Source organism: Lutjanus erythropterus, chromosome 1 (assembly GCF_056507025.1).
Source record: "Lutjanus erythropterus isolate fLutEry1 chromosome 1, fLutEry1.hap2, whole genome shotgun sequence".
Lineage (NCBI taxonomy): Eukaryota > Metazoa > Chordata > Actinopteri > Lutjaniformes > Lutjanidae > Lutjanus > Lutjanus erythropterus.
Genome location: NC_139317.1, coordinates 49086538 through 49208142, shown reverse-complemented (window position 1 = coordinate 49208142; position 121605 = coordinate 49086538). Strand labels below are relative to the sequence as shown.

At 39.8% G+C, this 121605-nt stretch overlaps 5 protein-coding genes across 7 annotated transcripts; 2 read left to right on the top strand and 3 right to left on the bottom strand.

The window, feature by feature from the left end:
* Window positions 1-3479: 3479 nt before the first annotated feature.
* ankdd1a (ankyrin repeat and death domain containing 1A) lies at window positions 3480-41040 on the top strand. 2 transcript variants are annotated; one of them, XM_084722972.1, is made up of 16 exons: window positions 3583-3618; window positions 6043-6146; window positions 6337-6356; window positions 6458-6556; window positions 12850-12948; window positions 13044-13148; window positions 13324-13422; window positions 17994-18092; window positions 19584-19682; window positions 19806-19904; window positions 21858-21956; window positions 22123-22221; window positions 27979-28074; window positions 33596-33797; window positions 38646-38777; window positions 40808-41040. In XM_084722972.1, exons 3-16 carry the CDS (start codon window positions 6339-6341, stop codon window positions 40867-40869), a joined length of 1407 nt encoding a protein of 468 aa, XP_084579098.1. In that variant the 5' UTR covers window positions 3583-3618; window positions 6043-6146; window positions 6337-6338; the 3' UTR covers window positions 40870-41040. The 2 variants fall into 2 exon arrangements, with proteins under 2 accessions (XP_084579089.1, XP_084579098.1); XM_084722963.1 differs by lacking the exon at window positions 6337-6356 and having other exon boundaries at window positions 3480-3618.
* A 13313-nt stretch (window positions 41041-54353) lies between these two features.
* Window positions 54354-58044, top strand: znf414 (zinc finger protein 414). Its single transcript, XM_084722781.1, has 5 exons — window positions 54354-54501; window positions 54717-54827; window positions 55762-55867; window positions 55964-56496; window positions 57865-58044. Exons 1-5 carry the CDS (start codon window positions 54447-54449, stop codon window positions 58032-58034), a joined length of 975 nt encoding a protein of 324 aa, XP_084578907.1. The 5' UTR covers window positions 54354-54446; the 3' UTR covers window positions 58035-58044.
* Window positions 58045-62231: 4187 nt separating this feature from the next.
* mtch2 (mitochondrial carrier homolog 2) lies at window positions 62232-94185 on the bottom strand. Of its 2 annotated transcripts, XM_084722794.1 has the most exons (13): window positions 94059-94185; window positions 92728-92812; window positions 90429-90535; window positions 85046-85072; window positions 79910-79966; window positions 70323-70380; window positions 70076-70127; window positions 69925-69984; window positions 68713-68806; window positions 66069-66116; window positions 65900-65967; window positions 65742-65817; window positions 62232-63057 (listed from the first exon to the last, which is right to left on the bottom strand). In XM_084722794.1, the coding sequence occupies exons 1-13, from the start codon at window positions 94143-94145 to the stop codon at window positions 62971-62973; spliced, it is 906 nt and encodes a 301-aa protein (XP_084578920.1). In that variant the 5' UTR covers window positions 94146-94185; the 3' UTR covers window positions 62232-62970. The 2 variants fall into 2 exon arrangements, with proteins under 2 accessions (XP_084578920.1, XP_084578930.1); XM_084722804.1 differs by lacking the exon at window positions 85046-85072.
* Window positions 94186-107119: 12934 nt separating this feature from the next.
* On the bottom strand, window positions 107120-111697 carry LOC146333418 (hatching enzyme 1.2-like). The gene is made up of 8 exons (XM_084722922.1): window positions 111617-111697; window positions 111461-111532; window positions 111203-111358; window positions 110430-110550; window positions 110165-110343; window positions 107602-107683; window positions 107399-107523; window positions 107120-107245 (listed from the first exon to the last, which is right to left on the bottom strand). Coding segments are annotated over exons 2-8 (666 nt in total). The 5' UTR covers window positions 111462-111532; window positions 111617-111697; the 3' UTR covers window positions 107120-107243.
* Window positions 111698-116033: 4336 nt separating this feature from the next.
* On the bottom strand, window positions 116034-120362 carry LOC146333417 (high choriolytic enzyme 1-like). Its single transcript, XM_084722851.1, has 5 exons — window positions 120134-120362; window positions 118040-118157; window positions 117705-117883; window positions 116967-117048; window positions 116034-116337 (listed from the first exon to the last, which is right to left on the bottom strand). Exons 1-5 carry the CDS (start codon window positions 120345-120347, stop codon window positions 116169-116171), a joined length of 762 nt encoding a protein of 253 aa, XP_084578977.1. The 5' UTR covers window positions 120348-120362; the 3' UTR covers window positions 116034-116168.
* Between the last annotated feature and the right edge of the window lie 1243 nt (window positions 120363-121605).

The following is a 121605-nucleotide window of genomic DNA, read 5'->3' as shown; positions in this document are numbered from 1 at the left end:
CTGGCTGAAACTGCTTCTCTCTGTCAGAGAGGTGGTGGTCCAAGAGACAGGGGAGGCAGTGGGATAGACACAAGGCCAGAGCAGCGTGTCTTGCTTGTGCTGAAGCTGCGCCTGCAGCACCTGTTGTTTAGCTGTCTATTACCATGGCAACGAACAAAGCTTAAAGTCATTCGGTACATCACATACATGCCAGCCTTACCTGCATGCAGCCTCTTGTGGGCTATAGAAAAGTTTAGAAGGGCCATTTCTGGTCCGCAGGCCGCTGGCTGAACAGACTTACATTATGGCTTGTATGAGGCTGTTGTTGTTATAGAGTTGAAGTAACTAGCATCTTAGTTAGATTACTAGTAGTAACTTAGTGTTACTCTAAGGCAGTGTTTCCCAAACTTTATTTTTGGGGAAATACATTTTTAAAAATGACAAACCATCACAACCCAAGTAATCACCCTGTATTATCTTAATGCTTTATTTAAAACATATACACATGTTAAAACATGTAAAAAAGAGAAATTAATTCATTTAGGCTGAGATAACAGGCCATCTCATTTTTATTTCCTCTTAACATAGGACATTTTAGTCTACTTCATAAATGAGAAAAATAAGTGTATTTAGTCAGAATTAACAGGCTCACTCATCAATAAAATAATAGACACATTTTAAGAGCTTTATAAAAATTGTAGAGATTAACCTTAAATTTTCAGAATTTATTCCATAGACTTTTATTTATTTGGGGACCCAAATAAAATCTCCTGTGATCCACCTGTTGGTCCTGACCCAGTCTTTAGGAATGACCACTCTAAGGCATTTCAAATAGCCTATCATTAATTAACCACATTAGCTTGTGAGGCTACAAATTATAAAATTCCACATTCATGGCTAACAAATCCAATATGTACTATTGTACTGACTGGCCCTGGATTCACCCCAGAGGAGGTGCTGGAGGGTTGTGTGGTCATGTAGACAGAAAACTGAAACAATGAAACAATCAGAAAATAAGGTTTTCTTTCACATTATTCACTCTAGTTCACATGGACCACCACTCCGCTCTCTAACCCTTACCCTCCCCTCAAACTGAAAGAAAGCTTCTTGGTGTTGCTATTTTGCAGCATAGACTGTTTAACTGATGCTGATATTGAAGCTTGGTACATGAAATAACCCAGGCGAGGACACAACAAGGAATCGTTTGGTCCATGAACTGTGCCTGGACAGCGCCCAGTTTCAAATGTACTGACTGACTGTTGAGCAGTCTGATCAGCTTTTTACATGATTGGTCACTCTAGTGAGACATAAGTCTTCTCCCTTGTTAAAGTGAAATATATTGTTTGAACAGAGACTGTTTTCCATCAGCTCATGGAGCTAATGTTAGCCTCTTTAGCTAGCAGATGAAATCTGCCTATGACAGTAACAGCTAGAAGTGAGAAGCTTCTTTCGTCCCTCTGTGTCAAGGCAGTTTTACACAGTTATTGTACACTGCATTATGTACTGTGTGAAAATGGAAAGCCTATCAGGTGTAGCAACATTATTAAAGATCAGGATTTAGCGAACGGTCAATTGATGGACTTTGGCAGAAGTCTCATTTTTGAAGGTTATGCAGCACATGCAACTGTTTGCTCATAATTAACTAAGTGCAATTACTTCTAGTTTAACTTTTTCTGCAGCTAAAAGTAATGCTTAATGTTCTACTGTGTATTGTTTATATTTTGTTTAATATAAAATATTGGGCATTTTCAAGAATAATTACTTGAAAGCTAATTTGAGAATTAATTATGTAATGACAAAAAAAGTACTAAAAAGTGTTAATATCAGATTACACAAGTATTTTAGTTTATATTGTGGATTCAAGAGGTGTTTTGCTGGCAGTTTATATGAAGGAATTTATACATGCAGCTAGGATAGGCTTTAGCCCCACTGCAACCTGTCAAGGATAAACGGTTATGGACAATGAATAGAATGATGGATGGATTATGCATACTTTATACTTTTACCACAGCATATACTGTTTGTTGTTGAGAAGGCCCAACATCGCTCAGGAGTTTTCTGAAATCAGTCTTTTCAGACTAATCATGTAATTTAAGTAAAATGAACAACTGCTACTCCACAATGATTGTACTTATGTAATGATATATTTTTCATACTGATATTGTGCATAGCACAGAACAAAGAACTTGCAGCTTGTTTTGCTCTCACTTCACCCCTTACAGTTTCGCAATATGTGTTCATCAGTGATGTTTGTCACAATTTGAATCATGAAAAACATTCCCTATTTTTTGTCTAGTGCTTTGTTAAAAGATGTGATTATAGTTCTTAAGCCTATTTTAAATATGCCATGCCATTTATATTATATAAAAATATTTTCTAACATTAGATATAATTTTGTACTCTTTGATAAAATTTGCTACTGCCCAAATAAATAAAGGGAAACAATCTGGTTATGTTTTGTGTCTTCAGTGCAGTTGTACCTATAGAAAGCATCAAAGATTTAATAAAGTTACTGTAGTATTATTTCCTGGCAACAGGATTTTAACTTTTTGTCCCCTAGAAAGATATCTTTTCAATCCTAAGTGTGATAATACTGCTTAAAATTTGATTTGGGGGTTGGGCTACTAGATAACTGAGTTAGCTTATTTGATAGTAAATTGCCAAAAAATGTTATAATCAGTAAATTACTTCTTTAAAAGTACTTTTCAAACGAAAGTGTCAATATTACGTACATTTGCTGCACTGTAAATCCAACTAGTTTGGCAATACTAAAGTTAAAATTAAGGCAATTGGTTGCAACAATTTTTTGAGTTGATAATAAGTTGATAATGAGTTGATAAATGAGTTGATAAAAAAAATTCAGTAATGCAACTCAGAATTTTCATTCATACCTGTCATTGCAACAAGTTAGTACACTCTAAAAGCAAAAAAGTCGAGAAAGTTTAAAATTTCAAGGCAACTTAATTCAACAGATTTGAGCTTTGAGCCCAGCTCAAGTTTTGAAAAAGTTTTAATGGCTTGTTGAAATAATTAGTATAGTATATGTACACACATATATTGGGATGTTTCCAGAACTCATAAGATTCAATTTTATCTGAAGAATAAAAGTAAATTATCTTCACAAAAGATTATAGGTTGGCAAAACTTTACTTAGTTTATTTCAAAACTTTCTTAACATTTTGAGAGTTTGAGTTTGAATTTTTATATCTGAGTGAATTTGCAGTTTTGAATCAGTCATCATCTACTCACCCTCATGCTTTTGATAGCGAATTAATTTAAAGTTGCTAGTGAACTATCATTTTAAAGCCCCATTATCCTGAAGCATATTTTAATGCGGGGTATACATATGTATACATAAAGTTGTGAGTAAAAGTAAGTTAAAATACCCAAGATCTTTAGCCTATATAACAACATAACTTTAAAAGTTGACCAAAATTAGCCTTTTATTTTGAAGGTCATGACAGGAAGTTAAAATTTTCAGGTTTATTCTGTCTGACTTGACAGACAGAAGCGCTTCGCACAGCGCCCAGCCTTCTTTCAGGCTCAGCGGTGCGATGAGAGCGGTGACAGCAGCGGCTCAGAGGTGCTTCTGAAATACCGCAAAGATGGAGGACGACCTGGTGTCGGAGGATGATATCTGTGAGTAAAAGCCTGTGTGTGTGTGTGTGTGTGTGTGTGTGTGTGTGTGTGTGTGTGTGTGTGTGTGTGTGTGTGTGTGTCATCTTCAGCTGGCAGTATTAGCAGGATGTCCGTGTTGACCACACGGGGAAAACAGTGTGGAAGCTGCTTGTTTGACACGATATCGATATCATCAGTAACGTTACGTTTTACCTTCGATTTTCACGTTCTGTCGCCTACAAAAATAAAATAGACTGCTGACGTTTTGCCGAATTTGTTACTCATAATCTAGAAAATAGTGTCATAAGTAACATTTGAAGTGAGGTATTTCCTCGTATGACGGACGAGCTTATTACAGCACATAATGGACTGCGAATCGCCAGCAAACGTCCTTGATACATTAAAGGACAGTTTCACAGATTTTCAACCTCTTTTCCATGTGCTTGTCATAGACTGGTATTTATGTCTATGAACACATATACTCAGTAAGGGATAATGTACAGTGAGCATGTCGTTATTGTGAAATAAATCCTGACAGGATGATACAGGACCCCGACGTGACGCGTAATTGACCAATCAGAATCAGAGTATTCAACTAAACCATGTAATAAAACATGATATTAACTTACTGTTATCAAGAGCATGAACATGTGAGAACATCTCCAGTGTGCAGTGACATGCGCATCTGTCTGTAGGCTGAGATGAGATGAGATTCTTTTCATAGAAGCAGTATAAGTTTAAGGTTTGTGTAACTTAAACAAGTCATAAATCTGTAATAAATATTGATTTTTCTTAAGGTGCCTATTTTTTATACTCTATTTATCAGTTTTTAATGTGTTACAGCAGTTACTTCACAAAAGTAGAGATTGGGATTGGCTCAGCTCAGGGAATATTGATAAATAATTAATATTCAGATGCAATATTTTCTGTATCCTCCTCCATCTCAGATAAAATATTTAGTCAGATAGTGCCACAGGTTAACCAGTTCTTTGTTATCTGCTTAAGGGCAATTACTCAAAAAAAAAAAAAAAAAAAAAAAATCTAATAAGATATTTATCAGATTATTGAAAAAGAAGAAGTGGTATTCTGCCAAGTACTAGAGTGTGCACTGGAAAATGTTATTTATAGCTTTATTTATTTTATCCCAATACTGATGCAAAACCAGACAAGAAAAGACTATGGCAGTGGTTAGCTTCAACTTTGCCACATTTCAGCCAACAACTATGTATTGCCTTACAATACTGGATTTAAAAAATGGCAATTTGATTTTCCAAAAGTAAGTTATTGAGCTTTTAGTTTTCCATGTATCATTACATATGTCTTTCCATGTTTCTGGTAGTGTAATTAAATTTAATTCACTTTCTTTTTATCTGTAAATATCTGATTGTATTTAGTCAAGCCCTTACTTGCCCAATTTTTAAAAGTCTTATCATTCAAACTTGGTTTAAATTCCCTGTCCATTGTCATTTGTGACTTTATACCAAGAAATTGTTGCTTTTTTTTCTTTAATAGACATTTTAGTAGATATGTCCATGTTAGAATATTTGCCCATTTGTTTTGAGTGTGTAAAGCCTGCAACAGTGATTCCAACCTTTTCCCTTCCTTATCCCTCTTCTATCACTGAATAAACTGACAGCCTGACTAAGTGACATACATATTTTATTTAATATTATGTTCAATCCGTAACAATAACAGTACACAATAAGTGATTAACTGTATGATTAACCCAAATAGTGATTGCAATAACTAAAAAAATGTGTAAAAGCAGTGATTCTGAGCAGACTATTTCGTGAATATTGCGATAGATGTAATAAGATCATGCCACACCAGTTGGAAGTTGCCATGTTGCATTTGCAACAGTTCACGCAAATTCAACCAATACCTGTGAATTCTGTGACACTGAAATTTTGTCCAAACTCCACAACTTTTCCACATATTTGACCAGTGATCATAGCTTTCTGTGAGTTCATCCAATCAACTTTTGCATCTATATTTCTTATTTTGCAATGGGTACTGAAAAGTTTTGTAATTCTCAGCCTTATTGGTAATGATACTTAGAACACTCAGAACAGAGTGTGGTTTTGTTCTCCCTGGGACACATTTAATGAATTATACCCAAAAATTTCTTTGCAAATGTGTCTTGGTTCCACAATTTTATTGCAAAAAATGTCTAAAAGCATTGCAACATGCATCACAACTTTTTAGAGAAGCTGCTTTGAAATCAAGCATTTTAGGCCCCAGTAATCCCCAAAACAGCCTGTTCTTCCCACAGCAGCCCACAAAGAAATTCCACAGAGTGATTGAGCTCAGTAATGTTCAGTGCTTCCCAACATTACAGCCAATAGGTCTATACACAAATCCAAAATCCACTTAAGTTTTTTTTTCACTGGCACATAGATGAGACTTTAACACTTGAAATCCCTCCTTGTCTATTATTCCTGACAGTGCTGTGGTCAGAAAAAGAGCTCCATGATGCCGCAAAGAGGAATGACACAGAGAAAATACAGGAACTGATCAAGAAGGGTGTGGATGTCAAGGCCAAGAATAAAGTAAGCCTGAAACAAACATGTACGCTTTTCTGGGCCTCAGCAGACACAGCTTTTAAGCCCAGTGGCTCTTTTTCACAGCAGCCTCTGTTTTAATTTCCAAAGCATGAGGTGAAAGTACTAATGTGAGTTGCCTAAATGGAATGTCACTGTTAATGTTGTTATTAACACATGCTTGTCTTACCATTTGTAGAAATGTCTGCTTTGAAAAAGGTGAGACCTAATGTCTTCAAAGTGAGCAATGCCAAAGGTTACTGTTAAATCCTGATCCAGCAGACCTTTGCCAGACCATCTCTGTGTCTGTCTCTGCACAGATAGACCGCAAAGCACTGCACTGGGCAGCAGGAGCTGGGAATGAACAGGCTCTACGTCTTCTACTGCTCCATGACACTGAAGTCGATGAGAGAGACTCTGTATGTACACAAGTTTGTAGTAGGAACCATAACATAAGAATAATAACTCACTCTTTTATCACACAGCACAATAGTGATTCCACCCATAGACACTTCATGTAAGCATTTACATTTGGTTTACTAGCAACAGTGGAGGACAAAGTACTATTTATATTCTATTATATTTATTGTATTTTTCACCCTGATAAAAACAATCCAACTTTAAAAGCTACCTGGAATAATGAATAATTATAATATCTTGAGATTTAATTTTGTCTTTCTCCTGCCGTCTCCATTACCACTTTTTGTTTGAATGAAAGAGGGAGAGTTTGCTTGTTCTTGTTACAGAGCGCCTGGATGATGTATTTCCACTTTTACATCAGTTCCATTTGAGAGGAGCTACTGTGATTGGTTTCCTTTTGTGAGGAACACAGCATGTGACCAATCGCATTTTAGAAAAGAAAAAACAGCAACAGCTGACTTCAACGATGTGCTAGGTCGAAATGTAACAACAACCTTCACAGGAATGTAGTGGAGTCAAAGTTTCAAAAAAAACAAAACAAATACTCAAGTAAAGTACAGATATTCAAAAAATGTACTTAAGTACAGTACTCAAGTAAATGTACTTCTTTACAGTCCACCATTAACTAGCAACAGATTTTATTTCCATCAGAAATATCAAGGGAAAATAAATCTTAACAGGAAATATCAAAGCATATTAAAGTTTGTATGATGCTGTTCTAGTTCTGAGCAGTAAAATCCCTGCCATGTAATTATTAAAGGGACACACTTTATTATTTTTGTTTGTTTGTTTGTTTTAAGCACAACAAACCAAGTGCCATCTAGTTCCATTATATTATATAGACAGCAGATATCTGTACTAGAACTTTAATCAGGCCTGAAAAGTTGAGCCCAAAAAAAAATTTGTCCAAACCAACCTGAACCCATCTCTCATTAGCATAGTTCAGCCTAAACCTGATTACAGCCCAAGACTTTTCTTAACAAGCTTCCCTCTTTCCCTCTTCCCTGTTTGCGTGTTTGCTTTGAGGGTCCGTCACAGTGAGTATCATTCCAGCCTGAAGTACAAGTGGCTCAAAAAGCCCTCCAACAGCAAGTCTGTGTCGACACAGGCTCTCAAACTACATTCTTCTCAGATGGTTTTGTTTCTGTCAAAGAAAGGAAAAGGCTTCTCATAGCTTTATATTCATACTCTTTACTTGAGTAGAGTACATATACTTAAAATAAAGTAAAGTAAAATAGACTCTGGTAATAGTAGCACCACTGATTCAACTTCTTTACTCAAGTAAAAGTGAAAAAATACCAAAAAAGTGAGATTTTTGTTGTGTTATGTTTTTTGTCTTGTTGCTTCTGTTCTGTCGCATGATGCCTTTTTTGTCTTGTTACTTCATTTTTAGCAGTTTCTACTTTTGTTTTGTCTTTTATTGTATTTTCAGCATATTCATCTTGTTATGTCTTTTATGGTGTTTTCATGTTATTGTCTTGTTACGTGGTTTATGTCATTTTTGTCTTTTTCCTACTTTTATGTTGTTTTTGTCTTGTTAGCTGTCATGTGAGGCATGTGAGAAATGCATATTTAGCTCGAAATTAAAATAAAAATAATCAATAATTCCCCTCAAATGCATTAAAACTCAAGTAACAAGGCTGTTTTGTAATGAGTAAAAAAGTAGAGATATTTATGTTAAAATGTAGGGAGTAAAAGAAAAAAGTTAAATAATTAAATACTCAAGTAGTACAGATAAATTAAACATGTAATTAAGTACAGTAAAAGTACAGTAAGTACTCAGTTTTACTGAGTTACTTCATACTTCTGGTATTTACACCCACTCTCCTACTTAAGTGAACCTCCACAGCCATCAGTGTGACTCCACACTGAGTCACACTTGTCATGGAGTGTGTAGGGTCAGTTTAGGATTGAGATCAGTGTGCGAAATACCCGTCAATATTCGGGGGGGGGGTACCCATCTCCCGATTGTTGCGCAATACCGATCTAAATTTTCTCAATATGCAGTAGGTCTATAACATTACAATATATACAATGTATGGATGCACGTTGTTTTATAACAAGGAGAGGCAAAGTTGTGCATTACAATGCAGACACAACAACAATTGACACCAATCTGGCGCACTTACAAGAGCAATTGACTGAATAAATGTCAGGTATAGCCTATCGACACGCAATCAGTGCACTTGCAAATTAGAGCCTGCAGTATGACCGATTGTGTGACATACTTTAACCATCCATCTACAGCAAATATGACAGTGCTAGCAGCAGTAGCAGCTAACGTTACCCCAGCACCTGCTGCGTCTTCAGAGCACTCAGCCTCAACTTCACCTTGTTCTTCTGTGGAGTCACTGGGTGGGAGAGGATCCTCTGTTCTGGTAGCGAGTGGGCCCACTGTGCTACCTGCACCAGCATCTTCATCTCTGAGTGCCACCTTTTTGAATGTCAACCCAAAGTGTGCGAGTGATACACTCTGGTTCAGCTTTCGCTTGCTTACCATTTTTAGTATGACCAGTATGACTTCTCAACGTTACGTCTTTCTTCTGTTTGGTGCGCACATGGCTAATTTGCATACACACACAGGACTGGCTGGCTTCATTTGGCAAAAAATATTTGTGAGTATTTTTTTTTTTTAACTCTGAATACTGGACATGGTGAGCTTAAAAACATTTTAGTGACCATTAGTGACAATGAAATATTTCTTTTGACAAAATTTCAGACCCCCTTTAAATTTTGCTTTTGAGGCTTTCGTTGGTCTCATGGGTTCATCGGGGGGGGGGGGGGGACCCCCCCCCGTATTTCGCACACTGATTGAGATTATGTCTATGTGCCTGTGTGACCGACTGAAATTAAGAGGGTAAGCACTGATGTCACTTTCCCACCAGGACACACCTCCTCAGTAGGACTGAGCAGGAGTGGAACAAAGTAATTACAAATACTCAAATTACTGTAATGAAGTTGTGTTTTTTATTGTACTTTTATAAGTATATTTTCCAGTCTGTTCGTTTACTTGTTCTGAAGTATGCATTACACCATGCAATCTACTTAACTACTTTTAAAATCAATTAACTTTTAAGTACTGTTTACAATTTGAGTTAATATCCAGACCTTTCATCTGCATTTTTGTAGCCAGTAAGGTGATCTGATGACAGATGGGCGAAGGAAAACAAAACAAACAAACAAAAACACTGCAGCAGGCACAGGTTGGGAGTAAGGATGTTAATGATTGATAATTAACTGATTGATCACCATGGAGAATTTCACCAATTAAAAATGTATTAATTGATATTTAATCAGTAGTCCAGAAATGGCAGTAATTGCACCTCATTTGACATGATTTTGTCTGGTGGAGTCATTGGTTGAGTAAGGAAACTTAAATTTAAAATGACAAAAAAATTAGATTTTAAAAAAGTGTTTTGTGACCACTGAGTAGAATGTGGCAGGAATTGGGAGTCATTTACACTGAAAATTTGGAGAAACAGAAACCCCTTTGATTGAAGGCTGCTACTGATAACATGCTTACTAAAGTTACTAATTACTCTGAGCAGTTTCTGAAAAGAATACTTTGTGTTTTTACTTAAGTTTCTAAGACAAATACGTTTACTTGTAACTGAGTAATATTTTAGTAATATAGCAGTACTTGTATTGGAGTACAGATTTTCAGTACTCTTTCCACCACTGGGACAGAGTGGCAAAACATTCTACAAAACGTCCTGCAGCATGGCTGCCTTCAGTAGGGGAAACTGAGAAACAGAGTAAAACAATCAACAATTATCTGCGTAAATGAATTCAGTTGGACTCAACAGTGATAGTAATAGCTTACCACAGACACAGTGGTTCATGGACACTGACATTTGGCCAAGTTTCCTGACATGTGAATTTATACTTGGCTTTTCTTTAGCTTTTGGCAGTCTGTAAAAAGATTGCTCTGATTTCTTGTTGAATCTATGTCTGCAGTCAATCACACAACAGCTCTCTCATTTTAGATGTTTTTTGTATTTTCATTGCATTCAAACTGAAAGCTAAAACTACCACACTAGTCTTTTTGACACTCCGCCTATTGTGGCATCATACCCCCCGACCCTCTATAAAAAACAGCATTAATGCATGCTTACACTCACAGCATACAAGCACTTTTGAGTCACCAGTTAACCTAATCACAATTAAAGCTGCAAGCAGCATTTTACAGTCCCTCACACCCACACGCCCCTTGGGGGGCTGACGGCCGTGGCCTTGTGGCCAGATTCGTCCCAGTCTCTGGATTGCCACGGCCTTCGGACATAACCTTAAGGAATTCAATGTCACCTCCTGTTGCCACTAGGTGGCACAATGAGTATGTCTCCTAATTGTCATGTAGATGTGTTCAGACTGGGACTTTTATGACATCTATGAAGTTTGGTGCGGACTGGACCATGTACACCCAAGTTTTAGCAATTTTGTGTTTCATGGCGAGATATCAAAAGTCGACGTCACGACTACACCGTTTAACACCGACCAAATCTTTTAATAAGTTTGGATCACATGCTTGTCTATATGGTACACACCAGCCTTGAAGGCCAATGGATCATTCCTGTAGGACGGAATTACCAATGTGTTAAGGCCTCGCTGACCAAATTTGAATCAGATATGGTCAACGTGGTGGGAGCAGCACCTCAAACTGTAAAACAGGGGTCCCCAAACTTTTTCCTGTGAGGGCCACATAACTTTTCCCTTCTCTGATGGGGGGCCAGGGTCAGTTTGTAACAGAAAAAGTGTGACGATTGCAGGGGTGCCTAAACGTAAACATTTATTGTTTTCCAGAAAGCCACACATAACCAAATATTAATAACCCTTTCCGGGATCTTCCCAGAAAAAAAAGTCAGGAAACAAATAAATTTCGTCTTCTGCTGCAGCTGGGCATATACATTACCCCCGATTTCTTCAATGCGTCTGGTGATTGTACTCGCCGACAGACTCACGGCATTAAAGACATCTTTCTTCTCGGGACACACCTCGTCCGTGACAGCATTCAAACATTTCTTGAGCAACCCGAAAGCTGGCCCGAATGAATGACTGGTTCAGCTGAGCTTGGTGTACAAATGTATTCTGCTGAGCTAACAGTCCACTTTTTAGCTTTGAGAGTTTGTCTGCTCGCATTTGGCCTTGCAAGCTGTCATACTTGTCTTTGTGACGGGATTCATAGTGTCGACGCAGACTGTATTCTTTGAATACCGCCACCGCCTCTTGACAGATGAGACAAACAGCCTTTTCTTTGCATTGAACAAAAAAAATAATCATTTGTCCACTGCAGGTTAAATACCCTGCATTCTGAATCAATTTTTCTCTTACCTAACCTTTTCGCCATTATTCCGTTCTATTTGACAGGAGCGAGTCTAGGATTTTTTTTTCTGGGGGGATTCAGATAGGGGCACAGACTGCAGAAGGGTGGAATAGAATGTCACGTTCTATGCGTGTATTAGTCTCGATCGTGTGGCCAGACTGAAAAAAAAATCATAATGCATCTCTGGTATTGTTCAGGGGGCTGGGCCAAATGTGGAGGTGGGCCGTATCCAGCCCACGGGCCGTAGTTTGGGGACCACTGCTGTAAAACATGTCATTTCCTGTCACCACCAGGGGGCGCTATGACAATTATGGAATATTTTCATATACTGGGTTTCAGGACAGGACTATTATCAAACATGGGAAGTTTGGTGCAGATTGGACCTTTTATTCTGAAGTTATAGCAATTTCACCTCATGGCCAGGCACTTAGATGATAGCGCAATCTTTTAATAACTTTTGATCACAAAGTAGTCTAGATTGTACACAGCAATTTTGAAGCCATTCTGATTAATCGTGTAGGAGGAGTTAAAATACAACACGTGTAAAACACCCAAAGTGGCTGCCAAATTCAAAATGGCCGACTTCCTGTTGGGTTTAGCCTATGGTTGCAGGTGACCTTTTTGTGCGTCTGGGTATGTTCTATGTGTACCAATTTTCGTGCATGTCAATGAAATGAGCCGTCGGGGCTGCTGTTTAAGGGGTGTGGCCTGGCCATTTTGGACCTCCCACCACTGACAACCCTAATACACATAAATTTACACGGAGACTGATGCGACCGCCAAATTTGCTGAGTTTTTGAATATGTTAAAGCCCCCAAATAAGCAGTTAAGTTTTGAAATAATAAGAATAATTCCTTCAGTATCAATAGGGTCCTCGCACCCACGGTTGCTCAGGCCCTAATTAATGACACAATAGGACACAGACAAGCTGTCACTGTCAGACAAAAAGCATGACTAAATGTTTGTCCACAGTTTGGCATGAATGCCCTGCTTCTGGCATCCTGGTTCGGTCACCTAAAAATCCTGCAGATCCTGGTCTCCTGTGGCGCGAAGCTCAACTGTGAAAACAAAGTAAGAACTGCTTCATTTCATTGTCACTACAGACTCAAAGCAGGTTACTGTGATATGTCTCAGTCTGTGTGTGTGTGTGTGTGTGTGTGTGTTAGGATGGTCTGAGTATGCTGCACTGTGCTGCTCAGCGAGGCCACATCAACATATTGGAGTTTATCATGGAGGACCTGGAGGATGTCTGTCTCGACAGGGTTGACAAGGTGAATCTTTTTGCAAAATATTAATCTAAATCCTCCCTTTCTCTCAACTTCTTACTATAACAAACATTTTGTTTAATTAATTAATGATAAATAACTGGAACATGACCTTCACTGTGCGACTACAGTATATGTACCATAGCTCCTGTGTGTAACCTGCTGATGTCTTTCTGACCAGTCAGGGAAGACAGCACTTCACCTGGCAGCTGAACATGGACAATCTGAAGTGGTGGAGTTTCTGATCGGAATGGGCTGCACACATGGATTGAAGGACAAGGTAGTGACACACACACTATAGTTCATGACAAGAAGAAAATATAAAGGATGATACAAACATCTAGATAGTAAAAAAAAGAGGTTATATGTCAGTTTTTGAATTGTTTGGCTGCCACGACCACACCTTGGCCAAGCTAATGTGAACTGAAATGTTTCCATCATTACAAAGTTTAAAAGCCATCTTTACACAAGCAAACAGCATAAAGTAGGATGTGTTCTGATTCTAAATCCTGTTTATACTGGGCGGGGAAAAGGCCAAGTAAAATATTCAGCTACTGCTACTTCAACAGCGGGCTCAGAGCAAATATTTCCACACCACTGGTCAGCTGAACACACTGAGCAGCCTGACAGCATTTGACAAATAATTCTAAGGACCTCTTCAATTCAGGGATCAGATCATTGAGATATAAACAGATGTTTGAAAGGGACAAATGTTGATGATTAAATAAAGATTATATCTGGTAATATTCAGTTATTCTGAAATAACTATGCAATCACATTTTGAATCTGTGCAATAGCAAAGAGTTATCTCTGTGTGCATGTAAAGTACATAGGTTTCACAGTGAAATTGTATTTTATTGCCAACTCTCCTGTTTTACGTATAGACCTCCTTATACAGTTGTTTAATTTTATAAGTGCATCTGGTTGGTGTCGATGTCATTAACCATCACGTTAGTTTCTGTTGTAATAAACTCCGTCATTAACAACAGTCTCCTCCACACGCAGCTGCAGTTGGATCAGCTAAACCAGCGCCAGAAAGACTAGAAAAGTTGTGCCAGTTAAAATAGAAGCGTCCCATCAAAATTAAAAATCTCTTAATAATTTATTGGTTATAGGTCTGGGTCCGTATACTAGACTCAGACCGTGGTCCACCTGTTAGGGACCCCTGCCCTATACAGTGGTGAATCTCATCATCAATGACAGCTGTGGAGAGAGAACTGTTGAGACAGGCAAAGTGACCCACATTCTCCAAGATGTTGATATCCACATATATTGTGGGGGCTTGGGAGGGTTTGTTGATGTTAAGATGAAGTCCCAGGAGCTGGTAAGCTCGGACAAAGGCATTCAGGATGCTCTGGAGAGTGAGCAACTGAGGTATTTTCATCTTCATTTCAGAGCTCCATGATGATTGAGGTGAGGTGTACAGCAATGGATGACATCGGTAGACGCAGCAGCTGGCATACACGTCTAATGATTTTCTTGCCTTTAATGCTGATACACATATTACTTGACAGTAACCCATAATTTACACCAGGCATGGCTGCGCCACATCGCGGCTGCGCCACAGTTTTGCTCCGTCATGCACGTGACTTCAATTTACACCAGCAGCGTTTCAGAAGTATTTCAGCAGCGGAGCATTTTGCCCTTCTGATTATGTTTACTTGCTCTGATTTTGTTGATTAAGTCCTCTTTTCTTGCTCTTTGTGCTTCTTCCATGGATAAGCAGGCTACATAGTTAAATTGTTTATTTTCTGTCTGTCTTTATGATCGCAAGTCTGCATGGGGTCTTTTATTTTGAAAATTAACCGGATTCTCCCCTGTTTTCCTGACTTCCTACCCATTCGACCTGCTCTGTGCCAATTGATGCACCATCTGTCAAAAATAGACTTGCTGCTTATTCTCTGCCGAGCCGCTTCTGGGATGCTGCTGAGACGCGCCACAGTGCTTCAGGTGTAAATTACAGCATTGACTAGAATGGCAGCATATCACCCTGAGTGCCGCGGCACAGCTGTGACGCGGCGCAGCCGTGACGCAGCGCAGCCGTGCCTGGTGTAAATTAGGGGTAATACACTCATCAACATTGGAAAAGGAAGGATTATATTAAGTGTAGCAGAGCTTGAGATGCTCTCTGCTCTCAGTTCAGCTGAACCAAACTTTATTGTAAGCGGCATGGAAGAGGGGAAAGTGAGAAAATAAACTGGGTGAGAAAAAACTCAGCAGCGGGAAACCAAAGACTGCACTGCCTTCATCCTCACAGAGACCTGCTCCCACAACAACATGCTGGATTAGACAGGATGGAGCTGTTCTGAGATGACAGGACAAGGCTCCAGTCAGACAAGAGGGGGTGGTCTCTGTCAATCATCAATAATGTTTGGTGCACTAATGCAGCCAGAATAGAGTGGAATTTTTGTTGCTGAGGTTTTGGTCACATTATCTGCAGTTGCTGTTGTTTGCATCCCTCTTGATCCAAATGATAAAAATGTACCTCAGGAATTATTTGAGGTCATCAACAGTCACATGACAAAGCAACCTGATGGTGTTTTTATTGTTGCTTGTGGTTTTAATCAAAGGTATCTCAGAACTGTTTGACCAAGATTCTATCAGCATGTGCACATTCCCACCAGAGGACACAACACACTGGATCGTGTCCATGCCAATGTTCCTAGCAGCTACAGACCCCTCCCTCCCGCCCTTGGGCACATTTCCCTGCTTCTCCTGCCTGCCCACACCCAGCTGATAAACAGGGTCAAACCACCAGTTAAAATAGTCAATGTGTGGACAGATGAAACTACAACAGCTCTGCAGGACTGTTTTGAGAACACAGGCTGGCAGATGTTCAGAGATGCTGCCAACCAGGAAAGTCAGATCTACCTTCTATCAGATCTATCATTGACATCATGCATCAGGAAATGTGTTAATGATGTGGTGAGAACAAACATGGTAAAGTCATTCCCCAACCAGAAAACCTGGATAAATGGAGAGGTGAGGGTTCTATCCAGAGCCAAAAAAGCTGCATTTAATTCAGGTGACAAAGAAGCTCACCGTACCACTAGTGTGAGACTGAAAGCTGGCATCAAGAACTTAAAGCAGAGGTATCAGAGACTGGAGAGACACCTCAACATCAACTAAGGATATGTGGGAGGCAGCTAAAAATGTTACCCCCAACATGTGTAAGGCCACATGACCAGATGAGCTGAACACATTTTATGCTTGCCTTGACCACCTCAACACAGAGTCAGCTGTTAACTCTACTCCACCTCCAGAGGACCTGCTGCTACAAGGATACAAAGGTGATTTGTTTATCATTTACAAAAAGGTTGTATAATGTGATTTTGATGTAGTTCCCTCTTTGATTTACAGATGGAATAGAAGAGGTAAATAAAAATATAGAAGTAGCTAATAATTTAGTTCAGTTCAATGTCACAAAACAATATGAATACATAATTCATATGGAAGAGTGCATCAGTGAAGCTGAGCTGGAGCAGGTGAATGGTTTATGGTTCCTTGAAGCTGAGCTGGAGCAGGTGAACGGTTTATGGTTCCTTGAAGCTGAGCTGGAGCAGGTGAATGGTTTATGGTTCCTTGCAACCTGACATAGAACCTGTCTTGGCCATTGCACATCAATCTGGTAAAGAAAGCTCAGAAACAGCTGTATTCCTAAGGCAAAATTCACATGCCTTCTTTTTGTTCTTCTACTATCACTTCAGTGATACTAGGGTGAGGTGCCTGCAGAGTCCAGAGGATAATAAAAGACAACAACCACTTAGCCACAGGCTGTTCACTCTGCTGTCATCAGTCAGGAGATACAGAAGTATCCACTGCTGCCCCACCAGACTGAAGAGCAGCTTCTTCTCCCAGACTGTGAGACTGCTTAATTTATCATCAGCACTCCACCATATAAATTACTTTGTTCTATATTTTATTTATCTCTTCAACCAAGTCCAACCAATCAATTAAAGGGGAAACTACATTGAAATCATTTAATATAACGTTATTATATATGATAAATAAATCACCTTATATCCTTGTATTCCAAAACATGCGTGGGGTCGTTTTCATATTTTTACAGGCTGCTAAATCTATTGTAGTTCCCCATGTCAGCGTCCTGTAGTTTTATCTGCATTGTCAATATTTTACATTACATAACCCATCCTAAAATACTTGGTAATGGATAGAAGTGGTTTTGTATCCCTCAAATGAGTTAGTTTGATTTGATTGGCTGCTTAAGTTATTTTCAATCTTCTGCAGTTGATAGCCAAGTCAATTTTATTTATACAGCCAAATCTCACAAATCACAAATTTGTCTCAAGAGGTTTCATAGTCTGAAGAATATACTGCACTGGGTACAGTGGAAGACTGGTGTATCTCATCTATTTTGAGAAAAATAATAATAAGGAGAAAAATTATAATGAAATAAAATAAGATAAAATAAAAGTGAGCATTTGATAACACCAGAGGGGAAAATAGTGGAACATTCTGCCTCTGCCATTCCAAGTAGTATTATTTGTAATGCAGACTTGACCAAACTACTTTTAAAAAGAAACAAAGAGACAACTAGCAAAACAGACAAATAGCAACACTCAGGATCATTTCTGGTGTGAAAAAGTATTCTGAGACGTCCAACACCTCGTTTGACCTCAGACAAAAAAGATGGAGCATTCCTGGTTTATATGATGATTTCAAAATGAATGGAACCTCAACGTTTCTGTGTAAAGAAACTTTTCTCCTCTTTGGTTTAGACAAATTCTGTTGACATGTTTTGGTGGATATACTGGACTGTAGGTCTACATGGAGGAAATAGCCTGAGAATGGCTTTTATGCTTGTAATGTATTGTTATATCTGGACTGCAGGAAGAGATCACAGCAATGCATCTAGCAGCCAAGTGTGGACACACTGAGGTCCTGCACAAGATCCTGGAGACTGGAGTTGACGTTGATGAAAGGAATATAGTGAGTGGAATGGACTGCTTACTTTAAAGCACATTTTTAAAATTAAATATGGGGACAGTGGTACATAATTGAAAGCCTGGTTGTATTTTCTCATAAAGTATTTTTTCGATTGTGCATAAAATAAAGAGTAAAGTTTTAAGGGATAGTTCTTCCAAAAATGAAAATTCAGTCATTATCTACTCACCCTCATGCTGATTGAATGTAGGGTTTAGTTTTTTTAATTCACAATACACTGCTGGAGTTTCACAGGAAAACATCCATCCATCCATCCATTTTCTGTAACCGCTTATTCCAGAAGGGTCACTGGGGCTGGAGTCTATCCCAGCTGACATTGGGTGAGAGGCAGGGTTCACCCTGGACAAGTTGCCAGTTCATCACAGAGCTGACACATAGAGACAGACAACCACTCACACTCACATTCACACCTACGGCCAATTTAGAGTCACCAATTAACCTAGCATGCATGTCTTTGGACTGTGGGAAGAAGCCAGAGAACCCAGAGAGAACCCTCACAGACACAGGCAGAACATGCAAACTGCACAGAAAGGCCCTGACCCAGTCAGCTGGGGGATTCAAACTCAGGACCTTTTTGCTGTGAGGCGGCAGTGCTAACCACTGCACCACCGTGCCGCCCACTTTCATTTATTCATATTGATTAAAGATTGTCAAAGAAATAATGAAAAGTTTTGCCTGAACTAAAATCCTTGATTAACTCATAGCATAGGATGAATACTGCTTCTGAGAGTCTCAGAATACTTCTGATTGCAAGCAAGAAAGTGTGCTGTATTGTCATGGGCGAGTAAAGCTCAAATCTTATTTCTGCAAATCAGAGAAGTGACTTATCATTTAAATAATTCATCAAGTAATGATACGAAATGGTCCTGCTTCTCAAATCGGAAGAGTTTGCTTGTAAACAGACCTTCTTTTCTTCCTGTTGGTTGAAGCTAGAGCTGCGCAATATATCGTTTGAGCATCGTCATCACAATGTACGTGTGCACAATAGTCACATTTCAGGTCCTGCGATGTAGGAGGCAAATGAACTAAACGTGTTCTCATCTAATTTCAAGGGTACCTGACACACACTGCGTGCAGCGATCCACCAATCACAATCGTTCTTAATCAGTTTGCCAGAGCAGACCACGCCCCTGTATATGGAGTGAGTCACAAGATCAGTGCAAGTTAATTGTCCACAAGATGGTGGCAGTGCAGCAGTAACATAAAGTGCTATTCAAGTCATCTGGTGAAAATTCCTGAATTTTTTCATATTGCAACATATATCGCAGGGTTAAAAAAAATTGCAGTGTCAGTTTTTTTCCAATATCGTGCAGCCCTAGTTGAAGCTATTTCAGTATTTCACTTTCATCTGTTAAACTCTGATGAGCAGTTGCCATTAATTCTGACTTTCCCTAAACAAATTGCACAGTTGACCTATTATAGAGTTTGACTGAGTTAATAGACATCCTGACTGAAATGTACCTGTTCTGTTTTTAGGATGGTCTTACAGCATTGCACCTGGCAGCTGATGGAGGACACTATGAATGTGTCAAACGTCTGCTGGAGTCTGGCTGTAATGTCAATGCACAAACTAATGTACAGTTTAATCATTTAAAGTCAGATATCATTTGCAATAAACACAAGAGATTATAAAATATTTTAAAGTGTTGACAGTATGAAAGAGCCCGAGTTTAAACTAATGTTGTTTTCTGTCTGCAGAAGAATATGAGTGCCCTTCATTATGTGGCACAACATGGATTTAACAGAGAGGCCAGTTTGCTGCTGGAGGCAGGAATCAACGTAGATGCTGTAAACAACGTATGTAATGTTAATTCTAATATGTCTTGTGTCTTGGTCTGCATGATGTACGGAAAAAATCCCTGCTGAGAAAGTTTTTCCAAAAATAGTTAGAATGCATGAATCCACAAGATTTTTTTTCTGTTTTTATTTTAATTTTATATTTTAAAGAGATCCTTCACACTACATCTTGTATGGAAAAGTACAAGATTGTGACCACTCCAGACATTGCCGGTGGATTTACTGATCACCACACTCACCTGTGATGGTAAATGGCTGCATTTATATAGTGTTTTAATTTGAAGTGTTTTACAGCCATGTGAATGGCAGCCATTCACACGTATGCAATGTGCTGATCTGACCATCAGTGACAAGTTCTCACGAAAAGGTGACAACAGTCTTGCCCAAGGACTAGGAGTGTAATGATTCACTCATGAATCTGATGCATCAAACTTTAATGCATAAGATACAAGTGCATCGGTTGAGATGGCCTTTATCAGTAAAAAGCTGAACAGGAATCTGAAAAAACGTGATACAGTACTAGTGTATCGATACATCTCATTAGGATGCACATATGTTTTCATTTATGTAACTTTTCCCCGTTTTCTCTCTCCTCCTGCCTCTACCTGCACTGCTCTCTGGATGCCGGCTGCCTTGCTCACACAAAACAAGTGCTTCCCTCTCCCTCTCCTGTCTCTGCTCTTCATTTCCTCAAAACAGACAATGAAAACAGACAGTGAATGAACTGATGTTGCACCACCAAACTTTCATAATGTGCAAGTTTAGAACAAGTTTATAAGAAAGCAAAGAATGAGAATATGCTGCTGCAAATCGTTTTTGCTAAATGTGTCAGACAGCAGAGTACAGACCCACGTCATATCACTGTGAGAGCAGGTGACATGTAGTAACGTGATTTGGTGCCAGAAATCAAGGTCCTGCTTATACACCCAGCCATCTCACTCACAAGCAGGGTCAGCTGTCAATTATGATGTCCATCGCACATAACTAGCTACCAAGCTACATCTATGAAAAACAGAAATGGTCACAAAAACTGGCAAGTGTGGATGAGATTGAAGGATCTAAACAGGTTGTACGTTGCCTTATAACTAAACTAACTAAGTTAACTGCCCCAAGCAACTGCAACTGCAGCTTTGATGTCAAAATGAGAATGACGACAGAGAACTCACTGCTGAATGACTAGCGGTGGAACTGATTAATCAAATTACTGCAATAAGTAGTTTGTTTGGGTACTTGTAGTTTTATGAATAGATTTCAGTCCTTACTGTTTCTTGTACTTAAGTATACATTACACCATGGTATTTAATTAGTTTACTTATTTAAAATCATAACTGAGTACTGAGTACAGTTCTGTAAGCAATAAAGTGGTCTGATCACAAACAGGCCAATGAGAACAATTGATCACAGATGAAAAAAGAAACAGCAGTGGCACAGTTTTGGAGTAACAATTTCGGTGATTAATCATTAACCAATTAATTGCTGTTAAGAATTTAACCAATTAAGAATGTACTAATCACTATTTAATCAATAGTATAAAAATAGCAGTAACTGCAGTTAAATGTTTTGTTGGCAGAGCATTTGTTGAATGAGGAATCTTAACAGTAACAGTGGTTTTTAGAAATTAGTTTAGTTTTTTAGAAGACTACTTTGTACTTTCACTTAAGTATTTTCCTAGCACTAGCGCTTTTACTTGTAATTGAGTAATATTTTAGTAATGTAACAGTACTTGTACTTGCATACAGACTGTGAATGACAAAAAAAAAAAAATCCCATCAGACAAAGTGTACAATTAATGATTGTTTCTCATAGCAAAAAAAATAAACAAAACAGAAATGGACGCCATTGAATGTCCTTTGTACAGTGGGTGTTATTACTAAAATGATGATGATTCATATTAATTATTTAACACATCGAATGAAATGTTCTACTTGTCTAATCTCTTTGTGTTTGAAACAGCAACACAACACAGCGCTCCACCAAGCTGTGTTCAACAATCAGACAGAAGTTGTACGGCTGCTTGTAGATGCCAGTTGTGACCTGGACATCACTGACAGTGTGAGTGCACATTAAAGAACATAAAAGCACCTGGCTCTGTGGGAGGTCATTTTAGTAGAGCCAACCATGCCATTTTTCTAAAACAAGTGCAATTCAAAATGATATGGTGATGGTCCCACAGTATATAATATTATCCATTAAGAGATTTCTGTCATGTGGTTCACAGAGACAACAGACTGCCCTCCACATAGCAGCAGAGCATGGTTGGCAGGACGTGGCTGAGATGATGCTGATCTCTGGTGTTAACCTCAGTCTGACTGACAAGGTACCACACAGCACACACTCACACCCAGAATAAAGCTTTTCAAATGAAGTTTTTCAGTCGTAACATTTTATTTATGTGCAGCAGAGGACATATTGATATCCTTTACCTTTAGCCTCTGAGAGCAGCTGCTAGTGTTAGCTCAGCTAGATACAACACATAGGGCTTGATCTTCTGCCTGGCACACATTGGAGTGCAGTGACTGACCGATGCTGTGGTTTTTACAACCAGTGCCTGTAAATGATGGCGAAGGAGACCTGTTGTTCTTCTAACCTCCGTTTAATGTAAAGTCAGGTAGCTGGCAAAACATACAGCAACACTCGCGAGCATTCGCGAGACCTCGTAGTCTCCTACAGAACAGTGTAGGCAGAATTACCGCCTTACTCTAGTATATGCGCAAGCGCATTTTATATCATTATATGACATCTCCCCCTCTTTTGTGTTATTTCAATAACATCAAGAACACTGTCAATGAACGGCTATCTTAGTAACACCCATCATGAACATGAAAATAGAGTTGAGTTTATACTGTACATCATATGCTGGTTCCTTCCTAATTCTAAAGTGCTACAGTATATAAGTTGCCTTTGTAACTTCAAATCAACGGTCAAATCTGCATTCACAACGTGAATATCAACATATCAACATAAATGAACAATGTCAGCATCAGTGACAATACACTTTTCATGTGTTTCCCTCACTTTTTTTTTTTTTTTTTTTTTTTTTTTTTTACCCCAAAGGCCATGTGTCTTTCATTCAGTCACAAGTCCAGTCTATTGACTGGTTTGCAAACCCGTCCAGATCGGGTCACCATCTGGGTAGACAGGGAATGTGAGGGTGTAGCCACACTCTGACTCACAGGAACAGTCCCTAACATGGTAGCTTTATCAGGGTGGGTGTCTGTCACTGTGTTCTCACTGGGCGCTGCTGGGATGGGCTGGGGAACTGGCTCCGGTCGGAGGTGACGGCGGTTCCGCCTCAGCTCTGCCCCTTGTGGCGTCCGGATGATGAAGGATCTCGGGGTGGTGCTCTCGTTTGAGATCACCGCTGGCAAGGACCACGACTTCTCATGATCCAGCTTGGAGAGCACAAAATCTCCTGGTCGTAGGACAGGTAAGGGTCTGACTCCATGGCGACGGTTGAAGTAGTGGGCTTGTTTAGCCTTTTCCTTCTTGTCCTTTTCTTCTACAGCTGCCCTGCTGGGCCATTTTGGAGTGAGATTTTTCTCCAAGGTGGGGAGTGTGGTCCTGATTCTCCTCCCCATCAATAGCTCAGCTGGGCTGTAGCCTGTGGTAGAGCAGGGAGTGGCCCTATAGCTCATTAGGGCTAGAACGGGGTCCCCCTGCTTCAGGATTTTCTTCGCCGTCTGCACGGCTCTCTCTGCGTGTCCATTGCCCTGGGGATGATGAGGGCTGGATGTGTAGTGTTTAAAGTCGAACTGCTTGGCGAATTCTTTGAACTCTGCACTCGAAAACTGGGGACCATTATCACTCACCACCTCATCTGGGATGCCAAATCTGGCGAAGACTGTTCTCAGCTTTTGAATCACTTGTGCGCTTGACGTTGACGGCAGGTGCAGTATTTCTAGGAACCTGGAGTAGTAATCTGAGATTACAAGGTAGTTTTGTTGTTTGTATTCACAAAGGTCCATAGCAACTCTCTTCCAGGGTCGCTCCGGAAGCGGTGTGGATAGGAGAGGCTCCCTTTGTTGTGTTCTTTTCAGTTCACAGCACACCTGGCATGACGTCACAAGTTTGTTTATTTCTGATGAGAGTCCGGGCCACCACACGGATGAACCCGCTCTCTGTCTGCATTTGATTAGCCCCTGATGTCCTTCATGGATTTTCTGAAGTATCTCACCTCTCATTGATCTTGGCACAACGATCCTGCACCCTCTCAGCACAAGGCCATTGTGCTCTGACAGCTCTGATTTCACCTGGACATAGGCTCTCACATCTGCGGGCACTTTATTTATGTGTTCAGGCCATCCTCTCTTTATGAGTGTTGTGACAGATAGCAGTTCGAGGTCAGCGGCTGTCGCCTTCCTGATTTCGTCCAACTTGCTTGTGGATGCAGGGATCCCTGCCACCACGCTAGCTGCATAGCAAGCCACCTCACTATGTGTTTCAATCTCTGTGCAGGTGCTGGCCAGCGGGCTGCGTGACAAGGTGTCTGCAACAATCAGGGTTTTTCCGGGAGCGTATTCAGCTACTGGGTTGAATCTCATGAGCCTCATGAGAAGACGCTGACATCGCAGGGGCACATTGTCCAGGCTGCGCTTATTGATGAGGGGTACTAGTGGTTTGTGGTCTGTTATGAGCTTAAACTGCTCCAGTCCGTTAAGGTATCTGTCAAACTTTTCACATGCCCACACACCAGCCAGAGCTTCCTTTTCAATCTGGGCATAGCAAGATTCTGCTTCGCTAAGCCGTCGGGAGCAATATGCCACAGGTTTCCACTGCTCCCCATGGAGTTGAAGCAGCATGCCTCCCAGTCCATAACTGCTCGCATCAGCCGATACAGCAGTTGGCTTGCTCACATCGTAGTAGGCGAGCACTGATGCGGTTGTTAGCAGCTCTTTAATATGCTCAAAGGCTGTTTGTTGTGTGTGGCTCCATGTCCATACAGTGTTGTTTTTCAGGAGCTCATGTAATGGCTGTCCCACTGTTGAGAGGTTGGGAATGTACCTTCCAAGATAATTCACCATTCCCAGGATCCTCTTCAGCTCCTGCACATCCGTTGGTGGTGACAGCTGCCGTATAGCCTCCACCTTGTCTGGGTCGGGACGGATCCCGGAACTGTCGATGAGGTGCCCGAGGAATCTCAACTGACCCTGTTTGATGGAGCACTTCAAACCGGCCGTCTCGATGCGCTGCATTACCTTTTCTAGGCGGCTGTCATGCTCCTCCTCTGTGGCCCCATACACAAGAATATCGTCCATGAAAACCTCTACGCCTTCGAGCCCCTGGAGGGTCTCCATCATCTTCCTCTGAAAGATCTCAGGTGCGCTTGTTATTCCGAACGGTAGCCTCTTGAAGTTGAAGCGGCCAAACGGTGTGATAAAGGTAGTGAGTTTACAGCTGTCTGGATGGAGAGGTATCTGGAAGAACCCACTGGCGGCATCCAATGAAGAGAAGACTGTGGCTCCACAGAGTTTTGCTGTGATCTCCTCAGCCGTGGGTAGGATGTACTGTTCTCTTTTAACAGCCTCATTCAGCCTCTTGAGGTCGACGCAGATGCGGGCTTTACCTGTGCTCTTCTTCAAAACAGGCACCATGGGCGCACACCAGTCAGTGGGCTGCGTCACCCTTTCTATTATGCCATTTCGCTCCATCCTCTGCAGTTCCTCCTTTACCTTTTGCAACATGGGAAGAGGAACACGTCGTGCTGTGTGTACAGCATATGGCTGAGCATTGTCTTTCAGCTGTATTTTCACAGGTTCAGTCTTTAAAGTCCCATGCTCTCCATATGCCTGTACATGTACTCTGGCAGTCGCAGTCACGGTCTCATCCACTCTCCTCACCAAGTTCATTTTCACGGACAGTGGCCTGCTGAGAAGGTTGTTCACAGTGTGTCCACGGATGACGTAAGCTGTGAGTGGGTGGGTTTTACCTTTGTAGGCTATGGTGCTCTGAATCTGTCCGATGTACTGCAGTTCGCCACCTGGGCTATTCAGTGGAATATCTGCAGGTTGCAGTGGTGTTTTGGGGATGAGTGAGTGGCAGGTTTCTTCACGGATGATGTTCACATCGGCCCCCGTGTCAATTTTGAATTCCACCGGTGTAGAGCCCACCAGCAGCTCGACGGCCCATTGCTCTGAAGACCCGTCTGCTTTTCTCACAGCCCCAAGAAAGTATGACTGCAGCTGCTCTGCTTGCTCTGTGACCTCACTCACTGCTTTCCTGTTCCTACACACTCTGCTCCAGTGTCCAACTTTGCTGCATGAATTGCATGTGGATTTCCTAGCAGGGCAATCTTCATTTTTACTGTGTTTTGCTTTCCCACATTTTCCACATTGTCCATTATTTCCCTCCTTTTGCTTACCGCGGTGTTTGGTGCGTTTGTTGTGCTTGTGCGTGACTTCACGGACCATCCCGGCCGCCTCTCCTTGCATGCTAACTTGTGAAGCTACCTCTTCAGACTGTCTGACCGTCTCTATGGTCAGCGCCAGTGTCAGGTCGTTCGTCAGCTGCAGTTTCCGTGAAACATCTTTGTCCAATATCCCCACGACAATCCTGTCGCGGATATTCTCCTCTCTGGTCGCACCGAAGTCACAATGCTCAGATAGCTCGTACAATGCCCTGATAAAAGTCTCTGCTTTCTCTCCCGGTCTTTGTACACGCTGGTGAAAACACGCACGTTCGTGTATTACATTCCTTCTTGGCACAAAGTACTCGTCAAACTTGCCGAGCACTCGGTCGAAGTCATTTCTGTGTCCATCCTTGGCAAAAGCAAACGATCTGAAGATGTTTTCTGACTCATTTCCCATGGCGTATATCAGGCTGCTCACCTGGACGGCGCCATCTTCTTTGTCAAGTTTTGTGGCGGTCCTAAATCTCACAAAACGCTGTTTCCAGTCTGGCCACTCGCCAGGCTTCTCGAAGGGAAAGTTCGTCGGAGGATTAAACTTTGCCATGGCTTCTCCCGTTCCTCACTTTTACTTCTGACACCATGTAAATGATGGCGAAGGAGACCTGTTGTTCTTCTAACCTCCGTTTAATGTAAAGTCAGGTAGCTGGCAAAACATACAGCAACACTCGCGAGCATTCGCGAGACCTCGTAGTCTCCTACAGAACAGTGTAGGCAGAATTACCGCCTTACTCTAGTATATGCGCAAGCGCATTTTATATCATTATATGACAGTGCCTACACTGTGTAGGTAGCAAAAGTAGTTGTGCTCGTCTGCGCGACCATGGGTGTGTTGGTCTTAAAATCAGGTGTGGTCAGGTGCGTTGTTGGCACATTAGTGTTTCTCCTACCATTGTGTTTCACCCACCTCTCCAACAGGACCCGAGCCCCCGAATAATATTTTATTTATCTTGTGAGTTTTTTACATTTATGTTCAGACTTTTATTCTGAAATTTTATTTTGAAGTTATGCTGTTGGTGCTTCCTGACACTCCATCATTGTCTGTTCGCTCTGCTCTGTTTGCTGCGGTTGCTACAGTGCAGCAGGCTCATGTAGCACAATAACTCATTTCATGATGTCCTGTCAATGTTAAAGGTTTAAGCTGATTGAAGGTCAGGTTTAGTTTTTCAGTCCACAAAACACTGCTGAGTTTCACAGGAAAACAATGTTGCAGAATCTCCCAAACAATGGAAGTGAATGGCAACCAGTTTTCAAATGGAAAAACAACAGAAAAAACGGCTTTTCTGTTGTAAACCAAGTCTCCCAAAGCCCCGACATCCCAAGTTGACTTGTAAAATGTGATTTACACCATCTTTTTACACCATCTTTTTAGTCCTAAATCTTCACTGTAGATGCTTAGCTTGGAGCAGCTCAGTCAGCAAGAGAGTGTGTAGAAAATGACTGAATTTTCATTTTTGGGTGAACTACCCCTTTAAGTGTGTTTATTGTACTGCTGTAATAAACAAGACTTGTTTGTGAACACAGTTAATGTGGTTATTGCAGCAGCAACAACAGTATCACCCAGAGAGTATGCTGATCTCATGTTACAGTCCTTAAATATTTTCAGTTTTCAATGTTTTCATCTCCTCCTATTTTTGATTTTAAAAGTTACTGACTATACACTATATACAGCAGGGGAAAACATGTCTGGAGGTGGCAGCAAGAGGAAACCATGTCATCCTGGTTGACATGATCATCAAGGCTGACCGTTTTTATAAATGGGAGAAGGTGAGTTGCATCTGGACCTGCAGTGGCTCTGGGATAACTTTAATAGAGTAACAACACAAAATACCAAATACTAAAAACTGATGTTTCTTTGGTTTATTTAGTTGCCTTTGATGTGTGGGGAACATGTCAGTGATCAGCTAATGGTGACTTGCTGATTGTGAGTTTTACAGAACGTTTTACCTTTGTATTTTGTGTACACAATGACAATTCCAAAGATTTTATTCTAGGTTCCAAATGTAAAACTGAGTGACATGCTGTTCATGTAGGGCTGACAAAAACAAAACAAGCTGCCTCTAAATCAGATTTAGTGTAGAATGCAGCAGCATCTTGCTTGCAAGTTTGTAGAGCCCATTTGCAGATAACTTTCTCAAAATGAATGATAAATTGTTATACTGTACTGTTAGTTGTTGCTTAGGATGGATCTGTGTCATTAAAGTTTGTTGAATCACTAAAACTAGAGTATCTTCTGCTGAGGATTTCCCTGTGACCAAGGTTGCCAGGTCTGTGTGACAAAACCAGCCAAATGGTCAATAAATCCAGCACCAGAATCAAACCAATACCAGAACTCAAAATGCGCCCCTGTCCAAACCAAAGTCCAAGAGCATTGCTGCGATTGCCAAATGTATTGTAATATCTACATAGTAACACATAAATGTTTAGTGTGCCACCATTAGAAGCAGTTACCTAAACAGGTCTTTCACCTTGGTCCTAAAATGCCTTGTATAATTAGATACAGTAGATGTGTAGACCGATTAAATGACACACAAACTTTGCTTTGTCTTCTTGCTTTCTCTTCCCTTTACCCTCTTCTGTTCCTCTCTGCCTGGACAACATGAACATACAGTTTTTACTTCATTTGCATTTACATTCTGTGAGAGAGAAAACAATCCAAGTGCAGTCAAGTCCTTGTCACTGGCAGCATCCATCTGATTTTTCACTTTTAACCAGAACTGTTCAGTTTTGCAGCTTTGTATTCTCCTACTTAAAATAATCACAGAAGCAGAACCAGAGAATATGGACTTTATGAAATAAAAAAGACTTAATTAACAGATTATTAACACAATTGTTGATTAATTCAGTGATCATTTAATCATTGTAGGTTTTACCAGTAAGACTCACATTTTAATGCCTTTTCTCATTGACTGTGATGTAAAAACACCAAATTTCCATGCAGTCGGTGAAGTAAAAGCATGCATTGTCCTACCCACAATTATGAAATATGAAGCTCATAGGTATAAAATGTGTCTCTCCTGCGGGCTGCTAACAGCATGTCAGCCACTGCCTGGCATACTGCCCTCTGTTTTTATCACTCTTCTCTGCTTCGGTCATGGATAGTTTTGTGGTTTGTAGTGAATTTGAGACTCTGTAAGTTAACAGGTTGCCATACTGTTGCATTGGTCTGTGCACAATGATGACCCTCAATTTGACATAAAAAATATATTCAAGTAATAATATGACAAATCCAAGTCAATTAGGCGCAGATGAGCATATTGACCTGCTCAATTTAACAAAAAGGCTAAAGCGCACTAAAACCTCCATAGAAAAGTCAATTGAAGCTTCTATGGCAGGCAGCAGAAACCCAGTGATGCAGAGGAGGAGGATGAACCATCATGGAGGGACAAGTCCCTACACGGCATGTACCACCGTTAGATAGAAGAAGTGGCTGATGTCAACAAATCCTAGCAGGAGCTGGAAAAGGCTGGATTGAAAAACAGCACAGAAGCACTAATCATGGCAGCACAAGAGCAGGCACTTAATACAAGATCAGTAGAGGCAGAGGTCTTCCACACTAGACAGGACCCTAGGTGCCAAGACGCTCCTGAGATGGTCCAGCACATAATAGCAGGGTGTAAGATGCAGGCAGGAACAGCGTACATGGGACACCATAACCAAGTGGCTGGCATAGTATACAGGAACATCTGCACTGAGTATGGACTGGAGGTCCCTCAGTCAGAATAGAAGACACCTCCTAAGGTGGCTGAGAATGACCAAGCCAAGATCCTGTGGGACTTTCAGATCCAGACTGACAAACTGGTGATGGCTAACAAACCAGACATCATGTTGATGGACAAAGAAGAAGGCAGTGGTGGATGTAGCAACCCCGAGTAACAGCAATATTACCGGAAAAAAGGAAAACGAGAAGCTCGAAAAATACCAAGGGCTGGGGAGTGAAGGCTACAGTGGTTCCAGTAGTGATCGGAGCACTGGGGGCTGTGACCCACAAACTGGGAGAGTGACTCCAGCAGATTCCAGGTACAACAGAGGTCACAATTAGGCTTAGTTCACACAGCAGTGAAATGCAACCCAAATCCGATCTTTTTGCCTACATGCGACCCAGGTCTGATTTTTTCATGACCATGTGAACAGGTCAAGTCACAAGAAATCTGACCTGGGTTGCTTTCAGAGGTGGTACTATATCGGATACCTGTCTGATATTTTGCAACACGCCCACCGTCTGAACAGTCATGTCGCGTTTAATGCGACTTTTACGGCCCTCTAGAGCAACTGAGTGACAATCGTCATAATTTTGCTCCGGTTGTTGCTAAGAAAATGGATATTTACAGTTTTTTAAATAGTGTATATAGCCGATGTTCTTCTTTTCCACTCCCTTCAGAAATAATTACGCTAAAATGTTAAGAGTTTTCCCAATTCGTTTGGCTGTGATGGATTTCGAACAGAGTGACGTAAGGTGGTGCATTTCAAGGCAGGGGCGCGTTTCTCAGCACAACACTGCAAACAGTGCACTGCGCGTGACATCCTGACGTCTTTGTTATTGTTCTTCTGCGCATGCGGGTCTGTTCTGGTCTGTGGACTGTTCACACGGGAATCAATGTAGGTCAAGTATAGGTCACATTTAAAAAGTAATGTGAACCGCCAAACAGAAAAATCGGATCTGTGTAAAAAATCGGAATTGAGCATTAAGACCTGCCGTGTGAACTAAGCCTTAGGGATTTTACTGTTTAATGCATAAGAGTCAGTTAAGAAATAATAATAATAATAATAATTAGTGATGTTCCTGGCAATTAATTTCCCTGTTGATTAAACACAAAATTTAATTTAGACTAGTCGACTAGTCTAACAGCAAGGAAAAACTCAGAAAGCTGTTAAAATTTTGTTGAATTTATTCATTTATAATGTTAAACACTGTCCAAAAAAAATACTGTGTATTAAGAGTCATTTGGAGCCATTAAGCACAGTCTACAATCGCCAAATCATACTCTACACGCCACTGAAATGCGCGCTACTTTGTGCTGTGCAATATAAACCTTAACATTAATGTACAAAACATGACAACAACTCACTAAATGCTTCACCTTTTCAGGCTGAAGAGGATGACAGTGTCTGCGGGTAAAGGACCCAGTGTGTGGCTAACATTAGCAGTGCTAGCAGCAGCAGCATGTCCATGTCTGTGCTTAATGTGGGCACATGGTTCTCTAGTCAATTGAATATATATATCAGCTAATTCTGTCACAGTCTACATTCAACATTATTTCCATTTTCTAGATTAAAACACTGCCAAACTGTGTTGGTTTTACGAGCTGTCATCTGTCTGACTTCGCTAATATAAACATCCGGGGTTGCCTAGGCAATCGGGGTATATGTGCTGGGCAAGAGTGGCTGCTGTCTGACAGAGCCACAGTCCCGATTGGTGGCGGGTGGCTGCGTAAAATCTTAGAGGCAACAGATAACTTTTATTGTGCATGAATTAAATATTGATAAACAGTTTAAATGACTAGTATTTCTGGTGGCGACTAGCGATTGTGGAGACATTTGATCGTATAGTCGACTAATTGCACGCATCCCTAGTCACAATCAGAGGTCTCTGTCTAGAGGAGCCCAATCCTAGGAACAGCTAAGAAACTGTGCAGAACCCTCAAACTCAACTCATTTATTTATGCTGTCAATCAATAAAATATTCAGTTTTCACTTTCCCATTCTTCTTTATATTTATTACCATACTTTGCCCACTCAGCAGGCATCATTTCTCAGTTGATAGCTAGCTAACTAGCAACTAGGTCTTGTATGAACATGTCACATCAAGTTCAGCAAGCGCTTTTAACATCAGACAACTGTGTAAATGATCCACCTGTGTGCATTTGAGTGTGCATACACGAAACTTGTAAATAAACATAATTAACACCCCAGTAATACCATATAAGGCTACACTTCCTGCCCCATATGTCAGGAAGTATTCATTCATGAAAATGGCATCAGAGAGTAAAAAGAAAGTAGTAGTAAAAAGAAGAATTTGGACTTTGACATTCTGCTTTCAGAGATGCATAGAGGAAAATCTGTCATTTTAATAGCATCAGCAGTGGAATTAAAAGACCTGATAAAGCAAAAAAACAGGATTCCTGTTAATGCTATGTTACCTGAGGGTCAGACTGTCACTGAAAGAGGAAACGTCTTGATATGAAAATGATTTAAGAGGAAAAAAAAAACAGTTGCCACAGCGAAGCAATCAATGACTGCAGTGAAGGAGGAGGCCAAGGGGAAGTTTTCATCGTGGGGAGAGAGGATGGAGTGAGGATGTTGCGTGAAGATGAATAGCAGCTTCATAAACCTGCATGTGCTACAGCCAATACACACATTCACAGGAAATAATAATATATCACTGAATGAATAATGAAAGGCTTTATAAGTAAATTTACAATTATATTTGAAATGTAGTCAAACAGGATCATGTTGACATCATTCATTCATTCATTTCCTGTAACCGCTTATTCCTAAAGGGTCGCGGGGGGCTGGAGTCTATCCCAGCTGACATTGGGTGAGAGGCAGCGTTCACCCTGGACAAGTCGCCAGTTCATCGCAGGGCTGACACATAGAGACAGACAACCACTCACACTCACATTCACACCTACAGGCAATTTAGAGTCACCAATTAACCTAACATGCATGTCTTTGGACTGTGGGAGGAAGCCGGAGAACCTGGAGAGAACCCACGCAGACACAGGGAGAACATGCAAACTCTGCACAGAAAGGCCCTACCCCAGCCAGCTGGGGGATTCAAACTCAGGACCTTCTTGCTGTGAGGCAGCAGTGCTAACCACGGCACCACTGTGCCGCCCAGTGACATAATTATGAAGTGTAATTTATTTTTCAAACTCAAAAGTTCTCATTTTGTTGAAATATACAGTCATTGGTGAAAAACGTCAGTTTGGATACCAGCAGAGTGACTGCACATGACTCTACGACAGGTCTGGAACTCGTAAAAATTGTGTTTGTATCTGAAGGAAAAATTCAAAATACAACAAAATTGGTCAATGCCACAAGTTGTCCTCGTACACACCACTTCTGTTTGTACAAGTGGTTCTTGTATGAGGCCCAGTGTGTTGTGTGGGTATACTGTATGTTAGCATGTTTGTTGTACACACATGCCATGTCCGTGTGCCCACATTCTGATCTGGATTCAGTCAAAGTTAAGTCAGTTTGGTAGGGCTAGATCATTTTAGATGCTTTTTACAGCATAGTTATATTCACACTATGAATAAAAAACTGTTTCCCCTTGTGGCTTCAGGATCACATGGGCAGTGAGCAGGACCCCTGGGCAGGGAGGCCTTTGAGCTTCAAGCAGGATCACCAGCCAGAGACACAGCACCTTCGCTCTGTCCTGTGGAGCCTGGCCACCAAACACCTCTGCCGCGGGGAATGGAAGATTCTGGCACAACACTGGGACTTCAGCGATTCACATATACGAGCTATAGAACACCAGTGGACAGGTGAGCTACTGTATGCTGACCTCTTAAAAATGGTTTAGAACACAAACTGCATTCACATTTGATGCCTCTGCACATTAGTTGCTCTGATATGTATAAAATTACAACAAGCACTTACGGGTTGAGAGGACACTGTTTGTTGCTGCTTCTCAATCGGATTTTCTACCTTTTCTACCCTCGTTTTCTTTTCTCGTGTCCCTTTTGTGTGCACAGTGCACAGTTACCAGCCTGCTTGGTGATCCTTTGTGGCTGCTACCGTTTATTGATCCACTCCTACGGTGAAAGCTGTCACCTCACTAGCCGCGACGTCGGCTATCTCCGCTCTCTCTTGGTTGTCCAGTGGGGCTGTCACGTCTTCCACGGCATCGGGGTGATCCTGACTGCCCGAACTACTGGACTAACGAAATTTCGACTACCTGGGCTGTGTCCATCAAGAGCTAGTGTTAGCCACCGGTAGCTTTTTCCCATTTCCTGGCCATGGGAAGGATCCAATACACTGCTTCGGAGCTCCTCTGCCTCATCACCTACTCCCCACCGGACTCTGTTGCTATGATTAAAAATCTTCAACTCCTCCGCTGTCCTCGGTATATTCACCGGGGCTCCCGACGCAAGTTTATGTACGGATCCACCGCCCTCGCACTTCCTCTCCGTGTCATCACAACAACACACGTCATCAGAACTCATCCAGAGTGAACAGTTTCAACCTCCGGCAAATCCCTACTTCCGCTGCATCAATTTCAAAACAAAAGCACCTAAAAATCGCCCTCTTCAACACAAGATCCCTTAACAATAAAATTCTCATTCTTAATGAATTCATCACAGACAAACAACTCGACCTTCTGTGCCTTAATGAAACCTGACAAAAACCCCTGGATTACTTTACACTCAACCAAACCACCCCTGCTGGATATTCTTACCTGGACAACCCATGCTCTGAGGGCAGGGGAGGGGGCCAATACATCAACTTTACTACCCACAACCGAGGACACATCCTGGACCTGGTTTGCTCCACTGGCCTCCACATCCACAATGTCTCCAGCACCGACCTCTCCATATCCGACCACCTGGCCATCACACTTGTCGTTGACACTCCCGCCCCCAAACCCAAACAAGACCGCACAATGATTTTCCACAACCTTAAATCCTTCTGTCCAGTCTCTCTCTCCACCTGCATTTCAAACACTCTTTCCAGCCTCACCCTCCCTGTGAATCCAACTACCACGGACCTCGTCAACATCTACAACAACACACTGTCTACCTCCTACAAACTGGCCCCCATGAAAACCAAAACGGTCACCTTCACTCACTCGGCTCCCTGGTTCACCCCAAACTCCACAAACTCAAAAAACGACTAAGACAACTAGAACGACTTCACAAGAAAACTGGTCTCCCAGTACACGCCCTGGCCTACAAAGAACACATGCAAAATCAAACAGATCAGCACTAAACGAAGCCCGGTGTGACTACTACTCTGGCATCATCCATTCTGGATCCTCCAACCCACGCACTTTGTTTTCCACCAAAAACAAACTCCTCAAACCCCATGACAACATTTCATCCTCTTTCACCCCGGAGAAATGTGACAACCTCATATCATTCTTCAAGTCCAAGATAGAAAACATCCACAACCAGCTTGCAACCTCCTCTGCCACTACCCCGGTCTCAGAACCCACACTTCCCTTATCCCCCGACCACCGGCTTTCTACCTCCTATCCCATAACCACAGCGGACCTCTCCACCATGAAATCATCCACCTCCCCCCTGGACCCCATGCCCTCTGTTTCACCTCACCCCACTCATCACAGACACCATCAACTCCTCCCTTACCTCTGGCACTGTCCCCCCATCTCTTAAGCTTGCTGCCATCACCCCTCTTCTTAAAAAACCTGACCTTGACTCCGACGACCGCAACAACTTTAGACCCATTTCCAACCTCACATTCCTCTCAAATCTACTGGAAAGAGCCGTTGCAACACAACTCAAGAAATACCTCTTCTCCAATAACCTGTATGAAACATTCCAATCCAGCTTTCGAACCCACTACAGCACTGAAACAGCTCTACTCAAAGTTACAAATGATCTCTTACTCTCCTCTGACTCCGGCTCCCTCACTATCCTCCTCGACCTCAGTGCTGCTTTTGACACCGTCAATCACTCCATCCTCCTCAACCGTCTGCAATCCGTAGGCATCACTGACTCCACCCTCTCCTGGTTCAAATCGTACCTGTCTGAAAGATTCCACTACATCTCCATCAACCATCACAAATCCCACACCACCCCTATCTTACACGGAGTCCCCCAAGGCTCAGTCCTTGGCCCCATCCTTTTCATTCTCTACATGCTTCCACTCGGTCACATCATCCGCCGCCATGGACTTCATTTCCACTGCTATGCCGACGATAGTCAACTCTATGTCACCACCAAAAACATCACTCCAGCCATTCTTTCCACCCTCACCAACTTTCTCATTGACATTAAAACCTGGATGAACCACAACTACCTTAAACTCAACAGTAATAAAACCGAAATTATAATCTTTGGCCCAAAATCCTCCCACCCCACTTCCCAGAACTTCTCACTCTGCATCGATGGTCCCTCCCCCCTGGTCAGAAACCTTGGCATCTACATGGACCCTGCACTCTCCTACAAGTCACACATTAATCACGTCACCAAAACATCCTTCTTCCACCTCCGCAACATAGTACATCTTCGACCTACTCTCTCCTCCTGAGCTGCAGAAACACTATTCCATGCCTTCGTCACCTCCAGACTCGACTACTGCAACAGTATCTTGTACGGCCTCCCCTCCACTGTTCTTCAAAAACTGCAATATGTTCAAAACTCACTGCTCACTCGCTCCCCCTCCAGAGAACACATCACTCCCATCCTTCGTCAACTTCACTGGCTTCCCATAAAACAACGTATATATTTCAAGAGCCTCCTCATCACCTACAAAGCCCTTAACAACCTTGCACCATCATACCTTACTGATCTCCTCCATCGCCACTCTCCCACTCGCCACCTACGCTCTGCTGATGCCAACCTCCTTACTCCCATCACCATGACCAAATATCGCACCCTGGGTGACAGAGCTTTCGCCATTGCCGCCCCTACCCTCCCATTGGGACATCCGAAATTCTGATACATTGCCCTCTTTCAAACGCAACCTCAAAACTCATCTCTTCAAGACCACATACAACACCTGACAAATCATCTTTTCCAGCATTGCCCACCCCTAATCTGTTTCTTGTATCTAGGCATTGTATTGTATGTACGTATTGTATGTATGTTTCTTTTGTCTGTATGTATCCTTTTCTTTCCTTTTGTAAAGCGTCTTTGGGTACTTAGAAAAGCGCTATTTAAAACCTATGTGTTATTATTATTATTATCATTATTATTATTATTAAAATAAAATCATGAAAATAACATGTTTCCCAACCTTTGCTGTCTGAGCTGTCTGACAGCTGGAAGATCGAAAAAATTCTTGTGTCCATGTTCAAATTAAAGAGATATAACACAAGCAGTATTGCCAACAGATTTAGCAACTTTTCAGATCCTTATAGTTATTTTACTCACAAAAAGTGAGTAGCAACAAATTTAGTGACTTATTCTGAAAGTAATGGTGGGGTCTCTCTTTCTCCCTCCCTCGTTTGGGCTGCTGGCAGGTGGAAGGATGGTTGTGTTGGAACCCCAGACCTGCGAAAAAATCTTGCAAGAGTGATTATTGTGGCCATGATCTTGCAAAGAGTTTTACAAATCAAGGGTTCCCCTCTAGACATGATTGAGGAGGACACTGTTGGAGATGGAGTTGTTCCTACAGCCTATAAACATGTTAACAGTTTGTTTAAGCTCCTCTCTCACTCTTTCTCTCCAGATTTTTGCCTCAGTGTGTTCCTATACAGAACAGTGTAGGTAATCTGGTAATTTCTCACTGTTACTGAGAACCGAATCAAGCCAGGCCAGCTCTGTGTATGGAAAAGGGCCACAAGTGACTCTTCCTCGTTGGTCTAACTCAGCATGGTGCTTCAAACAAATTAGTTCATACAATATAATGTATTGACCAAGTGTAAAGAAAAAATGATTTAGTTGTTCTGGAGCATGGAAAATGAAGTCATGGCACCCCACTGCACGTCTAAAAAAAATTTCAAGGTTGATTTATTTAGCATTCTGTAACACATTGTTGTACAATGAGATGCAAACTGTAGTCCCTTTATATCCTATGAACAAAAAAACAAAACCCTAACCTAACATTTTTTCTTGTGTAGCATAAAGGGCATAAAGGGCATAAAGGGACTACATCTTGCCACTTGCTACAAGGTCAAAGCACTGACTTGATGTCAAGGTCTTTGTTGTGGTGTGACAAATCAATGAACCTTGAACCTTGAATACTGGAGTGCAAAGGAAGATTTGAGGAGTCTTTGTGAGGAGCAAAGAAGGTGTTCTGTAGTCAGGTGGTAGGTGGGGGATATATCTGTATTTCTTGCCAGGCATAAGCGGGGCAAACAGGCTGTTGCTGGGGTTAGGATTCCTTTTTGGCTCTGCATAGGCACCTCACCTCAGCAATATCACTGATGGCACAGGAATTTTGTCTTCTTAAATTTTCATAAGAAACAGTCATGGTGCCAGTGAGCCAGGAATCGAATAAGACAAGTCATCTGTGCAAACTGATCTGTTTCCTCTGATGGTTTGACCCTTTTGTCTGAGTAGGCAGGAACAGTAGGGAAACTGGTCTGACAGACCAGAATGGGAGCAGGGTCTGTGTTGCATGAGGGGACGTTTCATTGTGTTGTGAAATGACAATAAATTAACCTTGATACCTTAATGTATTCTAATTCTGAATTTAACTTCTAGATATGAAAAGCTTCAAAGAGCATGGCCACCGAATGCTGTTAATCTGGCTTCATGGAGTAGCGGTGGCAGGGGAGAACCCAATCAAAGGCCTCTACGAGGGGCTGGTGGAAATCTCACGGACAGACTTGGCAGGTAAGCCAATCAAACTGCTCTGTGGTTTATATTCCTGTATGACTTGCTATATGGAGCCTCTGCAAAGTCACAGTTGGAATGGGGTGTTTTTTTTCCTGCTCAGTATTTGGTGTTACCGAGCAATGTTTTGGATTTCCTCTAATTCACAGAGGATGTAGCTGAGCTACTGTACATACAATATTAAGTATCAGACTGGTGTGTCCCAGACCTTTTTTTCTGGGGACCCATTTTTTAAAAATGATAAACCATCATGACCCAGTTTAGGCCCTAACAAATCTTGGGAAGATAGTAATTATCATTAACTATTCCCTCTCATACCAATTGAACGTCAGGTTTAGTTTTGCAGTCCACATAACAATGCTGGAGTTTCACAGGAAAACAGTTTGCAGAATCTCCCAAACAATGGAAGTGAATGGTGACCAGTTTTTTCAAATGCAAAAAACAACTGGAATATTCCCAAATTATAAGGTGGTGTGCCGATGATGAACTGTAGGGGCACACAGCCTGAAGGAAGAAGCTGGCAGTTGTTGACCACTGAGCCCTCTGCCATCATAACATCATGATTTAAAAACCCTCTATATTTGTCTTATTGGTGAAGTTCTGTTGTTGATATGTGGGAAAGAAAATAAAAAGAAGCTGTTGCTGCTGGTCATTGCACTATGTCTCCATGTGGCATTTATTATTTTCCTACCAAACCGGTCCAGTGAGGTGAACCCAAGATGCTCAGTTATATTGGTGGCAGTGGTTATCTTTTCTGCAGGCCGCTGTTTATGTGTGTTACGACCTCCATACAAAAGGAAACATGGTTCACTAGGGGCAGAAGGCTGCAACATAAAAAAAGGGGACACAACACCAAAAGGTACCGATTTAACCCAGAAGCTTTATTATAAAAGAACCCAAAGCATTACAAAAAGACAACATAACTAAGGGGAAACAAAGGGGGCTGGAGACCCTGGCCAAAAGGAACAAAAGAAGGGAAGATGCTGGGCCAACCACGCAGTTTGCCATCGCTCCCAACGTCTCCCGCTAAACTACCTACAACAAAAACTAAACCTAAAGTAAACAAAAGAGACAGATAACTAAACTACCAGCAGTCTCCAGCCCAAACTAAAACAACAAAATCCCAGCAACTAAATGTGTGTGGAAATGAAACCTGCTTGGGCAGAGAAAAAGAAAGAGGAAGAAAGTCTGACTACCTGTTGTTTGTGTGCGCCATGTGCCATGTGCCACCCCGTCTCTACACTCTGTCCCTCTTATCCCCTCCTCCTCTGTGTGCCTGAGTGCTAATTGCACTCAGGTGCACTGCAGGCAGAGGGAGGAGGGAGACAAGGCTGAGAGAGAGAGAGGCTGCTGCACTTAACAATGTGTTTTAATCAAGCGTGATGTTATTTGTGCTGTTGTTTCTTTGCTTAGTTTAGCTAGGTGGCCAACATTGTTTTCAGCTTCAAAGGCTGAACACAACTAAGTTAAGGACATGTGACACAGAGACAAAGACCCTTTTAAACACTACATGAGGTGAGATGGTGTGCAAGTCATCATCCTTTGCAATTTTTCTCTGTGGACATTATCATATTATGATATGCCACTTTCACTCAACCCTACTTAATTATATGGAACATTTAAACTACCAGATTAAAGATCTTCATCGTTTATTTTTTAAATAAAGGCCCCACACAACCATTGAGTTGTCAGGCCTGTGAAACAGGTTGCTGTGAGCTGGCTGTATGGCTGTAAAAATGTAATCAGAATGCATAGACTTGCTTAAATAAATGCTATTATAGCTAAGCAACTTTTTTGTTGACATTTTAGGGGACCAAGTTATATATGGGAAGGCTATATGGGGCATGCAATGATAAAAGCAGAGATTTGATGAAATAAAAGCATGTCATTAAACTACATGTCTAGCCCCTGATTCCATTTTCCCAGTGTGGCCCTTAGTGAAACTGAGCTTGATACCCCTGGTCTCTGAATGTGAAGAACAGTTGAATGTTAAGGTGTTTGATGTGTCCTTTTTCTTTTTAATCATTCAGAGTGCATCCGGCAGAAGGCGAATGCAGGGACCAGCTCTCCCAGAATGTGCTCGGTAATGTGATCAACACTGTGAGTGACTCAGAAGCAGCACAACAAATCCAAAGTTTCACTTCACATCAGGACTTTATTTAGCTGAAAATGCCCAGAACTGAGCCCATGAAAAAGCTTTGTATTGTCCATGGCATGACTTGTTTCCATTTTCATGTATTAAATATACTCTGATAGTACTAAATTTGGTTCACAGAGTATTTATTTTCTTTCAGGATTTTGGGAAATGATAGTTATAAGCCTGTAAAATAGCTGTTGTAAATGTAAAATAACTTTTTTGATGCATGCAGTGAACACTTGCTGAAACCACTAATAATGTACTGTATCTCCACAAAGGGCTTTTTTAGCGCATTATGACCACCTGTCATTCATGTAATGCTTAATTCTGCAGTGAAGTTTTTCTTCATTGCTTCATCTGAAGGTAGGGTAGGAAATGTATGTAGCCTAAATGTATTTAGAAGTGTTTTTTTTCCTTGTAATTCTCTTTACATCCCAATAGCAATCAATGGTCATCCTGGTCATCGCAGGACTATAATAAATCCATCCAATCAGTTCATTGCACCTGAATCAAATGATTGGGTGGCCTACCTGCCTGTCTACCCACCTACCTGTGCACACCCTGACCATGCACTCATTGTATATGACAGACCAGGCAGATAAATTACTACAACTATATATGTAATCACATAAGAATTGCAAAGAAAGTGCAGCCAAAATACCTAAATCAACCCGTAAGTGCTTGTACTTGTAGAGCAACAGAAGAAAAACAGAAGTAGAATAGGCTGCAACCAAAAAAGGCTGGATAAAGCAAGAGATCAAACCAGAGGCAACAGAGGTATGGCTTTTAAACAATGGCAAGAACTGAGGGAGTTCAAGGGCCTGAAAAGTGAGGCCATGTATCAAAGGTATATATCATGTATGCAGTATATATGGTACCTGGAGCAAGGTCAGCAAGCCCTAGGATGAAGTTGGGGTTAGCCCACTTTGGAATGTTCCAGGATTGTACCAGTGTGGAAGCTCTCCTAACCCTAGGCTAACAGCTCTCTTAGCCCGGAGCTAAATGCAGTGTGAAAAGCTTCACAGTTTCACAGGAAAACAGTGTTGCAATCCAAGTCTCCTAAAGTCCCAACTTGCTGTTTGCACACCATCACACCTCACACACCTGTCCAGGTTGTGTGCATGTGCACATGAATGTGGCTACAAGCTAAGAATCTACAGTGAAGATTCAGGCTAAAAACATGGTGTAAATAACATTTTTTAATCAACTTGGCATGTTGAGCTTTAGGAGACTTGGATTACATCATACGAGCAGAATGGAGGCATTTTATGTTCTCTTTTTCTTGTTTTTTGTTTGAAAACTGGTCACCATTCACTTTCATTGTTTGGGAGATTCTGCAACAATGTTTTCCTGTGAAACCCCAGCAGTGTTTTGTGGACTAAAAAACTAAACCTGACCTTAAATCAGCATGAGGCTAAGTAGATAATGACTGAATTTTCATTTTTGAGTGAACTATCCCTTTAACTCAATAAGCCCAGTTGGAAGGAAATAGACAGCTCAGTGAAAACATTGTCACTCAATTTGTCTGCGGTTAACAACCATTAGATTTTTCAGTGCTAAGGCTTGGTTCAGCTTTAACCTGTTGTGCATGCATGCTACAGACTGAAGGTATAACAGAGGCATTGTGAATGTGTTTACCTGTGTTGCTTTTACTTTTTAGATCAGTGTTTCACAACCTGAACTTAGCAGACCCTTATGGGGTCAAAGAATAATTTTGAGGTGTTGCAAGATGATTAACAGAAAATCAAAGCAGAAAAATACTTTTATGCTGCACAAAATATTTATTTTGTATGTTCCTCTAACTCATCAGATCATCATCATCATCATCGTCAATCAGATATGTTTTAATGCAAGGTCTTCATAACACTAATGGTGTCTAAAATAGCTCCTACTTTTGAATGAAGTGAATATATATTTCTTCCCAGGTACATTCACAAAGTAACGACACCAGTTTTTGTAATGATCTGTTTGATAAATGTAATGGTTTTTTATAGCACTGTGTGTTGTTGTTGTGTTATGGTATACCACTGCACTGCCGAATGATCATTACTGGTTTATAAAATCTAAACTATTAAGAGCAGAGTGAGCATGTTAAGAGTTTTGTTGTCAAACAGCTGAGTTCTAAATCAGATGTTTAGGCAGGCTATTCATGTAAGTTGGGTTTACATAAGTTATAAGAATGTCACCTTTTAAAAAGCCTGGTAGGTCCTCCAAATCCTCTGAGATGACTATTGTATAAAGAATCCTATTTTCAAAATCAATGCAATAACTTTTTCTGCACCGCTGCAGATTTCTTTTGTATAATTAATGTATGAACTTGCAACTATGAAAATGTTCAAAAGATCAATAAAACAATAAAAATTTTGAAAAGAAATATCCACATTGCAATTTTTTCTCCTACAAATCATCAGCTACACTACCGTTCAAAAGTTTGGGGTCACCCAGACAATTTTGTGTTTTCCATGAAAAGTCACACTTTTATTTACCACCATGAGTTGTAAAATGAATAGAAAATATAGTCAAGACATTGACAAGGTTAGAAATAATGATTTGTTTTTGAAATAATATTTTTTTCCTTCAAACTTTGCTTTCGTCAAAGAATCCTCCATTTGCAGCAATTACAGCATTGCAGACCTTAGGCATTCTAGCTGTTAATTTGTTGAGGTAATCTGGAGAAATTTCACCCCACGCTTCTAGAAGCCTCTCCCACAAGTTGGATTGGCTGGATGGGCACTTCTTGCGTACCATACGGTCAAGCTGCTCCCACAACAGCTCAGTGGGGTTTAGATCTGGTGACTGCGCTGGCCACTCCATTACAGATAGAATACCAGCTGCCTGCTTCTTCTCTAAATAGTTCTTGCACAATTTGGAGGTGTGCTTTGGGTCATTGTCCTTTTGTAGGATGAAATTGGCTCCAATCAAGCACTGTCCACAGGGTATGGCATGGCGTTGCAAAATGGATTGATAGCCTTCCTTATTCAAAATCCCTTTTACCCTGAACAAATCTCCCACCTTACCAGCACCAAAGCAACCCCAGACCATCACGTTACCCCCACCATGCTTGACAGATGGCGTCAGGCACTCTTCCAGCATCTTTTCAGTTGTTCTGCGTCTCACAAATGTTCTTCTGTGTGATCCAAACACCTCAAACTTCAATTCGTCCATCCATAACACTTTTTTCAATCTTCCTCTGTCCAATGTCTGTGTTCTTTTGCCCATATTAATCTTTTTCTTTTATTGGCCAGTCTCAGATATGGCTTTTTTGTTGCCACTCTGCCCTGAAGGCCAGCATCCCGGAGTCGCCTCTTCACTGTAGATGTTGACACTGGCGTTTTGCGGGTACTATTTAATGAAGCTGCCAGTTGAGGACCTGTGAGCCGTCTATTTCTCAAACTAGAGACTCTCATGTACTTATCTTCTTGCTCAGTTGTGCAGCGGGGCTTCCCACTTCTTTTTCTACTCTGGTTAGAGCCTGTTTGTGCTGTTCTCTGAAGGGAGTAGTACACACCGTTGTAGGAAATCTTCAGGTTCTTGGCAATTTCTCGCATGGAATAGCCTTCATTTCTAAGAACAAGAATAGACTGTCGAGTTTCACATGAAAGTTCTCTTTTTCTGGCCATTTTGAGCTTTTAATCGACCCCACAAATGTGATGCTCCAGATACTCAACCTGCTCAAAGGAAGGTCAGTTTTATAGCTTCTCTAACCAGCTAAACTGTTTTCAGCTATGCTAACATGATTGCACAAGGGTTTTCTAATCATCCATTAGCCTTCTGATGCAATGAGCAAACACATTGTACCATTAGAACACTGGAGTGATAGTTGCTGGAAATGGGCCTCTATACATCTATGTAGGTATTGCACCAAAAACCAGACATTTGCAGCTAGAATAGTCATTTACCACATTAGCAATGTATAGAGTATATTTCTGATTAGTTTAAAGTTATCTTCATTGAAAAAAACAGTGCTTTTCTTTCAAAAATAAGGAAATTTCTAAGTGACCCCAAACTTTTGAACAGTAGTGTACATTCAATGACAAAATTGACTGATGGAAGATTAAAACATCTACTATTTATGGTGTTCTAGCCTTTGACAATGCACTAAAACATACTCATTTAAACTTGTCCAGTTGCTCCAAGAAACATCAGTACACCACTAATTAATGGCTAAAATCCTGTTCTGTCAATTCTTCCTTTCTCTGTAGAATTGTTTTGGTAACATTGTGTTTTACTATTACATTAACAGCAGACATGCTAAATTATATGTTGAATGTTTTAATACTGAAGTCTAATTGTAGTTGCTCTCCTTACATTGTTGTTTCCAAACATCTTTTGATGTCTGTTTTAGATTCTCCCAGTGGATCCAGGAAAAGGGACGTCTTTTCTTGTGGGTAAATGGCCTAAATAGTATTTCCATGAAAAGAAAATCATCTAATCTTTTATTAACTCAAGTGTACTATAAAAAAAATTCTACTGCATTTTTCTTCTGTGACATAATATAGGTACAGATTTATATTATGTTTTATGTGTATAATCTTTACCGCAAATGTCCAGTGGCGATGCTCATTTATAATTCCCACAATTATTTTGTAGTCCATGGGTTTAATCTGAAATTGAACAAAAAAGATTAGAAATTAATTGTCTGTAAAATATGAAACAAAAAAGAAATGCAATGAATGAAATCCTGTCACAACAAGTTGTTCAAGGCACTATATATTTCAATAAATATATGCTATTCAAATATATTTAAAATATTTAATGCCTTTCATGTCATACATCATATTGTTTTATTATAATGGGAATTTGTATTTAATCTTAATGTGAGACTGTCAGTGACATTCATTGTATCAATGCAGACCTTGTGTCTTGTAGCCTTTCTATGCCAAATAGCAATCATGGCAAAAGAATCGATAAATGCAGCTTTTTCATGCTGCTGCTGATTGTGCTGATGCACCAAAATGGCCAAATATGCATTGATTGCCTGTGAAGAAAATTTAAACAACAGATTATGATATTGTTTTCAAGAAAAATACATTGACAGCTATATAGTTGACTTAAAAACAGTTAAACCTATACATGTATTTTCCAAAAATGTACATTACGATTAAATAAGATCACTGTACCTCACTTTCCAACTCCATGTTGGGACCAAGGTGATAAATGTCCCAGTAAAATAATTTGTATTTTTCGATTTTGGACAGGAGGACATGGACAGCCTTTCCTGACCAAGCATCCTGTACATCTGCAAAAAGCAATATAACAGTCAGTATAATAATAAAAACATTTAGTAAATCTATGTGTAAAAAAAAGTGGCAGTTACATTAGAATGCATAAATAAATATCCTAGCTAATACCTCACTACATACATTATTGTAACCACACTATCTACAGCATAAAAAATCACAGTCTCATGTAAATCATCAAGGGTGATTGAGACATAATTATAAGAGCAATGTGCTTGGAAACTGGCCTATCTTCAATTGAAATGAAAAAAAAAAAATCTTACATTTCTCTGCAACAGCTCTGGTATATCCAGGATTTGCTGGTGGAGCCGTCGCTGGTGGTAGGGCTGTTGCTGGTGGGGCTGGTGGAGCAGGAGCTGGTGGGGCTGTTGCTGGTGGAGCAGGAGCTGGTGGGCCAGTCACTGGTGGGAACCCCAGTGTGGAACTCTGGCTGCCTCAGATATGCAGACTTTGAGATGATCTATAGTCACTTGGTAGACTATTACCCCATTGTCATCTTCAAGGTCATCACTCTTCCCCTGGATGGCCTTTATGGTGAAAGGCCCGAAAAAGTTTGCCTCCAATTTCCCTCCCTTTCTTTGCTGGCTCCTTATATTTTGTCACCATACCCTGTCCCCAACTTAAAGGCTGGTGTGTGGACCTTTGATGGTGTTTTGCCCTTTAATTTCCCTTGAGCCTTGTCTATATTTTCCTTCACAAGATCCATCAGCTGTTGCTGCAGCTGTGAATCCTGTGCCAGCTCCTCTTGCTCCACTATGTCCTCTACACTGCCATCAATCTTTGGATAAAAACACATTAAAAACACATTATTTTGTTACTACAATCAATCTTATCAAATCTTACTGTATCAGTCATCCTTATGTAAAACATAAACCGGTATCTATCTATCTATCTATCTATCTATCTATCTATCTATCTATCTATCTATCTATCTATCTATCTATCTGTCTGTCTGTCTGTCTGTCTGTCTGTCTGTCTGTCTGTCTGTCTATCTATCTATCTATCTATCTATCTATCTATCTATCTATCTGCAGACAGGCAGACAGGCTGGCTAGCCAGACAAGACAAACCTTGATTGACATGAGTGAATACATACATACAGACATACATATAATAATAAACCAACCATGTAGTGCTCTGGGACCTCAGAGGGGTAACGAGCCTCTCTGCCGAACATGAGGTAGTACGGTGAGTATTTTGTGGTCATCTGTTTTTTGGTTCTCAGACCAAACATCACCACATCCAAATATTCATCCCATGTGTCTGGCTGGTCTTTGGCAACTTTACTCAGGGCTCTGAGAATGAAGGCAATTCAAAATATTGATATTTATGAGCAGATTTTTTTTTTTTACAAAATGTCTCCATATGCCCTTTCAGTGGACAGGTACATCCTGAAAGAAAACACATATGCATAAGCACCAAGTTCAGTGTGGCGTTTTAAAGAATATACTAGAGGACTCACTTTTGTATTGTGCCATTCATCTTTTCTACCAGTCCATTGGTTTGAGGATGGTAGGGTGAACACAGGGACCTTTCGATGTTTAGGATTTCACACACTGTTTTGTTGATCTGCAATCATAAGAGAAACTTGCTTTAAGCAATACACTGATCACTAGTAGACAGGGTGGAGGGGTTTGTGTGGTGATGGTAGCAGTGATAAGTTTACCATTGCATATAAGATATAATACAGCAGTCATAAAAATATTACCAGAAAATGATGATAAGACCTCAGAACACAAATAAGGTGCTATTGGAACTAAAACACAATAATGATAACAGATCAAAAGTAATATTTCAAATATCAGCATTAGACAATTTCTGCCAATGACTGATATACTCACAGAATTGACAAATTCTTTCCCCTGGTCTGTCAAAATCCTTTTCGGGGCCTCAAATTGATGCACAAATTTGATTATGGATGCTGTCACTTCCTTTGCTGATTTTGACTTCAATGAGTAAGCCTGTGGCCACTTTGTGAAATAATCAATCATGACACAAATGTACTTGTGTCCATTTTTTGTTTCTGTGAGTTGGCCAATGAGGTCCGTTCCCACCAATTCAAATGGCTGAGAAACACATTATAACACTATTATAACGCTTAAAGGACCAGTGTGAAGATTTTGTGGCATCTAGAGGTGAGCTTACAGATTGCAAACACCTTGTCTTGAGTTTCTGGTGGCCACAACAAATCCTGCTTAACATGAAAGACTGAATCAAGAGTCAGTGTTTAGTTTGTCTGTTCTGGGTACTGTAGTATCATGGCAGCTTAACATGGTTGTCTCCGTGGAGGAGCACATGTGCCCTCTGTAGATATAAAGGGCTCTCATTGTATGGTAACGAGAACAGAAAGATTATTATTTTCAGGTCATGATACAATAATGAATACACTTTTATGAATATTATATTTAATTTTTCCTGCCAATAAATGCCTATAAATCTTGCACACTGGACCTTTAATCTACAGTGTCTGGTTTGCAAGTACATGATCAAGCAGTTTCTAAAAGATCTAAATATCTTTGGATATAAAATGTGCACATCATGTTTTATACAACTTTTCTCACAAAGCACACATTTTCTGCAAGTCATGTACATATTGGACTTTTTAAAGAAACTTTTTGCAGTGTTTTGATGAACTAACCTTTATTGGAGTGTATTCAGTGGGCTGTTTATAATTGACACACCACTGGCCTGGCATGACGAGCACTGCGACACCTGAACATGTTATGTAAAAATGGTAACTTATTAATGAACTGTAAATACAATGTAATGTTTTTCTAAGTTATTTTCAAAGATATAAACTAGACAGAAAATTCCAGAAAACTTTTTTTTATGAAATCAAAAGCCTTATCTATATGGTATCTGTATGTATTGCTTTCCCAGTTGTTAATGTCAACTGACATCCCTGGCCAGTAAAACCTTTTAGATATGGCCTCCTGGTCTTTGTCTGGCCACAGTGTGCGCCAGCAGGGCTGGCATGAAAGTCGAGGAAAATTCTATTTGCCTCATCAGCCCTAAAGACCACTTTTGTGGTGATGTTTTTTTGGGTGCCTTTGTAGCACCTGTAATACAGCTGTTCTCCTGTATGGAAGCAAAAAACAATACCTCAATTAATTTTAAAATAAGCTTACATAAACTTATTCTGTTGAATCTATGGACTGTGTTTATCTTGCAAAACCCAATACCAATAATACGGTTTTCATTTACACGTTTTACACACATTAATATGTTTTGAGATACAAAATAACCCCTTGTTTGTAGTAGTCACTAGACAATCTACATTATACTGCAATGTAATATACTGTCTGAATAGTGGAAAATAGTGAGCACTGTATTGCACAGCTGTGACATGATAATAGTGTCATTGGATAGTGTCAGTGAGAAGAACCTACTTGACTCGTGTCTGTAAAAGTTATAAAAGTATCCTTTTCACATGCTCATATACTAGCAGTTGGGTAGAACGCCCAAGGACGTGTTTATTTAATTTAGAATATATTTCTTTATTTTATTGACCTTTTAGCATTATCCCATGTCCATACAGACATTTGTCATCGCAAAACACTTAATTATTTTGCTGTTGCAATGACAAATTAATACTAAATAAACCACAAAATTTAAATCAGACAAAAAAATTCATATAGACCCAAATTTGTGTTCTTGGTGTTATGCAATTAAGCCATTGTGATCCCCTTCGTGTTTACAACTTTTTATCATTGTGTGTTTTTGCACGACATTGCTTATCTTACCTTGCAAATCATACAAAGAAGCTTTGCATCGAAGAAGGAGTTTCTGTCTTCTGTTTGACAGTAGTGGGTATTTGCCTTTCAGTTTATATCGGACTATCTGCTGGAAATCGTTAGGATCCATTATCCAACTACATCAGCGCCTCAAATTAACCTGTTCTCTGTCACCTTCTCTTAGCTCTCTGAATTGGCTCACAAATTTGACCTGTGATGTCAACTAATTGGCCCGTCTAGAAGAGAACTACAGAGTTGCGAAACTCTCACGAGACTTGTGCGCTTTGTTTATTCATGGTGCAAGGCATAAGAAGTAATTATGTTTTATAATGTAACAATGCTGTGGTTAATGTTTGGGTAGATTTAGAGACAAAAAAAAATCCCTTGTTTAAAATTATAATTCTTGCGAGATCTTACATGGGTCTAGGGTTACCTTGTTAACATGACCAATCTCATTTGCATAATTGTTGGGGAAGTAATCACATATCCTGAAAATGTAGCAAAATGTGTGGATTCATCTGATGTTTGGGTTTTATAATTAAACAAACAAACAAAAAACAAGCCTCTCATTCTATTTTGAAGCCTATAAAGTAAATAAAAATAAAACATGCAAGATTTCTGAGCATTTATACCTCCGACTGCCACAACAGTCAGACAGACAGGTGAAAAATTAAAACAAATCCACAGATGGGATACTGAAGGTCACTGGTTAATGGTGGTAGCAGAGATTAATGATAAACGTTATATTCTAATATGCATTTATGGCTATAACAACAAAGCAGTTAATGTAAATCTCTATGCAAAATTAAGTCAACTTATGAATGAATGGAAGACAACATATTCTTCAGATAAAGTGATATTGGGAGGAGACCATAATATAACCCGAGATTCTTGGTTAGATAGAATACCCCACAGGCATTCTCAACCTGTATACAGTGACATAATACTAATTTTACGTACAACAACAAACATAATTGATTATTGGAGAACATCAAATCCAACATCTGTTCAGTATACTTGGTATAACTCTGCAGGAAATGGTCAATGTTCAAGACTAGACTACTGGCTGATTTCATGCGAGCTATGCAACAATATTTGAAATTGTGACATTTCAGCTTCTCCGCTCACAGACGATTACATGCTAAGTCTAAATTTAGTAACATCCAAGTAACATCAGAATTCTCCAAATATTTGGAAGTTTAACAGTGACTTATTACAGAATGTTGAATTTTCTGATCAGGTGAAGTCTCTTGTTTTGGAGGTTGAGAAATTAGACATGAGTGATACTAGTAAATGGGAATGGTTTAAGTTTGAGGCAAAATGAATATCAATTAACACGTAAAAAACTGTCACACATAAGGAAACAAAAGCAAAAGGATTTAATCGATAAAATCAACTCTTTAACAAATAATTCTCAATTATTCCTAGAAGACGAAAACAAATTAAAGTTACTGCAGTCCCAGTTAGATGACTTTTACACAGTAAAGGCAAATGGAGCTTATATTCGATCAAGAGCTAGATGGATTGAAAAGGGTGAAAAGAGTTCAGCATATTTCTTTGGACTTGAAAAACAAAGACAGACAAAGAGAAAAATAAGTAAGCTTATGACAAATGATGAAGTTGTATTAGAAGATCAGAAATTAATCCAGGATGAAATTAGTCTCTTCTATAGTAACTTATATAAGTCAAAATTTAATAAATCAGAATGTGACATTCTATTTGAAAACATCAACGAAGACATTAAAAAAATGGACGCAGAAGACAAACATATACTTGAAAAGGAATTAACTATAACAGAAATTCAAAATGCATTAAAACAAATGAAAAACAGTAAATCACCAGGAATCGACGGTTTAACATCTGAATTCCTAAAACATTTTTGGGTGGACATTAAAAAATTACTGTATAAAGCTTTTCTGGAATGTATTCAGAAAGGTTGTTTGTCTCCTACTATGAAAACAGGTTTGATAACTTTGCTACCTAAACCAAAAAAAGATTTATTGATGCTTGACAACTGGAGACCAATAACCCTACTATACAATGATTATAAACTACTTGCTTTAGTTTATGCGAATCGCCTAAAACAAATAATTGGAAATCTTGTAGAGGAATATCAATCAGCCTTCATAAAAGGAAGATATATTCACAACCATATTCGATTGATTCTGGATATGATTGATTTCCAATCGTATATTCAATCAGTTTTGTGTTATTCATTGATTTTTTTGATTGATTTTTGAGTTTATGTTTACAGTGCTCAAAAAACTTGGATTTGGAGAAGGGTTCTGCAAGGTCATTAAAATGTTCTATAATGATATTTATAGTTACGTTTCCCTCAACCCTGGAATGACACCCAAAATTAAGATCTTACGTGGAATCAGACAGGGTTGTCCTATTTCGCCAAAATTGTTTATTTTATGTACACAAATGCTAGCTTAACTAATTGTAAATCACCCTCAAATTAAAGGAATTATTACCATTTTCGATTATGAATATCGAATAAGTGAATTTGCGGACGACACAGTAATTTTTCTAAATAATAAAGCTTTAATTGAGAAAGTCCTGGATATAATATCAATTTTCTCTAGAGCTTCAGGTCTGTGCTTAAACTTGGAAAAATGTGAAATATTATCTCTTCATCCTTGTGCTGAGCCAAATAATAATCTCCATTCCTGTTAAAACTGAACTAAAATACCTAGGTTTAACAATATCTAAAGATAGAAATAAGAGACAACAACTAAACATAGAAGGGAAAATAAAAGATGAAAAAAGGTCTCTTAACTTATGGCTTATGAGAGATCTGTCTATTCTTGGCAGAATCTTATTGACAAAAGCCGAAGGCATATCAAAACTAGTGTATCCTTGTCAAGCCCTTTATGTTCCTCCTCAAATGATTAAAAAGGTAAACTAAAGAATATAAAAATGGTGGATTGAAAGCCACTGATTTTGAATCCATGACTGGTGTTTTTAAGTTGAACTGGATTAAAGCGAATTTGGCAAAATCTGATTCTATATGGTTCCATATACCAAAATGTCTTTTCCAAAATGTTGGAGGATTAGAATTTTTGTTGAGATGTGACTTTGATATAACTAAACTGCCAATTAAATTGTCTGACTTCCATAGACAAATACTGCTCTACTGGAAAATTATGTTCACTCATAATTTCACGCCCCACAGCTCCACCTTGTGGAATAATAGAACCATTACTATTAACAGGAAGACCTTATTTAAACAAGAATGGTATGATAAAAAAGTTACTGGATAAAAAGTTAATGGATATAAACGGCAATCTATTGCAATTGAATTCATTTGTAGAAAAGTTTAATTTAAAATGTTCATATAGAGAATTTAATTGAGTCTGTAGAGCAATTCCACTCCCCTTAATACACATGATTAAAAATATCCTTACATACTCAAATGTGTCTGTCAAACTGCCTGATTTAAAAATAGGAGAAATACTGTTTGGTGAAAAAAGATGTAACAACAAAGTACTTGGAAATCTGATGAAAGAGAAGCTTTTCCATGATTTCAAAGAATCAACAAAAGTAAAGATGATAGAAAATGAAATGACGTTGATGACACACTGTAGCTATCTTAAATGGCCAATTCTACCCAAAGTAAAAGAAGTTCAGTTTAAAATAATAAACAATATCTATCCTGCTGCTGAAACTTTAAGGAAAAGGTTTAATTTCGAAGCAAATCCTTGTGTATTTTGTATGACAGAACAGGAAATGATTGAACACTTGTTCTTTTCTTGTTCGATCACACAACTTTTCTGGAAAGATGTTTATAGATGGTTGAATATTGAGATCAACAGTTCTTTGTTAAATAAGTTTCAGGTGATGGTTTATATGGATGGTCTATCAAAGAATATATCTAAAATGGTGAACATCATTTTCATTACGGGGAAATATCATATACATAAAAATAAATGGAAAAACAGCAAACCTTCCATAGCCTGTTTTAAAAATGAAATCAAAAATTATTTATCATCCTTAAAGATACTTTCAGAATCATATATCAATAATCAGAATCAATAATCAGTCTCTATGTGATTTATATGAAACCATGACAAAGTCTCTTGCTCTTTAAGTTATAATCCTGTGTAATGTTGTTGCGCTTAAAACTCCTTAGCTGAATTATAAACCCCTACTAATATCTATTATTTAATTATTATTTTATTTTATTTTATAAATTTCATTGACTTTATTATGTGAAGTCTTTTTTAAATCCTGTTATTGTTCTGTTACAATTGCAAAAACTGTTTTTTGAAAAGTTTATAATGTATAAATGTATTTTGTACATGAAAATGAGAAATATGTTTTATATACATGTCAATATTTTTTTGCAAGCTTGCTGTTTCAGATGCAAGCAAAGGTTTTGTTAATGGAAATGTGAGTTTTGTCTTTTTAATCTGCAATGTAGTTTGAATTGTAGAATAAAGGTTTGAAAAAAAAATAATAAGAAAAGAGGTTTTGGTCGCATTGCATTCTGGTACATGTAGTATGTTTCAGTTGTTCCTCTGTTGTCATTGCAGAGTTCAACTCCTCGGCCACGATGATGTCCGCAGACAGCTCGACGGTGTCACAGACGGCTGAGAAAGGAGACGGAGGTTTGTCCTGGAGCTCAGACATAGACAGTGCAGACCCAATCAATCCCGCCATGCTCAGCGACACTGTGCACATCACTGTGTTAGCTCCGAGACAGATAGCCAGGCAGCTAGCTAGCATGCTAACAAAGAGCTCCAGCTATGTAGCGGTGTTTATAACGTTTTTTATGTTTTCACATACGAGAAAATGTCCATAACGTCCCGTTTGTCCATTTCAGGGAACATGAGGACACCGTGTCCTGTCTACGGCTGTAAGCGGGTCTATACGGATGGGAGTGCTCTGGAGAGCCATATCAAGGACCATGAGATCCCAGCCCAGTCTGTGCCGGGTGAGACCAGTGAGACCACTACATGAGTTGGGTCATTAGTAGAAAATGGACTGGTTGAACAGCAGACGTGTTGACTCACAGAGCCATTAATGATTGTTGAATTCCACTCAGAAGAATGCACCAATCACTCTGTTCAGGCTGGCTCACTGTTAATGGAACTGAGCCACAATCAGTCATTAAGTGCACCTGTGTTTTCCTGCAGGACAAATCAAATAGTCTGCTGTGCAACCAGTCCATTCTCCCTCTGAACTCAGTGTACGTCCCTGCTAATCCTGCACGCTTCCTCATTTATTAAGGGATAGTTTGCCCGAAAATTAAAATTCAGTCATTATCTAGTCACCCTCATGCTAATTGAATTAGTTTGTTAGTCCACAAAACACTGCTGGAGTTTCACAGGAAAACAGCAGGAAAAGAAAAAAAAAAAACAACTGGAAAAAACATAAAATGTCTCCATACTGCTCATCTGGCATAATCCAAGTCTCCTAATGTCCCATGGTCTGTTTTTATTCTTTCTTTTTTTTTTTCAATCATTCACTTCAATTGTTTGGGAGATTCTGCAACACTTTTTTCTCTGAAACTAGTTTTGTGGACTAAAAAACTAAACCCAACCTTCAGTCAGTATAAGGGTGAGTAGATGATGACTGAATTTTCATTTTTGGGTGAACTATCCCCTTAATTAGAATGGTAAAAATGATAAAATAAGAAACAGCTTACCACAAATAGTGTAATGTTTTCTTTAAAATATTTTCATTAGACAAATAATCTACAGTACAGTACACCCTCTCTCCAGTCCCTGTTCTATCACAGTTACACTATCAGTCTGTAGAAAACAGAGGGTTGTGACAGCCACTCTTCTGTGATTCATCTTTGTTTGCCACTCTTACACTCTGAATGCAGCAAACTGCTGTTGACACTCAGTGTGTCCTCTCCTCAGGAAAGGTGTTGCGGTGCTCTACTGTTGGCTGCAGCAGCTCCTTCCCCAACATGCAGAAACTAATGGATCACATGAGGCATCATCACAAACCCAACATATTTTTCCTGTGAGTGTCTCTCAGTTTGTCTCTCAGCTGTGTCTCCTCCTGAGTGTACATGAGTCAAATGTTTGGACTGATGAAATGCTGCTTCTCTTCCTGAAGGTGTGAGAGCTGTCGCACAAAGTTGCGATCCTACCGTGGCCTCCTGACTCACCTGCACACCTGCTCCAAAGTGCCGCGGGGCAAAACAAAGCCAAATGAACCTACACCCCCTCCACCTGCTGCCATGACCAACCCAAATGTGACCCCCATGGACATGGACCAGAACCCCCCAAGGCTGGAGTCAGTGTCCACACTCCAGGAACTACCATATCAAGTCCCAAACCCAGATGGTTCCTTCCCAGCTGCTGTCCCTCAGGCAGATTCTGGTGCCCCCCCTCTCCTTGGTCTCCCCTTCTTGCCTAACCCAGAGACGACGCCCCCCCAGCTCGCTCCTCAGCAGATGGCAGGGACAGCTCCCCAGCCTCAGCTCAGGAACAAAGCATCTGATCTGGTTTCATCTCTACACATGGCCGGCCCGACCACAGCCCCTGAACCCCCTGAGATGCAGGTTCATCCCCAGACACAGAGCAGGTCTCCTGGATCAGCTCCTCACTCTCCTCCAGGCTCCTCAGCTGTCTGGAAGAAGAATCAAGGTGAGTCTTGAAATAGAAATGTACATGCACATGCTTTGGGCAAAATGGCTTATAAATAATATCTTCGTATTACTAGGTTATTCTCTGATACACAATAGATATTTAAATATACACATTTTCTCTAAAATAACATGGACTTTGTCAAATACTGCAGAATATGATGATCATATAGAATGGGATGCCTTGCTGTGCAACTAGTACGTTTTGACTCTAGCTTAAGTTTTACCTTAAAGTGTGCATCTGTTCCCAGGATAGAAAATGTCTAATTTTTGGCAAAAATATTAATCCTTAGTGTGTTGTCCTCGACCTGCATACCACAGTGAAGCACATTAATTTTAATATGCTAAATAACTGTAATGATGGTCTTGCAAAATCTGTGTCCTGGCCAAGCGTGACATGACCGATGTACCGCCCACCACTAGTTGTAGTACTTCCATGCTTTATGGTGGAGAGCGGAAGATGAGTTGAGGAGTGTCACAACCTGTAGGAATGTTCAAGTAAATTATTTTTATTAACAGTTATTAAATAACATCAAAGACAGTCATAGTTAATCTCAGGTTGAGTTGTCTACAAAATATCAGAAAATGAAAAGTGAAAAACGTCTATCCGAGTTTTTCAAAGTTGAGGGTGATGTCTCAAATGTTTTGTTTTTTCAGTCTAAAACCAGAAGATATTCAGTTTAATATAGGGTTATATGATTTGGTTAATAAGTTATAGTGTGGTTATTTTGACTGAAATTGTGATTGCAATACTAGAAATGATCAGTTTTGCATTAGAAGTTTTCAGGTTCACTGAAAAAAAAAAAAAAAATTATTAAAATCATGATGATGTGATATGTATTGAGGTCAGAACCAACAAACATCTTTTCTTTCATCTGGAAAACAAGATTTTAGGTTCAGGTCATCTCTGAAGCATGACAGCACCTCATTATAATGATCTTTTCTCACATTTTCCCTTTTTCCAAAAATTGCTATTTGTTTCTGGTTCTGCGATTTGGATTCTGCACTTGGCCATATTGCAATTTTATTGATCTTGCGATTAATTGTGCACCCCTAGTTTGATATATTAGAGGCTGAAAACAGCATTTTCTGCCATTTTGCATGAAAATTACTTTAACAATTTATTTATTAACTTAATAGTTAAATCTTTTTTACCACATGCCTTATTGGGCAGTCCTTATTGTTGAGCCCTGTTCTGTATCACTTGCCAGATGGCAGCAGGGTGAACAGGCTGTCGCCAGGGTGGGTATTGTCTTTTAAATATTAAGCATTGACTTCTAAATAGTGTTGGAGTGTGCTGTCTGTATCCAGGGGCTGTGGGCTTACAATTCACTTTGATTTGTCATTAATTTGTCCTTTCACTCATTAGGTATGGCCTGCAACAGACGCATTCTCTGGGAGCACACAAAAGGGCGCTACACATGTGTGCAGTGTGGCCACTCAGTAACTAACCGCAAAGAAATGACTCAACACATTAACACACAACACAGTGGTAACAAGCCTGCAGAAGACACAGGGGGCTCTGCCACTAACACATAGTGTGGATTGAGGAGGATGAGGAGGACTCATTCACTGTACTGGATGCATTTTGGAAACAAATGTTGCCTTTTTGTGTCTTCAAGAACTCATCATGTGTTGATGGATCCCATTAAGGGTTTAACCAAACAGCTTTATTCTGAGTGAAGAGCTCCAGCAGTGGGTTAGAAAATGATCAGTTGATATTAAACTTAAAGATTTCCTGCTCTGAGACTCATTGAAATTTGTGTCCTCCACCTTGTCCTCTCACACTTCTTACCTTCATTTCAAGCACCACTATTCTTTTAATGCCATGTTAAATAGTTTCTCATTCTAGTTGAATTCACTAAGCTGTAGGAAGTTGTTAACCTGCAAATCCCAGGTCAAAACTAAATCTGAACTTTAATTGTACAGGAAAAAGTTAATGCTGTTTGAGACTTCAGAGGTCAACTCTTTATTTTAACTTGAAACTTAAGATTACTAAAAAAAAATGTAATCTAACTTTTTTCCACATAAAAATACTCACATCACTGCTACTGATGGTCCCAAACAGAAGGTTGCATGTCACTGTACTGCTTTACATTTGTAAACCTTGTCTTCCTGGTGGTATTCTGGATTTGTCTTATTGTCAACCAATACAATGAAAAGACCACAACCAAAACCTGTCTGTCTCAGTACCTCCACTTCCCTAACCTTCTGTGGGTCTCCGCCCAAGCTCATTGGTTCCTACTGTAAATATTTAAAAACACCTCGCCACATTAAAATTCAAGCATTAACACAACACAGAAGATAGTCCCCAACAAATTATTTGTTTTTTGTGTTTTCAAGGTCTGAAAAGTGCTTCACATAGTAAGTGCATTACTCTCACAACTTTCTTAAACTGTCTGACTTAATAGTTTATTAAATTAGGCTCTCTGATGATCTAAAAACCAAAGAAACCAGAAAATATTAATTTATTCAAATTCAAGACTCTGCAATCAGAACTTCGACTTATTTTGGACTTCCTATAAAATGACAAAATGATTAATTAATCCTGTCACAATCTTGTCAGATAGCAGTAAAGAAAATGTAAAACGGGTCCCTAAGAGGCGGACCGCGGTCCGAGTCCGGACCCACACGCCGTCCTATACGGACCTGGACCTATAACCAGTAAATTCTTAAGAGATTTTAAATTTTGACGGGACGCTTTTATTTTAACTGGCGCAACTTTTCTAGTCTTTCCGCCGCTGGTTTATCTGATCAGGAAACACACAGACCAACTGCAGAGAAGCTGCGTGTGGAGGAGACTGTTGTTAACGACGGAGTTTATTACAACAGAAACTAACGTGATGGTTAATGACATCGACACCAACCAGATGCTCTTATAAAATTAAACAACTGTATAAGGAGGCTTATACGTAAAACAGGAGAGTCTGTGTTTCTCTGTGAGAAACTTTCAGATCTTCTCACAGCAGAGTGAACAGGTGAGGGAGGAGAGGAGGGCAGACTGATCACTAATCAATCACTGATACCGTCGTCCTCTCGGACTGATTAAAAAATAAAAATGACAAAATTCGTGACAAACCAAACCTGGGTGTCCACACAAATAAAGTCTTTGTGTGAAACACTGCAGAGTGTAACATCGTGCTGTTTACAGACAGTCTGCTGTCTGTAGTTTGACAGAGACAGAGAGGGTCGTGTCTAGAAGAGAACCTTAAACCCGCGAAAGATCGCGCGAGTTTGATTATTTTAGTAAAACTAGGTTCGTTCGAGATGAACTGCGCCTCGCATGGAGACTAGACGAGATCAGGCGGCCGCAGCAGGAGGTGGAGACAAAAAGCTGCAGTCAAGTCGGACAGTTTTCAACAGACTTACGAGAGACTAGAGGAAGAGACACGAACATCCTGTTAGATCACCTGTAGGTTACCTGTAGTCTGCAGATCATGCTCATAGCTGAAGAAATGAAGTGCGTTCTTGATCGTTGATTGAAGTTAAAATAGAAGAGATCCTCCTTTTGACACATGTAACATCTGTTCTTTTATCTGCCTTGTAAAGCACTAAGCTGTTCTTTTGATAAGTCATATAACCTTTATTATTATCAGACACTAAATATCTGCTTGCTGACAGATTAAAACTTCATTGCAAAACAGAAGACTGATATGTCCAGCATTAAATATTACAATTACACAGAAAATTAGTATTTTATACAACACGTGGTGTTTGTTGTCAAAGTTAAGAACCAATCAGAGCCTGTCAGCTTGTCGATCAGGTGACAGCCAGGCGTTTGCAGCCGGTGGAGAGCAGCTGCGGCGCCTGGCTCTACAGACTGCGGCCGCCTCGATCTCGTGAGGTTATCGTTGCCCACATGTGCATGACGTCAGAGCAAGTCGGGATCAAGTCGGACACAAATCTAACCGGCATGCATTGTGCGCCGACCACCGCTGATTCTGCGCAGGCCTGGCTCATCTCGAACGCACCTAATAACGAACACAAATCTTGCGAGAGTTGTGCAAATAAAGAGTTACCTTCTAGACACGACTGAAAAAGGTGCGCAGCTCCAAAAATAGAAAATCATGTCGTGGTGTCGATGTTTTTAATGTGGGCCACCATAAATAAAACACTATTCACTGAACCACAGAGAGTCACTGAAACACTGATCTCTGACCTGCTGTCATGGAAAAAATACTCACATTCTTTACTCAGGTATTTTTACATTGTGGTATTAGTGTTTTTACTTAATTACAATTTAAATATTTTGCATGTTATTGTTTCCTTTTTTTGCAAAATCAACATTTTTATTGCTGTTGTACTTTGCAGGTCTGTATTTAGTCATCAAAAAATAACGATAAGAATACCATTAAACTCATAAGAGGAGAAAAAGGTGTCATGTTGGTAAACCAGTCCCCTGTCCTCTGGGGGTCTGGGAGCGTCTGTCCTGCTCCAGAAGAAAAATGTTGTGATTTTAACATGTGAACAAAACATCTGGTGACTGTTTCTGTTAAAAGAGTTAGTTCCATCTTCTGTTTGTGGTTTCTGCAGACATTATTACCTTTACTTTGACCTTTGTACTTGGAAAAAAAAAAGTAAAAAGTAAAGTTAATACAGTAAAAGTAAATTACATTAATTATTTAAGTAAGTTTACTTAAGCAATTTATAGTTGTTCATTTAATACACCTGTCTTATCTTCTCGTTTGTATATTACCATTGTTCTTAAATACAGCAAAAGTAATGTAATAGAAAGAAATGCAGAACACACAATATTTCTTACTTGATTACTCAATTAATCGGCAGAATAATCAGTAGATTATGCTTTAATTTTATTGGTCCAGCCCACTTGAGATCAAATTGTTCTGTATGTGGCCCCTGAACTAAAATGAGTTTGACCTCCCTGATGTAAACACTGATACAACTACTACACTACTTCAGTATATATCACTCTCATAACACAAATTAGACATTATGATGTTCCGGACCTTTGCTTTAGGAAATTTTCTCTAACTGGACCTCTTTGAATTTTAGTTGAATACCCCTGATGTAAAATATTCACATGTAGGAAGAAGCAATCAGGGAATTTGGACTTTTCTGTATAAAAAAATACTCAAACCAATTAATCACTTATAGTTGGAGATTAATTCAATGATAGATTAATATCAGACTAATTGAATTGTTGCAACTCTAACAGGGAGCCAATACTAGAGAGGTGACACATTTTGAAACATGAAACTTTGTTTTCCCTTAATTAGTCTCCCCTCTGTAACATTCTGTCATGAAACATAATTTTGGTTGTTTATAGCACAGTAGCATCTGATATTAACACTTTGGGCATGTGTATCTATATAAATGCCATTTACCACAGCTGTAAGATGTACCTTGAAAATGCTTGAAAGGTGCTTTAATTTGATGTTGGAGAAGGTGTAGGCACCCAGTGTACAGTACAGTACAGTGTTCATGAAAACGAAGGAATGTGACCAGTGTAAATGTGGCTCACTGATTTGTTTGGAATAATTTTTTGACAAGAATAGATTTGGCTCATACACACACACTTGGGGCTATACATTCACTGTTTGTTTGGTCTTTAACATGTAAAAGAACATTACCAACTGTGTGTCTCAGCAGCTCTAAGATGCCATGCCATGCCTTGCATGATGTGCAGGATCCTATTTTCTTTTGATGGTATTTTTTGGTACATGTACCACTTCACAGACTTTCCGATTTCTACACAAGACGCATTTACAAGACATACCACGTCAAAAAAGCTGTTTTTATTTGGGCCAGTCAGAATGAGTTGATACAAGCACTTATTTATTCACAGTGCCAAGAGATTTTGGTCAGCTCAGGCTACCTGCTGTGCCTCGATACATCCATACATGCTCCTGAACAACAACTACCTCTGACTCTTTTCCCTCCTTTTCATTAGCATTAGCTGCCTGCCAGGCAGTGAGCTTTACAATAATTAACACATCAAGACAATACCACATGACAAGAGGTCCCACTTGATCATTAACATGTGTATAATTAGACATTACCACATGCAGTATTAAGTGCTGTTTTCAACAACCAAATCCCATCACATGGATGAAGGAGAGTCATTGTCAATAGATTGTATAGATATAAAAACATTAGGGGGCTTTTAACATTGGTCAGCATTAATATTATTCAGACAGCATGAGCTATACTCCCATCAGTTTTTGTACATGTGGGTTTTAAAAATAAGAAATGCGTTGATGTTCCATCTCGTTGTACGACCCTGCAGTTTCAATCTGTGAATTTCTGTTAATAAAACAAAACCTGCTGAAAATTAAACTGGAAACTAATGCTCTTTTAGTTCACATCATGGCCGGCTGTCAGGGAAAAAATCTTAAAGTAAACAAGTGCATACAAAAAAAAAGATTAAGTGCCGACCATCCAACCCCCTGATCAGGCAATGTTGATTTTTTTGTTTTATTATCACAACTTTGTTCAGCTCAGTTCTCTTGAGGCTTTAAAAAAATCTCTTCTGGTCAATTGCGTACATCTTTCCTGCTGGAAGCTTCCGGAAAAATAGACTGTTGCCTCTGCTCATGTTGCCCTGGAATGAACAGAGGAGAGAAGTTTTTAGTAGTGGACAGCGTCAGACTATGTTTATCCAAAGAGGCCAATCACAGGCATGAAAGCGGGTCGGGTGCAAAAGGTGAGAAGGATAGAACCCCTCTAGGGGGGTCTGGGGGCATGCTCCCCTGGAAGAAAATTTTGGACATTTTATATTTAAAAGCATCAATCTGGTGCACTTCGAGAGAAAAATCAAGCAGACTTACAGGACAGTATGAATGTATAATAAAGTATCTACACATATTCATTAGGGGTGTTTATCTCACTGACTGAGACGATTCGATACGTATCTCGATACATGTTCAACGATACGATATATTTTATAAATCTTTAAGTGGCCAACAATTCGGTTCGATACGATTCAGCTCTGTTACGATATGATACGATACGACGCAATACAAGACAATGCAATGTGTCAGTCCTTACATTTTGATTCAACTAATGCTACATTTGTAGAGTGCTGTTAGTTGCCAAAAAATCCTGATAGTTTTACTAAATATAACAACAGTAGAGACAGAGAGAAGGAGACATTACAGTGGTGTTAATCTCTTATTATGAGTCTCTTGTGTAAATGAAATGAGATAAATGAGAAACTTAAGAACTATTTAAAATATCAGTATTTCTGCAGTAAGATAATGTGCTGCTCTGTTTCATATGAAGAGTGCTGTGGTTTGGATCAGTGTGGAGGAACAGTGAAGTGTTACCTGTTCTCACAGTGACATGACGTCTCTGTAGGTCAGACTCATGTCTCTGTACTCTGCTGTCAGACACGTTTTACATAAATGATCTGCAGCAGCGTTTCTCATCTTTCTTATGAAACCCAAACTTAGTCTACACTTAAAAGCGTTATGAAACTTTGGTGGTGTGACGTGGTACAATGTCACTTCTGTTGCTGTTTTCAGCGCCGTCTGTTTTAAGTAAATGAAAAGCAGACACAGGAGAGGGAGGAGGGAGCGCTTGTTTTGTGAGTGCGGCAGCACGCGTCCAGTGAGAGCGGTGCAGGCAGAGAGAGCAGGAGAGAGAAGACGGAGGAAAGTTAACAGTGGCAGCTCCCTGATGCCAAAATTAAACGTATGTGCATCCCAATGAGATGTATCAATATGCTAGTGTTGCATCGATTTGTTTCCGATTCATGTTCAGCTTTTTACCGATGCAGAGCCGTCTGTACCGATGCACTCGTATCTCGATCGTATCTTAAAGTCTGATGCATCGGACTTATGAGTGAATCGTTGCAGCCCTAATATTCACATTATGCGTTATAAGAAATAAGACCGACAACTATGCTGTATAAGAAACGAGACTAGCAACTTCTCCAATGAAATGTGCAACAGCACAGCTTTCATACAGGGTTCAGTGGCGAAACAAGATAATCAATTAAGACAGTACTCAATCATCTGTCATTTCTTCTTCTTTGCCTGGACCAGTGTCTCCATGGCCCGCTTTTGCTGTTTTGCCACGTTTCAGCTTAGCCCTGCATCAGTCAAAGTTACCTTTAGCCTCTCAAGCCGGTCCCCTCAGTATCTGCCCAAATCGGCAAATGAGTCGTAACTGTCGTCTGTCCTCGGGTCAGCTCGCAAGCGCTCTCGTCAGCACAAACCAATCAGGTAGCAGTATTCTCCCCCATATTTGCGCTAATATTTCAATGCTGTAGCGCTAGTAGGGGAATGTCTTGTTGAATTCAAGGCTCCCTTCAGGCGCGCACACGTTCGCAGCTTACTATGGCTCAGCGCTGCTCTCATGTATAAAACCAAAGTCCTAATCCTAATCCACTCCATGTCCCATCCATACCCCCCCAATTATTTTTTCATGTAGGTCACCTATTTTGGATTCAAAACGGCGAATTTCGCTGAAAGGTGACTTTCATGCCTGCAATCACTATCAGTATTGTCCATTTAAATTTTGAAATAAAAGTAATTGCTTAAAAGGCATACTATGCAGGATTTTCCTAAAAAATGTGTGAACTCATAAACAGAATATGTATCTTTCACAGCAACTTGGCATGTTGGGGCTTTAGGAGACTTGGATTACACCAAATGAGCAGTATGAGGGCATTTCCTGTTTTTATTCAGTTGTTATTTTATGTTTGAAAACTAGCCACCATTCACTTCCATTGTCTGGGAGATTCCGCAACAGTGCTTTCTTGTAAAAATCCAGCAGTATTTTGTGGACTACAGCACTAAATCTGGCCTTCAATTGGCATGAGGGTGAATAGGTAATGACTGATGGTCATTTTTGGGTGAACTACCCCTTTAATTTGAGGTGAAAGGACCAGTGCTTTCATATTGTACACTTACTGAGCAACCCTTCCCTTCCCTTCCCCAGTAACCTGACAAAATTTTGTCATCTCTTCAAAGCTTAACAGAATTTAGAAGCCTCTTGTATTCCCATCACATGTTGACTGCAATGCAACTTTCTTTTATTATCAGAATACTCAAAACTGACACAGGTTAACCTGCACTACAGTAGTTGTGATTTAATGAGTTTTCATTTCAGACTACAAATCAATAAATGGTACATGAAGTAAATAACAGGTGTTAACATGCTGTGATCCATGTGACGTGACTGATGACTAAACTGTCACTGGCAAAGCCTGCATCCTACCACACCAGTGCTTAATGGGACATCTGTATTTATGCCATCAGTGTTTGTGTGTGATATATTTACCTCTCTGCTTAGATGCCTCCAGCAGTCCACCCAGGTGGGATATACTGATGCATAGGGTGGCAGGCCACCGGCGAGCCTGTGGGGGACAGTGGGAATGTCAGTCTGCTTGATCCAACACTTTCTGAGGATTCACAACAGCAAATAATATGCAAACTCACCCGCAGTTATTGACAGCCATGAGGTTTGACACCAAAACAAAAGGGTATGTGAGCATACTGGCAAAGAACTGAAAGAAAAGAACAGAGGAGGAACATGATCAAATCAGTAGCTAGAAGCAGACTGACTTGTGTACTGCTGTCTGTAGACAGACATGTTTGTCAAACTCACCCCTGTCACAGCCTGAGAGCAGTTCTTGATTTCTCCTGTGTGACTCATCTGTGCAGAAAACAGATGATCAGTGTTAATTCTGTATTCAAGACTATGTCAGTTCCAAGTAGTTCTGTCTATATACAGGGTTCCTACACCTTTTCCCACAGTCAAATTCAAGCACTTATCAAGCTTTTCCAGCATCTTACAGCTGTGGTAAACATTCATATACATGCTCAAAATGTTTAAATCAGATGTTACTGTGCTATAAACAACCAAAATTATGTTTCATGACAGAATTCTACAGAGGGGACACCTATTAAAGGAAAACCCAGCCAAGTCTCATGTTTCAAAATGTGACAACTGTCTGTAAGTAGACTTGGCATCCTATTACAGCTGCAACAATTTATCAATTAATTGGTTATTGACTGATTCTTAATCACCAACTATTTTGATAATGAATCGCTGAGTATTTTTGTAAAGTCAAATTTGTTTGATTTCAGCTTCTTAATTGTGAATATTTCTGTTTTCTTTACTCCTCTCTGACAGTAAACTTTGAAATTTCTTTTTTAAACTTTGGAAACACTAAATTAAATTCAAGCATTTCAAGAATTTCCAGCACCCATAAGAACCCTGTATGTTCAGTTTTTGGTGCCACACAGCCAGGGCCACAGTGATTTTACCTCACCTACTCTACCACCACACAGAAGCTTGGCTTCTGAATTAAATTTGATTTAGAAATCATTTAAAAATATATAAATATAAACTATATCAGTGCTTCCTAAACTTTTTACACCATGTACCACCTCAAAAAATATTCTCTCCAAGCACCACCATTAGGACTAATGTTAAAATACCATACTGTAGGTTGACCCTATCCAGTTATGGACAGTTCTCACAAGAAGCTGGTTTAAGTCACCCTTCAACTTAATCCAAATTGGAGTCATATCTCCTTACTGTTTGGTGCAACCAACGCTTATTGTGAAGCCACAAGCACTTGAAATATTCTCTCCTGATTGTCCTCTTTGTAATAGATCCAGTTTGGAGCCATGATTGTAGTGTTTTTGGAGCATTCATTTTCAGTCTCTACATTTTACCTCAATTTACTGTCTTTCCACTCAGTTTAGCTACAGGTAATCATGGAAAACATATGCATGCCCTATGTACATGATTAGGACTAAACAACAGGCTGACATTAAAACAAAAATACAGGAAAGACACACACAAACTTATTTTAAATTCCATTAAAACTATCTCAAATTTGATGGTTTCATTTGAAATTTTACAGTATTTTGATTCTTTTAAATGTTTTTAAATGAGTCCCTTTCATTTTAAAATATCTGACATTCCTCTACATACTACTGTTTGAGCATCTAGGAACTAGACCAACAGTTTGTCTGCCTTCTCAGAGTTTGTTCATGTTTCTCTGTCTCCTGACTCGTGGACTGGCCTGCCTCCACATTTGTATCCTGTGTTCCCCCTCTAACAGAGATCAGGGGTGCCGTTACTTTACATGGGGAATTTGAATTTAATCAAATGATATAATTTGCACAGTATGTTATATGTACAACTTAACTGTACTCCACTGTACTGTAGGACTGTTTTAACATAGGTGGAGCTCATTGCCATGGCGACACTGTTCCCAAAACCAGAAAACGGCACACACAAGAGCAATTCGGTTCACTGACAAACTGAAACATGCTGCCAGACTGACAACTTCACTGTTTGCCTTTTTCTCTGTTCAGGGTACATTAACCTCTACTCTCTGCCACCACAAACCATAATATTCTGCCAGTTCTCTCTCACCACGCTACACTACTTAAACCATCTATACTCTGACAAGTCAGTAGTCTGTGGTGTTTGTTGGCTACCATTAGTACGAAACCCAAAATACTTACAGGGCAGAGACATTTTTTCCTTCTTTTTTACTTCTGTAACTCCCAGATGCCCTTTTTGTCTGCTCAGCTGTGCTGCTACGCAGAGATTGACCCCTGCTAATGTAAGCTGCACACTACAATATAGAACCTCCCCCATCAATTTAATAGAAAGAGGAGTATATGTATTTATGACAATATTTCTTAGTATCCTAGTATACCATCATACCTTTATACTGCCCAAGCCTATTTTATGGAAATATTTAGCATTTTATGTGGTCTTGGAATCCAGTTACTATTTGCACATTCCCACATCTGTTCTACCTCAGCAGTTGTTTTCAGCAGCAGAACTAGATACAATGAACAGAGTGTTCGACTCATGCTGATCATGAAGCTAAGGTATCATTATTATCTTAAATTAAAATACATATCCAATCACTGATTCAGGAATTGCCATGAAATTTGAAACCCTACTCTGAATTCTTATTCATCAGACTTCATCTATGCCTCCAGTGAAGAGGGTCCCGTTTTATCTCCGGTGGGTGGGGGGTTGGTCACTTGGTCTTGAAAGGATACAAATGTGCTGACATAAGGACAGCAATCTGCTAACGGGTATAAACACTATTTTAGAAAGGGTTTCTGTACATTCACCTTGCACTACAGCTGTACACAACCTGTAGTTAAATTTCGCCTGACACATGTATTGCACTGCAATTCTGCCCTTTAACGAAACCACTATACAGAACATAGGACCTTTAACTAGACAGAGCCATGTTTAACAATTTGCATACCGAGTCATCAATGGCGTATGTATTGATGAGGTGAGCCAGCAGGTTACAAATCCACAGAGACAGGACGTCACCGAGCAGACGAGGGATCAAGCCACTGTAAAGAAAATAATATATTTCTGATTAAAACATTGTGAGTATGTGTAGAAATAAGCTGTATACTGGGTATAAGATTGTAAAACTGCAAGTCAGGGTAATGTAGTCACAGAACCATTTTCTATTCTCCAGGTATAGATGGTGAACTGTGAAGTTGGAATTTCTAAGTTCCCAATTGGAAATTTCAACTGGAAAGCCCCCTCAAGTCAGATTTCCGATGTGGAAAATCAGAGGAACCTCACCAGCTCCAACCTCGAAATCCAAGATGGCTGCTCTGCTCATCAACAGTAGTGAAGGCTGTTTTTAATCAGTTTATTGTATTTTGTGTCTCATTTAATCAGTTGTTATAACATCATCTGTGGCCATACTGCTATAATGTTGGATGTGCCTCATACTGCGTTTTCCAAGGTAAATGGAATGCACCAACAGCACTACATGTTGCTGTTGCATGTAATAGAGCCACACGTCTTGTACAAACAATACAGCCAGATCCAGCCACTCATCTATGCACTCAACAGATTGCTTTGGTTTGGATTTTGCACCACAGTGAGAAAAATATTAAAGCAATTTTTGTGTAATGTGATCCAATATCAACTAAATACCTTTTTTGGGGACTTATAAACCATCATATACAGGGTCACCCCCAACACTGACATCTAATTTTTAAACAATGTTTCCAGTCATTCATCAACAGATGGAGTCTGGCTAAAGTGTGCCCAACCGGCTTCAAAGCGAGTTGCAATGACACACCACCATCTGCAGCCAACCCGTTATGAGCCCTGCTTCACACCCCTGCAGTGCTGGACTAACTCACCAAGTCAAATAAAGTCACACCATGCCAACACATGTGCATGGAAAAAGCCCAACAGAGTGTGCTTTACATTTACAGTAAAGTTTACAGTAAATAAGCATACAGCAACAAGGATGAGGCTACAGGAGCATTTTGCCTTTAAGAGCACTGACACCAAAATTAATTGGCAATCAAAGCAATACATCAAAAACCTGATGTATTACAGATGGGGTAAATGATTTGAAGGATGAAGGATAGTTGACTGCAGAGTCTCATTCACAGGTCATCAAATAGTAATCAGAAGAAGAGACAAGGAGTGCCAAACTTACGCAAAGAAGCCCAGTATACCCTCTTCTCTGTAGACGGTGACGATGGAGTCAAACACCCCACTGAGAACAGAAGAAAAAAATTTTTTTTAAGTTCACACAGTTTTCATAGCTCAACTCATTGAGGTTTATGTCTAAACCATTAAAATTTTACCTGTATTTTGTTTCTCTCCCAATAAACTGGACCATACATCGCAAAGTAATCACTGAAAAACAAGTTGAGGAAAACATACTTGACATGCAGACTAGTGTCTTCCCACACAGATTTAACAGATCCAACAGAGAAAAATCTAAAGTATCCCAACTGAAAACACTTCAAAGCTCTAATGCAACCACAATGTTTTGGTTAGCCAGATAAAGCTGTCTGAAAGATTTGAGAGCTGCAGACATTCATGACGTACCATGAAAGGGATGTGTGACAATGGTGGCGCAGGAACGAGCTATCATCTCTTTGGTTGTCTGTGGAAAAGACAGAAAACAATCAAATGAGATATCTGTGTGAATCAAGGAGGGGTAGATGTGTGTGTGACAGAATACATTCATTATTTATAAGTCACAAAGTAAAGAAACTCATTTTTAAATTTATTCACAAATTGTTATCTCACAAAGGATGTATAAGGGTATGCAAAGATATTCATTCAAAGAGGGAAGATTTGTAGTGGCAGTTTTAGTTAAAAGTTACATCACTTTTGGAAAACTATTTTAGATAGTAAGTTTAAAGGACACCTAGTATCATCCTTTCCTTTAAAGCATGTAGGAGTAACGATGGTGGTCACAAAACAGGACCGGCTCCTTCTTCAGTTAAATAGCTCATTCTAAGCCAGTGGTTTCCAAACCTTCAGGAGCTGAAAAAAGTTCACGCTCCCCCCTCACATTTATTATCAATGATTAACAATAATTGGCAAACCACCTGATAAAAAAGTTTACAGTTCAAATTTTGGTGGGAAAAAAGCTTCAGGAGCTAATATATCTAAGAATACAAATAAAAAAACAAATAATGTGTGTCCTCCCACACTTTCTTATAGGCAGACTCATGCACCATTGCACTACTACCAATCATTTTCAGTTGCTGCACATCGACCTCCTTCCTCACGGCCTCAGGCCACATTGACTGGTCATTACTTGTGTCCTCCCACTGCTCCTCCTTCTCTGAAAGCCCAGAACGTAGACACCATTAACCCTTCTCATTCAGTTCTTCAGTACCAACCCCAGCAATTCCCAAGGACAAACAGAGTTTCTCATGTTGCAGCCCCCTCCTTCCCATAATTCACCCGAGATGAGCCGAGGCAGTTTGCACTACTAAAGATGGCTCTTACCAATCTTCTGCCTCATGATGAGAGCAAGCAGTTCAAATATCACGTATTATTGGATCACTTGAAGCTGGACACAGCCTGTCACCTTGCTTTGGCCTATGCACATCATCCTCTTCCTTACACCAGAGCTATGTCAGCCCTACAGCAGAGGTATGGCCAGCCACAGCAGCTAGTACTGAAAGAAATTATGGCCATCCAGAACCTTCCCTCTGTTCGTCATGGCGACTCCAGAAGCTTCAGTGATTTTGCCATTCGAGTCTGAGCTCTTGTGGGTATGCTCCAGTCGCTTGAAAATGGTGAAGGAGATGCAGAGTTAGCTTGTGCATCTCATGTACAGCAACTTCTGGGAAAGCTTCCTCCTGAACATGTTGCTAACTTTGCCAGATTCACCTGTGCTATAAAGCCAGGTATTCCTTACAACCTGGCTGACTTCTCTAACTGGCTGGAAGAGGAAGCTGAGTGCCAAGCCATGGCCACACAAACACGAGACAGCCGGAAAGGACACATGGAAGAACGTAAACTCGTAAGGTCCAGCTATCCAAAGTCCAGCAATTCCGTGGCTACTGTACTGTAGCCTGGAACTAGTCATTCTCAAAATCCAACTCAGCTATAAGTGAATCAGCTCCTCATCATGGGCAGACGTGCCCCTTCCGTGATGTCCCTGACCACCACTTAAGTGTCTGTCCAGATTTCCGTCAGTTATCAAAGGATATTGTTAAAAAGTGGATCCAAGAGAAATGGCGTTGCTGGAGATGTGCACGCAAACACAAGGCCTCGAATTGTGACCTTAGGAAACTTTGCCCAAAATGCAAAGGGAAATACCTCGGCATCCTCCATGAAGTGAATCAACCTTGGAGAGATCCCAGTACTTCTTGCCTTATTCGATCTAGCTGCAGAAAGTTGTCAGAGTTTTGCTGAGCTACAGAGGAAGACAACTTGAAACCTATGCTATACTGGATGATGGTTCTGAGCGGACTATGCTACTAGCAACTGCAGCCAGATTTCTTGGCCTCGACAGGGCGGCTGAGTCCCTTATGCTGAAAACTGTCCACCAAGGGACTGAGACCTTAGCTGGTACCACAGTTACATTCAACATTTCCTCTGTATCACACGCAGAGAAGAAGTTCATTGTACAGAACGCCTTCACTGCTGAAACACTGGACCTTGCACCACAGTCCTATCCTGCTCAGGTCCTGCAAAGATTCAAACATTTGCATGACTTACCACTCCAGGCTTTCCACAAAGTTCAGCCCCTGCTCTTTATTGGCTCAGATCACCCTCATCTTGTATGTCCTGTGGAGCGAGTTCGTTTGGGTCCAGGGAGTGGCCCAGCAGCAGTCCACACACGTCTTGGTTGGGCTTTGCAAGGTCCAACAATGATCCCTGAGGATCCCCTTGCCACCTCAGGTTCCTCTTCCCGAGAAACTAGCCCAACAGTTCAGTCCTTGTTTATATCTTGCACATCCCCAGATGCAGGCCTTTATCGTGCTGTAGAAAGACTGTGGAAAGTCGACATACTTCCTTATCAAAGTGAGAAAATCACCACACATTCCAAACAAGACAAGGAGGCACTAGCTCGTCTTGACAACCAAACAGTAAGAGTGGAGGTCAATGGAGTTGATCGTTATGCAACCCCCCTAATTCGGAAGATGAATTACCCTAAACTGCAGTCACCAAGGGAATCAGTCCTATCAGCCCTCAGACGTACAGAGCGGAAGCTGTTAAAGAATCCGGAGCAAGCAGCCATCTACGATCACGAGATCAACAAGTTATTAGATGCTGGATATGTGAAGAAACTTAATTGTCATGAAGTGGTCCAAACCAATGAGTCATGGTACATACCCCACCATCTTGTGGAACACAATGGCAAACATCGCCTGGTGTTCAACTGCTCATTCCAATACCAAGGGCAGACTTTGAACGATCATCTTCTTCCTGGTCCAGGCCTAGGCCCTTCCTTGATGGGTGTTCTGCTACGTTTTCGTTAGCATTCTGTTGCCATTTCTGGTGATATCAAAGCCATGTTTCACCAGGTCAGATTGCTGGCTGAGGACAGACCACTCCTCCGTTTCTTATGGCGAAACATGCGACGTGAAGTACCAGTGGAGGTCTACGAGTGGCAAGTTTTGCCATTTGGCACGACATGCAGTCCTTGCTGTGCCCTGCAGTGACATGTTAGAGACAATAAAGTGGGTCAAGAAGATGTTTTAACATCAGTCTTGCAGTCCTTCTATGTAGACAACTGTCTGCAGAGTTTTCCAACTGAAGAACAGGCCAGAACTCTCTCGCTTGCCGCTGGAGGCTTTGAAATCACACAGTGGATCAGTAACCTCCCTTCGGTGGTTGAGCATCTACCTAAAGAGGCTCGTTCAGAGAGCACTGAACTGTGGCTTAGTCAAGACCGCACCGACCCATGGGAAGGCACGTTGGGCTTAATGTGGTACTGCTCTTCAGACACCCTGGGATACAAACACAGACCTATTGAGTACCAGACCCTTACCCTTCGCAATATGATCCCCTTGGGTTCATCATCCCATTCACCACCCGCGCCAAAATCCTTCTCCAGAAACTGGTCTAAAGAGCAGGAATGGGATGATCCATGTCTTCCTGATGCCTTCGTGAAAGCTTGGACACTGTGGGAAAACGAGCTTCCCCATTTGGCCCAAATCAGACTCCCAAGATGTTACAGACCCACTGAAGACCAAGATCACGGGGGGGCGGAAATGGCGGTGGCTGTAACACCCCTCCCCCTAAGACACAAACCTACAGGTATTGTTATCAAATAATTACATCATTACTTACCACAATCTGGACAAAGCATCCGCCAACACATTATCTGAGCCCTTTTTATGGTGAATTTCAAGGTTGTAATCCTGCACGATCAAAGCCCACCGCATGAGTCTCTGATTTTGGTTATACATGCGGGACAGAAAGACAAGGGGGTTATGATCGGTCAGGACTACAACCGGCAGCGAACTGGAGCCAACATACACCTCAAAGTATTGGAGTGCTAACAACAGAGCAAGGGTTTCTTTTTCAATAGTGGAGTAATGTAGCTGGTGTTTGAGAAACTTTCGGGAAAAGTAACACACGGGACGATCGACCCCATTTGTATCCTCCTGCAGTAGCACTGCGCCTGCCCCTACAGCACTGGCACCCACTTCCATTTTAAACCGTTTGGAGGGATCGGGAGCGGCGAGTATGGAAGCATGGCTTAGGAGGCTCTTCACACTTTCAAAGGCATGTTGGCACTCAGGAGTCCACACAAACTCTACCTTCGGGCTGAGCAGAGTTGTCAGCGGATGAACAACAGTAGAGAAGTTGCGACAGAAACTCCTGTAGTAGCCTGCCATGCCTAGGAATCTGGGAAGGGCTTTCCTGGTGGTTGGAATCGGACAATCGGTTATCGCCGTTACTTTTGCTTCAACTGGGCATACTTGTCCCTGACCAACCTGTCTCCCATTACAGTTTGTCAAACCTGCTAAGACTGTGTTTACGAGTCGTTGAAACGTGGCTGGAGCGTTACACATGCCAAACGCCATGACGGTATACTGCAAAAAGTAGTCTGGAGTTACAAACGCCGAAATTTGGGAGGCACGGTCTGTAAGTGGCACTTGCCAATAACCTTTGAGGAGATCTAACTTGCTCACAAATTTGGCCAGTCCCAAATTATCGATGCAGTCCTCCATGTGCGGGAGAGGATATGAATCGGGAACAGTGGCTGCGTTTACTTTGCGAAAGTCAGTGATGAACTGAGAAGAACCATCAGATTTAGACTCTAAGAGACATAGTGAACTCCAGGGGCTGGAGCTGGGCGTGGCCAATCCATGCTGTAGGAGGTACTCTGCCTCCTCTTTCATCTTTGCCCGCTTCATGGGGTTAACACGATAAGGGTGCCGTTTAATAGGCCTAGCACCTTTAACGTCAATATCGTGTTTTAGGACGTTAGTTCGGCTCGGAACATCACCAAAGAGACACGGAAAACTGTTTACCAGATACCTTACATCGCGCTGTTGCTCGTCAAATGCACTAAATGAGACGGCAACTCTTTCATCATTTCCAAATTCGGTAATCTTGCACTTTGATGTGCAGAATGACACGTCCCTAAACCGTCACTTTCATTGAGAACATCTGACGTTTCTGACACAATTAGCGCGGAAGTGCCAGACACATCAGAAGAAGGATTTTCACACCTAAGAGGATTTAATACAGACACAGGCCTGGAGTGATGTAACTTCAACATGTTGACATGGCACACACGAGTTTTACGCCTTCTATCAGGTGTGCCAATGACGTAATCTGTATCACTCAAACGTTCACGGATTTCATAGGGGCCTGAAAATTTAGCAGAGAGTGATGAGCCAGGGATAGGCAGTAATGCCAGAACTTGATCACCGGACTCGAAACGTCAGAGGACAGCGGAGCGGTCGAAGTGTCGCTTCATCACCCCTTGGGATGATGAGAGAGACTCCTTCGCCAAGGAATTGGCATGGTGCAAACGCTCGCGGAAAGTGCTTACATAGTCTAGCACACTCTTTCCTGTAGAACCGTTGGACGACAACATTTCATCTCTTAATGATTTAAGTGGCCCGCGAGGTGTATGGCCAAAAACAAGCTCAGCGGGACTAAATCCTAAGGATTCCTGGACTGCTTCATGAGCAGCAAATAACACAAACGGGACACCTTCATCCCAACTTTTCTCAGTTTCCAGACAGTATTTTCGGAGCATGGATTTTAACGTCTGGTGCCACCGTTCTAGTGCGCCCTGGGATTCGGGATGGTACGCGCTACAGACGGCGTGTTTTATATTCAGCGTCTCAAGGACTTGTTTGAAAAGTTTTGACTGGAAATCGGTGCCTTGATCTGTCTGGATTACTTGCGGGAGCCCAAATGTGGCGAAAAACTTCGTTAAGGCATGGACCACAGATTTGGATGTTATCTTTCGCAATGGGATAGCTTCAGGGAAATGAGTGGCAGCGCACATAATGGTGCATAATGGACACTGTGGGACATAATAAACTGGTGGCTTCTGGGCTTGTAGCTCTAGCTGGCGCAGCCTTATTGCTGTGTCGGCTTCAATCTCCAACTTTTGGATCTCGAGCTGGTACTTCAGCTGTGCCTGTCTGTTCTGGGCTTTTTCTTCAGACTCCATCTGGAGACGAGCAAGGCGCACCTTAAGCCTGGCTTCATCTCGGGAATCTGACCCAGTGGGGGAGAGAGGTTCAAAGCGGGGTAAGGTAACAGGAGTTCTCGGACACCTGTCTGCCCCTCCTCCGTCTCCCGCTGCGTCAGGCACGCTAACCAGCTTTTGGTCACCCTGGCTTTCAGCCCGGATGCGTTCCTCTACCGAAGCCGACTCGGGCTGCACCGGCACCACAATGACCTCCTGTTCCACCAGCCTACTAATGATTAGGGCTTTAAGTTCCCTTTTTAACAATGATTTAGGGTACGCGATGCTGAAGTGGCTTGCTATTTCAGCCAAATCGTCCTTCCGATAGATGTCAATTTGTTCTAACGAGGGTGAGGCCAGAAACGAATTGAGGTCAAACATAATTGCTTCAATCCAATCACAATCAACTCACCTGCTCTGTTTTTTTTTCCACGCCAGCCAATTTAACTACACACAGTAACAATAAACAATTTTAATCCGGAATCCTTTAAATTAGATGATCCCGGACGAGCCCCCATTTATGTTACGTCCCTTAGCTCGTGATGGGAAAAGGGAAGGAACATAAAACCAGTTGTGACTGGTAAGTAAAAGTTATTTATTTGTACCGGCAGTTAAAGAGGCAAGTACACAAGAAAAGGAGGCATCAAAGCAGGCGACAGGGCCGGTGAGTGCTGCTCAACTCAGAGAAAATAATAAAACAAAAAGAGAGCTCCCAAAATGGGGCTTAACAACTTCCTACAGTGCCTAAAACAAACAAAACAAAAGGGAAGCCTGTAGCTATCTACCTGCGGGGTTTAAACAAAAATACAAACGAGTCAGCACTCCTATGCCTGGTGTAGTCTAGTACAAGATAGAATCCTAGCAAGTGTGTGAGTCAACTTCATCAGTTATTGAACCTGTACCCTGGCCCAGTCCCTTTCAAAACGAGTACCTCATACAAAATGACTTAAAACAGAACAGCAACGGGAGGCACGTGTGGCAAACTGTCTATGGCAGAGGCAGCCGCCCTGACTGGCACGCACACTGAGCTTAAATCTCTTTGACTTCCAGCTGCACTCCTGTGATTGGTGGATGGGCGATCAAGGGCACCAATCAGCAGGCCGAGTGTAGATGGCGCAGGTAACGCCCCACGAAGCTGGAGGCCAATCACGGGCCGGAGCTCACACACTGCAATACATAACAGAACTACACGGGTTAAGGGTTAAGCACGGGGGGGCGGAAACGGCGGTGGCCGTAACAATATTCATTGCCCATCGGACCACAGAAATCCTTGAGTACACAAATCCCTCTAACTGGAGGTACACTGGTACCCTTACCGAACTAGCTGCACCACACCAATGGAGTCAGGGCCCTCAAATCCATCCTCACCTTCCAATGATGCAGCTACAGAGTTGAGAAAATCTGCATTCTGTGGCATTACTTATATAATGCCAACCAATGTCCCCTCCAACATCCTTGACTTCCAGTGCTGGGAAGATTTAGTGGTTGGCACATCTCAACACATCATCTCGTCCTTGGATCCAGGTTCTCAACCCCCATGAGATTGCATGTGGAAACTCTTCTTCTACAATATGCACAACAGGAGTTTCCCAGAGGAATATGCTTTACTACAAGCAAGCAAACCAGTACCTAATCCAAGTCGGCTAAGCAATCTGGCTCCTGAGTTTGATCGCACCACCAACCTAATCCGAGTGGGTGGTCAGCTGCGGAAAAGTGAGGATCTTGATTACAACAATATCCACCCAGTAGTCTTGGATCCCAAACACTGCATCACACAACTGCTCATCAAGGATTATGACCACAAGTTACACCATCCTGGCCCAGAGAGTTTTTGCTAGCCTTAGGAGGAACTATTGGATCCTGCGTGGGAGACAAGCAGTGAGGAAGCACCAGCATTCATGTATCAACCGTAAGAAATGGAAAGCAAATCCGCTGGTCCCTCGGATGGCTGACTTACCTCCATCTCACCTGTGTTTATTCAAGCCCCTTTCTGGTCTACTGGGATGGACTGCTTCAGCCCTTTTCTCATTAAAGTCGGCCGCAGGCAAGAGAAGAGGTGGGAGATTCTCTTAAAATGCCTTACCACACGTGTTCACATAGAACTTTTGGCCAGTCTGGACACTGACAGTTTCCTTATATCTTTCCGCCGCTTTGTTGCTCGGCGTGGAACCCCCTTTGAGGTCATTTCTGACCATGGTACGGAACAACTGGTGAAATACAAAGTCCGTTTCTTGAGAAACCCTCCACATGCTCCACACTTTGGGGGAACCTGGGAACGGGAGGTCGGAGCCATTAAGTCCACTTTACGTGTGACCTTGGGTGATCAAACCGTCACAGAGGAGGTGCCAAATACAGTGTTGATTGAAGTGGAGGAGATCCTAAACTCAAAGCCCCTTGGATACCTGTCATCGGATGTATCTGACCCTGACCCAGTAACACCAAATCTTCTCCTTATGGGGCGGCTGGAAGCAGCCCTTCCACCGGTCGTCTATGCTCGTCCTGACCTTCTTGGCACAAGGAGATGGCGGCACAGACAAGTGCTTGATGACCAGTTCTGGGCAAGTTTTATCAAGTACTACCTACCAACACTTCAGTCACGACAAAAATGGAAAGTGGATAAGCCAAATCTTACCTTGGATGCCACAGTGATGGTTGTGGACCCCAATCTGCCCTGGCCAGTTGGAAAAGTGCAGAAAGTCCTTCCGAGTTCAGATGGAAGAGTCAGAGTGGCAGAGATACTGATAAAGGGGAGAACCTATGTACGTCCTGTCAGTGGGCTGGTTGCTCTCACAGAGATCAAGGATGATTCAGAACCCCTCCAAAGTCCAGGAGGATTTTCCTTAAAATCAAATATGACTGACATATTTGAGGGGCGGCTGTGGAAAATCCCCCAAGCTCTCTCTCTACCTGTTCCCTCTACCTGGATGGAAAATCCCCAACCACTCCTACCTGGCTTCCCCTTCCTGGATGGGTGGAGCCCAGAGGCTATAAATCAGCCAGGCCACATGTGGCCATCCCTTTCCTCTGGAGAACAATAGAGCATATGGATGTCTAAGCCTTTGGTGAAATGTTTGAACTGCGTACCTGACATGTGAGTTACTTAGATTTGAATGCATTTAAATGAGTTTAGTTAATTAGAATTCAGTTTCTGTGATGTATATTTCTAGATTCTTAGGTTTATCATATTTATATTTGAAGTTAAATGATCTTTTGGATTATTAATTGTGTTAAGGAGGAATTATGTTTAGTTTAATATTCTTTACTCCTTTTCCTTCTGTTGTCAGATGAAACCACTTTAAACAACCTTATAATAAAAGATTCAAACGGAATCTCCTCTATGTGCTAATCTGTCCTCACCAACACACTACTGAGTTGAACCGAATCCTCAAACCAGATCAACCTAAGCCCTATATAATCTTCAGATAAAGTGTAATGTAATAAAAGTAACAGATGACCTGAGTTTGCTCTTGTTTTGTGTGTTGCTTTCTGACAGTTTGTGACTTACCTCATTAACAACATGCTGTAGGGAGCCCTCCACAGCCTTCTGCTGACCGCCCAGGACCTGGACAACCCACACAAACCACAACATCATTTATCTATAGAGAATTTTCGGCCATTATATGGCAGGAGACAGTAAACAGATTCTCTGAAAAGGGAGGGGTGACATGCAGCAAGACCCCAAGAAGTAACTCAGAGTCCCTTTAGTGCATTTTGCTACATCAGAAGAACTGTGTAATATACACTAAATAAGTTAACAACACTTCAGCATGGTATTCTGAGTAATTTACTGTGAGACATGATGTTTGAATTATTGTGCAAAATTTACTTTATTGCCTACCAGCCAAGCGGCTACTGAATGTTCTATTTTACTAGGCACTCAATAGATTAACATAATTTCTGGACTGGTGAGTGTAGGTAAACTAGCATACTTTACATACTTAACATTTGGCTGGTGCTAATTTCATGCCGGGGTTGAGTGGATGTTAGAAAGGAGCTGTGGAAATATGGACAGGGAGACTGAAAACAGCAGACTCTGGGACTTCAGGACTCTGAAAAAAGAGTGATGATCCATCACATGATTATGGTTCAATAAGGTAGAGCCCCACTGAGTTTGTGCTAGTTTTTTAGGGTTAATTAGGGTTTATTAGGGTATGGATACCACTTTTACTACTACTACTGCTGCTGCTACTACACTGCAAAAGAGGAATTTCAAGAAAGTAAAAAAGGCCTTGTTTTTGGGAAGTCACTTTATGCCTTAAATGAAAAATAACCTTGTTAGGCAAGTTTTGCATAGGATTAGCTACTCCCTCTTGTGCTTGAACTGAGTAACTACACAGTGTCACAGCCTTAACCAATGGTAAAGACGTATTTGTTTCAATGTACGATTGCTACTCAGTAATACTACAGTGGCTACAGTAATAGGTCAGAAGATTGCTATATAACATTGGCAAAATCTGCTGTCGTCAACTCAGTTCACTCACTGGAGTCACTCTGCTCTAAGTGTTGATAGGTTATTACTCATGAAGTGGACACTGAGTGAGTGTAGCTTTATTATACTGTATAGTAAATCTATTATATGTATTATACTACGCTATATAGTACGGCAGTCGAGCCGACAGCTTTAGTCAACTTGGCATGTCTGGGCTTCATTCACTTGCATTACACCAGATAAGCAGTATGGAGGCATATTATGTTTTTATTCTGTTGTTTTTTTTACGTTTGAAAACTGGTCACCATTCACATCCATTGTTTGGGAGATTCTGCAACACTGTTTTCCTGTGAAATTCAAGCAGTGTTATGTGGACTAAAAAACTAAACCTGACCTTAAATCAGCATTAAGGTGAGTAGATAATGACCGAATTTTCATTTTTGAGTGAACTATCCCTTTAAGTCTGGGAATGCTGCAGTAGAGTATTAGCAGTACACAATGCATTCACAATGCATTTTCTGCAGGAAATGCATTTTCTAATTACTGCTAGAGACTGGATATGGATTCCTTCACACAACACACAGCAGGTTACACAATTTGTATATATGAAGACAAAAGGTGTTGGGGAATTTTCCAATCTGTAGGCAGCATGCTAAGGCCTTGGAGCCATTGAGAGGCCCACAGTAACTTTTAACAGACATACTGTCTCTCCTTCAGACAGTAGATGCAGCTGTCTTCTCCTTTCAGATAAACAAGGGAACAACCTGATAGTGTTGCTATAGTGTTGCTAGGCGTTGTCTTGTCTCTCTGAATGGAGAAGACATAACTGTAATCTGGTTTGAATAACACTGACCCTGAGCTGTGGAACCAGGGGTGTTGAATTCTGGTCTCAGATCTTGTGTATTCATAATTCCTGTGTTTGGATTTACAGAACAATAGGCTAATTCAGTGTGTTGGGTCTGACCTATTTGGGCATAGGTTCATCATGATCTTGTCTGTGAATGTTTAAAGACTATCTCAGAGGACTGAAACTACAGAACTGAAGGAAAAATTAACACTAACTGTGTACTGGTTATTCCGTCATTCTTCTTGATCAAGTATTATTAAACCAGTTAGGGTTAGGGTTAGGGTTATTGCACGATGTATGGGCAAAGGATAAAATCCACAACCAAAGGTTTCAAGGTGCACTTGTCAATAGTTGGCATCAGACTTGAACTAGGGATGCACCGATACCGATACCAGCATCGGGTATCAGTCCGATACTGACCTCACGTACTTGTACTCATACTCATAAAACTACTCCAATACCCCACACCCGATACCATGTCACGAGAAGTAGCTGCTCTATACAAGTAAACATCTAAAAATTCGCCATGATGCAGAGTTCAAGGCGTTTGCTGATGCTTACCCTCTTTTTTTGGACACACCATCCTCATAAGCGAGAGACTGGCTGTCCCCATCCACTAATGCCCGCAGTGACTTTGGAAACTGTCCATAAAATCCCATGTAAGTCCATGTAAAACTGAAATAAATAAACTGAGATCTTCCGCGGTTCTGGGGTTCCCTTCAAGAGACGACCATCTGTCACCGTCTCCTCTACTTGTGTCACTTCGACACATCTGCGGTCTCTTCTGCCTGCGTTGTCACATTCAGTTGTTATCTCATTGGTTGCGCTTTGAAAAGTCAGCGGCAAACGAGGTCAAGGTTCAAATATTTTGAACTTTGAGCACAGCAGTCAGTGGCAGATCCGAGCGGTGCGCTACGCCGAGAGTAGCAGTGCCGCTTGGTTGGGCGACACCACTCTCTCCATAGGAAAACAATGGGACAACCAGCGCAAAGCGTTTTGACCGCTGATCATGTGTTGGGGCCTTCAGGGGTTCACGGTAGGGTAAACAAAACTGTTGCACATGGCACCACACTCATACCTGTCCCCCGTAAACGATGACAGGTAGGAACTATTAGCTCTTAGACAAGAGAGACAAGAAGAAAAAACTTAAATACTACACATGTAAATGTGTAAGTAAAATACTAGTTAAAATGCTGTAAATGATAACGAAATAATTATCATATATACCACTATTTATAATAGTAAACTTAATTCTGCAAGTCCACAATAATGTTGTGAAATTATTATACTGAAATATATCACATACACAGTAAACTGCACAGCTTATTAAGGAACACAAAATCAGTAATTTACTACAAATAACTTAAGAATGTAATGTGTACAGTAACCATGGTTACACTTGTAGCAGGAAACGGCAGCAATGATTTGTTACATTTAGAAAATGACCATCTAATGAAAATAAAATGTTTTAAAGGTTACTGTAAGAACTTTAATGGCATTATTTAGTACTTGTATCAGTACTCTGTATCAGCAAGTACCCAAATGTAAGTACTTGTACTTGTACTCGGTCTGACAAAAAGTGGTATCGGTGCATCCCTAACTTGAACTTTTGTTTTATCTTATCCAGTGTTTTGAGGCTAGTTTCAAACTGATACTGAGCAGGCAGTCTTTTAAGTATATTCAGGCTACAGCAGTCTCAATATACTTAAAAGACTGCTTTGGACTTTTCACAGTGTTTTCCTCATATGAATGCTAATTCTATAGGTGGAGCGCTGTGTGTTTGTCACCACAGAAAACTGACTGGGAGTCCATCAGAACTGCTTGTCAGCTCCTGCAGACTTCCCCCAGACTCCAGACACCTGATATCTCGCTTTGTATGTCTATTTACGACTTCTGTATCCACTACCTATCTGAAAGAAGCTTGGTCCACTGAGCTGAATCAGGAGGCATCTGATGACATTTGAAATGAAGGCTTAACTAGAATTCAATCTTGCTCAACTGACCCATTGCTAAGCCCGACCTCCAACAGCAACTGTCCAATCACAGCCTAGCAACCGTAACTAAAGCTGACTAAAGCTTTCCATTTCTCTACATGTTAACATGGTGTGCAGGATGCTCAGAGAAGAGCGATATTTGGCATTTAAAGACTCTGGACAGGGATATCTTTTCTGTAGTCTCTCAAAAACATGAAACAGATAAATGGATGGATTAAACGCTGTGTTAATCTGCTCTAATGTAAAATGCAAACGTTAGCATGTCCAGCTAACTAAGACTAACTTACTAGCTGCAGTAACTGTACCTCCAGCCAAACTTGTTAGATACCACTACATCTGCATTTGTTCTGTCATGGATTGAGATGAAGGATGCGGGCTGGGGCAGATTCAAAATGGGTCAAAGACGATGCATCTCACTCTGGTACACTATCTCAGGTCTAAGCTGACTTAACTTAGCTCCTTTCCCAGCTATCTTCAGTAATCGCAGTCTGGCTTATCTGGCTGAGTGACCTGTCTCCAAGGTCCGCTGCACTAACCCAGCACTGGCGCTTCATTTTTCCACATCAATGAGTGTATTTCTGTCATCATGTTGATATACCTGCCGTATCTCACCATCCGACCAATGTACATCATACCATGTACACAGCTGTCAAGTAACTTTACATTTACACTTTCAAAGTGTTCTTGTTTTAAAAGTCAGATGTCAGATGTTAACATTAAAACAGACTTTTCAGCTGAGTCAAGGAGTTAACAGTAGCTTACAGCTACACTTAAAAAGTCTGCTTGTGAGTCATTATTTTAGCCGACAAAATGCTAGAAATGAGAAGCTGCTTTTGTCTGAGGATTCAAATACCTCATGTTTCAACAAGTACTCACAACTTCAAAGTTAAATCTGCCACTGTTATCGCTGAAAACTGCATAAATGCAGTGCGAGAATGGAAAGTTTGGCCAACTTAGCCACAGTAACTAAGGAGGGCAGGGCTTAGCGAAGGGTCAGTTATTCAATACAAAGTCATTCAACAATCAGTCGGAACGGTAGCTGTCAAGATGATGATTCTAACCAGGTGGAAATCGCCTACACTCCCCAGCTTCATTGTTCTGTATTGTCTTCATATTTTAATGATATCATGCCTTCTCTATGTCTGGCTTTTCACTTGACCTTCCAGTGTGGCTGTTTGGCACAATTTAAAAATTTCCAGCGTGGTTGGTCTACACATTCTACAAACCAGTTCTGTTCAATCATAACCTGACCCAGATCAAACCGACACACCCTACTATGTACGGTATTTTGGCAACAACAAATGTACTGTGTCAATGTAGGTAACATCTAATTAGTTAAAGTGTAAACAATCAATCAGAAAGAACTCTTACCTGAGGTGTGCCTTGTTCCTGACATTTCTGTAAGAAAGTGGAGGCTAACATCATAAAATGACCAACATGAATAAAGACATGGTTAGTCATATGTATGTACTAGCTGGAAAAGACATGATTTTATCCTACTTTAAAAACAGTAATACATAACCCATTTACACCATGCATTGTTAGCAAACTTAGTCCAAAAAAAAAGAAAATATTTGAAAGACGTCACCTTGAATTCAGTGAAATTATAGCAGGCATATTTTTCTATTCTGACATTTTATAGATTATGATTGATGGAGAAAATAATCAACATATATGGATAATGAAAGTAACAATTAGATGCAGCTCAGTTTTGAAACATATGAATAGCAACGTTGCCTTAATTTCTCATTTCACATAATCTCATTATTTAAACCAATTTTGTTAAGGATCCCATAAATTAGGGTGACCTCGATAACTACTGTACAAGAGATTCAAAAATTAAACTGCTAAGAAACTATGTCATGGACAAAATCTTTCTGAATTATATCAAACAAATCTTTGGCATTTCTGTGCTGACGTGTAATTATCAAGCAACATATATGCTGATAATACTGATATATTTGTGATAAACAAAACAGCATTTCCAAAGTCTGAATTTTTACAATAGGCAGGTAAACATATCTTCATCTGACAGCTGAAGTCCCTCTTAACTTGACTGTTACAACACAACTGTTATTCAATATCTCTAATAAGTTGCATATTAGAGCCAGATGTATGCTGGTAGACATTTTTTACAAGTTAGAAGTTTTACCACATAGTGTATGTTCATGCAACTGGAATAACAAAAGTAAACAATTTGCTAACACTAAACAAGCATTCTTTCAGTACAAATAGTTAGAAATACACTGCCAGATTCATTTTAGGGGTTTCATATTTAATCCTACTACTATGGAAGAGAAATCTCAATACAAGTATATAGCTTAATATAATTACTATAGCTGGTAAAAAACAAACAAACAAACAAACAAAAAAATTGCACCCGCAAAACATAATGTTTTAGATTTCCATATGGCTTTTTGGAATTTCTCAAAATGCCCAACAAGAAAAATGTATTTACACAATGTTAAAGAAAAAGCTTTCAGGATATGCATACAGGCTAAATATTAATTAAAAAAAATCTAAAATTAAAATTGCAATATAGTCAACTGCAATTTTCACAGAGGAGCAATATTTGATAACAATTTTTGTTTTTAAAGTGACTGTGGTGCTGCAGAAATGTGCTGGCCTACTCATCAGTAGGGATGCAGCGATTAACCGATTTTACTATTAACCGCGCTTTAAAACGTCATGGTTATTTAATCCCAAAGGCACTGCTACACCAAGTTTTTCTGTTCTCATTCGCAAAAAACGGACACTATGCTGGTACATTATTTTCGGCGCAACCTGCACAGAACGAAAACAAAGTTACACCAGAGGTGCAGTTGCTTACAGTGCAGTGTGTATCAAGAGACATGGAGGCTACACTACATTAGCTCAGTGTTCCCCAACCCTGGTCCTCAGGGCCCACTGCCCTGCATATTTTAGATGTTTCCCTGCTCCAACACACCTGATTCAAATGATCATGTTGTTGTCAGGCTTCTGCAGAGGCTTGATGATGAGCTGATCATGTGAATCAGGTGTGTTGGAGCAGGAAAACATCTAAAACATGCAGGACAGTGGGCCCTGAGGACCAGGGTTGGGGAACACTGCATTAGCTTAGCAATAGCAGAAGGACCAAGCAGCGAAACTTTGTTTCCACCGAAGAAAAGAGTGAAGTCGGCAGTGTAGGAGCTTGTCGGATACACCAAGAATGATCAGGGAGTCATTCAAGACGACGGATCACCCATCTGCAAAACTTGCCGAAAAAAAGTTGCAGCTGAAGGGTCAAACACATCTAACTTTATGTAGCATTTGCAGGATCACAACCCAGCTTTACACGCCATAGTAAAGGTAACACGTAATAACTGAGTTAAATTACGTTAGTGGCAAGTTACTAAATGAAACACTGAGTTGGTAGGGAGTTAAATGTAAACATGTCACTTACAATCAGTGGCGAGTTGAGCTTTAAGTTCAATGTAAACAAACAAACAGCAGCAAAGCAGCTTGTTTTTCTATGGAAGACAAAAGTTCTCCTCTTAAGGACTTCAGTCAGTGACCACTTAACATTACAGGTTGCTTCTTTCTGTCTGTGTTGAGTAAACTCTAGGCATTGTGGGTTAATATACCAGGTGTAAAACACTAACATAACATCAGGAGCTTGTAGACTTCAAGCACTCTACCATGGGATCTAATTAATTGCATTTCAGTTATTATTAATACAACATAAGTGATGTTTTCAATTTATTTCTATTATTTTTGCTAAAACTTGTGAAGTGCTTCTTTTTGATAAAGCACTATATACATTACTATAATTATAAAACTTCAAACAAAAATCAATAACAGACAGGATTTAATCAGGCCACTTGTATGACAGTTGATGACAATAACACTTAAGTTTATTACCCACATGAGTTTTCCCCTGGGGGATCAGTAAAGTTAATCTTACTCTTATATTAATAATAATTAATAATTAATAATTAATAATAATAATTAAAATACTTTATTTCAAATATTTTTCCACCATGTTTTTAAGTTCTCTACTCAGGTCCAAATGAAATGTAGAAAGAATACACAAACTGGAAATACTAAATAATTTTGTGATATTTTTGATCAAAAGAGCCGTGCAGACAGACATCCTGCAGCCTTTGACTCCATTTGTTTTGTTCAAAAGGGAAATACTGACATGCATGCTTACAGAGCAGAGGTCACTTTTATTTAATTCCAAAGAAAGAGACAGACTTTTTGTTTATTTATTATTTTGTACTGTATTATTTGATTACTGTGTTATTTCTGACAGCAGTAAATAACACATTAAAATCTCTGAAGAATGTTCATGTTAGGGCTGGGCGGTATGACCCAAAATTCATATCACGGTATAAATTGAATCCCTTCACGGTATCGGTATATATCGCGGTATAATTGTCGCGGTGTAAAACTTATAATGGAAGTGTTTCTGAATGGGTTTTGTAGTCCCTTAGCAAAACTAAATTGATTTAAAAAACAACAACAACATAAAAAGCAAAGATATAATGTAAATTTTTGAGCATTTATTGTGCAGAAGAACAACAGAAGTAAGGATAGTGCCTCAGAAGTACAAAAATTCTTACAAAAATAAAGTGGATATTGTAAACAGTACTTCAAGTAAGAGAGGTTTTCTATAAGGCAAATGGCAAAACAGTGAAAAGGTTCTGTAATCCTGGAAAAATCTGTAAAAAATACCTAAGTAAAGAATGTGAGTATTTTTTCCATCACAGCAGGTCAGTGATCAGTGTTTCAGTGACTGTCTGTGGTTCAGTGAATAGTGTTTTATTTATGGCAGCCCGCCACATTAAAAACATCGGCACCACGACATGATTTTCTATTTTTGGAGCTGCGCACCTTTTTCGGTCGTGTCTAGAAGGTAACACTTTATTTGCACAACTCTCGCGAGATGGGCAGCGAGATGTTTCCATTATTTCTAGTAAAATAATCAAACTCGTGCGATCTTTCGCCAGTCTAGGGTTCCCTTCTAGACACGACCCTCTCTGTCTCCCTGTCAAACTACAGACAGCAGACTGTCTGTAAACAGCACGATGTTACACTCTGCAGTGTTTCACACAAAGACTTTATTTGTGTGGACACCCAGGTTTGGTTTGTCACCAGTTTTGTCATTTTTATTTTTTTTTTATCAGTCCGAGAGGACGACGGTATTAGTGATTGATTAGTGATCAGTCTGCCCTCCTCTCCTCCCTCACCTGTTCACTCTGCTGTGAGAAGATCTGAAAGTTTCTCACAGAGAAACACAGACTCTCCTGTTTTACGTATAGGCTTCTTTATACAGCTGTTTAAATTTATAAGTGCATCTGGTTGGTGTCGATGTCATTAACCACCGTTAGTTTCTGTTGTAATAAACTCTGTCATTAACAACAGTCTCCTCCACACGCAGCTTCTCTGCAGTTGGTCTGTGTGTTTCCTGATCAGCTAAACCAGCGCCGGAAAGACTAGAATAGTTGCGCCAGTTAAAATAGAAGCGTCCCGTAAAAAAATTAAATCTATTAATAATTTACTGGTTATAGGTCCGGGTCCGTATAGGACGGCGTCTGGGTCCGGACTTGGACCGCGGTCCACCTGTTAGGGACCCCTGTCATAGACTGAGCCGGTGTTTGAGCCGAGCGCAGGCTCTGGCTCTCTGCATACTCAAGCACATGTTTTTATTTCAAATGGGAAAATAAATTGCTCGTGTTAGCTTTGTTGGCGGTCACAGTTACTCCACACATCTTGCAGATGACATTTTTCTGCTCAACATCTGACTTTTTAAACCCGAACCACGTCCAAATCACGGATGTAGCACCGTTATTTTTTTTTTTTACCAGCCCCTCCTTCTCTGCCGTTACTGTGCTTGCGGCCATTTTCACACAGAGGCAGGTGCGATGACATCATCAACGGTATGACAGCAGAGCACAAATCTCTACTGTGGCCAAATTTATATTGTTTCTACCGTCATACCGTGTATACTGCGCAGCCCTAGTTCATGTGATTTTATACATTAGTTCATTAGTAGTGTTGTGAAATTAATTAATGCATAATAATCATGATAATTGTGAAACCGTGATTATTCCTCAGACTATAATCGTACAATCAAAATCTATAATCGATGCATCCCTACTCATCAGCCTCTACAGACCGAAGAAAACATCTTTGTAGAGCTACAACTAATGACTGTTTTCATTATCAATTAATCTGTTAATCATTTTTATGAATAATCAATTTGTGGTTTGGTCCATAAGATGTCAGAACATATTGATCAGTGTTTCTCAAAGTCCAAGATGACGTTATAAAAATGTCTTGTTTTGTCCACAGCTCAAAGATATTCAGTTTACTGTCAGAGAGGAGTAAAGAACCCAGAGAATGTTCATATTTGAGAAGCCGAGAAGCAGAGAATTTGGACAATTTTCTTAAAATATATATATATATATATATATATATAATTAATCAACAAATCATTGTAGTTCTACATTGTTTGGTACAGATTGCTCCAAAAATCAGACCTTTAATATGTTTTCAATGAAAATGAGGATAAAGCTAGAATAATTATATTTCCCTCCAATATTGCAAATCATATTTCAATTGCAATATCAGTAAAAATTAATCACAATTAGATATTTTTTCAAAATCATTCAGTCCTAATTTGCACTCTATCTATACAAGTATGTCATTACATCCTTTCTTTAACATGCAGAGCAGGCTGCAGGTGTGGTTACATCTTTTTATGGTATGGTGATCGAGTCAGCCCTACCTGCACAACTTTGCTGTGGACGACGGTACCGATGGTGCCAGCACAGAGCCTTGGGCCCAGCCCTTTGAAGAGACCCACTTTTCCATCAATCTTGATGATGTGTTTTGCTGAAATATTCACACAAAACAAAGCAGCACAATTTATAAAAAAGGACATTTGACTTGTATCATTACTGTTTAAGTACAGGTGCACATGGACATATTTATGTTTAGGAGCCTAACATTCCTGCTCACTACGTACAAACTGCCATCACTCACATTTCCACAAATAAACATCAGGAATTGTAATCTGGGGAAAATATATCTGGCATCTCACATGATCTAAACATGCTAGCAGTTTTGTTGTTTTCATGTTTTAATAAACCCCCCGTGACTTTTTGTACAAGTCAAAGTCAAATCTGGCAAGGTTAGACCCCCTAATATCTCTATGACATGGCCAACACAGCTGAAGAGAGTTGTTACATTAAAGACTCTGGAAATTAGACTTTAAATAGTAAAAATGCATACATGATATCAAAGTTTAATTTCCTTTAACGCATCCACAAATCATTTTGCTGTTTAGACTATTTCTCAAGACTGTGTGACAGATCATGTTTGATTGACAGCTACCTCAGGAATCCCAACACAGAAGAGAGGTAATGTCCTGCTGTGGACTAGAGCTTGAGATCTGTGCCCAGATCCAACAGGGTTGTGGTGGATTGAGCCTAATTTCTCACATATTTCACGGGCTCATGTCAGATTGTAGTATAATTATTCATTTATTTATTTATTTTAATTTTTATCCCAAATGTAGTTGTTGTTGCCATTTCCAGTTCCCTACATGTATTGTTCCTGCCACTGAAAACACCTACTATTTGGTACGCAGAAGAAAGCTTGTTAACAAAAATGTTGAGCTGTAATTGGGCGAATCCTGAAATTTGCTAATGATGGTCGGGTTCTGGTTAGTTTCAGACAGTTGGCATGGTTTTTTTGTCCGCATTCGGCCTTGACGGGCTCAACTTTTCAGGCACAATTAAAGCTCTACTGTGGACCACCTTAGATGTAGGCAGCAGCAAAATGTATTTTGGCACCTACACAAAGGACCACTTTAAAGTTGGTTTGTTTGTGTTATTATGCGACTTTGGCATTTTAACACATCTGTTCATTTGGTCTGAACTAACGTTACTTGCTGTGAATCACCAGTTGTAGACCAATAACCTCTGTGTCCTGTGAGGGAAAATTACTGTTTTTTTTTCCCACTGGAGTTTTGTGGCCGTGAAGCAAGCACAGATGGTGCTTCAGTCAGTAAAGACCATCAAGCAACAAAGTCAGGTGGGGAAAATATTCTAAATATAGCATACACTTAAACAGTGATTTTATCTGGCCCAAATCAATATCAGTTTGTGTAAAGGAGTGATATAACAGCTTCAGCTGTTGTTGAGTTGTGTCAGTCTCAGAAAGCAGCTGCAAACTTTTTATTGTACCTATACAGCAACTGATATAGATTTTTTTACGACTGGTTTGTGGAATTTATTACGTAGATGTGCTAATAAATCTGAGAGCATAAACACACCCAATTCAATTCAAACCCAACACAGGAACATGTACAAAATTACATAAATTTGAAATGTGGATTAAATGTATTTTCTAATAGTTATTCTCATAGGTCAGCTGATCAGCTGCTCCTGAGTGTACCTAAAACTAAGCGAAAGGTCAGAGGTGACCGTGCCTTTGCTGTAGCAGCTCCTAAACTGTGGAATGATCTGCCTCTCCACATCAGACAGGCCTCCTCGCTGTCTGTTTTTAAATCACATCTTAAAACCCATCTTTTCTCCCTGGCTTTTAACATCATGTGAGATGTTGAATGTATTGTATGTATGTGCATATGTATGTGTGTATGTATATGTATATATATATATATATATAGCTGATCAGCTATATATACATACATATATATATATATTTGTTCAATTTTATTTTTCTATTGCTTTAAATTGTATAGTTGTTTTATGTCTTTTAATTCTGTTCTTGTATTTTATTTCTGTACAGCACTTTGGTCCACTGTGGTTGCTTATAAAGTGCTTTACAAATAAAGTTGGATTGGATTGGATTGGATTATATGCTTGCTATTGTGTACATGACACCTTACATTACATGTTTATAAAACTGTTGTGGATTTCAGTTTCCAGAGGATTCAAACTAAACGTTACCACAGTACAGTTTAATACCCAAAAAGACAATTGACAACACATCTCCTTCTACCTTATTACACATCACAGATTCCATTTCAGAAACAGGCTAACCTGGAAAATTACACTCACCATAAGCAAACAGTCCAGGCAGCTGGTAGACTTGTCTGCCAAACAGGTTCCTGCCCAGGGTGGGAGGGAGCGGCTCATGTCCTACCTAACACCCCAAACACACACACACACACATACACACACATACACACACAGAGAGAGACAGACAGACAGACAGACACACACACACACACACACACACACACACACACACATATACACACATATACACACACAGAGAGACACACACAGAGACACACACACAGAGACACACACACACAGACACACACACACACACACACACACACACACACACACACAACGTTACTGGCAAATTGATAAGCAATGTGCACACTGACTGCACTTTCACAATGTCTCAGCAGCTCAAACTGAGGCTTCTCCACACTTCCTGCTTTCTATTTGATTCACTTAATCAACTTCTTGCCTCAATGTTTTGTTCAGTTTGTCAGTTAAAATAGTTTAAGTCTTGCCACAAATATTTCTATGTGTCTTTAGAGCAACTTTGACTATAAAGCTGCAAGAAGATGGCTAATAACGTTTGGTTCAGCGAGTTAGCAACCGGTGGTGTTAGCACACAAGCTACTATAGTGGCCAAAGGGCAGTGGTCAGTAAATTACACACACTCCCGAACACTGAGCTGAAGACAACGCAGTCAATGTCTGTCTGCTGTCAAACAGCACGTTTGCTCGTCCGTCACCTTACACTGTCCACAGGTCAACAAAGCCACAGTCTGTGAATCTTTACGAGGAGAAACAAGTCAAACATGAATTTGTCATTTCAGCAAACTGTGTGAGAATGAGCCACAGTGCGACTAACATCAGAGCAGTCGGCTGACAGCTAGCTAGCTCTTATCAGTGTATCGCAACCTGTACACCCTTACCTTGTTAGAAAACAAAACTTATCTAAGGGGGTTAAGGTCTCAGGACGATTTTATCTTCAGCATGCAGAACATTAATGAAGCGAATGTACGTATGAACACAGAGCGAAGTTCAAGAGCCTGGCTTCCGCTCTCTCCAGAGTATTTTGGAAACAGAAGGTCACAAGGACAACACACGGAACAGTCACGGAGCTCACTGTGTCTTCAGGATAGTCGCTGCTGTGTATCAAAGCTCTGCTGAATTTAACACTCCATCATAATGATTTATTAAGGAGCTTAAGTTTTGTTCTACACCGCACATTTATTTACTGATGAGCGAGTCAACATTAAACTGCGCTATTTTCAATGGAGTTTTACAGTTTCCTCTCTAGGCTCCTGAGTCCTACTATAGCGTTCTCAAGCAAACAATCCGCGACTAAAGCAGCTCCCGCGCCCGTTAAATGTTCCTTCTTACCTGGATCAGAACCTTAATGTACATCAGAGGGTGGGAGAGGACGGTGAGCCCTGATCCCAGCAATACCTGTCCACACGTGTCCGCCATTTTTGGAGAGACGGGGATACAGGAAGTTCTTGTCGTTGGCCTTTTTCTTCTTTGTGCTTTTTGGCGGCTTGCAATGCCGGCTTTAAGGTGTATACCGCCACCTACCGTACCGGAGTACTATTAGGGTTACTGGTAAAAATGTATTCCGATACAATTAGTAATTACTAGGGCTGTCAGTTTAACGCGTTAATTAGAGTAATTAATTAATTACGATGCAAATTAACGCGCTATAAAAATTAACGCAATTAATCATGAGTGGCAAGTCAATGCGCAAGCATTTTAAATTTGGCCCATTGAGTTCGGCACGCGTGTGATCCGCGGACCACATGTGAGCATCATAGTTTTACTGTCACTGTTACTTTTGTATAATACCCGAAATCTCCATGCAGAGTTGCAGTGAAAAGAGGACAGATGCTGCTGTATGCAGCGCATCTCTGTGAAGAGCGACGTCACATCGCCTTGAGTGAAATCCAGACCGTAACTTTTTTCACTGATGTAACTCTGCTATCACCAAAGAAACAGATCATAAAACTGTGATGTTCATTGAAACTTTGGTGATATCAGCTGTCTTAACTTCTACACAGCTTCTCTCTGCTCACCGCTGCAGCTCTGTCTCACCCCGTCTGTGACGCAGTGTGTTTGCTGATTGATCGTGACTTCTAACCAATCAGATGTGCTGCTGTAGGCGGGACATTGAGCCAGACTACAGAGCATAGTTGTGTATTATACTGTACAGTGTATAATGATCTAATATATGTACATACAGCACTGTATAAGTTTGAAGTTTTTAATATTATTACCATTATCATTACTATTATCATTATTATTACATTACATAACTATGGTGATAATTACAGACAGACAAAGATCAAAGACAAGTGCATTTTTAAAATAATTTAACCCTAATCCCACCACTTTTTTCTGTTTTGCTGATCTGAAAAATTATCCGATCCGTTACTCAAAACCGTGATACGATCCGTGAGCATCCTGTGTGTGTGTGTGTGACTCTGCACACACCTCTCATAAGTTATAGCCACTAGTTAACCACACACAGCGTGCTTAGGGGAAAAAGTATGTCAGGCCTCTTTTTGTGTCTATATGGTTCTTTTGTCACGGGCAAAGTGCATTAGAGAGATGTATCATTTTACTGTCAAGTGAGTTGCAGTGTTTTTCCTATGTTTCTAGAGGCAATGAGGCATAGGCTGTTATTTCACTAAAACTATGCGATGTACATGCATATTCACATAATTTTGGACTATTACAGTATAAATACAACAACAATAACAATAATAATTAGAAGAATTTGAATTGTGACTTTCTCAACCTCTCATTTAAACATATCAGTACTTGTTTATAACATTTGTATATATACACACAAATTCAATACAATATGCATAAATATAAAATCTATAACTTTTATAACCTTGCTGTCTTGCACAAACTGGATAGTCAAACTGAATAAAAGCACAAATAGGTACAGCTGAAGATATGACATTCCTGTCATAGGGGGTAGAGAGAGGGGGAATGACATGCAGCAAATAGGTCACAGGTGGGAATCGAACCAGCAAGCGCTGCAGAGGACCAATACCCTCAGTACATGGGGTGACACTCTACCAACTGAGCTATGGGAGCACCCCTATTTTTTACTTTATTATTAGCACTACAAATAATAAAGGGCAGATTATGAATCAGCACCATGGAGCAAATTCGTGGCCCCCTTTTAACTTTGAGCACCTGCCCCTCCAAAGGTCTCTGCACGGCCCTGGTTGACATAAAGTAAATACAACATTTTTGAGTGCATAGCAAAAGATGCACACCTGACTGTAATTGTATTTAGTATGTAACAAATGAAAAAATCATGATTGAGTACTGAGTACAATTTGAATTCATTTCCAAAGATTTCATCTACATTTTATTAACCAGCCAGGTGATCTGTTCACAAACAGTCCAGTGAAAACAAAGACACACAAACTAAACCAAACTAAAGCCGTACGGATATTAATGATTAATCATTAATCAATCAATTGCTATTAATAATTTAACTAATTAAAAATGCATTCATGGATATTTAATCAACAGTCATCAGTCACTGCACCTCAGTTACAAAACATGTTTTGTATCATATAAATGGTTAATTAATCAATTGTTAGCATTTTCAGCTATTGGTTCAGGAAAATGCACAAAATCTGTAAACCTAGTTTGGAGAGGTGACTGTGACATCAATGGTGAAAAAGTAACTAATACTCTGAGTAGTTTCTGCAACAAATACTTTGTTTTTTTATTTACTCTGACACCTGTAATTTTACTAGTAAATGAGTAATATTTTAGCAACCCAACAGTAGTATAGATTGTCAGTACTCTGTCCACCACTGGTTTTAAGATATCACTCCAAAGACGAATGACCATAATGTAGTTTTAATGAAAATCAACTATTCAAGATGTTAATATAATGTTGATAACATCTAAAATCATCACTATCATTAGCTGTTGTTGCAACTAATGCAGTTACCAATATGACCACTTTCAGTGACAATAATGAGAAAAATGAAAACACAATACAACTCTCTGAACAACGTTTTCCAAAATCAGTTGAAGAGAAACTTTTTCTGTAACATGACAAGACAAAAACTACTTTGTGATCAAGCAAAGTGCTCACAGGAGCAACAAAAAGAATCGAGAATTCATATTTAGTGAAATACACATGAAATAATTTTAAATTTCAGCAAAATGTAGTTGTTGAAATTGTTTTGTGCAACACAAAAAGTACATTTGCGTCCCCTGATTACAGCAAAAGATGTACATCTGACTGAAATGGTATTTGGTGTGTAACTAATGACAAAAGAAATTTATTTGACAGAATAACGCAGGGGAAATAAATGTACTTTCCCACAACACAACACTGTTCAACCTAAAGAGAAGAGGTCAAATCAAAAAGTAGTTTTATCAGAGCTGTAGAGAGGTCTTACCTCTCCAAAGGCTGCCTGCAGGGGAATGAGGCCAGAATTCTGAGCACCTGCTTCTATTCATGACATCAGAATGATGTCACAGAACTCAACAACAGTATGTAAAATAGTATGCAAATTCAAGGTGTTGTTATTTTTTAAATAAAAGCTGATTCATCCACTCACTTTGACATCCTGCTAGCCAAAAAAATCAAGCTAGAAACTTTGTGGTAACAAGCAGACCTCATTTACCTCCGGGCGTCCATCAGCTGTGTTCATCCATCAGTGGTGATTGAAATGCTTCATAACAAACTGCTGTGTCCCACAACCAAAAAACACCATCAAAAACATTTGAAGTGTGCAAATCTTAGATGTTTACTAAGATCAATAAAACCCTAAATAATATTTCAGATAGCAGTAAGCTTAATATATACAAGGTAATCATTTAGTGAGAACTTTATGGAACCTGTGCCTAACACTAAACTCTACATTTCAACTTATGAAAATGACACTGAACCAATGTTGCTAGTGTTGTTTTTCAAAAGACATTTTTGATATTTTTCTGAGTGAAATTTAAAAAAAAGATTACATTTATTTTGTATTTTCTTTGTAAATCATGAATCTTAATGTAATAAAATATGGTCCTGCCTTTTCATGTCACTACTGAAACTGTTTAAGTTTGAGTTTGTGGCTTGAGAACAAATTTTGAAAGATTGTACAAAACCTGAGAAATAAAGACTTATTGCCCTAAAATCTAAAAACAGAAAATAAAGGCTGGTTATCAAAATATCAAGAGTGGATTTAGAAGGGGCAGAATGGATCCTTTTTTATGTTTACAACATGAAATAAGCAAAGAACAAATGAACAGGGAAAGTGTTGTGTCAGCAACCCATAATTTTTTTTAAAGTTTATACTGAGAGTCAACTACTGTTAGCAAACATTTTACATAATATACAGTATAAATATGATATGAAAGACAAACATGTCCAACTCTGACATGCCATCTTATTACTGAGTCAACAAGAAATTCACTGCTCAAATTAATCTTAATAAGTAGTGACTTCAAATTTGTTTAGAAGTTTTACTAACTTCAAAATGTTGAGTGCCAGTAGAATTTTCTTTCTTTGTGTTTATTAAACTCATAATTTTCAATTTATGTAAAGTTTATTGAAAATGAAACAATTAATAAAAAGTATTCAGTTCCATTAACTTATATTAATTTATTGAAATGTATCTATATTCTATATCTATTTAATTTAATAAATAATTTCACTGTAATCAAGTATGTGTAATACTAACTGCAAATATTTAAGCTCTGATAACCTCCAACTTTTGAGATTATGAACTGAAAAAAATTGTGGCAACTGATAGCCTTGACTTTTTTGAGTACTGCTAACTTATTCTGGTTTACAGTGAGGGGAAAATATGTGGCGATTACAACTGCTGAAGAGGTGAAACCTCTGAGAGCAGTTATAAGCTCTGACTCCAGTTCATCATTAACCAGCTTGAAACACAGCCTCTCAGACAGCAGAGCGACGGCGTGGCCACAGGCGGTCAGGGTGAGCGTGTGCCACTCAAAGGAGCTGGCACACACCAAAAATCACATGCAGAATGAACTTTTAGTTATGGCCTTATTAATGTATTTTTGTTTGAAACTTCAGTGTTTCCCATACATGATTGTTTGTGGCTGGATGTAGTTGGATGTATCAATAAGGGTGATGAGGGGCACCCCTGTGGCTCGGTTGGTGGAGCATGTGCACCATGTGTTGGGGCTGTTGGTCCTCTGCGGTGGCTGCCAGCTCAATTCCTGCCTTTGGCCCATTTGCTGCGTGTCTTCCCCTCTCTCTCTCTGCCCACTTTCCTGTCATGTCTTCAGCTGTCCTGTTATAATGAAGGCAAAGGGCCCAAAAAATAATCTTAAAAAAAAAGAAGAAAAAAAAGGGTGGGTTAGTTAATGAGGGTTAGACTGTACATATTTTTCTACACTGATATTTTTTAGATTTTCTCTTCTAATTGCACTATGTGATGTAATTTTCTATTTTTGAAAGGAGCATCTGTAAAGTTAATATATACATATATAAACTAAATAATAATAATAACAAAAATAATAATAATAACAAAAATAATAATAATAACTTTATATAGTACTTTTTAAAAACAGTTTTACAAAGTGATTTAAAAGCCACATAACAACAGGAGCTACCAAGACCAAGACCAAATGATGATAAAGATAAAGTTGGAACAAAAAAGCACAAAACAGACTATGAAACAGCATGCAGAATGTCAATATTAATATGATACATATGACAATATGAATAAAAAACAGTAAACAAAGTTAAACAGAAGATAAATGCAAAAAATAAAAACAGAAAATAAGAACAACAAAACAATGAAAAAGAGAATAAATAAATGAAATGAATTAAGTAATACAAGAATATGTTAGCACAATACATTTAAGTTAAAAAACTTAAATGTATTGTAACTTGAGGACATGACTTCAGTTATTTTGAAACAGTTTGGACAAATTTCACTGACTAATATCAAAGGTTCAAGTTTTAAACTTTTGGTCAAACCAGGCTGTCTTATTTTCATGCAATTCTGAAATGTGAATGCATGTATAAGTCTGCATAGGCCTCAGTAAAATATACCAGACATGGTATTTAATGTTAAATGTATATGTAAAATAAAACCTGCTGTCTGTTCCTCTTGTAATGGCCAAAACCTATAGAAAGTCCTCCTCTTCTGTCTATAGAGTCTATAGTTTTTAACATTATAGGAAATGAGATTAAACAACTTGTTCTCCTTTTGCCTGTTTCAAGTCTCAGATATCAGCGCCATCAGCCTCACTGAATCCTCTCGTACTGACGTCTCTGAGGCGATCTACAGCCGACAATGCTGAAGGGAGGAGAGAGGAAATTCTGATGACTTTTTAAATCTGTTTTTCATTCAAGGTTGCACATCATATCAACTCTGGACATAGAGAATATGATTTTCACCCACCCTTTTTTTAAATACCCAGATTGTTCAAAAGTATTGGTCTAAAGTGATTTTCACCCAGACTTTATGTACACATGAATCGAAAACTTATGTTCCCCTCGCTCCAAGATGACACTGATCACTGTCACAACTCAACGAATGTTGTGGCCAAAGAAAATGACAAATGAGCTGCTCTGAGTCTCTCTAAGAAGTAAAAACAAAAAGTAATTTAAAGCTATAATATGCAACATTTCTATATCAAAATGTCAAACAACTAAATATGTTTTATATTTTGTTGAGTTGTGTACTTGCCTTATCCCAAACGTTTCTAACAATGTTCACATCTAGAGAAATATGTCATTTATTCAGATTAATGGTGGCGCTGGTTCCTATAGCTTCCAGGAAAATACGGGGCATGTCAGATATGTCAGAGATTGAGGAAGGAAGTTGGTGAATGTGACTTTAACACAATTCAACAATGAAGACAACAACTCCCATGATATATTTCTACTTTACGACATTATCAATCTATGCCTTTTAGTATTATTTTAATGAGACAGAAACCCCCTAGTGGCAGAAATTACATATTGTGTGTAAAAAAAAAAAATGCAACTAAATGAAATGATGAATATCTGATTTCAGTCAGGCATAAATCATGTTTATGGATGAGGTAACATTAAAAGTTTTATTCAAGTTATGTTGAGTTACATTCACCAACTTCCTTCTTCACTCTCCAGTGTATCCAATGTTTCCACAGAAGGAACTAGCCACCAGTAAGAAATGCATTGTTACCTTGAATGAATGGATTTCTCTGAATCTGACCATTGTTGTAAGCATCTGGGATAGTGCAAGTACACAACTCAACTAAATATATAACATGTCTAGTGTTTTACACATTTTAATACATAAATCTTACATATTATAATGTTATATTTATATTATATTATAAAATAAGTCATATTAATCCACTGTCAACTTATCTTTTCTCATTTATTTGTCCAGTTAATTAAACTTAAAACTTTTAGTATTTTAATATTGAATAAAATAATGGACTTGTAGTCTTTCAAACTTTTGTAACATTTAAGGTCTCCAGCTGTGAGTGGGCTCTGGGAACAAACAAAGTAGTTCACTGTGTCAGGTCTTCATTTCAAGAAGGAAGAAGTCAGCTTGTATGGATCAGAACAGACATGTGTTCCTGAACCTTTCCCTCGTGATTTAGACACCTGAAGTTGGTTTAAATAGAAGATTCAGCGTCTGATTCATTCTGTTGTTTACCACCCAGTACTTGAAACATGGCTGCGTATCCAGGTTACTGACCAACAGTGTTGTGCTAGTTACTGAAAACTAGTAACTAATTACCATTACTAGTTACTTTATTTCAAAAGTAACTCAGTTACTTTACTGATTGCTTACACCAAAAGGTAACACAGTACTGTGAAAAGTAACTTTTTAGTTACTATGAAAAAAAAGGTCTCCCATTAAGTTTTAAGTTAAGTTTTCTTTAGCTCGGTTTCCATTTTTGCGTATTCGCTCTCCAGGTACTTAGAAAAAGTGTTTCGTCCCATTTGCCGTGTGACGCCCAGTATCATGCTAACTAGCTTCCTGAAAGCGGGCGACTCTTCTCCCATCTCCCCGCTGACACACACACACACACACACACACACACACACACACACACACACACGAAGATTCAGGACTACACGGCTCTGGCTGCAGCTCAGTCTCTAGCCAAGACTACACAAAAAATAACGTAAAATAACAGAGTAACACATCATGTAGTAACGTTAACTGAGTTGCTGAATTTAAAAAATAATGCGTTAGATTACTAGTTAGTTACTGCAAAAAATAACAGTGTTACAGTAACGCGTATCCCAACACTGTATATAAGTAGTACAGTTTGCATACAGAAACATCAAACCCTTCAACGACTTCTAGTGTTTCTAGTAGTTCAGTGTTGTAAACATAAATTTGTGCTCCACATCACAAAACAAAAAAGTCAACAAAACAAAATGAAACTGAATCCAATGAGCCCACAGTCAACCACGTCCAACCACTCCTACAGTTAATGTGAACACATCCTCCCTTGCTAAAGGCTGACCGGCACTCCCCCACCAGTCCTACAAGGAAAGGACCAAGACAACTAGCATGCTCTGCAGCGAGTAGTCTACAGTCACCACACAGCAGAGAAACTAGTCTCCAATTGTCCAGAAACAACAGGTCTTCCCCTGGTACAGGTATCAAGGTTACTATATTAAAACTGTTTTCATGGTAGGGGACAAGCACCCCCCCAAACACACTCCAAAAAAGCTATACACAGCAACCCTCCAACATGCCCCCAAAAATGTCCCAGGGACTTGGATGCTAGCCCACCAATTCCTGGCAATCCACCATTCCCCACCTGCCTCAACCCTGCACCAACCTCCACGCCAATCAATTCCCCAATCAAGCAGGTGCCCGTCCTCTTCACCCAGTTCCTCCATGTCATCCCCAATGTTTTTGAGGAACAGAGAGGCTGCAGTAAAAAAGTCAAATTTCATCCAGAATTAATCTCCAACCCCCAACCATACCATCACTGACCATCAGTCTACCTATTCTTCTCTTGGTCTGTCCCTGTTTCTTCAGGCCAAGAAAACAAGATGAACCCTTCCCTCCCCGCTCAATCCACCCAGCCCTTGATCCATTAAAATCCCCATCTGCCCCCACCAGGTACATCTTATCCAATTTTAACTACAAGGATTGCAACCTTTTATTGTTTTCTATTAACTGATGTGCATTATTCACCAATAAATTCATTTCATCAGTCAGTTCCTTCTGTTTTTGTTTTCTTAGTAATATGTCTTTACCCGTGTCAATTGGTACTTGCCTGACCTTAAACTTAAACATTCCCATTTGTTTATGTTGGACATAAGATTTTTAACCTCATTTATAAGAGCTTTGACCTGTTCATTAACCTCCCTTCATTATTACTTTGTCAGAGTTCTAGATTTATTCGTTTAGGTCCATTCATTTACAACATTACCAAGTTCAGCATACGTCTCTATCAACCACTTTGTTATTGTACCCATAGATACATAATAGGACATATTTTTCATCATTTAACTCAATTACCACCATTAACCAATGAGCTTTAGTGTCTTTTTTATGATAAATTATTATACCTGGGAATCTGTTAAATAACGCCATTACCCCTGCAGAATATGATGTTCCATGCGCAAAAAGTGCAGAATCTCCCCCCTGATGTTTCCAGAATTTTTCATCAAGTGTACAAGAATGAATCAATTACCTAATATTCAAAGAAAGAAAGAAATAGTATTTAGAAAATAATTGGTTCAACATGCACTCAATCTCACTCTGTTGTGTAGGAATTAACATGTTGTCCTATATAACAAAGCCACCTCCTATTTGAGCTTAACCTCTGGCTTTTATTATTATTTTCTTTTTTTTTCCTGGAACACTGTTCAATACCTGTACCTTTACATTTCAGGAAGTAGCATTTAAGACTCAATTCTACGTCCATCAATGAGGGCATACCCTTCTTTGAGAAAGTCTTTTTTTCCGTTTCTTCTGGCCTCTTGTACATGGGGCCACAGTTTGGCTCAGGCTTCACAGTCTTCCTTTGAGAAGTCCCCCTTAAACCAAATGTTCATCTCCTTACAGACTCTGGCCTCCCTCCCTTCATCTTGAACAGAGTTTGTCCACTGACATTGGGACCCAATCACCACGCCTCTTGTGTCCTCATCTTTTTCTTTTCAGGTAGACCAACCAGCCTGTGATCCAACCTTCTTGCTCTAGACAAATCTGCTTCAAGGTGTTATTTTATTTTTTCCCGGCTCGCAATTTCCTCTCTCATTTTGCCAATTTCTTCTCTATTTTCTTTATTCCTTGAGTGTTTGGTTCCATCAGACTTTCAAAAGCTTTGAGTTGGTCATCTTGTTTATCAAACCTCTTAATAAGTGCTTGGATCGCATCAAGAATGACTTTGTTAGTGACTTCTCCTGAGTGTTTAATTCTGTCTTTTGTCTTTACCTTTTTGGGATTAGGACTGGATACTGGGGCATGTTCATGTTGCATTTTCGTGAACCCTTCCATTGATCAAAGTTCTTCTTCATCACATGCCTCTTCTAGAACCTACAAGTTGTAGTCATGGTCCTGTAGCCTTAGCTGGATTGCATGAGCCGTTCAGTTAGCGTTAGCCTTTGGTAAGTATACCTTAACAAGATCCAACTTGTATAATTTTACATGCAGTTACCCACACTTTGGCAGCTTATAAGTTGGAGATAGTGTTTCTAGGGTGTATTTTCAAACTTTTTTCTCAGAGCCTGTAAAATTTGTACTGCTCACTCCACCATTTTGGTTGTACCCTGTAACAGTAAATATCAGTCCAAGGAGTTGTAATGTTGCATTTGCAACAACGGATGCAAAATCAACCAATCCCTGTGAATTCTGTGTGACCTTCCAATTTTGTAATAATAATAATAATAATAATAATAATAATAATAATCTTTATTTATAGAGCACTTTTCAAAATTCACATTACAAAGTGCTTCACAAAGGCAACAAAATAAAACAGACAGGATCAAGCGTCACACAACAGCTAAAACAGATAAAATAAAATGGTACAGAGCAAAATAGGAAGGTAAACGCATTTTTAAGAAATAAATACAGTGCACAACAGTTCAAACTTAGATCAGGAAAGGCTCTCCAATAAAAGTATTACTTAAGAAGAGATTTGAAGCAGATCATTGACTTGGCTGACCTAATTTCTTCAGGCAGATTCTTCCAGAGCTTTGGGGCCTTGATTGACCCAAAGTCTACAGTTAATTTGACCAATGATTGTAGCTTCACACAAGTTTCACCAATTAGAGCAGTCCCCCACGCAAACATCATTTAGATAAAGATAAAGATAAACCACCTCAATGGGCCTCATGCAAGAACATTATCATATTCTTGTCTTAAATTTCTTACTTTTTTCATATGAAGTCCTCACACAAGCACACCATGTCAGATTCAACAAATGCTCATAACTTCAGAAAACCGTATAAATGATCCACCTGTGCGTAAAGCCACAATAATACCATATACTGCTGCACTTCCTGCCCCATATGTCAGGAAGTGTTCATTACAGTTTTGAAGTTTGACGTCCTGCTTTCAGAGATCCATAAATGAAAATCTTTTAACAGCGTCAGCAGTGGAATTAAAAGACCTGCTAAAGCAAAGAAACAGAAACAAAGTGAGTCTTGTTAATGACTTGTTATTAGTGGGTAATTCTGTCACTGAAATAAAGAATAAATGTCTCAATATGAAAATTAAAAAAAAAGAAAAGAAAAAAAAATGTCTTGCCACAGTAAGGGGCAATCGTTGACTGCAGCAAGAGGAGGAGGTTAAGGAGAAATCTTCATCACAGAGACAGAAGACAGAATAAGTGAGGATGTCTGCCTGAACAGAGACTTCATAAACCTGCATGTACAGGTATAAGACCAACACATCTCACAGCAGGTAACAATAGATCGTTAAATTAATGATGATAGGCTTTATATGTAAAATTACAATATATTATAAATTTAATTTTAGTAAAACAGGATAATATTGACATAATTATGAAGTGTAATTTATTTTTCAAACTCCAAATGTATTCAAACTGATTAAATATAGAGTCGTCAGTGAAAAACAACGGTTTGGATACCAGCAGACTTGACTGCACATGACTCTATGACAGGTCTGGACCTCATAAATTGTGTTGAAAGAAAGAAAGTTGGTGTATGCCACAAGTTCTCTTAAATCACTTGTTCGCATCACTTACGAACAAATCTGTTCATATGAGTGGTTCTTGCATGAAGGCCAATTTTTTATTCCATTATTCACCTCTTTTCTGGATTTGTGTTTTTTTTTTTATTTTTTTTTTTATTTAAGATAACACCATGTCATTGTTATTGACATTCATCAACGCCCTGTGCACTTTTATTTTATAATTTTGTGCAGTTTGAGCTCGAAAAGGATTCTGCTTCTTTGTGGAATACCCCCTGGTACACTTTTCATTCACAAATTAAGCACATTTCTATCATTTTTGTAATTCTGAGCATTTTTTTGTTCTCCCTGGAACAAGTTGCCTTAGATTTTTAATGAATCATACAAAAAAAATGCAACTTTCTTTTGCAATTTTCTCTTGGTCCTGCAAAAAATGCAAAAAAAAAAAAAAGCATCACAACATGCATTTCAATTTTTTAGATAAGCCACCTGAAATCAGGCATTTTAGGCTACAAAAAAGGCTGTGAAATTCTTGAGGGACTGAAATATAGAAATTAAGTGGAATTCAATTCAATTCAATTCAATTCAATTCAATTCAATACCTTCATATTCCACAAGGTGGCGCTCCAATAAAAGCAATTCATATACCTTGCTGGGCATTTGGGGCTCTGTTGGAACTCAAATGCCTTGACATGAGTTTCTCAGCTGATGGTGCTGCTGTCTGACCTTTAGGTGACCCACCTTGAGATTGGAATGAAGACTTTTTCTGAGAGGCCGTAGCTCCATAGTAGTATTTCCATGTGATAGCTAGCAAAACTGGCTAGCTGCTTGGTTAAGCACAATACTGTGGCACCAAAGCACCAAGGGTTTTTGCATGTGTGTGTGAGTGTGCACTCATGCGCTGAATCTTACAAACACACAGAATAAAGTCAGTTCTAAGTCAAATTATATACTGGTTCAGGCAATGTGACATTGAAACCATTCCCCAGTCTAAATGTTACCTGCTGGATGTACTACTGTTTGCCTTTTTTTTTTTTACTGGACCTGTTTGCATGTTCTCAGTAAAAAAATCCCTATATGTCATCCCAGTTTTTATTCATTCTGTTAGACATATTATAGAAGCAGTTACTACTCAATGTTTAGTCTATAACTTATAGACTAAATATTGACATTATAATGGCATCCTCACACTTGATATCAGATGAGAAAAGCAACCAGTTGCTTGTTAAGAATAAACAAATGCTTAAATAAGTATTCTTTAACTTTTGAGAGAACAAACAAGGATGTATTGACAGAGTGAAAAGAGGGTGCTGTGTTTCAGAGCAACTTTATTGTTTGATCATTGCTGATGAGTTCAGCTCTGCAGCTTCTGGTGTTCAGTGAGCATGGGGAGACAAAACTCCCTCTGATCTCTCAGCATGTGTGAACAGGCTCTCTCTGTAACAGTGAACAGCACACAGGTGAACTCAGTAAAAACAGAGTGGAATAGCAGTGTTGAATGTAGTAAGCAGTGTGTGTCAGTGCCTGTGTGCATGTACATCTATCTATCTAGTTGTATGTATGTATGTGTGTGCTCATGTGGCCACTCACAGCACTTGTAGAGGGTGTTGAGCCTGGCGATGTCATTGCGACTCATCTCCTTAGCGTTGCCAAAGGACACGTTGGAGTTGGGGATGGGGAGCATGGTGGGCTGGTTGTTCTTGGAGAAGGCGTACCTACAACAGCAAACAGAGCGGTTAACACGCATGTATGATGACACACAGCAGGACTGAAGTGAAGCAGCATGTTCTCACTTGTGGTATTGCATGACAGAGTTGTAATCATAGGGAGTGCCCTGGTTCAGGGTGGCAATCTTCCTGAAGTTGTGCTCCATTCCTAAAAAATAACAAAGATAAAGTTAACATTTGTTTGTGTGATAATGCTCACATTTGTGTTCATCTATTTTGTTTTCATGTGTATTTAACATTTTTCAACACTATGTACACTATACTGTTTAGCCTTACCAATGTGTGCTGTGTACATTCTAGGTCATAGCCAGCAGGGGGCAGTGTGCTGAATTACCTCTTTCTCTCTCAGTCTTTACAGAACTCCCTGAAAACCACCTGCATTAGATCTTGCCTCACGTGCCTGATGCACATTCTTGCCAGCTTTTTTTTTAGATAAACTAGCAAAACTGCAACCGCATAAAGCTGTTTATTAACCTAACCTTTGGTGTAACCCCAAGATTAAGCATTCTGGAGACTTCATGCCAGATTGTAACTTTAAATATAAATGGAAGAGGCTGTGATGTCTGGGGGGAGGCTTTGATGTCTGACTGAGACGGCAGAGAGGTGGCAGCACTGAGCAGATTGATCACCTGTGATTCCAACATGGCGGCGTGCTGTTGCTGCTAGATACTGGCTGAAAGTTATTGAAAGTCACTGAACAAAATAAAACTCTAAAAGAAATAGAACTGGACATCCAGCATGACAATCTCATTTTCACCGGCAATAAGGTAAAACAACCCAGAGAAGGCTTTTTAGGAGGTTTTTTAAACTCCTTAAAACTTCCACCAGATTCAATCGAAAACATCGCGTTCCATTGCATGCATCACCAAGGCAGCAAAAGCAAAAAGGGTGCGAGACCTATAATTGCCAAATTAGAACATTTTCAACTGAAGGAACTGGTTAAAAGCAAAGGCAGGGAGCTGAAGGATACACTGTTTGGTATGAATGACCAGTTACCCAGAGAAATATCTAAAAGGCGTAAAAAACAGTACCCGCTCTTCAAAGAATATAGGAATATCGGACGACGAGTTGCATTAGTGGTCAATAAACAGTTTTTGTTGGTCTGCTCACACATTGTCTGTAAATACACAAATTGAATAAAAGGAAAAAAAGAAATAAAAAAAAAGAAGAAATAAACAGTAATGATTTTTGCTGGACTAACAACCAGCAAATGCGGCTAACATAAGACTTACCTTCAAATGACTTTTACCAGACTGTTGATCATTCTTAAATTGACCATCATAACTCTATGCTGGAAAATATAACTGAATCAGGAGTGTAGCGGTAAATACAGAGGTAGGTAAGTTGTAGTTTCCCTTCAATGACTCATGCAGTTGATCAGGACATATGATCAAACCCCTGAACTAAATAGTACCAAAATATATTGACAAGATGGACCAAAATATGTCCAACAATAAACTTGTACTAAGATGTGGGGTCTGTATTCTGATATGAATGTAGTACCTTGTCCAAATAGTCTTAAAAGGCTTACAAACATCATAAAGCATGTGTCTGTTATTCAGTCTACTTTATCTAATCTCCCAAGATTTAGAAACAAGCTAGCTATTTTTGTGTACTCAAAGCACAGGCTGAAATGATCACAGAGCTCACCCATAAGCCTGCTGAAGTGTGCACTGATACGTCCTGCAAAAACCACACCCATCAAGGTGAAATACTGTACTGTGTTATTAGGGAGCCTCCGGTCTTTATGTCAAGATGGGTGTTTAGCAATCTTTACAGACAGAAGTGAAGTTGCTCTGTCTGAATCATTTCTCCTGTTTGCAGATTTGTAAAACAGCAACAGAAGTTATCTGATGTTTTCCTACATATAAATATGTTGCTTAATATCTGAATAATACAGATATAATTTTTCGTGAGAATACATTACATTGATTGTGTGTAACTGAGTACATGATGAGTTCATGATATTTTTCTCATGTGTAATATATACTTAGATAAGTTGCAGCTTGTGTCTCATGTAGTGATCAGTGATGTGATGAGCTCTTTTTGTCCACTAGGAAGCACCATGGAGCTGCTGTTCTTACAGAGAGCTCTTTCTCCACCATAAGTATTTATATTTTTTTGTGTGTTTTGTTTCTGTTTTTCTGTCATTCCATGAGGAAACATGGTCTTTTCAATACTCAAGATGTTTGAGTCAAACATGATTTTTAACATTTTATTTTTACAGAACATAAACAAGAAGAGGCTCTGTGAGGCTGTACAGAGGACACAGCTATGTGTAAAAACCATCTGAAAATAATAATGCTAACCTTGTCATGTTCAGCAGATTATACTGTAGTATTGTGTTCTATCAAAGTACACCTGAAGTTTATGGGATTGCCATTAGTTTTGGTTATTCAATCATAAACCAAAGTATTGGATCATTTTGTAAATTAAAAATTGTGTAATCTGCGGTTTTGCAGATTTGTCCAATATCAGATTTGTATGACTATAAAGTATGATCAGTGTGTTTGTTCACAGAGTTTAGTCTTGAAATTAATAGAAAACAAATCTATGTGAATGTACATGTCTGCAGTCTCCTGGTCTCTTCTCTAAATGTACCATTGTGAATAATAAACAACTGCATTACCAGACTGGACATTTTGCAGCAGGACTCTGATGTGGTTGTCCCTGTCAGAGCGGGTTTGTTCATGATTGAATCCAAGAGCATGCAGCAGCTCATGCTGGACAGTGCCATGGTAAAGGCATCCACGACGAGCCAGAGACACCACCTGCTTACCACCACGACGGCCAACGTAGGAGTAGCAGCTGGACAGGATCAGAGATGAGGTGAAGAACAGTAAGGTGTAAGAAAAGCTGCCAACTCAAACTGTAGGTTTAAGTGTGTTTCTTACCCATTCTTGGACTCAATGCTCAGCCAATCACGGTCGCTGCTTCTGCTGGGCCTGAAGCGGATGCAGGAGAAGGAGGAGAAGGACTCCAGTCCACGGGTAATGATGGCCTTCTCACGGGAGGCTGACAGGACAACGCCACACAACACACAGCTTTTTAAAATTTCACAGCACAAGAAAAACACAGTAGCATACTGGCCCCAACATATAACAGCTTTTCTGCTCTGGGAGTTATGTTGGAAATGTGGCTGTCATATTATAGTTCAGATGATTATAGATTCATTACAGTCAATGTTCTTTTTGAATGGAGAGATTTCCAATGTAACAGTGGCTCCTACAGCGTGTTGCATTATGGGTTGTGTTGGTGACTTAGCTAGTGAGTTTCTTTAAGTCTGTTTCTAAGTTTTTGAGTCAATCAGGTTCAGTTAGCTTGGAGGACTTTCTGATGACCTGTGTGATGTATTCTGCTGCCACAAGGCAATAAATTCATAATGAGTGAAAGTGCATTCAAATACAGATCAGATGAGTGACTCAGCAGTTTATAATGAATTCTGACTGCAATGGATTTTACTTTTTGCTGACTGTTATTTTAGTTTTATGTGGTTTTTGCATGTTTTGTTATTCATGTAATGTATGAATCATGTATGAACAGTTACATCTCCACTCTATCTCACTTTCAAACATCTTGCTGCTTCAACCGGCTGCATCACAAGTGAAAACCCACAGCATGAAGACAGAGGATATTTGGGCCTCACAGTTCTCTGTCTGACACTCACAGAAGTGACTGGCGATGTAATAAGGAATGTAGACCTTCCCATCAGTCCACTTGCCCCACATGCAGCCTTGGCTGGTGCAAGGGTCTGCGTTTCTCTCTGCCTCGCTGTCAATGGCAATGTCTCCTCCAGTCAGGATGGGCTCATTGTCGCCACGCACTGAAACACATCATACAGGAACTTGAAAACCTGTTAGACTGCTGCTAACGGAAGAGGAAACTGACCATGAGCAACATGATGGCTGCAGCAGCTCACACTCACTCAGATCACTGTTGGCTCTCTCCAGAAGTTCAGAGACAGAAAGCTCCCCTGAGTCCTCCTCTGCAGTGTCCTCTGCTCAGTGACATCAACAACAACACAATGTTAGTACTATGCATGTCCATAAAATAGGTCTGGTCATTGGATGAAATTACATACCTGTCTGCAGGTTCAGCGTGCAATTAGGGAAGCAAAAAACAAAATATAGACAAAATATTAGAAACACATGAGGAGAAATTACAGCTGGAAGTAAACAGAATTTGTCAGCCAGATAACCAAAGCGACATGTTCACATTAAAGCTGTTAGAAGTACAAAGATGTAGAACAAGGTAGAACCTAAAGCTTTGCAGATAGAGTGCACTATACACCAGTGTGTTGGATTTAGCAGCATCTAGAGGTGAGTCTGCAGATTGCAAACAGGTTGCCCCATGTAGGAGAACCTACACTAATCATGAAACTTATAAAAACTGCAAAAGGCCGAATCCAGAGTGTTTGGATTGTCCATTCAGGGCTGCTGTAGAAAAGGTGAAGTGCAGCAGGGTGGCTCTCATGGAAGACGAGATGCTCTAAGAAAACACAGTAATTCCTATTTTATATTACACTAAATGCAGCAGTTCCCAAATTGTGGGACGTGGTCTGCTGGTGGGCCATGAGGACCCTGCAGGTGATCCTTGAGAGGTCATGAAAAATAAATCAGTTAGAAAATTTTAAGTTCAATTTTAGAAGTCTGAAATTACCATAAAATATTGAAGGAAAAAAATAATCAGAACTACTTAAAAAACCATGGGGTTTTAATTATGTGTTATTCTTAATTTATTTGACCTAGTCTAACATGTTAATTAGAGATGTGGTTAAAGGTTTGGGTGGGCTTCAGAAGATTTTCAGATTTCAAACTGTGTGATGACATTTGGGAAAGTTTGGGAAATGAGAACATGCTTGAATATGAATATTATATTCCAGTTTTGCCATATTCTGCCAAATCTGACACACTGGACCTTTAAAAGTACATGTTAAGTGATGCCACATAACCAACACTGTGCTGTCACTGTTGATGGGTCCCACCTTACTGTCTGCCCAACGGCAGGCAGACAGCAGCAGCAGAGCCAGAGCTGAGAACCTGAAAACAGATATGTGAGCCATCCCAGCAGACCTGCAGGACACAGACATGAATCAGCTTCAGCTTCCACTCAGAAGAAACATACAACGTTTGAACCAAATAACAGACAGCTACAGCTACAAACACTGAGAGGAAGTGCAGTCTTCTTCATGGTATTCTGCTGCCAACATTCAGAGTCGAACTCACCTTAGATCCTCTGTGTGCAGCAGAGGTTTCACTCAGGTTTTTATACATGTGTAAATATGTCTGTAAGCCCAAATATGGATTATCTGGGTTCTAAGAAACCCAAAGAATCAGCTGAACTCCCAGGCTTATCAGTCACATAATGTACATACACAAGTACACAGACAGACACATGTCCATACAAGTCTGGGTGGGAAAACTGACACTTGTTACAAAGTAACAGCAGCTAAGTCTATTTATTCATCACTATAGAATATACCCACTAGAACACAGGGTTTTCAAAAATGCAAGTTGAAGTCCCTTTATGCTACTGACAAATAATTGATATTGTAAATGATACATAATTCATCCATTCAGTCATCCATTCATTCATTCATTCATTCTCTGTAACTGCTTATCATTGAGCCTATCCCAGCTCACACTGAGCAAAAATAAATACTAAATCATATTTTTTTGTACTGGTGGCACAGTGGTGCTACACTACACCAAAAATGCTTACCATCTGGACAGTCCCACATCATATGTAAATATGTTCCAACTTCATTATTATTATATAATGTGCAAAGGGGTGTGTGACAAAGTTGGAGTTGAAAGCGTTTCCTGGGGGTTAAATAGAATCTCTGAATTAATTTGAAATTGATCATTTGATAATTATAATTTCGAGAAGAGAGTTAGACATTTTCCCAAACTCTTTTCCAATTTACTGACTGTTGCAAGGTCTTTAAAGACCTGCAGAGGGTAAATTAAAGTCTGTTAGTTTTGATTTTTGTTCTTATTTTCTTGATTTTCATGGATTGTATTAATGAGGGCCAGAGTACCTCTGCTGTGAGGACCCTATTGTTCTTTCTCAAATCACCCAAAAAATTATTTGCCTTTTTGAGGGCTTAAAAAAACTAAAAAATAAAGTCTAGACGGACCCATAGCCATAGGTTTTCCACATGTTGTATTTTAACGAATTACTCCTACAGGATTAATCAGAAAGACTTCAAAGTCACTGTATAACATTTACACTACTATGTAATCAAAAGTTATAAAAAGATTTTGCTATTGTTAAAGGGTGTGGGCGTGGCATGGCATTCAATTTTGATGTCTCACCATGAAACATGAAATTGCTATAACTCTAGCGTAAATGGTCCGATCTACACCAAAGTTTCATAGTTGTCCCGACAATATTCTATGATTGTCATAGCGTCACTTGCTGGCAACAGGAAATGTTGAAGTGCTGCTCCCTGCTTCTGGTCAAACAGGTTCTCAGACCTTGGTAATGCTATATTGTGAAGATCAGGACATATGATCAAACGGCGTTGCCCTGAGAGCACAGTGAAGGTTTATGTTTTGCCAAAACACAGGAAGTGGCCGGAACTTCAGGGTATTTGGTCGAATCTGCCTGAAACTTTTTTAACAGTCCAGGCCAAAACATATGACATGAATTTTGTGGTCAATTTTGGCGTTTTCTAGGCGTTTCATTTTAACAAATTCCTCTAACAGAAATAATCCAATTGACTTCAAAATTGTTGTGTACCATCTAGACAAGTCTGTGATCAAACGTTATTAAAAGATTTGGTCGGTGTTGAACAGAATGGCCGTGGCATTGTGTCAACTTGTGATGTCTTGCCATGAAACCGGAAAATGCTACAAATTTGGGATAAATGATCTGATCTGCACCAAGCTTCACATGTTTGCCCATAGTCACACACTGAACACATCTACACAACAATCAGGAGATGTTATCATACCGCCACCTAGTGGCAGCAGGAAGTGACAGTGAATTCCTTCTTGCGGTGTCTGATGCATGTGAAAATTCAGCTCTAATTGACAACTACAGACCAGTGTTCAATCTGCCATTTTAAAGTAAAATTTTAGAGAAACTTGTTTTTAATCAGTTAAGCTATTTTATGATTGGCCACAGTATTTTTGAAAAAGACCAGTCTGGTTTTTGAGCCAGTTACAGCACAGACACTGCACTGTTCAAGCTTGTTAATAACCTGAAGTCAAATATGGCTTTGAAAAGACTCTGTATTAGTACGACTCTGGTACTGTTTTATTGTTGTTATTGTGTGAAGTACTTCTCTTTGTGCGAAAAGTGCTATACAAGTATAAGTCTGACTGATTGATTGATACAAAATAAAAGCAACATGTGAGCAGTGCAATAAAACACACCCTTGATTTTTTGTCCACCTCAAATAGAAAAATCAGCAAGAGAAGAAGCAATTTACAATCTAAAACAGTCTATTACAAAATGAAGACACAGTGACATAAAGATGATCATATTTTTACAGGTTGTATTATTCACAACGCACACCTTCTGTCCTTTCAGAATTAAAAAGTGATTCATTTCCACAGGTGTGTGTCAGTTGACAAACTGTACCTGCTGAGTCTGGCATTCAGAGTGAGGCCAGAAAAAAAAAAAAACCTCAACGTGTGTTTGACCATCTGTGTTTTTATCAAGTAGCTTCACTGGGCTCAGATAATGTAAATGCTGCTTATTGCCTGCATAGTTTTACAGAGTTGTGCTTCCAGATGAATGTTCTGCAAGTTTAAATCTGTGTGACAGTGATGCTGGTATAAGACTTGGTCACTTAGATCTTTTCAGGTCAAAATGTGTATGTTAGTGGCAGACAGGAACAGGCTGACACGAGGTTAAGATCATTGAAAATACACTTTTATTCAAGCAAGCTTGCAAGCAGTTATCTAACATAAGTGTAAATTTGTTATCATGTAATATCACACTTGTCATTGATCACACTTGTCATTTCTCATCAGGTGTTGACCTGAAAGCTAATTTAATCATCTCTGAATTTTATTGAAGCACATGCATTCAGTCCAAGATGCATTTCTGCCATCAATCTGCCTCATTTCCTCTTGATTTCCTGTTGGAACAAAATTGAATATGTTTACAATGTTTGAACAGTATTTACACATTTATGTGTAATGCATATATGGACTGTGGGAGGAAGCCAGAGTACCCAGAGAGAACCCACACAGACACAAGGAGAACATACAAACTCCACCCCACCATCCGCCAGTGCCCCAGCCAACTGGGGGATTTGACCTCAGGACCTTCTTCCTGTGAGACAGCAGTGCTAACCACTGCACCGCCCCCGAAAAAAGACTAAATATAAATCAATGAATAAAAGCTACTAAATAGTGAAGAGATGGGAACCTCCTGAGGACAGAATGTATGGCAAGGTTCAGCTAAACCTTATACTGTACTTGCTTTAGATCACATTCATAATAGTGTGTGCAAGTCAAAAGAAACATCTTAATTTCATCTCTAGAGGAAATGGTTTCTTTGCACAGGCTCCGGGTCATGTCCTGAAGCAGTCGAATCTGAAATGAGTTTGAGTTTTTTATGATACTGCTACAAAGTACACAAACATACACAGGTTGCCATTTTTCTAGTTCACTCATTTAGTTGGGGAGGTAGTAGGCTACATGGGTAAGAAGGTATTTACTGCAGCGATAAAGGATGTTGACCCGACGGATGTCAATGGGACTCATTTCGGTGGCCCTGCCAATGGCTACATCAGGGTTGGGGATGGGAATGATGGTCGGCTGTCCGTTCATAGAGAAGGCAAACCTAGGGATACACAGTGATTAAAGGGTTAAACCGTACACCTGCCACCATGTAGTCTTTCTTAACTCGTTCATTCCCATACAGCTTACTGACCGCTGGAAAACTGATGTATGGACAGGCTAAAGAGAAGAACTCAACAAGAACCTGAAAACATGTAATCTGACACAAGGCCCTGTACAAACTTGATGTAGATCACATGCTCACATGCATGTGCATGAATCATATTCTAGTTCTACTGCATTACTGCATGCAGAATCTCAGTGTACTACATTTTTTATCGTGAGTTTTTTTTTTATAGTGCAAGTGATGTTGCAGCAGAGTAGCATGTAATTTTTCCTTCTTTTGATAAGTAAGTTAAGTACCTATTTATTCAAAACTAAAGTAATTTTCTGAAGTCAGTTTTGTTTCTATATAGTTGGAGGACAGTTTACATACTTGTAGCTCCCAACAGCTTCCTGTTTCCTTGCAAAACCTGTTCTCTTTGGGAATATTAACATAAAAAGGCTGCTGTGGATCATATAAAAAGTGCCTCTTCTCAGGCTTGCTAATTAGTCTGTCATCCTCCTGATTCATGATTCATTACATGATTTCATAATACATAATTATATTCAATGAGTGCAGTGATACACTACCTTGTATAATGCATGATAGAGTTGTAGTCATAGGGAGTGCCAAGGTTCCTTGTGTTGATCTTCCTGAAATTGTGCTCCTGTCCTGCAGAAGGTCACACAGCTCGGTTAGATATAATCTGTTTTATTACAGTTTGACAATCAAAAGGCCAGAAAAGTTCAGAAAGTCAAACCAGTTTCAAACTAATTATGGTTGCTCACCAACACCTATACCATCTATACTGCTGAAATTACATGATAGTTAAGCCCAGTCATGTTTTTATTTTTTTATTTATACATTTGAGGACATCATTTTGAACACCGATTGATGTTTTTCACCTTTTTTCACAAACAGCTGAACGATCAATCTTGAATATAATGGACTCATTGACAGGCAATAAATTATTTGTAGCCGTAATCTTGATGCATGTTATTGCAAACATGCACACATGTTAGATACTTTATAAATGAGAAATAAATGCATTTAGGCTGAGTTGACAGGACATCTCATTGGTTTTATTTCCTCTCATCAGGAAATCGATATAGAACATTTTAGACTACTGAACTACAATAATATAATTCAAATACTACTAAATTTCTTCCTTTCGTTTTCTAAATTTCTTCTTATTATTTATTTGATGACCTAAACAAAATCTCCTGTGACCCACCTGTGGGTCCCAACCCAGTGATTGGGAATGACTGTTCAACATGGTGGAATATTTTTCAAATTGTTGGTCAAGACTTGCCTGCAACAGGACCCACCTTGTTGGACGTTCTCCAGCAGGATGCGAACATGCAGGTCCCTGTCGGATCGGGTCTGTTCATGGTTGAAGCCCAGGGCATGAAGCAGCTCGTGTTGGATAACCCACTGGAAAACACAGCCCTGCCGACTCAAAGACACCACCTGGCCACGACCACGGCGTCCAACATACGAGTAGCACCTGACAGAGAGTGATAAGTAACTAACAAACAATAAAGCTTGAAAAACCTTGAAAATATCCCACATGGCTTCCTTTGATCTGAGACTCAACAGAGTTGTAAATAGGGCTTATAAGTGCATTCATGCAGATGTGGGATGTGCATTGTGTGGTCCATACCCTGAGTGAGACTGGATGTTCACAAAGTCAGCCTGACCATTCAAGGGGGTGAAGCGGATGCAGGTGGATGCAGCAAAAGACCGCAGACCTCTGATGATGGTGTCTCTCTTTCTTCGGGCTAGACGGTAAGAAAATATTACCAGTTTAGAGCATTTTGTTGTTGTCATCTTTCACTTTGTTATCATATTAAGTCATACTACTAATACTACTAATGCTACCACTACTACTACTACAGCTACTGCTGGTACTGCTGCTAATGCTCTGCTATTCCCTTAACACATTAGCTAACAGTAATTGTTAAGTTTTGTTACCTTGTGTTTTAACAATTGATGATGATGAAATATGTTATGTATTTCTGAATGTGCACGGTCACTCACTCTCCAGCACCACAAGTGTTATTTAAAAAGTTCACATTAACCAGTGGGAGCAGACTGTCCGACCTATACAGGCTCAATGGATGGACCATCGGCCTTATGGTTGGACCAATGGATGAATATATTCTTGGATGCCAGTGGCTGTAGGTTTTTTTTGGAGCAACTTTTGTTATTTTATTTTGCAAATGTAATGGTGTGTGTGTGTGTGACAGGTGCTGCTCCACGACACACTCTCATTCAGTACGCAGCCACTGGCTGGAGGACGGTGCTCTGTGCCTGAAAGAGAAGTGAGAGAAAAACAGCCTGTAGAGCTGCACTGTTTTCACATCTAACTCTAACAGTGAAGCAAGGATTGTTGTAACAGTGGAAAGACAGTCTGTCTGTCTAAAGACTGTCAATGAAGTGTGTTTTATGGAGTTAACGAGGCAATTGAAGCTAATCTTATTTCAGCAAAAGAGAGAAACTTGGATTCAGAGAGAGATCAATTTTCCTTTTCTATTTAATAAAGAAAATAGGGGTGTAACAATTTACTCATGTATCCAATGCATCAGGCTTTGATGTGTAAAAAGCTGTACATGAATCCGAAAAAAATGATGCAGCACTAGCATATCAATACATCTCATTAGGACGTGCATATGTTTCATTTTCTGGCACCAATGAACTGCTGCTTTAACTCTCCTCTGTTTTCTCTGTCCTCCTGCCTCTGACTGCAGCGCTCTCACTGGACACGTGCTGCTGCGTTTACACAAAAGTGCTCTCCCCTTCCTCTTCTGTCTCTCCTCTTTTTTTCCTCAAAACCGATGCCACTGACAACAGACAGTGAAACAAGTGACGTTGCACAACCAAACTTTCATAATGCGCAAGTGTAGAATAAGTTTGGGTTTATAAGAAAGATGAGAAACACTGCTGCAAATCATTTATGTAAAACAACAGCATAGTACAGAGACACAGGGCATCACTGTTCCTGCACACTAATCAAAACCACAGCACTCTTCACATACTATTGACACTACTGCTATACTGCTACAACAGGCACTACAACTACTACTGCAAATGGCATTGCTACTTTTACCACTTTTACTACTACTACTAGTACTACTACTACTACTATTACAAAACTACAGGTGACTCAAAATACTTATACGTATAATCTTTATACTGCTCCTACTTACACTACAACTAGTGCTTATACTATTAAAAGGAAAATTCTGCCAAAAATAAAAGTTCAGTCATTATCTACTCACCCTCAGACCAACTGATGGTCAGGTTTAGTTTTTTAATTCACAGAACACTGCTGGAGTTTCACAGGAAGCAGTGTTGCAGAATCTACAAAACAGTGGAAGTGAATGGTGACCAGTTTCCAAATGTAAAAAAACCATCAGAATAAAAACATAAAATGCCTCCATACTGCTCGTCTGCTGTAATCAAAGTCTCCTAAAGCCCCAGCGTGCAACACTGTTTCCCTGTGAATCCCCAGCAGTGTTTTGTGGACTAAAAAACTAAACCTGACCCTCAGTCAGCATGAGGGTGAGTAGATAATGACTGAATTATCATTTTTGGGTGAACTAGCCCTTTAAGTGCTACCACAAGCTATTACTCTTGCCATGAAATATGTAAAGTAACAACTAAAAATCATAGAATAACTAGCATGAAGTGTACATGTGATATTGGAGCACTTTTGGAGTTATATTTACTCTATAATACAGTCGTTCAGACTTACAGTACTGGTTGGAAATAAGGTAGGGTACATAGACGTTGCCATCAGAGGCTTTAGGCCACAGGCATCCTCGTTCTATGCAGGGATCAGCGTTCTGTAGACCTGTGGGCACTGCAATGTCTCCAAACATCACCAGAGGCTCATCTAGGTCCTTTCCTGCAAAATGAGGAATGAGTATGTCTGAGAAAATGTTTGTTGTTGTTGTGAAGCATTTCATTTTCTTGATTCCACTCCTCTGATAATGGCAGGTCAAATCTGAAATGATTCTTCTGTTTGGAGTGAAGTTTCTCTGCTTACAGGTTAGTACTGTTATACATAATGTAGGTGTCACAGTACAGACTTGTACTGTGATTTCTTTAGTAAAATATGGATATATGGAGTTATTTTAGTGCCAGCACAAACTAACACTCTGAATTTAATAGTACTGACTTTGAAAACTGAATTTGGAACTCCAAAACTGAAATAAAACTCACAGGTTGAAAGTAATACAAGTTCAATACAATTTCAATCTGAAACAAAATTTCAAATTTTGTGCACAAAATTTAGATGAAAATGTATATTTAGTTCAAACATTTCAAATTCAAAACCTTTAACTTTCAATTTGCCTAGCTAAAATAACTTGATAAATATTTTTGTTCTATTCGGTGTAAGATGTTTGTGTTGTTCTCAGTTCCATTTCCTGCTGGAATTATCATGTCATGAAAGGGAATGAATAAAGCAGATGCAGTGGAGATGAACATGCCTTCTCTAACAATGTAGACACACTGAATTCATCATCCTCAATGGTGTTGCCTGCCAAATAGAAAAAACACAGCTGCTTTGAGGATCATGGCTGGATGGATGACGGCAGCAGCAACAGCAGACCAAGAAAACGCTGGGAAAACAGAAGTGCTTGAACTTATTTAGGAGGGAAAGTCAGCTAACTTTCATCCTAATATGGTGTAGTGTTCACCAAAAGCCTCTTGACAAATTCTCTTTAATTGTAAGTGGCAGTTATTACTTAATAACAGCTTCAAGATGTGACAAGAGTAAACCAGCATCTCTCTGAGGCTGTATTAATCACAGTGCCTTGAGGTAAATGATGATGAAATATAATGTTGACCATGTTCACAGTCTTAGCTTAGCTAAGCATGTTAAAATATGCCAATATAAGTCCAGCTCAGGCTATGGGTCATACCATGTCACTTTACTTGGTTACTTTGTCATAATAAAAAAGGTATAGGACACATTCAAATTTGACCCTGATGAAAAACTGTAGAATCACCAGTTCACAAGTTATTACCATTCATCCTGAGGAGCTCATGAATGTCTGGTTCAGATTTCAAAACAATCCATCCAATACTTTTTGATAAGGGAAAAGTCATAGGATAACGCAGATCATCTGGGGAACATGAATGTCTACTCAAATAGTGTACATCGTTCCAGGAGCTGTTGAAATGAGTGAAAACCTGCTGGTGTGTCGAGATAAAAAGTCA

Excerpts from the sequence above, each read along its gene's own strand:
- ankdd1a (XM_084722963.1), top strand. The coding sequence starts at position 3,585 with ATGGAGGACGACCTGGTGTCGGAGGATGATATCT. Across the intron at positions 6,147-6,457 it reads ATGTCAAGGCCAAGAATAAA|ATAGACCGCAAAGCACTGCA; the intron begins GTAAGCCTGAAA and ends GTCTCTGCACAG. Across the intron at positions 18,093-19,583 it reads ACGTTGATGAAAGGAATATA|GATGGTCTTACAGCATTGCA; the intron begins GTGAGTGGAATG and ends TTCTGTTTTTAG.
- znf414 (XM_084722781.1), top strand. The coding sequence starts at position 54,447 with ATGATGTCCGCAGACAGCTCGACGGTGTCACAGACGGCTGAGAAAGGA. Across the intron at positions 55,868-55,963 it reads AAACCCAACATATTTTTCCT|GTGTGAGAGCTGTCGCACAA; the intron begins GTGAGTGTCTCT and ends CTCTTCCTGAAG. Across the intron at positions 56,497-57,864 it reads TGTCTGGAAGAAGAATCAAG|GTATGGCCTGCAACAGACGC; the intron begins GTGAGTCTTGAA and ends TTCACTCATTAG.
- mtch2 (XM_084722794.1), bottom strand. The coding sequence starts at position 94,145 with ATGGCGGACACGTGTGGACAGGTATTGCTGGGATCAGGGCTCACCGTC. Across the intron at positions 66,117-68,712 it reads CATACGCCATTGATGACTCG|ATGAGTCACACAGGAGAAAT; the intron begins GTATGCAAATTG and ends TTTTCTGCACAG. Across the intron at positions 63,058-65,741 it reads GGAGGCATCTAAGCAGAGAG|GGCAACATGAGCAGAGGCAA; the intron begins GTAAATATATCA and ends TGTTCATTCCAG.
- LOC146333418 (XM_084722922.1), bottom strand. Across the intron at positions 107,684-110,164 it reads GCTGCAAAATGTCCAGTCTG|GAATGGAGCACAACTTCAGG; the intron begins GTAATGCAGTTG and ends GTTATTTTTTAG. Across the intron at positions 107,524-107,601 it reads TCTGTCATGCAATACCACAA|GTACGCCTTCTCCAAGAACA; the intron begins GTGAGAACATGC and ends TTGCTGTTGTAG.
- LOC146333417 (XM_084722851.1), bottom strand. The coding sequence starts at position 120,347 with ATGAAATGCTTCACAACAACAACAAACATTTTCTCAGACATACTCATT. Across the intron at positions 117,884-118,039 it reads AACATCCAGTCTCACTCAGG|GTGCTACTCGTATGTTGGAC; the intron begins GTATGGACCACA and ends ACTCTCTGTCAG. Across the intron at positions 116,338-116,966 it reads TCTATCATGCATTATACAAG|GTTTGCCTTCTCTATGAACG; the intron begins GTAGTGTATCAC and ends GTGTATCCCTAG.